This window comes from Phyllopteryx taeniolatus, chromosome 17 (assembly GCF_024500385.1).
Source record: "Phyllopteryx taeniolatus isolate TA_2022b chromosome 17, UOR_Ptae_1.2, whole genome shotgun sequence".
In the NCBI taxonomy this organism is placed as follows: Eukaryota; Metazoa; Chordata; class Actinopteri; order Syngnathiformes; family Syngnathidae; genus Phyllopteryx; species Phyllopteryx taeniolatus.
The window spans coordinates 216327-349637 of NC_084518.1; the positions used below are offsets into that span (position 1 = coordinate 216327).

The 133311-nt window shown below is 49.5% G+C and overlaps 13 protein-coding genes and 3 long non-coding RNA genes across 48 annotated transcripts; 6 read left to right on the plus strand and 10 right to left on the minus strand.

Annotated features, from left to right (window-relative positions):
- Window positions 1-512: 512 nt before the first annotated feature.
- On the plus strand, window positions 513-9724 carry abhd11 (abhydrolase domain containing 11). 2 transcript variants are annotated; one of them, XM_061752107.1, is made up of 6 exons: window positions 513-646; window positions 1656-1794; window positions 4166-4339; window positions 5619-5789; window positions 6048-6229; window positions 7825-9724. In XM_061752107.1, the coding sequence occupies exons 1-6, from the start codon at window positions 522-524 to the stop codon at window positions 7958-7960; spliced, it is 927 nt and encodes a 308-aa protein (XP_061608091.1). In that variant the 5' UTR covers window positions 513-521; the 3' UTR covers window positions 7961-9724. The 2 variants fall into 2 exon arrangements, with proteins under 2 accessions (XP_061608091.1, XP_061608092.1); XM_061752108.1 differs by lacking the exon at window positions 4166-4339.
- On the minus strand, window positions 9556-14579 carry bicdl2l (bicaudal-D-related protein 2-like). 4 transcript variants are annotated; one of them, XM_061752096.1, is made up of 6 exons: window positions 14103-14578; window positions 13098-13217; window positions 12851-13018; window positions 11590-11678; window positions 11390-11510; window positions 9556-10108 (listed from the first exon to the last, which is right to left on the minus strand). In XM_061752096.1, exons 1-6 carry the CDS (start codon window positions 14538-14540, stop codon window positions 9776-9778), a joined length of 1269 nt encoding a protein of 422 aa, XP_061608080.1. In that variant the 5' UTR covers window positions 14541-14578; the 3' UTR covers window positions 9556-9775. The 4 variants fall into 4 exon arrangements, with proteins under 4 accessions (XP_061608080.1, XP_061608081.1, XP_061608079.1 ...); XM_061752097.1 differs by lacking the exon at window positions 11590-11678 and having other exon boundaries at window positions 14103-14579; XM_061752095.1 differs by having other exon boundaries at window positions 11390-11678; window positions 14103-14579.
- Window positions 14580-16032: 1453 nt separating this feature from the next.
- Window positions 16033-19362, minus strand: sumf2 (sulfatase modifying factor 2). Of its 7 annotated transcripts, XM_061752100.1 has the most exons (9): window positions 19157-19362; window positions 18933-19083; window positions 18514-18628; window positions 18248-18292; window positions 18016-18166; window positions 17295-17350; window positions 17126-17210; window positions 16912-17065; window positions 16033-16512 (listed from the first exon to the last, which is right to left on the minus strand). In XM_061752100.1, exons 1-9 carry the CDS (start codon window positions 19212-19214, stop codon window positions 16422-16424), a joined length of 906 nt encoding a protein of 301 aa, XP_061608084.1. In that variant the 5' UTR covers window positions 19215-19362; the 3' UTR covers window positions 16033-16421. The 7 variants fall into 7 exon arrangements, with proteins under 7 accessions (XP_061608084.1, XP_061608088.1, XP_061608086.1 ...); XM_061752104.1 differs by having other exon boundaries at window positions 16912-17210; window positions 18113-18166; XM_061752102.1 differs by having other exon boundaries at window positions 18113-18292.
- Window positions 19363-19472: 110 nt separating this feature from the next.
- Window positions 19473-22118, plus strand: LOC133467347 (uncharacterized). Its single transcript, XR_009785198.1, has 2 exons — window positions 19473-19610; window positions 20352-22118. It is a non-coding gene; the product is annotated as an uncharacterized LOC133467347 (long non-coding RNA).
- A 247-nt stretch (window positions 22119-22365) lies between these two features.
- cct6a (chaperonin containing TCP1, subunit 6A (zeta 1)) lies at window positions 22366-33370 on the minus strand. The gene is made up of 13 exons (XM_061750788.1): window positions 33152-33370; window positions 30855-30918; window positions 29534-29668; window positions 29276-29449; window positions 28973-29076; window positions 28564-28837; window positions 28271-28353; window positions 27564-27660; window positions 26988-27135; window positions 26285-26418; window positions 25032-25137; window positions 22621-22693; window positions 22366-22533 (listed from the first exon to the last, which is right to left on the minus strand). Exons 1-13 carry the CDS (start codon window positions 33286-33288, stop codon window positions 22461-22463), a joined length of 1602 nt encoding a protein of 533 aa, XP_061606772.1. The 5' UTR covers window positions 33289-33370; the 3' UTR covers window positions 22366-22460.
- Window positions 33371-34621: 1251 nt separating this feature from the next.
- On the minus strand, window positions 34622-42140 carry LOC133466784 (protein NipSnap homolog 2-like). The gene is made up of 10 exons (XM_061750789.1): window positions 41461-42140; window positions 40176-40300; window positions 40053-40098; window positions 39878-39972; window positions 39500-39570; window positions 37425-37565; window positions 37310-37341; window positions 36097-36191; window positions 35939-36022; window positions 34622-35119 (listed from the first exon to the last, which is right to left on the minus strand). The coding sequence occupies exons 1-10, from the start codon at window positions 41559-41561 to the stop codon at window positions 35055-35057; spliced, it is 855 nt and encodes a 284-aa protein (XP_061606773.1). The 5' UTR covers window positions 41562-42140; the 3' UTR covers window positions 34622-35054.
- A 149-nt stretch (window positions 42141-42289) lies between these two features.
- Window positions 42290-43829, minus strand: mrps17 (mitochondrial ribosomal protein S17). Of its 2 annotated transcripts, none has more exons than XM_061750790.1 (3): window positions 43729-43829; window positions 43351-43492; window positions 42290-43033 (listed from the first exon to the last, which is right to left on the minus strand). In XM_061750790.1, exons 1-3 carry the CDS (start codon window positions 43788-43790, stop codon window positions 42752-42754), a joined length of 486 nt encoding a protein of 161 aa, XP_061606774.1. In that variant the 5' UTR covers window positions 43791-43829; the 3' UTR covers window positions 42290-42751. The 2 variants fall into 2 exon arrangements, with proteins under 2 accessions (XP_061606774.1, XP_061606775.1); XM_061750791.1 differs by having other exon boundaries at window positions 43690-43820.
- Window positions 43830-48710: 4881 nt separating this feature from the next.
- Window positions 48711-55138, minus strand: LOC133467677 (uncharacterized). Its single transcript, XR_009785275.1, has 3 exons — window positions 54624-55138; window positions 53684-53993; window positions 48711-53584 (listed from the first exon to the last, which is right to left on the minus strand). It is a non-coding gene; the product is annotated as an uncharacterized LOC133467677 (long non-coding RNA).
- Window positions 55139-58710: 3572 nt separating this feature from the next.
- LOC133466819 (fibroin heavy chain-like) lies at window positions 58711-70831 on the plus strand. 3 transcript variants are annotated; one of them, XM_061750870.1, is made up of 43 exons: window positions 58711-58865; window positions 61053-61211; window positions 61311-61376; window positions 61452-61472; window positions 61606-61809; window positions 61901-61984; window positions 62052-62858; window positions 62949-62996; window positions 63090-63152; window positions 63234-63263; window positions 63374-63436; window positions 63519-63563; window positions 63655-64083; window positions 64206-64241; window positions 64422-64667; window positions 64751-64783; window positions 64873-65205; window positions 65290-65319; window positions 65405-65581; window positions 65746-65913; window positions 65997-66029; window positions 66121-66363; window positions 66557-66592; window positions 66695-66793; window positions 66871-66912; window positions 67009-67056; window positions 67237-67290; window positions 67512-67607; window positions 67691-67714; window positions 67808-67828; window positions 67903-67929; window positions 68007-68051; window positions 68147-68338; window positions 68432-68716; window positions 68816-68854; window positions 68978-69299; window positions 69399-69437; window positions 69559-69879; window positions 69979-70017; window positions 70140-70370; window positions 70489-70527; window positions 70611-70658; window positions 70741-70831. In XM_061750870.1, exons 1-41 carry the CDS (start codon window positions 58772-58774, stop codon window positions 70523-70525), a joined length of 5409 nt encoding a protein of 1802 aa, XP_061606854.1. In that variant the 5' UTR covers window positions 58711-58771; the 3' UTR covers window positions 70526-70527; window positions 70611-70658; window positions 70741-70831. The 3 variants fall into 3 exon arrangements, with proteins under 3 accessions (XP_061606854.1, XP_061606855.1, XP_061606856.1); XM_061750871.1 differs by having other exon boundaries at window positions 61609-61809; XM_061750872.1 differs by lacking the exon at window positions 67237-67290.
- LOC133466849 (uncharacterized) lies at window positions 67171-68607 on the minus strand. Its single transcript, XR_009785057.1, has 2 exons — window positions 68468-68607; window positions 67171-68373 (listed from the first exon to the last, which is right to left on the minus strand). It is a non-coding gene; the product is annotated as an uncharacterized LOC133466849 (long non-coding RNA).
- A 7721-nt stretch (window positions 70832-78552) lies between the features above and the next one.
- Window positions 78553-86217, plus strand: LOC133466821 (LIM domain kinase 1-like). Of its 5 annotated transcripts, none has more exons than XM_061750879.1 (16): window positions 78553-78810; window positions 78950-79023; window positions 80429-80567; window positions 81870-81979; window positions 82054-82221; window positions 82291-82396; window positions 82480-82727; window positions 82803-82977; window positions 83054-83140; window positions 83199-83330; window positions 83659-83718; window positions 83793-83858; window positions 83952-84138; window positions 84633-84688; window positions 84853-85010; window positions 85077-86217. In XM_061750879.1, the coding sequence occupies exons 2-16, from the start codon at window positions 78980-78982 to the stop codon at window positions 85552-85554; spliced, it is 2214 nt and encodes a 737-aa protein (XP_061606863.1). In that variant the 5' UTR covers window positions 78553-78810; window positions 78950-78979; the 3' UTR covers window positions 85555-86217. The 5 variants fall into 5 exon arrangements, with proteins under 5 accessions (XP_061606863.1, XP_061606862.1, XP_061606865.1 ...); XM_061750878.1 differs by having other exon boundaries at window positions 78553-78769; XM_061750881.1 differs by lacking the exon at window positions 78950-79023 and having other exon boundaries at window positions 78557-78769.
- A 146-nt stretch (window positions 86218-86363) lies between these two features.
- LOC133466823 (septin-5-like) lies at window positions 86364-95161 on the plus strand. Of its 9 annotated transcripts, none has more exons than XM_061750889.1 (14): window positions 86364-87543; window positions 87673-87750; window positions 87863-87990; window positions 88170-88415; window positions 89476-89572; window positions 89645-89731; window positions 90040-90163; window positions 90238-90372; window positions 90946-91063; window positions 91180-91281; window positions 91360-91456; window positions 92316-92478; window positions 92551-92653; window positions 94494-95161. In XM_061750889.1, the coding sequence occupies exons 1-14, from the start codon at window positions 87507-87509 to the stop codon at window positions 95052-95054; spliced, it is 2076 nt and encodes a 691-aa protein (XP_061606873.1). In that variant the 5' UTR covers window positions 86364-87506; the 3' UTR covers window positions 95055-95161. The 9 variants fall into 9 exon arrangements, with proteins under 9 accessions (XP_061606873.1, XP_061606877.1, XP_061606881.1 ...); XM_061750893.1 differs by having other exon boundaries at window positions 92316-92474; window positions 94494-94889; XM_061750897.1 differs by lacking the exon at window positions 94494-95161 and adding an exon at window positions 94110-94328.
- Window positions 95090-102312, minus strand: LOC133466827 (max-binding protein MNT-like). 2 transcript variants are annotated; one of them, XM_061750909.1, is made up of 6 exons: window positions 101779-102312; window positions 99426-99918; window positions 98284-98325; window positions 97084-97195; window positions 96306-96498; window positions 95090-95779 (listed from the first exon to the last, which is right to left on the minus strand). In XM_061750909.1, the coding sequence occupies exons 1-6, from the start codon at window positions 102302-102304 to the stop codon at window positions 95229-95231; spliced, it is 1917 nt and encodes a 638-aa protein (XP_061606893.1). In that variant the 5' UTR covers window positions 102305-102312; the 3' UTR covers window positions 95090-95228. The 2 variants fall into 2 exon arrangements, with proteins under 2 accessions (XP_061606893.1, XP_061606894.1); XM_061750910.1 differs by having other exon boundaries at window positions 95133-95799.
- Window positions 102313-105510: 3198 nt separating this feature from the next.
- On the minus strand, window positions 105511-119212 carry LOC133466835 (lissencephaly-1 homolog A-like). Of its 4 annotated transcripts, none has more exons than XM_061750932.1 (11): window positions 119054-119212; window positions 115328-115511; window positions 112286-112370; window positions 110817-110891; window positions 110529-110735; window positions 110121-110289; window positions 109948-110050; window positions 108930-109158; window positions 108749-108850; window positions 107158-107314; window positions 105511-106272 (listed from the first exon to the last, which is right to left on the minus strand). In XM_061750932.1, exons 2-11 carry the CDS (start codon window positions 115357-115359, stop codon window positions 106199-106201), a joined length of 1233 nt encoding a protein of 410 aa, XP_061606916.1. In that variant the 5' UTR covers window positions 115360-115511; window positions 119054-119212; the 3' UTR covers window positions 105511-106198. The 4 variants fall into 4 exon arrangements, with proteins under 4 accessions (XP_061606916.1, XP_061606918.1, XP_061606915.1 ...); XM_061750934.1 differs by lacking the exon at window positions 119054-119212 and adding an exon at window positions 118486-118790; XM_061750931.1 differs by lacking the exons at window positions 112286-112370; window positions 119054-119212 and adding an exon at window positions 118839-118971.
- Window positions 119213-121499: 2287 nt separating this feature from the next.
- LOC133466838 (coiled-coil domain-containing 92B-like) lies at window positions 121500-124023 on the minus strand. Of its 2 annotated transcripts, none has more exons than XM_061750940.1 (4): window positions 123786-124023; window positions 123520-123694; window positions 122909-122956; window positions 121500-122277 (listed from the first exon to the last, which is right to left on the minus strand). In XM_061750940.1, exons 2-4 carry the CDS (start codon window positions 123650-123652, stop codon window positions 121643-121645), a joined length of 816 nt encoding a protein of 271 aa, XP_061606924.1. In that variant the 5' UTR covers window positions 123653-123694; window positions 123786-124023; the 3' UTR covers window positions 121500-121642. The 2 variants fall into 2 exon arrangements, with proteins under 2 accessions (XP_061606924.1, XP_061606923.1); XM_061750939.1 differs by having other exon boundaries at window positions 121500-122280; window positions 123786-124021.
- Window positions 124024-124124: 101 nt separating this feature from the next.
- LOC133466828 (F-box only protein 40-like) lies at window positions 124125-130509 on the plus strand. 3 transcript variants are annotated; one of them, XM_061750913.1, is made up of 7 exons: window positions 124125-125542; window positions 125948-126039; window positions 126138-127127; window positions 127192-127478; window positions 129074-129205; window positions 129508-129778; window positions 130242-130509. In XM_061750913.1, exons 2-7 carry the CDS (start codon window positions 126025-126027, stop codon window positions 130431-130433), a joined length of 1887 nt encoding a protein of 628 aa, XP_061606897.1. In that variant the 5' UTR covers window positions 124125-125542; window positions 125948-126024; the 3' UTR covers window positions 130434-130509. The 3 variants fall into 3 exon arrangements, with proteins under 3 accessions (XP_061606897.1, XP_061606898.1, XP_061606896.1); XM_061750914.1 differs by lacking the exon at window positions 125948-126039; XM_061750912.1 differs by lacking the exon at window positions 124125-125542 and having other exon boundaries at window positions 125948-127127.
- Window positions 130510-133311: the final 2802 nt, after the last annotated feature.

A 133311-nucleotide genomic window follows, 5' to 3' on the forward strand; every position in this document is an offset into this window, starting at 1 on the left:
ATAAAAAGTAGCCGCAGTACGAGCAATGTATGACACATTTAAACGTCCATAGAAAAAACATTGTCATGAATATAAACGGATTAACTAGGATGATTAAAAATAAAGTAGGAGTGTGAAACGTACAGTTTATGTGTTGATTTTTTAAATTCTATTTTGATGATTACATTTGTATTTGTTCGATTTGTGATTTTTCTATTGTAGTAACTGTAAAATATAAAATATTGATATTCTGCATGTTGTGCATATATATACTGCATATATGACAGTTCTCTACTGAACGTACTTGACGCACATTCCAACAATATGTGTGACGTCATCACGCACGGTCACGCTTCCGTTTGTCCACGCCCCCTCTCGTGTGTTGGCTGCTGACTGCCTTTCTCGCGTCATTCTCTCCCCTCTCGCGTGATTGCCAATTAGCCGCGTGTCTTGTAGCTTGCGGTGCCATCGACCGGCGGGAGCCCGTATGTTACCGAGTTGACGCCGTGTGGAAGTCGTCTTCTTCGGGTTGCGCCGCCGCCATGACCGCTCTGTGTCGCCTGGTTCACAGGACGCTCCTTGTTCTTCCTCCGGGCGGACGCCGGACGTCGTGTCGCGCGCCGACCGGACGAAGGGACGCGAGCGCGGCCAGCTCGTCCGGCACCAGGTACCGCCCGGCTGCGGGTGCTACCGCCGAGATAGATAGCCGCATAGCTCGCCACCTAGCCGTACTAAGCAAACATCCTTGTGAGTTGTGTGGCGACAACGAGTCATGGTTGCTCTTGGTCAAACAAGATGTCGCAAATCGCTGTGGATTTATTGGGCACATCTCCCCAAAATGTTTAACCCTTGACTCAATGACATACAGTTGTCTTGTTAGCATGCTAGTTAGCTAGCCAGGCTACTATTATGTTGCAAAGACGTCGACGTCATCCATTTATTTGCTATATGTTATGGAATCCTCTTTTAAACATCACATTGCACCTTAAATAATGTTGAAAATCGTACCCATTAAATATTTGATGTAGTGTGTGAGTTTTGGCTATTTATTTAGCCTACTTTACTCACGTTGTTGACATTGACGTAGTCTATGTAGTCAACGTTAATTTTCAGGAATACCTACTGTATGTAATTACCGTGTTGTTAATTAAAGAAGTGTTTTCCAACCTTTAGTCAGCCTGGGCACATCATTTCGAATACCAGAGAAATACATACCTATGGCCAAACTAAAGTCCTACAAGATACTGTATACATACTGAACTAATGATGATCTCACCTTACTTGCTAAATCTGTGGGCCCGTTTAATTGAACACTTTTCTATTATTGATTTGAATGAATGGTAACAGGTGGATGCAGTGGCTCATTAGATTTTCTAACATTTTGCGGAAGCGCATTTAATTGTTCTGCCTGTCACTCTTCATCGCTGGCATATTGAGATGACATTATTTGGATGAAATAACAACCAATTTTCCGACCAGTGAGCATTTTCCAGCAGCAAGCCTGATGATCTCTCTCGGTTGAGAATCACCGGATTGAAGCGTTTACCTCAGAGAAGCGTCATAGTTGACTCCATTAGCATGGTCACGTGTGCAGTGATGGCACATACGGATATGAATAATACAACAGATCCGTTCACGTCTGCACTGCTGTGCTGTGTTGTGTTGTGTTCTTCCAGCTTGGTCAACCTGACGTACGACGTGTTTGACGGGAAGGGAGAAAGCAGCACGCCGCTGGTGTTCCTGCACGGATTGTTTGGAAGCAAATCAAACTTTCACTCCATCGCCAAGTCGCTGGTGCAGCGGACCGGTCGAAAGGTAAATGTGGAGACGTGCGTGGACACGTACGCGGATGACAATCAGAATCCTCTTTTTTGCCAAGTATGTCAAAAACACACAAGGATTTTGTCTCCAGTAGTTGGAGCCGCTCTAGTATGACAATAGACAGCCATTTTGACAGTAAATACTTTGAGACATAAAAACACACTACGGAGAGTCACATAGCCTCTCGAAATTTAATGGCAAGAGGGAAGAAGCTGTTGGAATGTCTGCTAGCTTTAGTTTGCATTGTTGGATACCGCCTACCTGAGGGAAGGAGCTGGAAGAGGTGGTGACCACGATGTGGGGGATTTTGCATGCTTTTGTCTTAGTTCTGGCAGCGTGCAAGTCCTCGAGGGCGCTTAGGTGGGTACCGACGATTTTTCCGCCAGTCCTAATTGTCGGTTGCAGTCGGAGTTTGTCCTGTTTTGTGGCAGCGCCACACCACACCGCACTGTGATGGATGAACATCGATGACCGCGGTGTAGAACCGCCTCAACAGCTCCCGGGGCAGGTCGTGCTTCCTCAGAGGCCGCAGGAAGTACATCCTCTGCTGGGCCTTTTTGAGGATGGAGTTGATGTTGGTGTCCCACTTCAAGTCCCGAGAGACTGTAATTCCCAGGAACTTGAAGGTCTCGACGGTTGACGCAGGGCAGTTGGACAGCCTGAGGAGGGGGAGTTGGGGCGAAGGATGTTTCCTGAATTCCATGCTCCAGGTTGTCAGCCGCAGCGCTCCGCTTCCTGTCCAAACGCAGACTCGTCACTGCCTTTGATGAGGCCGATGACTGTGGTGTCGTCTGCGAACTTAAGGAGTTTGACAGCCGGTTGCGTTGAGATGAAATCGTTCGTGTAGAGATGTAGATGTAGGATGCTTTGAGTGCACAGTGGGCCTCGTTCACGAACTGCGCGTATGCACAGATTTGTGCTTAAATCGTGCATACAAATGTTTGGCGCACAAATCTCTGATTTATCAATATGTTCGTCCTTGTTTTTGTTTGTACTCTGCGAACAAATTGAGAAGCTCCTCAGACCGTGCATATGCATAAATGATGGAGGATCATCTTTCGAAAAAACGTCAAACACATCTAAAAGCCAAAATGCATCAAATAAAATGCATTCTGTGCATAACTTTTTTTTTTTCTTCCCCCCCCCCCCCCCTTACCTGTGCCTTTTTTCTAATGTTGTTTCTGTGGAATCAAACAGCTGACTATTTGAATTTCCTGCTGGATTATCTTCTTTTCCTTTGGGCTTGTCCCTTTAGGGGTCGCCACAGCGCGTCCTCCTTTTCCACGTCAGCCTATCTCCTGCATCCTCCTCTCCAACACCAACGGCCATCATGTCTTCTTCCCTCACGACATCCATCAACCTTCTCTTGGGTCTTCCTCTCGCTCTCTCGCCTGGCCGCTCCATCCTCATCATCCTTCGACCAATATACTCACTCTCTCTCTTCTGGACGCGACCAAACCATCGAAGACTGCTCTCTCTTAACTTTGTCTCCAAAACATCGAACCTCGGCCGTCCCTCTGATGAGCTCATTACTCATTTGATCCAACCCGGTCACTCCGAGAGCGAACCTCAACGTCTTCCTTTGCTCTGCTTCCTGTCGTCTCTTCAGTGCCACTGTCTCTACTCCGTCCATCACGGCCGATCTCACCACTGTTTTCTAAACTTTGCCCTAACCATCCAAGCAGAGACTCTTGTGTCACATAACACACCCGACACCTTCCTCCACTCGTTCCAACCTGCTTGGACCCGTTTCTTCACTTCCTGACCACACTCCCCATTGCTCTGGACGGTTGACCCCAAGTATTTCAAGTCCTCCACCCTTGCTATCTCTTCTCCCTGTAGCCTCACTCTTCCCCCACCACCCCTCTCATTCATGCACGTATATTCAGTTTTACTTCGGCTAATCTTCATTCCTCTGCTTTCCAGTGCATGCCTCCATCTTTCTAAGTGTTCCTCCACCTGCTCCATGCTTTCACTGCAGATCACAATGTCATCTGCAAACATCATGGTCCACGGGGATTCCAGTCTAACCTCATCTGTCAGCCTATCCATCACCACTGCAAACAGGAAGGGGCTCAGGGCGGATCCCTGATGCAGTCCCACCTCCACCTTCAATTCGTCCGTCACACCTTCAGCACACCTCACCGCTGTTCTGTTGCCCTCGTACATGTCCTGTACTATTCGAACATACTTCTCTGCCACTCCAGACTTCCGCATGCAGTACCACAGTTCCTCTCTGGGTACTCTGTCATAGGCTTTCTCTAGATCCAGAAAGACACCATGTATTTAAAATAACATTTTCTTTATCCAGGGTGGTGTTTTGGTACTTGCGCCAAGTGTCCTCACCATCCTTTTGTCCAGTCAGGTGCTGACCATTGATGCTCGTAACCACGGCAACAGCCCCCACAACCCCCAGCTGACGTACGAGGCCATGAGCAGTGACCTGTCGCACCTTCTCGCTCAGCTGCGCATCGACAAGTGCGTCCTGATCGGACACAGCATGGGCGGCAAGACGGCCATGACCGCCGCCCTCACGCAGGTCGCAACGCGCATACGTGTACTACTAGTGCAGCACAGGTCTTGTGTTAATGCCGCAATATCTCAACTGATTCAAACCATTCCAACTAAAACCCTTTCCAAAAATTCACACCATCCAGGGTAGTATTTTTCTCCGGCCTGAATTTCAAAAAAAATCTCCTTTCATTCCCAATTAGACATGAAGCAAAAAAGGGCCACATCTTTCCCATTCAAAATTCATAACGTGAAGCTTATTCAAATCATTTTAACATTCCAAGAATTCCCACATTCCCCAAATTCCAAATGTTTCATGTCAAAGTTCCCAATTTTCTACCCTCAAGGTCCCGTATTTCCCCTCCATATAGTGACTCTCTAACATGGACTTAGTAGAAAAGTGTCAATTTCATTTGAACAAATACCTTGGTTTTGTCATACGTGTGTCCAGAAAAGGCCACTCTGACAGCTACTTCTGTTTGACCCACTTTTGTATTCCCTTTTTCCTTATTTGGCTAAGACCGCCCCCGCCCCCGCCCCCTTTCCTCGGATGAGTTGCCTCCGTCTCGTGTTTGTGGTGTCGGGAGCGGCGAGGCAGGCGGAGCGCTTCGCCAGTGACGTCGATAACCTCGAGGAATTCCAGTGAGCTGATTTCAGGCCTCTCGGCAGAAAGACCTCTGGAGCTTAGGCGTGCATGCGTGGACCATTTGAATTGATATTTCACGTTTACTGAGGCACCATAGAGACGATATTACATCCCAGATACGAGGACAAATTTAAAATTGCCATATTGAGACATATACTATAGTATTCCCCATTTTTCCTTCAACCTTTTTTTGAATGATTCAAATCATTCCAACCACAAAATGTTTCAACATTCCAAAAATTCCCACAATGCCTTAATTTGCATGTTTTTCACTGTGAATTTCCACCTTTTTCAACATGAAATGTCCCACAGTAAGACCTATTCTACATGATTCCCAACTCCTTCAGTGTTTCAAAATGTTGCATAGTCCGAATGTTCCCTCATCCCCCAAATTCCACATGAAATTCCACGGCATTTCAGTCCGGCTTCAGAGTCATCCAGTTTACTAGTAAAGTTCAATTGCGTTCTAATTGGCCAAAAGTGGCATTGGTAGTTGGAAAATGTTCTTGGTAACATGATGTCATTCTACTGTACCCTCGTGGTTTTACTAGTGTGCTGAATTTGATAGTGAGGCCAAAGAGTGTACTACTACACGGACCTTCAGCTGGATACGAAGGGTGTGGACTAAATGCTGAAAGGTGCTTTGTCTCCGCTTGGTCAGCCGGCGCTGGTGGAGCGGCTGGTGGTGGTCGACATCAGTCCGGCTCAGAGCAACACCAGAACCAACTTCCACGCTTACATCCGTGCCATGCAGGACGTGCAGATCCCCGGCGACCTGCCGCGTTCCACCGCCAGACGTATGGCCGAAGACCAGCTGCGACGCCAAGTGAAGGTCAGAGCGCCGCCAGTGACGTCAAGTCCGAGGCGGTGTTCACTCAATCACTCAACTAGATCGTCCACGATATCAAAACGCGTATCTAGGGATTGGGAAAGAGGCAATGAGCGACTGCGTTGGCATTCGTTCACTTTTTCCCCCGACTCCCTAATCAGTACAAAGGGCTTTTTAGTGGACATTTTGTAGAACTATGACGCCCGTCTACCTCGTGAGTGGCTATTGCCAAGACTGCGTTTGAACGTTTTCCTGTTTTAGGAGCACTCGGTGCGTCAGTTCCTACTCACAAACCTGGTGGAGCACAACGGTCGTTACGCCTGGAGGGTTAACCTGGACGCCATCTCGGCTCATCTTGATGACATCATGAGCTTCCCGAGCTTTGACTCTGCATATCAGGGCCCCGCGCTCTTCCTGGGCGGAGCCAGTTCAGCGTACATCAGGTATGACGTCTGTCTGCCGCTCTAGCTATCATTTTGAATTTGATGCCTGCAACATGTTCCAAAAAAGCTTGGAAAATGACAACAAAAGAGTGGGGAAAAACACCTGTTTGGAATTCAACAGGTGACCAAATTAATTGAAAACAGCCGAGTGTCATGATTGGGTAGAACAGGAGAATCCCCGAATGGTTCCGTTGTTCAGGATGGGGCGAGATTCACCGCTTTGTCAAAAACTACGTGCGCAAATGGTCCAACAGTTTAAGAACGTTTCTCACGGTACAATTGCAAGGAATTTAGGGATTTTATCATCTACATTGCATAATATCAAAAGATTCAGAGAACCTGGAGAAATCTCTGCACGTAAGCGGCAAGGCCAAAAACCAACATTGAATGCCACGTGTTCTTTATCCCTCTGCCGGGTCTGCATTCAAAACGCGATATTGAAATAACGCCCCCGGCCGGCTTCTCTGGCCCCGAGCTCATCTCAGGTGGACTGATGCAAAGTGGAAAAGTGTGCTGCGGTCTGACCAGTCCACATTTCATATCATGGACGTGGTGTCCTCCAGGCCAAAGAGGAAAAGGACCATCTGGATTGTTATCAGCGCAAAGCTGAAAAGAAGCCAACATCTGTGATGGTATGGGGGTGTGTTCATGCCCATGGTGTGGGTAACTTGCACTTCTGTGACGGCACCATTCATGCTGGAAGGTACATACAGGTTTTGGAGCAACATATGCTGCCATCCAAGCAAAGTCTTTTTCAGGGACATCCCTGGGTGTTTTTTTCAAGGAGGATTTAAAACAAAAACAGAACTTTTTTCCTTCATGTGTAAACAAAAACGCGCAACACAGTATGACAGGAGCGATGGTGAAAGGACATTGGCCACTTTGCATTCCTCGTAACTCTGGCTAACTGTATTAACAAAATGTATCTCTCAATCCATCAGGTTAAATATCAGCAAAATGATAAAATGGTGCACACAAATGGAATAAGTTGCCAACAGAAGTGATGTGTGCCCCAGGTGGGAATGTTTTTAAGTCCAGGTTAAAATGTTCTTTTCTTCTCATGCTTTTTAGAGCATTTCCACTTTTAAATGATATTTCTTGCATTGTACGCTGTTTTAATTGTACTTTTATTGTTTTCTTTGTTTTTAAATGCTTGTAAAGCACATTGAGTTACCTTGTGTATTAAATGCGCTATGTAAATAAACTTGCTTTGCTATCCTTATATTGCGAAATCGCGCACTCACGCAGCTGCGGCGTGCGTGCCTACAGTAGTTTGATTCTGAAGAGCAAAATAGGAAATGCAGCAGGTGTCCTCTTTCATAGTGATCATACAAGTAGCTAAGTACGCAACACTGCTCTGTGCGCTGATTGAAGCGTTATAATTTACTGTAACATGCCAGATGCTAATGTTATTAGCAAGTCCAAACCGGTCCCTCTGCTGGTTACTTTGAATATTACAGTTGATTGACTGCATATGACAGCACACCAACATTGCAGCAAACCCTGCATTGTGACTATTGCACACACGGACATCGTAATGACGATGCTCAAACCAAATGTTGTTCAGCCCTAAGATGTAGCGTTTCCCCACGCAGCTCTGAAGATTACCCGGAAATCGAGAGGCTGTTCCCATGCGCCGACATCCAGTACATTCCTGACGCCAGCCACTGGATCCACGCTGACAAACCTCTGGACTTCATCAGCTCCATCATCTCCTTCCTACAGTCCTAACCTCACTTCCTCCGCCCGCCCGCCATGAGGTGAGGACTCTGCGAGAACGACCGACGACAGAAGTCAACGTCTTGCTGCTTGTATCACGGAAATCGTCTCCAATACGGTACGGTACTGGATGCTAACACGCTCGTATTACTGTTACACTCGCGCATACATCGAAGCCCCGTTTATTGTGAGGGATCTGGGCCAGATGCACCCGCAAAGGTATTCCTTTGCACCTGTTGTCCCTTTTTCGCCGACAAGAAATGGGAGACTCGTATTGTATAACATCACTTTGAGGAAAGGAAAACACGAAAACTCTCTGGCGTGCGCCGGTCTCCGAATAGGAGCGCGAGTGTGCTTCCTTTGAGCCGTTCGGTGCTCTAGGTTTACCGGAAAACAAAAAAACAGCTAAACATTGTATATTTAAACACAAATCTGTTCAAACTCGGGCTGCTGCTGTTGATTATTGTTTTGATTAATCCGATTTTTAAACAAATTATTACTTTCCATCACTTTATTCAAATTGACGGGGCAGCTAACGCACAAACATGGATTATGATGCAGTTGTTTCTGTCAGTAAAAACGTTGATCATTGTAAAAGCAGATGTTTGCCAAGATATTCGAAAATGAGCATAGCTATCATGCTAATCCTCCAACCCTAACCCACATACAGTAGAGCAGCAACACGCACTCGCAGGCCTATATTCCCCCTGCGACGTGAGAAGAACGAATATTCCAACCCGAAACGCGCTACTGCATTACGCTCTTCCTGCTGTTAATTGGGCTGCGTAGAGCTCAGTGCTGCCCGCAATGTTGCGGCACAATGTGTTAAGCACTACACTGAATTTGGGACTTGGTAGAAAATATTTCAAAAACAGTAACATCTGCAATGTAGCGAAGGGTGCGAACGATGGTATGTGATAATGGTGGAGAACACAGCCACTTTTATAGAAATATCTCAAACTATAACATCGCTGCATACACAAGCATTTTAACAGCAGGTACTCGAGGGTCGTGGTGTCCGATATGAAATACTACAATATGTTAAGGACTGTGGTGTCACTCAGATGTTTGATGGACCAAAGCCGCAGCAGCTGCTGCGTCTTCCGCTTACAGTCCTCTGGCGTTCCCATCCAAACGCGCACATCGTTGTCGTCGTCACTCGCCACCGTGACGATGCGCGTGTCACTGAGTCATTGTGTTCTTCCCCGACTCTCAAAGGTCTTGATTCCTGTGACGTGTCGTGACGTATTTATGAGCTGATGATCACAGCAAATTATTACTTGCAACCGCAACTTTATACGACGTGGAGTGCGCGTTGTAATCAGCGCTTCTGTGCCAATTTGATTGGCAGCTGGCTTGCACGTCAGTTTAAAGAGCGGCCACAAGGGGGCAGACATGCCCGCGGCTTCTCTTGGAAACAAGTTCGTCCGACTATATTTAAAGGGACAGGCTTTCAGTTCGGCCACAATATGGGAGAGTTTCGTGCATGCTTGTGTCCCTCAGTTCAAATGGATTGATGTGTCTGTACACATCTATTCTCAATGTGAACATAATATATTGTATAATCATCATCATCATATAATAATGTGGTAAAGATGAGGGGTGAGTGAATGTGGCGGCTGGCATTATTTATAAAGTCATAACCAAAGCAAACACAGATTCGAGAGAGAGAGAGAAGGTAACTTTGTCATCCTCATGTTGTTGTAAACGGGAAATTGTTCGTGTTGCTTATTATCCCCCTGTAATAAAATCAAATTGTATACATTTGTCGGTAAACGTAGTGGTCAACTCTTTGTGTGCTGGCGTGCGGGGCGCGAAGGTCGGACGTCAGTCGAGCGAGACCACCCGGAAGCCGCCGTCGTCCCCGCGCAGGGGCGCCTCCTGCGGCGAGGGCCGCCCCCCGTTGCCCCTCTTCCACTTGTCCCTCCAGGTGGGCGCCGCCTGGGCGGGCGATATCTGAGGACGGCCGAAGAAGATCTGGGTGGGACTGTGCGTGGGCGAGGTGGGTGAGGCGGGGCCGGGCGCCACCGGGAAGTTGGCGGGGCGCTGTGCAGGCGCCTTGTTCCTCCTCAAGATGCCCATGCGGGACGTTTTCTTCTGGCCCTGCTCCACCTGCTGCTGCAGCAGCAGCTGCTGCTGGAGCAGAAGCTGCATGTCCTCCTGAACGACGACAAAAACCGGCCACGCCGCAGTCAGGACGCCATGTGGACTGCACAGATCGCATCTAAATAGACCCCGCCTTGTGTAAGTGCATCCGCCGTGTTGAATGTGTCAGATCTAACCCGATAGCGAGTCGACTGACTAAACTTTAGAAAGCCGCAACTGAAATAGTGCAAAAACAAAGCCTCTCATCCCAACTCAACACCAAAAAGCATGTCGTTTCTCGTTTCTCGTTTCTCATTTTGAGCCATTGAGGGGCGAACGAGGAAAATGCTTCGGACGCACGCGTTCATGGAGCACAAACCAAAGTCCAAGTTGTGCTCATGCTTATTGAAGAAGAAGGATACTTCCATTATCCATCCATCCATTTTGTGAACAGTTTATCCTCACTCGGGTCGCGGGCGCCTCACCCCGAACTGGCCGCCAGCCAATCACAGGACACAAACATTCACACCTACGGACAATGCATGTTTCGGGGATGTGAGAGGAAACGCAAGCGCGGTGAGAGCATGCAAACTCCACACAGGCGAGGCCGGATTCGAACCTTGAACCCACGGCCTCGCTGCCGTGAGCCAGATGAGCTAACGGGTCATCCGGCGTTCCGTTAAAAAGGGAAACTGATTTTTCTATTCCCCGGTGCGCACGAACGCCGCCTCTCGTGACCTGGCCCGTTTTGGGTGCTTATGCTTCACCTTGTGTTGTACGTTGAAAAAACAGAAATATTGGAGCATGGCTTTCAATCTGATGATTTGAAATGTATGCTCCAAGATGGACGACTCACAAAAAGTTCAGCATATTGTGCTTATCATAACCAGGTTGTGTAACGTATTATTTTCTGAAAAATGAGCCCTAATGTTGACATTGAGGTGACTGTGATGACTGCTTTTGGATTTTTCCAGCGCTATACTTGCATTTAGCAACCGATACTATGAGTGACTGGAGAGGGCTTCCCCATGTGAGCGCCTGTGTCTTCCGTCCTCCGCCGCTTTCTCGACATACTAGTGTGACAAATGTTGTTGTCTTAGCCACTTTCCCACAATGCGGCGCCCACGTTTGCGGAGGATTCCGAGCTGAGGCGAGCGCTATTATGTTTGACGTCAACGGGCAGGACGGCGTCACGCCTTGTAAGCTTTAATAAGGCGCCGCCGGGCGTGCCTTTTAATAGCCAAACGATTCTGGGTTTGGGCGTCTTTCTGGTTTCAGCACACGCCGAGGTGGACGCGTAACGGTTAGCTCGAAGGTTCCCCGAACGGCACGGCGCGGCGCGGCGCCCCGTCTCACCTTCCAGGCCTCCAGCTCCAGAGAGAGCTCCAAGCGTTTCTGCGCCGCCTCCAGCAGCTGGTTGTTGAGCAGCATCATCTCCGACTTGCTGCGCAGGAGCTCCGTCTCCATCGCCTTCTTCCTGCCGCCGCACACGCAAGCTGTGAGAGGAAGAAAAGGACAGACCGCTCGCCCTTCTGCCCGCCGATCGCGCCACTAACTTCTCGATGGCGTCGTCTCGATCCCTCAGCGCCTGTTGCAGCAGGGCGCCGTCCTCGGAACCGCCGGCTCCCGGAGGCGACTTGGCGTCCTGAACGCACCGCCGCGCATTCCATTAGAGGCTCGCTTGCTTTCGATACTTCCGCGTTACTCGCGCCAAGTCGAGTTCCCTCAAGGTGCTTAAATGTCACGCACGCACGCACGCACTTTAAAAAAAGACATCGTGCGGCTGGTGGCCTCTCACTTCAGCCGGAACCGGTTGAGCCGCATCGCTCGATGCCAGGAGGAGGCTCAACGTGCTTCGTGTCTTCCTCTGGAACCCCGACTTTTGGTCTTTCACGTTACGCAAAAGGCCACGCTGGTTGGTGTTTTCACGTTCGCCGCTTGTTACGATGACGACCGATTGCCTTCATCCGCATTTTTCCAAGTAACAAAGTCTCAGACGGGGAGCCAATTATGCACAAATCCCATCCAAGGAACAGCAATGATGTAGTAGAAGCTACTAAGTCGTCACAGCAAACTAGAAGATTCATACTTAAGTCCACGCAACTAAATGCAGTGACAAGTAAAGGTAGAAGGGGAAAGAAACATGAAGTAGAAGCGGACAGAATGCGATGAGAAGCTTTTGAAAAAGTTCAAATGACGAAGTAGAAACGACTCCCTTGAGGTTTGATCTAGCCGGCCGAGTTTCTACCCAATGTAAATGGCAAACAGAAAGTGCAGTGAGCTAACTCGGAATTGACTAAGTCAAACTGACACAAGAGCAGCTAAGCTCAACGAAGCAGAAGTCACAAAGTCAAAGTGACTTACGTCGAACCTCCTGAATCAGCGACCGCAATGTCGACGGGAATTCCGGAAAAGTAACTCGAATGGCGACGGGGAAACCACTTGGGCAGAAGCAAGTGAGTTAGAATTGAAATCGACAATTAGTGAGCTAAGCGGGAACAAGTTAAGTTCGAGGGTCACGTGACCAAACGGGCTAGCTGGCCTCCTTGTGTATGCTAAGCTAAAGAGCAGGAGGTCAGGACAGAATTGTTTGAAGAGCAGCTTGCTAAAATTGGGGTTTCTTAATGGCTGGCGTCCCCGGACCAAAGTTAAATACGGCGTATGTTGTTCATTTCGACAAATACGCTGTGCGTGAACGCAAACGAAGCCGAACAACCGCGTGGTGTTTAAAAAAACAAAGACAATGTCGACGATTAAGGTTTCTACGGTTGCCTTGTCACGGTGCCCTTCGCCAGTCCTAAAAGCAACTCGCCCAACCTTTTTGCCGATGCCGCTGACGGCCATCTTGCGGGCGATGTCCTGCAGCTGGGCGAGGGCGGCGTCCAGGCAGTTTGCTCCGGGGGGCGGCGGGTCCGGGCGGCGCCCCCCCTGGTGCTCGGGCATCAGCTGCATCAGCCTCAAGATGGAGAAGATCTCCTCCGTCACCTGAACGCATCGTCGCCGGACATGCTGTCAAATCTTGCCGCGCGCGTGCAGGTGCGTGCGGCCGGGCGGTCGGGGTTACCCTCTCTCGGTCTCGACTCCACCCGGGTCCGTGTCGGCTCTCCTGCAGTTTGTCCACTTGCGCCTTGAGCTTGATGCTGCGCCTGCGCGACAACTCCACCTCCCGACGGACCTCGTTCAGCTGGAACGATAACAATCGGTCACGTCTTCGCTTGCGGGCGCTCGTACTTCGGTATTTGCGTACTTTCATATTAGTTGGAGTTTGGCCTTCTGACGTCGTAGCGGGAGATTCCATCCATTCTCTGTGCCGCTCGTCCCCACGCGGGTCGTGGCTAACGCATGCATATTATTTAGCGTATGGCAATGAAGGATTTGTTCCAATTCCAACTTCTACTTATGTACGGGGCGGGGCCAACTTTGCCACTCAACGCTCACTCACATTCGATTGGTTTCAATGGAAAGATGCGCCGGCTCATTTGCACGAGGTAAAAAAAAAACAACACATTTTTAAAAAGTGAATCTCAAATATTTAAAATAGCTTATTCGATGATTATTGTTTGTTATTTAGAATCAACACATTTGTAGATAAGGGTTAAATATATGAACAGGTAGGTATTTTACACATTTTCATATTTACAATAAATCAACCGATTATTACTTCATGAGCTAAATGGATCAGAAACTCCAGCACATTTTCACCGACCAATTTTCGGGAAGAACTGAAGACTTTGGATGACGTCCAATCAACAATGGCCTTCGTTGCCCGCCCCTGCGTCAACTTGGTCCTTGAGCAACTTTGAACCCAGTAATACATTCCTTCCGGCCGAGTCTGTAGAATGTCGGGATAGTTTTGCAAAACAACCACAACATTCTAAAAACATTTAGAATATTGAGCGTTAGTTTTTCTTGTGATCATTTCACTTTTTTCCTTTTGTTATGAGGACCGTTTGGAGAGAAATGCCAAAGCTCTTTTGTTTTAGCCCCGCCTCTTCGCGCGATTTGACATCACAGTGATTCAGCAAACGAGGACAACAATCTAATCATGAACGCGTGTACTTGACCGTACCGTGTCATTGACGTGTCCGAGGGTCCTGCGCCTGCCGAGCGGCCTGCCGCCGTTGATGAGGTCGGGCAGGCTCATGTAGCTTCTCTGGAAGGGGGACTCGCCCCCCTCCGAGGTCGGCGACTCAGAGCGCCCCTGCTGCGAAGTCGATCGCGGACCGGAATCGGAATCGGCCCCCTCGCGCGCGTCCGTCAGGCTCATGCCGGCGAGGACGCGCGAGTCGGCCTCGGCGCCGGGGCCGACCGAAGCGTCCGGGCCGTCGTCCTCCGGTTCCGATAGTGAGGCGGTGCGGCGCGACGTCGATCGCTGCCGAGCGGGTCTGGACTGGACTCTGCTGAGGGAACAGTACAACTGCTCGCTAGAGCTCAGGCGGGGACGCAAACGGGAGTTGAGGTCCGAGAAGTCCGCAGAGACGTCCGGATCCCGCGAGGTGTAGTCCATCGTGCTGGACAGGCACAGACGGAAAGGAAAGAAAGAGCGAGAACAAAACCAAGCCGAACAAGTCGAAGAATGTTCCCAAACGGGTTTTTCCAGTCATTCGTGACGTCACCGATTTCTATTTGTCCCGCTTCTCAGAAGACGTCACGTGCCCGCGCAAATACCCCACAAATTAAGCGCGTACTTTCCCCCTCATGACAACTCCTTGTAATCGGGGGCGTCCCCAGGTTTTAGAGAGATGCACAGGATATGCGCGAACGCAGCACCTGAACACACATTTGTATTTTTCAGTGGATTTCAAAAAGATCAAATAGTGTCTATGGGTGTTAGGCCACCGTTGCATCCATGAATCAATCCATTCTCAGAATCGGAATCTTCTTTATTTGCCAAGCATGTCAAAACCAGCTCGAGTACGATGGCTCGTTGAAAGGCCGCACGGGAGCCCGAGCAACAAAACCTGGACTGGATTTCCCGGGGCGAGGGCGTTCTCCATAGAAACGTGTGGAGCGGATTCGAGAACACACACCGCCATCTTCATCGTCACAGATGAGGATGATTTTATGATTTCACTTTACATTCTGGCCACTTTATATTGACTTTGCCAATACTTTTTGGGCTGACAAAAATATACTTAAAAACACCAATTTACTAAAATAGGCCTCGCGATGCCACTGACTGTGACCTTTCGATGCCCTCAAGGATGCCGTAAAAAAAAAAATATATATATATATATATATATATATAATTATGCAATAGACCAAAAAAACGAGCAAAAGTTTGATTGGAAATATTTGAATCAGACTTTTTCCACAAGACCGTTCAAAATGTTCACAATGAAAATGTAAACAATATCGTTAGCCCGATAGCATAATTGGCTAAGTCATTATTAACTGATGAAGAAAAATGATTATGATCATTATGTCTGCATAGTTTCTCTGGCATCTAGAAAAGTTGAATTGAGGCAACTGGGCTTTTTGTTGAATTGGTTTTTTTTTTTGGTCATTGTTTTGCAAAAACAAAAAAATGATGCAGGCGCTTCATTGCTATTAGGGTAAGCAGCCATCCATCCATTTTCTGTACCGCTTAACCTTCATGTGGGACCTATCCCAGCTATCTTCGGGCGAGATAGACCCTGATACGCCCTGAACTGCTCGCCAGCCCATCGCAGGGGACATTTAAACAAACAACGTGCAATTTAGCCACGCGGGCACGCGGAGAACACGCAAACTCCGCGCAGGCGGGGCCGGGATTTGAAGCCGCAACCTCGGAACTCTGAGGCAGATGTGCTAGCCAGCCTAGAGTAACAATATACACAAAAGACTCAACTTGCTTTTGACGCCTCATCCTGCAAACACATTTATTATGATTATTATTTTTATATTGGAACTGTTGAAGTCTGCCTCTTAGAAACCATTTGAATTACAGAATGTCCTCTTATGATTCCTGACGTCACGAGTACAGTGTAAATGTGGCCAAGAGGGCAACACAAATAACCTCGAGAGAAGGCCGATTTATTGTAGAAATAGAAAAAGTGTCAACGTGACGTTGTATACAAGCAAGCAAGTTCCTTGGTGGAGGGAAGAGCTGAGGAATGTAAATGAACATTTCTTGTCATGACAAACATTCAGCGAATGCAAATAAGACTGAAGGAAGTGTCGTCTTCAATTTTCAAACCGGCGGCCGGTTCGTACCATTCCCATCGTGCGGGGGTGGAAGCTTTCGACTTTGCTTTTCCGCCGCCGGTCCTCCCGGTGACACGCACGAGTCCTCGGCTTCCTCTTGGTCGAGTCGGCAACGTTCACGTCACATTTTTTGAATCCTCTGCTCGGCGCTGAAACGTTTCAACGTTGTCGTTCTTCGTCGTCTTCTGGGTCTCGTCGTCGTTTACAAGTCCGCGTGCCGTTCCCGCTCGCGGCCGTCGGAGGCGCACCTGAAGCTCAGGTTGTCCGAAGCAGAGTCGGGAGTGTTGCCCATCCTGCGAGAGATGCACGCCGCGAGTCAATAAGGACTCCGCTCGGCGGGACTAAACGACTTGGCTGCGCTAAATGTATGCGCAAGAGAAATTGTAACAGGAAAATCAAGTAAGAGATATGACTTAGGTTGACGTGACATCTATTCGGCAAAAGTGCCAAATAGATGCTTAAGTGTCTTCGCTGATGCAAGGAAACGCTGTCAATTGTGATTTAGTAGAAGGTCGGCAGGCCACAGGTTGCTTCGGTTGCCCGAGAACGCTCGCTGATGAGCCAAAGGGAGTCGGCCCAAATAACGACGCAGACAGAAACAACTTCAAACTCAAGCGACTCGACTTTGATTGCGCAGCGCCGTCCGTCACCTGTTCAAACGCAATCGCACGTCGCCCCGCCCCCCGGCCCACCTGGCGGCGACTTCCGCTCTGTGATTGGCCGAGCCGTCGGCCGTGTCGATCCAGGAGGCGCCGCGCAGCGTGAACATTTGCTGACGTGAGCCCCCCGACGCCGGAAACACGCTGGACGTCCACTCCCACGTGTTGCCCAACATGTCCCACAGTCCTGCACGCACGCGACATCGTCGTCATTTTCGTCATCACCGTCGTCCGCGTCCCTCCTTACCGAAGTCGTTCTGCGGCGGGAAGGCGTCGACGGGAGCGAGGCCGTGATATCCGTCCTCCGCCGTGTCGCCGTCCGGAAACGGGCCCTGTCGCTCACGGTCGAATGCACGTCAACTTTGGGATCGCGTCTCATCTCGTTAGCGTAGGCGTTGGCGACCGTCTCGACTCACCTGCCACAGGTTGCTCCTATTGGCCCGGAAGCGCTCCCCCCAGGGAAACGTCGCGCCTGCAATCAGAAAGCGCACAGGTGAGTTCGAGTCCCGACCAAAAGTTCCAACTCTGCGATACGTCGACGCAACAGCAACACAGTGACCGCTCTTACACGGAGACTTTCTCGTCATCCCGTTGAAGATTTCTGCTCAGCCGTTTACATGACGCGACCGATTCCAAGCTGCCGTTTGCATTTCGCCGCAACAGCCGTGTGACACGTGACACGTAGACGTCACGTCATTTATCGAGATGGAGGTCTGTCGTCTATTTAGCGCCGTAATTGGGATCCTTTTTATACTTTCAGGAAAACTACCGCTTAAGATCAAGTTACAGGCACTTCTGTACAAGATCTCCGTGGCATACGAGCTCTCTTTGGAAGCCGCCATATTTATGTGCGTAAATGACGACGTCGGCGCGCATTTACGTCGAGACGGCGCGTGCGCAGACACGGCGCCATTCTGACTGACGACTGACACGTCGAAAACTTACTTCTGATCGGTTTGGCAAAAGGAATATTCCACTCCTGTGAAATTCCATTGGGATTCGGCCCGTGTATTCCGATCGAGGTGTTTACATCGAGCATTTTCATTCCGTTTGGGCTTCATCGGAATACGAGGCGCCCTGGAAACCCCCCTAATGTGTCAGTCACTCTGTGTGCGTGTGCGTGGGTTTGCTTGTTACGCGCGAGTCCGCCTCTGGCCGCCCACTCCCACTGGTCCTCTGTGGGCAGCTTTTTCCTCTTCCAGCTGCAGAAGGCCTGAGCGTCATTCCAGCTCACCTGGACCACCGGAAAGTCCAGACGAGCAGCGATACCAGAACCGGCACCTGCAGGCTGTGTGTGGGCAACGTGAGCGGAGGGACGAAAACCTAACTCAGAAAAGAAAAGAAAAAAAAAGAGGACGGAAGAGCAGACCTGCCTCCAGAAGGCTCGTTCAACCGGAAGCCACCACGGAGCTGACTGCAACGGCAAAACAAAAGAGCGTTTTCTTTTGCAATTCTGGCATGACAGCGACATCTGCTGGACAAACACCAAACACCAAACTCCTCACTTCCATCCATCCATCCTGCCATTCACCCTCCTCCGGCTTGTGCGCTTCATTGTGTTCATTCGCAGAGAGAAACCCATTTTTTTTCCTTTACAAATGTGAAAGACATTTTCAAGTGTCGTTAAGTTGTTACCTTAATGGTGTGCGTTACTTTGCCCTTGATGTCTTCAGACACAAAATCCTGGAAGACAAAACTCCAACCAAACGTCTCAGCTTCTGTTTTGTACTTTTGGTCCCTCACGAAGTCTCTGAAGAATTACAAACATCATTCAACATCATTCATCATTCCAAAAAAAAAAAAAAGTACCGGCATTACCAGATAACTAGCAACCCTTTACTGCTCAGTGACTGTTTTTTTTTGTGTGTGTCTCAAAGCGTTCTCTGTCAATTGACCCTCTGTCGTCGTACTAGAGGGCCTCCAACTACCGGACACAAATTCCTTGTGTGGGTTTTTTTGGGGGGGGACATACTTGGCAAATAAAGATGATTCTGATTCATTCATTCATGTAAATGTGAAAATATGACTGTGAATGTGAATGTTTGGAGAGTGACCTGAAAGCGGAGTTAGTGACGGGCTGTTTGTCCAATAGAAAAGGCAGAAGTTGAATCTCGGTCTCTTCATCTTCAGCCCTCCCGTAGCTCCTCGTCGTCGTCGTCGTCATCCTCCCCCCGGGGATGGCCACCATGCCGTCATTTTCTTCTGCTGATGACGTGGGAATAAACGCAAATGTTTCCCGTCATCTCATTTGAGTTTGTTAACACGTTTTCCTTCTCACCTGCCGCCGCCGTGATCACCGACAACAAACCAACACACCAAAGACAACGAAACAACATCTTGAACAACAAATGACTATAAAAAAGTCACTTGTATCATCAGGAACCCAAAAGCCAAGTATTCGATTGTGCTATTATGGTTTCGGGTGCTCGTTTCAATGCGTCGGACTGTAGCGCTCGACAAGAAACAAAGACAAGCAAAAGTTCCGCTTTCAATAAATGACGAAGGATACAAAATTAGACGTGAATATACTTTGTTTCAGGTCATTTATCAACAAAAAGCTCCGGCTAACGGGTATAATGCGCTTGTCATGCCCACAGCTACGTATGGGTAGGAAGGACGCGCCCCTTCGGAGCTCCGTGCCGACGGCGACGCTAAACTAGGAGGGTCGAAGTCGTCAGCGCATTCGACTTGTGTGGACGGCAAGGAAACCAAAAGACCAAGATGCCTTGACGGTATATTGTGCTTCACACGGTTGCGCACAACGCCGTGCAATTCGGGAGTCGCTTTTGTTGTGGTTGTTGACAAAACAGTAATGCTCATGAAAATTGGTTGAGAAATGAGCAAGTTACGGCTGAATGCCTTCGATGGGAAACTACCTCCCCAACATGGCCGCCACGTAAACACGCCGATTAGCTGCTCGGCTACTGCGCGCTGGCCTATCTAGTCATCTAGTCTCCTTACCTATGGTCGGGTTGCTCGAACAAAAGAGGTCGACGAGAAACAACACGAAGGCGTTTTAAAGCCTGAAATATAATTTTACGGAAATCGACTTAGTTTCAAATAATAATCGTTACTTTCGTTATAACTTAAAACAAAGACTATTACTAGAAAGGAAGACATTCTATTTTTTTTAAATAGTTTTTTTTTGTGGTCACAGTAAAGCATCTATGCACAGGAAGTGAAGAAGTAGCTGAGGCTGTATCTTGTGTTTTGTAAACTGAGAGATCGTCATGCATAAAATGTTTGCATATTTTCCACAATCACAGGTGGAAATTGGCTTTACTACAATTCCCCAATTTTGTTGTGAATCGTGTAATGACAAAAATTCTGATTTACTGTACAAATCTAATCTCTTTTCCACTGTGTCCATATTTGAAGTAGTTTCCTTTCAAATACATGTACAGAATATTCTACAGGCACACACGCGTCCGAAGAGTCATCGGACAAAACAGCTAATGACGTCTTTCTCCCAGGGCCGGCCCTGGGCATAGGCGACATAGGCGGTCGCCTAGGGCGCCATCTGCTGGAGGGGCGCACTGCCAGCACCCTCCTCCTCGGGAAAAATATTTCATCCATCCATTAATCTCCAAACTAGGGTCGCGGGCGTGCTGGAAACCGGAGTGCCCGGAGAAAAGCCACGCAGGCACGGGGAGAACATGCAAACTCCACGCAGGCGGGTCCTCAGAACTGTGAAAAGTGTCCGGCGGAAATTTCAACGAGTTAGTAATTACACTAAATGTTGGTCTGAATCAAATCAAATAAGGTTTCTCTGTAGTGCCCACTGCATACGCGTTAACGCAATGATGTTACGGAGTGGATGTTTGAATGCTGCTACAAGTCAGAGTGAGCCTCAGACATCTTGGAGCAGCACCACATTAAACACAGCACCCGCTTGCTGCCCCCTGTGAAACTGGTGAGTTCTGTCATTGTATCCTACAGCTGCAGTAGGATACTGCTATGTCAACAGGACCAAGTGGAGACACAGTTTCTGTCTCAATGTTGACATCACATATGAATATGTACAAACCATCCAGCCCTTTACTTCTGGAATGTTTTAGTCAATTTACCAACATTATGTTATCAAATGTTTCCTACAGTCTTGTATCGTATGGTAACAGTTGCACAAGAAAATATATCCGATGATAATACCGTATACAAGGGAATAGAGCTGAAATACGATTCAGATTAGATTGCATATTCAAGTTGTCCACAGGACACATTAAAGGTGGAATCATTATTTTCCCCATCAAAATGACACATAATTAAATCAAACTGGATTCTTAATCTGTTCCACTTGTCACAGAACAATATTACTGTTATTATTGTTGTTTTGTTTTGTGCTTCAGAAGTGTTTACTGCCTGATGTGTTGTAGTTTGTAAATCATTGTGAGCATTTGCATAGATTTCATTTGCTTGCAGGTGAATAGACAGAGACATATATTCGATTTGGATGATCGGTATACTGCTCGCTCTCTGTTGGGGTTCAGGCCAATTGATTGTGACCCCCGAGAACTCGGAAAACATGTCAAAATGACCTCAACTGTCCAGAACACACAAGGAAAAACGGGCAATGGGAGAAAGAGGTGAAGTTGTTGGTACTTTTGGTTTGTCCTATTAGGTGAAGTTAATCGCATTATTTGTTCGGTAGCGAGGGTCAGTCATGAAATGAAGATTTTCTATTTTACATTTTAAATTGTCTTATCAATCAAAGGCAATGGTAAAAATGATGCAATGCGTGTATGTCAACCTGTCTTGAAACCCTACTTTGATATCCTAACCTCCCCCATGTGGCATGACCCCAGCTGAAAGCTATACCACGACAATTCTGTTTAATAAAGCTAATTCAAGGTGGAATTTAAATAGTTTCCAGAAAGACTCAATTTGATTTACCTATGTTTCAACACCTGCTTTAGTAAGTCATGAATTCAACGTATTTTTGTCTTACCGAGTGCTTTTCCTCCTCATTCATCACGATAATCGAGTTGAAGGATAGCAGATCGGCGCCGGTCTCGACGGAAAATCCAGAGTCCAAACTGTCCGAGACGCCAGCGAGCCCTTCAAAATGTTGTCTCCGGTGTTACTGTGTCACTACAAAGAAATATCTCAACAATGCCTTCTCGTGATCATCAAAATCGGGATTTTTTTAAGCTAAAGATGAGATGGTGTATATTGTGGTGAAATGCTCCGCTCATCATTTTTCCCCTTCCCCTTTTGAAAATAAAACTTTCATCCTCAAATAGCACCTTTTTTTGGTATTGGTTTTGGTTCTCCTTTCACTGTGACCCAAAAAGAGCAAGTACTCCTTTGTACTTCAACTTTGTTTTCAAGGAAGTTTCCCTGCATGTGTAAAGTATGTGTTGTCCTCTCTCACACACACACACACACACACACACACCAAAAAAAAAAATCCAACAAATGTTTGGTCAAGAACACGTTTAATGGGCACAGAGAAGCTGTTGTCAGTGCTCCCCCCCCCACCCCCCCAAACATTTAATCAAAATGTGATAAATAAACAAATCTAAAGGTCATTGTTGAATAAGAAAGGTTTGGTGAACTTGCTCGTGCTCGTTGACACTTGACCTTTAACCTCTGAGGGAAGACATTCCGGCGCGCATGATCTCGTCCACCAGCAGGATGTTGCTGGCGATCACCGTGCTGCGCGCGCACACACACACACACACGCAAATAGTTACGGAAATATTATTCACGATATCGATGATGTCATGGATGCGTTTTAGTCACCAAGAGTGAAGAAGTTGCTTCTTGACGCTGTAGTTGTCCCACACGCCCGCCTGGCCCGCCACCATCGGCTCCCCTGAAACACGCACACATTGTCGTCATCATCATCATCATCATCAATCAAGAGGCCATAGGGCAGAAAAAGGACATTTCAACGTGTTAGTCAAACAAACAGTTGTGTGCGGAGTGCCATCTGATGTGAAATATAATGTTGCTCATCTTTTAACGTCCCAACAATCAACTATTTAACAGTAGCGCTTTGTTGGTATGAAGAACATTGAAAAGACAACAATAAACAAAACCAAGAGGGTGACGTGAATTAAATAACACAAAACTGATTCAAGTGTTTGACAAGAAAATCTCAAAATCAATCAAATTTGTTAAACGGACAGATGCAAAAACAATGACTTTCAGTTTGTTTTAAATGCAAATGTGTGCGTGTGTAGTAGCTGCAAGCGAGTCCATCTTCAGTTGAGCACCTCTTTTGGGAAAGCCGTCTTCTCAAATTTGTCGGATTGTGATTGCACCATTTGGAAGATCCCCCCAATATTTGAAGCCACCCGGAGTTTCTCGACCGACGATTTGGGTTCCAGAACGAAAACAAAAACTGATTTTACTCGGTAGCTGAAGCGCTACCGTGTCAAAGTCAAAAGGTAAGCAGAGCTGCAGCGTTAGCATCTAAGTGAACTTCATTTGCAATTTGAAAGTATTACATGTATTTATTGAGGTTATTTTACAGGGTCTTCTATTTGTTTTCTATACAAGTAATTCAATTGCATTGAAATGCTTGTGTTTAACTTAAACAGTGGTTATGTTGCCATTTAAATATAGTTTGGTTTTATTTAGTGATGGGACGAACAACACCGGTGCGCCAGCACTGTGTCCAGAGTCCGCAAGAGTGAAACCCCGTATTGGTGCGTGTATCGCTTTAGGAAAAAAAAAATAATCATGTGACCAATACAGGAAGTGTGTCGTTTGGATGTGCCGCGCCAAATTGCGTTCATAAGGAAACGGCGTCGACATGTTGCGGAGTTTTGCTTGCCCTCACCTTGTTCCACCAAATGTTCCCCAGTCTGGAATCGTTTGGATCTTTTGACGCCAAATAAGGTCAATGTTAATACTGTTAATTTTGTAATTCAATATGTTTGTACTCTGTTTTGGTAAGAGGTTTGCATTGTTTTCAGATCATTTCAACTTTTGATTTTATTGTAGGTGAAGTGTCGCGTCTGCTCCAGAGAGCTATCAGAATCAGAATCAGAATCAGAATCTTGCATCAATAAGAGCACATCGTCAATGCTGAGGCATTATAGAGCTCGGCGTGGCAATGAAGAATTGGCAGATGCTCGTGTGTTGAAATTCTCACCCCCCCCAAAAAAAAACAGTTTATTTCACACAAAAGGCTTTGTGTGACTCTGCAATATGGTTTGTAAAAATGAGAGTCCTTTCAAAGCTTTGAACTTTTGGCTCGCAGCGGCTGAGGCTGCGGTCAACGTGATCATCCCAGCTCATTTTAGCCCAAAGTTACAACATCGATGACCTTTGGGGGGCATTCAAGGATTGGCCACTGGCAGAAGTTGAGGTCAGATCAACATTACAACATGACAGAAACCATGGGTGCCAACTTAACGTAATTCAATGACTTGAACAAATACCGTTAATGACATGCCTACTCGAACTTTCTCACTGTCCCAGCTATATGGGCGGGTGTTGTCCAGAGTGCGCGTCCGTTTGGCTTTTGTTGGTTTTGCTCCCCCTCGTGCACATTCCTCAGCATTTAGACGACGTTCAGTTGTGCACACACTGCAAAGAACTTAACGCAAAATCGTCCCCCACCTTTTTTTTAACTGACAAGATTGGGAAAAAGGCTCAAAATAAACTAGCTGTCGGATTCGTACGCAACGGTGACGGCGAGTCAAAGGTCTTGTGCGAACGATGACATGAGCCGATCAGCATGAAATGCTAATTTATCGGCCGATACCGATCAGACGGGCGTAAAGTCGAGAAATGATGCAATGAGCAAGCGATGAAATATTGTTCCACAGGCTGATGCCGGGTTTAAAGCATGGAAGCTTTTCCATCTTAGCCGCAGTTTGGGTCGTGTGTCAAAAGACTCCTTGAGGTTTCATCATCCCATCGCTCGTTTTTGGGGTGACTTTGAGGTATTTTCTACTATTCTTTGGTTGAAGGTTCAACCATTGGTTTCGAACAAAGGGCTCCGCTTTTCCTCATAGCTACTGCTGCTGCCTGTTGCTCTCGGCGTCATTTCGGACCTTTCTAACATTCCAAACTACACAACAAGTAATACAAATAAATACGAATGGGGCCGATATCCTCTCGGTATCGGCCGCAATTCCGGCGACGCTATCGGAAGTGAACGAGTAGTACGGGGACGTCCCGAGTTGCGCGGCGGTCACCTGTGCTGAGGTCCACGCCCACCAGCTGCCCTCCGGACTCCTTAAACTCGGTCTGCAGCTTCAGAAGAGTCTCCTGAGGGTCGTAACCCGAGTTCTGGGCCAGGACCTGTCGGAGGGAGGGGACGGGCCGTCAGCTCGAGATGGAACAGCACGTGCTCATTTTGCAATTGTCATTCCGACCTTATCGACCACGCTCGTCTCGAAAAGACAGACGGACGCCATCGCGGCGTCCGCTGAGCTCGTTTTTCTCGACGTTACCACCACGGAATTTGGAAATCAGTCATCTATTTAGCGCACGAGTTGGGATTGTTTTGATACTTTTATTCATGTAACAACTTGATCAAAACAAGCTACAAGTTGTGGAAAACACGCTGTTTTAATGCGGCGGAGGATTTCCCAGCATGCAAAGCGTTGCAAATAGGGTGCAAGAATGATGTGCTGTGTCAGTGAGGGTAATTAACCGCGTATATTAAAGAGGTCATGTGCAATGCATCTTGTCAGAATCTGAATCATCTTTCGTTTGCCAAGTATGTCCAAAAAGACGCAAGGGATTTGTCTCCGGCAGTTGGCGGTCGCGCTTTTGTTGTTGGGCCTTGACTTTCTTTTGGCGGTTATTATTTTCCTGCTTAATTGTCACCGTGCCGACCGAGTATGTTCAAGGCGCGCGCGTGTGCGCGAACGCTACGCCGGAGATCTGACTCGTGTGCACCTCAATACAAAACGCTATTGACATTTTTCAATGAATAACAACTAAACAAACAAAAATGGTACATTATCAAGTGACAGCGCATTATAACTGATGTACGTACACCATTTGCATAATATGGATTAACTAGTATAGATGTTTTTGTACATTTCGCGATCTGCACTCGATTGACTTTTGAAGATTTTGGGGGGGAAAGAATTGCGCAATTCATTATGGAATATATTGTATTTGGAATGTTTGAATCACAAAACAGTGTTGAATAGTGGATGTCTAAAGGTGGGCAGGTGCGGAATTTTTACGTGAAAAAGGGGGGCTGTGGGAATTAGTGGAATGTGGACCATAACCAAGTGAATCTGGAATGGGAAAGATGCGGTTGAATGGGAACAAAAACGGGGAATTTGGCAACGTCGAACTGGCGGAAAAGTGAACTTTTAAGAATCGGGCAAACCACGAGCCTGGACGGCAGGAATTCGGGGAATGTGTTGAGGGTGGGATGCTTTGCAACCGCGCAAGTAGTTACACGTCAAACAAGCGGCGCCGCGGTGACCTTGGGAATGACGAGGAGGGCGTCCGCGAAGGCCTGCACGCCCAGCTGCGCTCGCCCCTTCACGCCGGCTTTGTGCTCCATCAGCGCGGCGGCCAGCGCCACCTCCAAGGCGCCGGCGCCCGCCACCACGCAACCTGCCGACCACACGCGGAAAACAGCATTTAGGACATTTCCTTCCCGTCGTGCCACTGGTAGACTATTCAGCGCACTAGTAGGATACGCAACAAATGTCCAAACGCCACTTATTTGCTCTTCTTGACATCCGGCTTAAGGTCCGTGTACTAGTACACTCTTGGTCCTGACTCGTAGGACAACTAGTTGACATGTGCCTACTACTAGTGAACTACTACGTTCACTAGTACAATCTTAAAGACACTAGTAGCATGATGCACATTTTTGCCTCACCAGTAACATGTATGCATTAATATAGTACTAGTGAGGACAAAGCGTTCTAGTATATGTAGAGGATAGCGGATTTCCAATAGATCTCGAGGCTCCTTGACGGAAAGCCATCTCGGGCGCTTCTTGGATATCCCTGAAAAGGAGGCGGCTACTAGTGTGTGACGCGTGCAGCCTACGAGTCGCGGCGCAGCGGCTTCCCGCTAAGGTTGATATCAAAGCGGCACTAGTAGTGAAAAACATGACTAGTGCACTGAATTGTCAAAGAGCACACGAGTACACGGAGGCTACGAGCATTTCTCACCGTCCTCGATGGCGTTCTTGACGGCGCGCAGGCCGTCCCGAACGGCGTCTTTGATCTGCGTCAGCGTGTGCTTGTTGGGACCTTTGAGCAGCAGCGTCACCGAGCGAGGGTTCCCGCACTTCTCGATGAACGTGAACTTCTCCTCGCCCTGCGCACGCGCACGCACACGCACACGCACTACATTCAAGGTTATCGCGTCTCCTCTGAATTTCTCATTCGGTCGATGAAGGAAAACAAAGTTGAATCCTTAGAGGAGGAGTTTCTTTTGTCATCTGTTTTCTTCCCAAACAAACTTTGATGTCCAGATGTCACGAAAGAAAACAAACATTGGTGTCAAAGTCATTGTTCCGCTTGCCGTGCCTGCCGTTTTCTCCGTTTTCTCCTGCCAGAAGTAGACTGCCGATCACTCGAGAACGCTATACGCTCGAGAAAGAAGAGAGTCTGATCTCGTACACAATATTCTGCGGGGCTTGAAAAATGAGCGAAACCGCTCGGAAACGGCCGGCAGCGAACGAGTTCAACGTCGCTCCAGTATGAACACGAAACGGTGCGCGAGCGGCGCCGCCGCCGACTCACCAGCGTGTGCTCGTACACCAGCCCCGCGTGGCCCAAACATTCGGGCGTCAGGTCTTCCACGGAGTTCATGGCGATGCCGCCGCACGCCAACGTCAACCTGCCGTGCGACAAACAAAATCACTGTAAACGCGTCCGACGTCGCCGCCTCCGCCTCCTTCCCTTGCTTTCTTTTGCGAAGAAGACGGAGGCATCTTGCCGAGGTGCGGGGGGAGGGAAAACATTCGGCTGCTACATGAGCACTACTTCCAAATAGGGTTCGGCTTCAGTGTTGCGCTTTGACACGGTGTGCATCCGCGTATCCACGATAAACAAAGTACGCAGCGCACAAGGTAGCAGAAATTGTGTTTTGCGATTGTGAGAAAAGATGAGGCAGTTGTTGGAGAACGGCATGTGTCAGAAAGCGGCCGACGTTGGACTCGGGCAAAGAGGCGAGTCATCCTTTCATTAATAACGACAGTTTCTAGCTCAAGGTCAGAGAAACTTCTTTTTTTTTCCCTCCGCTTTTTGGTCAGAAAGTGGCATTTCGGGTGAAAGCGACCCATGTTCGACGGCCGATGACTGAAAAGCAGAAGGAGGTAGAGCAACTTTTTGGGGGGGTGAAAGAAGAGTTCAAGCTTTCTTTTGCTCCCACTGTCGCAGAGCACAACCGGAGCGAACGCTGCGAATGCGGTTTCCTCGCTGACTTGTGTTGACGAGCGTTGGCTCACCTCTCCATGTTCCTCCTCTTCGCTCTGCGCAGGGCGACGATGCCCTCCTTGGCGAGGGCGTCCAGAGAGTACGGGTCAATGCCCTGCACAGCAACACAACATCCGTAGCGCCACACCGCACAAGGACAGGAGTTGCCGTGGTTGTGGTGAAGTGCTGAATACGTGCCGGGGGGAAGGGCCCCCGCACGCAGAGGTAGACGTCACGCTTACTGTAGCACGGTCACGCGAGCGGGAAGCGCCACGCAGCCGGCGCATCCCGGGTGTTCGCCGTGCACGTGTGACCGAACTCTTACCTTTTGGTTGACGACGACAAATCCCTTGTCGTCCCCGTCGGGGCACGCTCGCTTCTTGAGGGCGACGATCTTGCGCACCCGCTCGATGATGAACTTCCTCTCGGCCGCTACGAACTTCTCGCGCTCTTCGGCGCTCTTGTAGAAGAAACCGGAGTTGACCTCGGTCTTCTCGTACTCCAGCGACACGTTGCACGTCAGCACGAAGGCGTCCTCCACGCGCTTCTTCATGTCGGGGTGCCGTGCCCCGTGGTCCAGCACCAGGCCTCGGATCAGCCTGCAAACGTACGAAATCAAGGAAACCTCCGTCGTCGTGACTTGCCGATCATCCTAGCGTCGCCATATATATATATATCGTCGCGTTGTGATTGGGGGCGAGCGACTGGCTGCGTTCCAGACGGCGGCCGCTCACTGCGTGTCGCAGTCGGTCTTGTGTTTCATCTCCATGATCTCCACCATGTGTAAGTCGATGGGCTCGTCAGGCTTGGCGATGGTCAGCACGGCGTCCACCACCGCCTGAACACACAGAACCCCCTTCACAGCTAGCACACTAAAGGCGCTCTCGTCACGTGTGAAATCCAAACTTCATCCGAGATACTATTTGGACTTTATTACTACCGATTGTGCATGCCTTTGCTTTACCATGTGTCGTTTTCTATGCGGATGATTAAAGCATTTGCGCATCTAGCTACAGGAGGCGGCAACAACGTCTGACCTCGGTGAGGAGGTCGGCCAGCTCGGCGTGGACTTTGGTCCTGAGGGAGGTCCGAGCGACGTCGATGAGGGTCTCCCGGTCCATCGGACGCGTCGCCTTCACCTCCTCCAGCACGGCCAGCGCTTTCTCCTTGGCCGAGTCGAAGCCCTCGGCCACGATCCGCGGGTGGAGGCCCTGGAGCGCCCACCCGAAACGCCTCATTATCCCAAATAGATTCTCCAAGAAACGAGCTGCGGTGCGCGCGCGCGCGCCTTCTACCTCGGACACGTAGAGGTCGGCCTGCTTGAGCAGCTCGCCGATGATAAGGACGTTGGAGGTGGTCCCGTCTCCCGTGATGTCATCCTGGGCGGTGGCCACCTTGGCGATGAGCGACGCCGTCGGGTGCTGAATTTGCTGAGAAAAACAAACTTCAACGCTAAAAAAAAACTTTCAAGTCATTTCTTTAGGCCGTTTTAACACGCAACGAAAAGCTTCCTTCTTTCATGTCGGGCTGCACAATATTGAAAGACAATGAATTTAAGCCTGCAAAATATAAAACAGCACACATTTCTCTTTTTCTCCCCTCTGTTGTTTGGGCAGTTTCTAGTAGTTTCAGTAGAAAAGAAATGAATTCATTTGCGTGAAGTCTACCAGTATTTACATGCGGAGCTGGAGCAGCGGCTGAACAGGCTGCAGACTTTTCAAAAGTAGTACACCGCTTGAATCAAAACGGGCTGCTTTAATCTCTGTCTTGTTATTAATCTACTTGCCACTTTTTCTTAACCATCTGGTGCCCGTTAAGGCATTAATGCGTGTAATCTGTTGACGTGTGCCAAATGTTAAATGTTTGTTCAGGTGAAAAGAGCCTGAGTGTGTTTTATTTATCGAAGATATTTTATTTATTTATTGTTCTACATTACAATGCCAATGTTCAATATATTGTTCTTAAAAAGAATGTACTTCCATTATTTCCCTCTAATATCACCATAAAAAAGACAGTTTTGAGGAAAATAAATTGTCCAACAAATTGTAATTAAAAAAGTAAACATATAATGAGAGCAATGGATAAGACAAAAATATTGTACAAAAAGTATTTAAAAAAAAAAATAAAATAAAATAATACAAATCTGCAAAATAGCAGGACAGCGATGCAACAAACGTGATATAGCGTAGGAACACTGCATCTGTATTCCGTGATGATAAGTGGCAGGGACTCATTGTTTCCATGACATGTGCATCCCGGGACTCACATAGTCTGAAGTGTAAAATGATCTATGTAATGTGAAGGATCGCTTTCAATTCTGGCAAACCTCTTCATTAATACGTGCAGTTATGTCTTGTTGTGTGGACTGTATAATGTATTGTCTGCTCTGCTGTCATTTTTGTGGTTGCAAACGCTCTGGTGCAAAGCACATTTTCAGTTACACATTGTCCCGAGCTGTTTAAAAAACAAAAAAAAAAAAAAAAAAACTGTGAATGTAATGAGGCTAAAAAAGGTTACATTTATGCAAGTAAAATGACAAGCTACACTTTTTAACATGTTAGTCACAATGGGGGAAAAAAAAGGTCAAACATAAAGCAGTCCCAAGTGGTCACTTACCATCTCGTGTAAGAGGACGTTTCCATCTTTGGTCAGCTTGATGTCTCCTGCTCCAGAAACCAGCCTGCACCCATTTCAACATTTCACTTATCATTATGTTTGTCGAAATCACCCGCCTGAGGCCCGGTATACACTTAAAAAGAAAATCCGGCTGCTTTTGTCCCGATTTGGACTCTTCCCGACCAAGGACGACAAATACAGGACCATCTTATGTCTAATAAGATGATCGTATACAATAATCCTTAGGTCAGACGTGTGTTTAATTGACCCTAATTGTAGGGTCTGAAACGAGGCAGGCCGACAATCTAAAACATTGAACAGTTCCAACTGTGCGTGTGTATGGGGGAAGCAGAGTCACGACGCCGTGAATTGTGACCTGCAACAGAATGCAGCCAATTGAGAAGCGGAACAAGGAAACGACCAATAAAAAGTAAGAGCTGCGAAAGAAAAAAAACCAAATCAGCCGAGTCCAACACAAAAATTGCTCCATACAAAAGTGACATTTAACAGCGGTCCCGCGTCAAGCAACCGTCGGGAGCACCCGGCTAACACCCGCAGGAGTTTCTTCTTCATTGATTTTTTGAGACCACGTGCGATCACGTGAGACTTCGAGATCGGCGCGGCACAACAGAATCTTCATGTGTGTGTTGAGATATTCGGCACCCGCCACACACAACACGACCAAACCTGTTCAATGTCTGATTGATTTCTTTTTATTGATTTTTTTAACTTCATGTGGGGTCTGTAGAAGATCAAAATTATTTTGCGATGTGAAAAATGCAGGCTTTAGCGTTCATCACGTTGCATTTAAACATTCAAATCATCGAAGGTTTGAAGTTGTATGTTCATCCGTCACGGTCTACAAAGGAGGCCAAAATCGGACTGCTGACAAGATCCCGGGAAGCCCCCCCACCTCCTATTGGGTTCTCTTGGACTCCACCAACCTTTTCCAGCGCCGAGTGCAAAATGCTCACCAAAACCTGCGAACACTTCAATAGTTTCTTTCCATTCTGCAACAGTTGAAGCATCATTTCATTGTCACACTCCACCATTTGGTACAACTCTCAGCGCCATTATGCTCACTATTCCTAATTGTGTCTGTCTCTGTCACTTTGCATCTTTTGCATTCAGTATTTGTGCACTTCAAATTGCATCAGGCAGTGGTTCTTAACTTGGGTTCCATCGAGTCAGTCTCAGGATTGGAGAAGGAACAGACTGACCAAGGTGGCGCTGCACATTCCTCAACTGGCACATTCATTTGCGCTAAATATTCATTGAGTCATGTTTGTGTTTTGTGTGTGAAACGTATGATTTGTTGCTTTGACTCTTTGAGCGCTTTGATTTGATGCGCATGGTTTATTTTGTGTACTAATGAAATACATAGCTCATTCATCTTCCGTTCCGCTTCTCCTCAGACGGGTCGCGGGCGTGCTGGTGCCAATGCCAGCAGTCTTGGGGCGGGAGGCGGGGTACACCCTCAACTGGTGGGCAGCCAATCGCAGGGCACGTAGAAACAAAGAAGCATTTGCGCACACATTCACACCTCCGGGCAATTTAGCATCTCCAATCAACCCACCACGCATGTTTTTGGGATGTGGGAGGAAACCGGAGTGCCCGGAGAAAACCCACGCAGGCACGGGAGAGCATGCAAATTTCACACAGGCGGGGCCGGGATTTGAACCCCGGTCCTCAGTACTGTGAGGCGGATGTGCTAACCAGTCGTCCGCCGTGGCGCAAATACATAACTGCGACTATGTTTTAAAAGCGAATTTTAAAAGCTTATGCATTTTTTCCGAAGGGTTCGGTGAATATACATGAAATTTGGGGGGTTCAGCGCCTCCAATCACGTTAAGGAGCACCGCCTTAATGGCCGTCTGTGCGTTGTACAATATTATGCATACGTCCTGAAAATACATTTTGTTTTGGGGGCTTTTATTCGATAGACCCCAAGTGGTGAAAACCGTTTCCTTGTGTTTGAACATATTTGGCAACTCAAGAGGACTCCGATTCACAGATACGATGCTGCGAAGTTTCGCATCATGCTAGGGCGGGTGATGACGGGGCAACGTGCATCGGCCGGGCTACGATTAGCATGTTAGCATTAGCTACGCGAGGTTTCAAAAGAAACGAGCAGACTTTCAATGACTGTACGGGGGGGGGGGGGGATCAAGTCCGAAAACGACACGGAGATGTACTTCGCAATTTGAGGATGAGGAGCACAACCCGAGCTATTTAGCTGAGCTCGCTAGCCAGTTAGCTTAGCATTTAGCCCGCTTGGCGCATGGTGGGCCACTCACATCTTCATGGTGCCTTTGGGTCCCAGGTTGCTCTTGAGGACGTCCTGGAGCCCCCGGGCGGCGCTAATGTTGACCGCCAGGGCGGCCTGGGCCCGGGCCACCTCCGCCTTCGGGTTCAGAGCTTTGATGGCGGCCATGGCGAAGCACACAAGCCGCGAGGTGACGAAAGAAAGTGCGAACTCGAGCGCCCGACACAAAAGAAAGAAAGAAGAGACTTCCAGAAGCACACGCACACGCGCACGCGCACGCGCTCCGCTGACGCGTCCACGGAACACGTCCAAGCTCGGACATTCTCCTGTCGACAGTCAAGCCAACTTTACAACGGTTATTACAGGAGCAGTTTTCTGCTGGCTATATCAATGCAGTATTATTATTATTATTTTTATTATTATTATTACTTCTCCTGGACCCTACATCAGTCATTCGGAACAATTGTATTGTGCCTTCACTCAGTCCAGATTAATCGGTATTGCTAACATTTACTCAGGTTTATATAATCAAAAATTAATACGGGACCATTTTGAACTTTTGATTTTCGTTAGCAGAAGCAGTAGTGCTCGTGACGGATGTAGGGTATGGGTTAGTTCTAAGAATTCCGACACCATTGGAACGCAACACGTGTCACCCCCAAATGAACTAGCTTTATTTTATTTGACAGTATTTCATTACATGAAGGCAAAAAAGCAGACACATGCTTCCATGAAAACAGAAAAAAAGACAAATCTATTTTCTGTCCCTTTTTACAGGAAAAAAACCATAAAATACCCTTTTTAGCCTTTTAAATGAAAACGAATCAGCATCCACCCATTTTCCATACTGCATGTCGCGGGTGTGCTGGAGCCGAGCTCAGCTAACTCCAGGTGAGAGGCAGGGTACCCCCTGAACTGGTCGCCAGTTAATGGCAGGCCACAAATAGACAAACAACCATTCACACATTCATTTAACCGAGCATGCGTGTTTTGGGCATGTGGGAGGAAACGGGAGTGCCCGGAGAAAAGCCACGCAGGCACGGGGAGAACATGCAAACTCCAGCCAGGTGAGGCCGGATTTGAACCCGTGACCTCAGAACTGTGAGGCAGACGTACTAACCAGTCAGTCACCGTGCCGCCCAATAAATGATTTTGAACCTATTCTGCAGCAATTTGATGATGACTTATTAACCTTGTGTTTTTGACATGCTTGGCAAATAAAGATGATTTGGATTGTGAGCGCCGTGCCAGAGCTTAATGAAGCCTTAACCATGCGTTCGCCCCCTGGTGGCTGGCTGACTAGGTTGCGGGCACTGCTGCAAATGAAGCACTTTCCATAGGCAGCAGTGCCCGCATTTTAAATGGAACCCTCCAAAACAAATACATAAATCGCAGACGATCAGGCTTATTTAATCTTGGCAGTCAAAATCACGATCACAATTTGATTGTGCAGCCCTATGTCTTTATTTCAGTTATTTGCTGTGAAATAATACAAGCAGTCTGTTCATTAGAAGTTTAATGTCATTATGTACAACAATGTCATTCAAGCACAGATTCTGTCAACATTTACCACAGTGCCACGTTCCTCCAGTCAGGAAGTGCTAAGAGCCCCGCCTCCCGATTAGCAGTTCATTTAAGTCATTCCAAACACAAACAGACCTGCTCAAACCATCGTCAGAAAATAAACAACATGCAACTTTTTGAAGCTTCAACCTTTTGAACAGAAAAACTAAGAAGAGCATCACCATGAAAACCAAACTGGGACTTCTAACGTATTATTCTCCCGTTTTTGATTACTCGTTGCAAAAATCAATCAAGGTGAATCGGTAAACATTTCTGTCAGCTGAGGTCTTCCTCCGTGATGAAGACGATGATGCTCACACTCAAAGCAAATTCAAGCAGAACATCCTCCCGGTGCCGCAGGGTCACACGGCTTACTTTAAGGGCGAGCTCTTCAAGGGAATCATGACTCGAGATTCCATGTGCTGAATGAGCGGCACTGCAGGAACCCAAACGCCACCACAGAATACATACTATTAGCGCTACTTCAAACTACAAACGTGCATCATGCACACGGAACAAACATTCAATACAATGTCAATATGCTACATAAATATGTACAGAAGTTGAAAATATGGTGTAAATATGCAACATGAGATGCATAGGACATTAAATGTGATTTTTTAATTTGCTACATTCGAGATTAGATGCAGCAATCGCTCATTTATCGTGTCAGCGAATGAGAAGAGAGTTGTCTGGCTGTAAACGCTCACTTTTGCATGTTTACCGAGGGTGTCAGTTAAGAATGTGCCTGTGTTTAATGGATTTTGTTACCCTTTGTTCAATAAAGCGGTTGAAAACGAACCAGCGGCTGCGTCTATATTCCTTCTATCCTAACCACCTGCCGAGGGATTACAAGTGGTTGTAACTAGTGGCGGTAGTAAATTAGCTAACGATGTTTACTTCAGCGTAGACGTGCAGTTGTATAACTTGAGACAGATGTGCTTTGCAATTGGCTCATTACATTTGGGCTTCTCTTATTAAGCGTGAAGTAATCCCAAACGTTGAACATTCTGTCCTTTACACACGCTTTCTTTCCTCTTGGCTCACGCATCTTGATTTGCAGTAAGAGTCCATGTGGAAAAACAATCACCGTCATATAGCTAATAATCCATGATATAAGTACGATTAAAAACAAAAAGTGTGGCGATGTAGCGGGTGACGGCCGTACGTGGTCAACTGTCAACATGCGAGCCGTACAGACGTGAAATATGTTGCGGAGACGGTCCGATGGCAACGGGGTCATATGCCGACCTACCCGTGTAGTAAACGACCTCGTCCCAGCCTTCTCGCTGCCAGGCTGCGTTTCGAATGTTTTCTCTGGACTGAAGATCTTTGTAGGCTGAAAGGTGAGAGAGGATCAGAACACCAAAAATGTGATCCAATCAAGTCAAGACAAAGTTGCACTGCGCTTACCCCATAAGTGGTGAACTTGGTACAAACTTCCGATCTGCGAGAAGAATCCTCCGACGGCTTCCTGGTTCTGCTGCCGAATCTCGATGGCGCGCGCCCTGCGGACACGAGCGGAACACGCGGTCATGCCGTGCTAACCAGCGCGGCGCTCCGCTCAACTCCACTAGTTCGAGTTGATTCGCAGACGCCCAATCACGTGGGAACATCCAACCCCGCTGATGCTCATCCTCATCCACATCATCATCATCATCATCATGACGACTTTGATTCCAACAACTGCACACATCAATTTAGCCGAGGTGGGCAAAATATGGCCCGCAGCAGGCAATTATCATGAGTCCTGGAATATATATATATTCAATGACTTTATTCATTTTTAACTAGAATTGGTTCTCTTTAAGTCATTGGTTAATTGACTTTTTTTTGTAAATAAAATACAATCTCATTTTATTAAATAATTGGTTCATTGATTATAATTTGTGAATTATTCATTACAGATAACCCACAAAATAATAACTTGTTGCCATGAAAAACAGCTATGGGGCAAAAAATCCATCCCTTTATTCAAAAACAGGACATTGAGAACAATTGACAGTGCATAAAATTCACCAACATAAACTGATTATGATACAGTTGCTGTTTTGGTCCGTAACATCTGTCAGAAAATTGCCAAAAATGAGGATTGTTTTCCAAAGTAAAAGCAGATGTTTGCAAATGTCGTATTTTTGAGAAGAAAAAAAACCACAAAGATGAGTCTGCTTTCATTGAGGACAAGACAAATCGGAAGAGATTTACTGTCGAGAGGCTGAAATTCCGAGCATTTGGACAATTTTAAGTTAAACAAGGTCTTAACGAGTCGATTAGTTGATTAATTGCTGCACCTCTACCACATACACATGTTCACGTCTGCCTGTCCTCCTGTTTGTTTTCAAAATCCAAAGTTTGCCCACCTCGCACAATCCCAATGAATGCGTGTGCGTTGGTTTTTAAATGAATGTCAGTCACATATCACATGACAATTAAGTGATGTCAGCCATGCTCATTTCATTTATGATGCTTATTTTATTTCATTCAGTCATGCAGAGATTGCGATGTAAAAATACCATGGACTCAAAACATCTGCTACAATCTGCAAAAGTAATAAAAAAAACATCAAATATTCATCACCCCATCAGAAGTTGCCGAACTGCGGACGGAGGTGGGGGGAAGGACTCACCAGTAGTTGCCCCACTCGATCATGGTGCCGGGCTGCAATACAAGCAAACAAAAGCGGCGACGCGTCAAGTCCAGCGAGGCGTGCTGGGAAAGAAGGGAGGAGGGGGCGAAGTTACCCTGAGCTGGTACGATCGCAGCTCGTAGATGTTGGGCCCCGCGCGGGGGGCCGGCTCGTTCCAGAAGCTGAACTCCAGCAGCAGCTGATTCCTGCGAGACAACAACATCTTCCCGCGCTCCCGCCTGTACTCGCAAAACATCTGGCCACGCACGCGCACAGGAATCAACAACAGCAACATGAACAACACAAGGTGGCTGACGCAAGGGCTGTGTCGGAAATCGTTCACTTACTCCCTACGACTTGGTGCGCTGCATTCGTAACAGCTTTCGGACACCGCATGCCGCTCTGTTTATGACGTCACAGCTGTCGCACATTAGCGACGTCGTTTGTTGCAGCGGTAAAAAAAAAAAAAATGCATATCATTAAAACTAGATGATTTTAATGTACATTGCCATCAATGCCATGTTCCATTTATAAGAAAACTTCTCCCATCAAGTCCCGCTATTCTTTCTCTGAAAATGCAATGCATTTTTGGTATATCACGACTCAGTGAGTGACCATCGGTTGTTCACTACTTTTTGCGATGCTTCGTGGGAAATTTGAAGTGCACTATAAAGGGCACTGAATTTTATCCCTCAGCATTCCGACACCACTACAAAATGGCGGAAGCGCTATATAATGCACTATATAGTGGTTCGGGAGTGATTTCGGACACAGCCGAGGTCCGTGTCGGGCATCCCTCTCTACCCACCATATAGTGAGTCGGCCATTTTGTAGTGTTGTAGGAACGTGCCGTGTCGTATCGTGACCTCAATGCATCCCAGCGTACGTCGCTATACTGGAGTGCTACGAACCAATCGGCAATCATTCGGACTGACTCGCAAATCCAAACGAAAAAACTAATCCCAAACCACAATTTTTGCATTCGAATCAAAACGAGCCGAAGAATAAAACACTTGCTTACTTTAGTCTAACAAGTGCTGCAATGCTGCCCACAGGTGTCGCCATTTTGACTTGATGCCCATCACTTCTGCGCATGTAAACATTGCAGCTTCAGAGATCTCCATAAAGTTTGCTTCAAAAAACCCACAACAACAAAACAGCTTTCCACTGAAGGACGTTTGACGCTCTTAGCCTAGCTCTCCGTTGAGCTGCACGTATAACACGGAAGCGCCACATCGGAAGCCGAAAAGGAGCCATGGCTGGAGAAGGCAACCGCGGCACAGCGGCCGATTTAATGGGAGAAACTTGATCCAACACAGCGTGAAGCTAGAGTGACTTGCTCGTCAGCAGGCTAAGTAGCAGCAAGCTAGCTGGAAAGGCGACAGCTCGGTCCGCTCTGCCAGGATTTATGGCAAACCAGACCCGGCCGGGATGGGGCCCGTGCCAACATACGTACGGCAAGGGATCCTGGTTAAAGGAAGCCATTTTAAAGCATTTTGGAATCGTACACGGAGTAACGATTCAAGTGTGATTTGCTCGTCATTCGTACTGTCAAGATGAAGAGTGATTGGGATTTTAGGGGGCGAGTTTGACCACTACTATACTGTGTAGGGATTTTGAGATTTTGAGTGAAATATCCATCCATTTACAGTACCGCTTATCCTCACTGGGGTCGTGTGCTGACTCTGGGGGAGAGCCGGGGTACACCCTGAACTGGTCGCCAGCCAATCGCAGGGCATATTGAAACAGACAACCATTTGCGCTCACATTCACACCTACGGGCAATCTAGAGTCTTCAATTAACCTCGCATGCATGTTTTTGGAATGTGGGAGGAAAGCGGAGTACCCGGAGAAAACCCAGGCAGGCACGGGGAGAAATGCAAACTCCACACAGGCGAAGCCGAATTTTAACCCGCAACCTCAGAACTGTCAGGCAGATGTGGTAACCAGACATCCACCATGCCGCTTTCATAAAAAAAATATATCTTGGTCCACGATATAAAAATCCCTATATCGTGATCAGGGAGTATTCCATTAATTGTTTGAGCCCTACAGTCAACTGTATAGTCCACAATGTGAAAATCCTTGTTTAGTGATGAGTAGGGAATGAGTGAATGGCCCCCAACACAGCCAATGTGCCGTTCTTGTACAAGTGTGGTATTCCCAGTGATCAACAGGTGGCGCCCTTACCTTATTCTGCCTGAGTTTGCTCATGACTTCTGTGAGCGCCGGGTAACCTCCTCGATATCTCCACAAGTGGACTACAACAGGCAATGGGAACGTTCCACATTACGAGAATTCAGCAAACGCTGCCAAATACCGATTCCGATTTGTAGTAAATACCATGTATTTTCCGACCTATTTATTTATTTATTTTTTACACCGTTATTATGGGATGTTAAATGTACAATTTGAGTATTGACAAAAACTAAATCCCCCCTGCCTAAGTACAATTCAGTTGTATTTTTTTGTGTGATACCTAGTGTACAAAGTTTGAGAAGCACTGCACTATATTGTTCATTATTGCATAACGTGAGTGCGTGTGTCACAAGAGCGTTGAAGTCTGACCTGCCTGGTCCTGTTCTCCGTACCACGTGTTCCAGGTTCCTACAAGCTCACAAGGGTATTCCGGGTCCGCATGAATGGAAGTCAACACACCCTCACTACACACACACACACACACACACACAGTTAAGGAGAGGTGATCAGATGTGTGTGTGACAAGATGAATAAAGCGCGTCACCAAAGTTGGTTGTAGTCATCCAGACACTCGGGCTTCACGTTGTGAACTGCAAGAGTGACGCAAAAAAAGTTTTCATGGAAAGCTTCAGCGGAACGTGGACATTGCGCACAGCGTGACGCTCACACTGGATCTTGTACAGGTTGCTGTCTTCCTTCTTAGCCAGCAGGTGAGAGTGGGCGTCCTTGCGCGGGTCCACCTTCCTGACAAACAGAGATTTGAACCAGCTATCCTGGAACCCCGACAAGCTCCTAGGAGAGAAACGGGCAACACATGATATTTAGACCACGTGCCAAAACAACCCTCCAGAAATAACACCATACTCCACATACACAAGCAATGAGTCTATTACGGAATAAAATAGAGTTCTTTATTGTCCACCAAGGTGGAACATGGTCTTTGGCTCACCAACACAGAAGACAATGCAGTTATTGAATACATAAAACTTGTAATAAACACACTAAAAACAGAGGTAAAATATATTGCAAATAGGAATAAAGGTGGAATAAGATCGAGTAAAAACAACATATTGGAGCAGTTCAGGACAGTAACTGTGGATTGGTCACTTTGCTGAGCTCTGGATTACGACGCCATTTCATTTTAATTCCTTTGTTTGGCCAGTGGAGCTCTGTAGCGCCTCCTAGACTTCAGAAGCGCCAACTCGAGGAGGAAAACGTCGTCGTCCCGGCCATCACTGCAAGTTTTCTGGGGGTTTGCCAAAACAAGCACGGCGACGAAATGTTAAAAACACGCTCGTCAGTCACTTATTTACCACCGTAGTTCTCATACATAAGCAGCTTGTATATTATTCAACACCGGACTCCTCATACACAAGCTGCTTGTTTATTCCTGCATAGTGACAGGCAGCTTTAGAAGCTATAAATAGACTACTGTATTTAAGGGGACGTCTAAACAAAACAGTTAGTACAAGAGGTTAGCACGAGTTTATTATCTTAGAGAAGCTAAGCTACGTGCCAATGTAGTCCCCTTTACTGCTTTAACAAGCGACCCGTGAAAAACAACTTTGTGTTCGAGCAGCAGCTCGTTGGGAGCCGTTCACTACACCGCTTACGCATCGCTCCACACAAGTTGACGTTTCACTTCTATATTTTGACCTTGAATGCGCTTTGTCAGTCACACTAACTTTGGTGCTACTTCTCCACATGACAAGTACAAAAAAGGAAATGTTCTTCAAGGACCAAAACTACAACTTGATTTTGACGTTTAAATAGCAAGAGGCGAGTTAGCAAGCACGACGCCGCCAGCCTACGTACGTTAGCTTTAGCCACCGAGACTAGCGTTAGCTTAGCCACTTAGCACGCCGGAGTTTGACATTGATGCGGGGGCGCAGCGGAAATAACTCCCGTTTGTGTGACGGCCGCGACCGAGTTGGGGGTCGACGGAAACTCGCCTGACAGAAACACCAAGCTGTCCGCTGGTGGCGACAGATTGTTGCGATAGCTTGACACCCGCCAGCCACTTGGGCGCCGTGCGAAGGACTCGCGCCGCCATCTTGCTTCAGGAAGACGCCGGCGTACGGACGGAAGCCCGCCAGGACCGAAAAGTACTCTACCTTGCTCCAGAGGCGCAATTATTCCTGAATAGTCACACGTTCTACTTCGGAATGGGTTCGGAAATGCAATATGACGCCCTAAATCTGTTCGGATAGTCAGGCGCGCCGCTCTCTCGGGTGCCGGAGCGCACTCTTGCCCCTCTTGACTGAGGAAACAAGAGCGGCCGGAGGTGTTTACAGGCAGAATGACACATTCAATATGGCGGACGCACTGACGTATCCCTGCCAATGGCGAACACGCCCGTTCGTAAATTCATAGAAAATGGAGCGCGCGCTGTCTCTCTGAACACTGCGCACTCAGAGCGCAACGAGAGAGTCAAATTTAATTTCAAGACGAGTGTACCCCGAGTGTGCGTGTTCGGCACATTCCAATAACGCTCTGCGTTTCCGAACATCCGCGCTTGGAGTGTATTTCCCAACGTGCCCTCTGTCAATCCGCTACGTACTTGTGAGGACGATTTACTCCATGTGCGATTTTTCAGTATCGGTGGCTGGTGTCGGCAGCCGTCACTAGTACTCCATACACTGAAATAAATAAGGCCGGTATCGACTTGATACGGATACCTGGTATCGGTACTCGCCCATCCCTAAATTTAAAGCGCGCAATCATCGCACATAATTAACATACAAACATTTATCATAAATCTGAAGTGTCAAACAGGCAAACTTGACAGTAAAGGAAATTTTTTTATTATCAACTTGGGATTGAATTATAATAATTAGGACCTGAAAATACAGGATGTACAGAATATTGTTAAAGATTACATATTGAAACCTGTAACCATGCCATAGAAATACGTTCCAAACACCCTGTGGAAGGGCAATACGGCGGTCTTCGTGATTGGCACATCTGCCTCACAGTTTTGAGGTTCCGAGTTCCAAAAGTGTGGAGTTGGCGCGTTCTCCCCACGCTCAAGCGGTTTTTTTCTCCGGGTACTCCCGCATTCTCCCACATTCCAAAATAGTGTGAGGCTGGCAATGGGTGTGAATTGTGAACGCTTGTATGTGCACTGTGATTGGCTGGCAACCAGTCCTGGCTGCATCCCACCTCTCAGCCGGGATGGACTCCAGCTCAACCCAGACCCAAGCGAGGATGTACGAATGTACGAATGTAGAAGTAATGATAACGTTAACGTGACGCGTCCGCCGAGATGTTCAAGCTTTGCACTTTCTGAGCCAAAGTCACGTGATCGCCGCGAAGGTCGTCCAGCGGCTCCAGGAAGTCGGCGCCGGCGACCCGCTTCCCCGTCAGCGGGTCCACCACCCGACCCACCTTGTAGACCACCCGGGCCAGCTCGTGTTTGACGTGTTTGGAGCGCGGCTCGGCCAGAGCCTGGAGCAGCACCACGTCGCCCACCGTGCACTGCTGCAGCGCGTCATGAGCGAAGTACGTCTTCCTGCGGTTGTAGTACTGCCAGGGAGGAAGCAAAGTACAGCCAGCAGCGCTCACGCTTGTTTCACGAGAAAAGAGCAATCGTCACCTCATTGTGCTGTCTGGTCATGCTGGTGTCGTGTCAATGATATCAACCTGTGACGTTTTACACGCGTAGCTAATTCGTGTGTTCGTTCGTACAAGACTCAAGAAGCTCGATTGATGTACAAATGAGAATGACTCTACAGCGTCACAGTGAGAGCTGCTTCGAAAATGTGCAGCCTTTCAAGTCGTTTAATACGTTTTCCCCAATATTACAACCAGCTAGCTGTCAGTCCGGTGGCGTGTGTGCTCACCTTGAGCAGGTAGGGGTCGAGCACGAGCCTGGTGACGCGCACTTTTGCCGTCTTGCTCATCTTGGTTCCGATGACTCTGCCAATGATCCACTTGGCGTGGACGGACGCCTGCTTCGCGGACATTATTCCAATTCTTCCTCGACTAAAGTGAACCAAGAGAAGAGGCACCTTCGATCAACAGGCGCTTCGCATTCACAGAGCGCTAATGCTAAGCTAAGATTTCTCCGCCTTCATCTGCAGCGAGGCTAACGTTAGCTTCAGCTCAGGGACGCATTCGTGTGGTCACGTGTTGAAGACTATCGCGTGTACGCCAACATGTGACGCTAAGAACAAACGTACGCTTGAAGTGAACAAGTTCAAAATGAAAAGGTCACAGACATCTGGAACGTGTTCCTGCTCTTCCTCACGCTGCCGGACGCGGCCACGGTTGATGACGTCATGACGGCAAAGGAAGAGGGACCAACTAAACGGCGTTTAGCTTCGTTTAATTTCAACGATGTTACAAATAACACGACAAATACAGCAAAAATATAGACTAAAGAAAAAATAGCAACTCAGTACAAAGCGTGTATCAATAACGACGAGAAAACAACAAAAGCAAGATGAGAAAATATATACAAGAGATAAGTGGTAGGAAAGCTTTAGTTTTCAAATTTCTAATCCTTCTTGACAACTTGTGATATTACATTTTCACTACACGGTCATTTTGTTTTATTTGCCCTAAAGAAGTGCTAATAAGCTATCAACTAAATTTTATTTATAGAGACTTTAAAAACAACTGCAGCTGAAATAAAGTGCCTGCGTGGCTTTTCTCCGGGTACTGCGGTTTCTCTCCACATTCCAAAAGCATGCGTAGTAGGTTCAGTGAAGACTGTAAAATTGCTGCGACTGTGAATGCGAACGGTTGTTTGTTTCTATGTGCCCTGCGATTTGTGGGCGACCAGTTGAGGGTGCACCACGCCTCAAGTCAGCTGAGGTCGGCGCCAGCACGCCCGCGACCCGAGCGAGGAGAGGCAGTATGGAAAATGGACGAGAACTGAACCAGTGGCCGAGGTAGACTTTTAACCTTGGGGTGGCCAAGGCTATTTCAGGGGGTCCACAGACTGTGACAATGAATTTGGTTTCTGGACCAATGAATTGCAATCAGTCTCTAAATGTTGCAATGTACATACGAAGCACACGGAAGATGAGGTTTGTGGGCATGAATGTAAGTTTATTAACAATATTTACAACACCATGTACACACAAATTCAACAACCGCAACAATTTTTCAATCACAGTGTAATAACCCACTCACAGATACTCACGCACACACGAGCAATTCACTCACACGCTCTGTTCACCTTACCGTCGCCTGACTTGCTTCTTTTTAAAAAGAAGTTCTATATCTTGTCCCCCTGTCTTTTCATTTCTCAACAGACCCTATGGAAGAAAAAAGGCCAGTTTTGTAACAGCATCGCTTACAATTGCACAATGTTAAATCCCCACTTCTTGCCTAAAAACCGTCAGGGGAAATAGACCACTATAGATGTAAGTTTCATATTCAAACTTTCAGCTCCTCAGTGGTTCCCAACTGGTTTTGCCTCAGGAGCCAACATTTTACTTTGTCATTAAGTTGCAACCGACATGTTGGACATTCTATTGGACAACTCAAATTGATTTCACAAAAAAAATACCCAGTAATAAAAAATCCTTTATGCACAGTTGAAAACACAAAAACAGTTGAGATATATATATATATATATATATATATATGAAACATGAACAAACAAATGTGAAATAAAAAGGCAGACTTCTTTTTTGTAGTTGAAGAAGGCAGACTTCTTGAATCAAATAAAATAAGAATTTTTATTTTTTTTTTTTTTAAATAAAAAGGCAGACTTGATTTGAATAACAGGTAGGCCATACCTATTTGAAACAAGCTAAATTGGTGAGACTGGTGAAATTTCTGAAAATCAAACTCTGAAATATAAAGGCAGAATTCAGTTGAATTATTACAGTATTTCTGCTTTTTAAACTCATTTTGTGATGCGCTCAACTCCTTCAGTTTTCAGTGAAAGCGCTCCACGAGTTTGTCTTAAGAGAGTTTTTAGCTAGCCTGTTGTGCAGTACATTCTGCATGAAATGAGATACTACATAGAAGGGGAACAAAGGCAACAGCAACACGTTTGACACTGGAGCGGTGTCAGTTTTAAAGCTTTTCAACAAACATTTAGAGACCTAACAAAGGGCCTCCTTCGCGTCATATTTCATTGACGCCAACAGAGCACGAAACAGCTCGACGGTCGATTGTCTGCTAGTTTCATTCCTCTAAAAAGCATTGGAGAAAAACGTCACCATAAGCAGCGAGCCCAAATAAACGTGGAGTGGCTGTTGGAAGCTGACGCTGAAGCAGTGACTCGTTAGGACACCGCCGCAAAACGTACTTTAGGATGAGATCGTGACGCACACTGGCTGCGGGGCAAATCATCTTCTTCTGTGGCGATTCGTCTTCTTCTTTTCCTAATAGATGTGCATTACAACTCTTTGTGGTACATAGCGCCAACTACTGTACAGGAGGGACCTAGCAGTCAAAAGGCGTCACTGATTTCAACATGCAAATGGCTCCTTTCGAGAGACGTGCGGTGCCGTGATATGGCAATCATCTGGAGGGGGGGGGGCACGTGGAGGATCCAATCAGATTTCAGGGGGGGGGGGTCCAGCGCTACCCCGGCCTCCCCACTGGCTCCGCCCCTGATTACCGAACGTGCGGTACGTTACTGAATCAAAGACGTTACGTCAATCCAGGCAACCCTTCGGAGTCACCTGATGACGTCATTATGTACACTGCAAACTGCAATTAGTGGAGGAGGAAAAAAGATGAATTGTACAGAATATTGGTGTCCAATTTGTATTCGCTACATCTGCTGCTCGATGCTTTTGGAAAACCAAAGGTTGCTGAAAAGTAGCCAAGCGTGGCAACAAACGTGCTGAATTGGCATCGATGCAGAGCAATAAGGTCAGCAGACAGGAAATCGAGAGACCAACTTCCTGCTTGGCTGACAGAAGGGAGCGAGCGACGCGCTAATCGGCAAATGTTTGCCATTTAAGGCAGGCAGCGCTAACACAACTTCTTTCTTTCATTCCCGATGACTTCACTGGTGGAATCACGTCATCAAGCACACGCCGACTCTTATTATCATCATTATTATCATCACACTGCTGCCTTGTATCAAATACTCCGATATTTATGCGCCAATAATCTCCCGTCTGAGAAACGGTGCAAATATTTGCGCAGCGTGTGACGTTCCACATGTATGTTATGTTTCTAATGACAACACGCTAAGCTCCTTATCATGTCTGCTACAATAACAACTTTCCCTTCTTTTTATTTGTCGTCACGTCACAAGATGAAGGCGGCGTCTCCTGGGAACTTCGAGGCGACCGGCTGGGAATGTTTTCTCAACACATCAAAAAGTGAGGATAACCGTCGAAAAAAACCCTCGTGGAATGCAGATTATTCTGCGAAAGTTTCACGTTTCAGTCTTGGTTCATTTACAATCGCGACGCCCCACTGTTGTGCTTTGCACTGATTGGCTGGCTGACGTCACGTGATTCTTCTGCCTTATAGAGCGTCTGGGTTATTTGGACTTCACTTGACGTTACCAAATATGGTTCCTATTAATGTCTGCATTCTGCTTGGTGTGTGAGGAGGGGGCGGGGCTTAGCGCAAAACCGGAGGAAACACATGAAGTCAATCAAACATCAGTGGAGAGCTGAAGAACAAAGCAAGAAGGCATTTGAGAGCTTCCCGACACCCAAATTGAGGGCAGCGCATGTGTGCCTCCAGGTTCCAAGTTAGCATGTTGCCTCTGGGCGCAAATTGATTTTGTATTTTTTTTTGCTTCACTCAACCCCAACAAATTGTCCATAGGTCAGTTTGTTTTTATGGTGACCGGTGTCCATTAGCTGGCGACCATTCCAGGGTGTACGTCGCCTTTCGCCCGACTTCAGCCGGCGCGGCCGCAAGGTGCGACACCTCCGGCATTGTGCTGCATGATGAAGGGGCCCTTTTTACAGCGGCCCTTTATTGCGGGCAGCCAAAGGCGCACCTGTGCCGTAATCGTCGCTGTCCGATCGGCATCTTGATGTGGCGCACCTGTGAGGTGGCGGGATCGCCTCGGCAAAGGAGAAGCGCTCATGAGCACGGATACTATTTGGGAGAAAGTCCGTTTGAGGATTGTCTGGCAACCAGTTCAGGGGTTTTTGGAAGAGTCAGGACTCTCGAGAGCGACTAATTTGGTTTGGTTGGCCTCATTTCTGAACGGTGCTGCAAAAAACAAAACAAAACAAAACAAAGTGTGTACAGGTTTCCAGCCATTTGAGGAAGAAAAACAATTTTCTGCGACTTGAAAGCGGACACACGATGGGTTTCCTCATTGTGGTCTCAGAGGTAGTGAAGAGCGGGAACCCTCCGTCTGGTCGGCCGTGTGCGTGTCCGCGCGCACCTACGTTTGAAACGTACACGAGCCAATTTTTTCCGACAGCGAGCCGGTTACAGAAAGTTGAGCGACACAAATGGAATCGGTTCGCCACCGCAACGATGTTGCTATTGTAAGCGGCGTTTGAAGAAAGGCTGCGGACTTTTGAAAAGTCGTACAAATCTTGACTGAAAATACGTTGCTTGGATCTACTGATCGTCCATCCGCTTCTCCTTACGAGGGCGGCGGCGCCGGGAGTGCTGGGGCCTACGCCAGCTAGCTACTTATGTCGTTATCAATGCTGCTACTTGGCACTTTTTCTTAACCAATTGGAAAGTTGACTGGCAGTATATTGCCTGTTAAGGCATTAATGACAGTTTATAGCTCCGTGCCCAATTTTTACATTTGCTGAATTGCAATTTTTGTGGAGAGAGCCTGAGTCCGTTTTAGTTCTATTTTTTATTGAACGTATTTTATTTATTGTTCTCCGTTAGAATTTTGCATCGACGGGCGGGGGGGTCCGGCTCGCGTAGGCGTCCCGCATGTGACGAAGGCGCCGCGGCTTTCACAGTGCATACGAAGCAGACGGCATGAGAAGGAAAACCGTGATGAGAACATGAACGGAAGAATAGAAGGATGGATGATGAAGGATAAAAAGATGGAAGTTGAGAAGGAGGACAGAAGCCGATGCCCACTTCAGCCTCTTGAAATAGCAGAACGACGGCAGCGATATTTTGGGATTTTATGGACGTTCGAGCGTTTTCCTCCTGGCGTGCGTGCTCCGCCCACACAAACACACACAAAAATATGCATAATATACATGATCTATTTTTTTTTTTTAAGAATGTACATATATGTAGAGAGAGAGAGAGAGACAGAGAGAGTATATAGGCCCATCAATCATTTCAGAATCAGAATCATTTTATTTTGCCAAGTATGTCCCAGAAAAAAAACCACACAAGGAATTTGCGTCCGCTCGTCGGAGCCGCTCGAGTACGACGACAGACGGTCAATTGACAGAGAACGCTTTGGAGACACAAAGACATTGAGGGGGGAAAAAAACAAACAAACAAAAAAAAACACTCACTGAGCAGTCAAGTTTTGCTCCAATCAAAAAGCTGCAGATGAAATGTTTCGCTGGTCCAACGTCTTTGGCTCCTCCTCTTCTCGGTCAACAAGCGCGTTCAAAGTCCTAAGAAGAAAAACGTCCCGAAAAGTAAGGCGCTTGTGTTCGTCACGTTTGCGTTGAGATGCGCGGGCCTCAGGGCCCCGGGATGATGTCATCGGCCCGGCTTCGTCCGATCCCACCGAGGCGCACAGCAAGTGAAACGCAAGCACACGAAGGGAAAAGTCAAGTGTGGCGAGGCGGAGTTCACACCAAGTTCAAAGTGCGGGCGATGGATGGAACGGTCGAGAGGCCCCCCCCCCCCCCATCCTGGTGTTTGATGTGTTGTGCTGCGGATCGGCGCCAGCCCGTGTTGAAGCGGGTCAAAGGCCACAATGTGTTCGCACTTTGCTTGACTCAAACATCGAGTCAGGAGGGATTGGGGGATATTCTCCAGCTGTGACATCACCGCTTGCCCCCGAACGTCCCCACGGAAGGTGACCCGCCGCCAAAGTGCTTCACATTTCTTTATCTTTGGCAAACACAAAGACGATGTCACGGCGGCGCCGGGGGGCAAACGACCAGTCAGCAAAAACAAGAGGCCAACAGAATGAAAAACATATTTCCATGCACTACGCCGGACACGCCGACATGCGGTACACGCGTCTCTCTGACACACACACACGATCAACACACGCTCGAGTGCATTTGAATGGGAAACTTTTGACTGCATTCAATGCTTGTGACGATTACGGATTAACGCGCTTATTATTCGATACAAAGACGGAACGACACGTCCAAACAATGCTCAACAACGTCAGAATGAAATTCAACATGTTGTTATGAGCGCATAGAAACTAAACATAAAGTTGATTGGCTTTCCGAAGGTCACGTGACACTTTGGAGATTTCCACGCGGCCGCCATCGAAACGCATCGGCTGCGCCTGCAAAACTTCAAGTCCAAATGAGCGCTCGTTCGCTCTCACTCGACACGGGCAAAAGTCTTCAACGCGCACGACACGGTCATCTCTTTCAAAATCCGTACAGCATAAAGTATGCTCATAAGTGTGTAAGAATCTGTACGCTCATACATTTCTCAACAAGAATAAAAGTGATCGTCTTCATTGAAAGTATGTCGAGTGTTCCAATTGTCCCTGTTCAAGCGTCCACACACACACACACACACACTTTACTGTAGCTTAGCTTAGCTTAGCTTTTAGCAGTCATTATTGAGTATTTGCTGGCAACACGCACACACGACACGCTATACAGTGTGTGTGTTGTTGCGTATGACTTCATCCAACATTACTGGACGAGTGACTCATGTCTACTCCGCGACTTTTAAAATATCACACACAGTTGTCAACTTCGACAAGCTGACATTTGATCGAATGGTCGATTGGTCTTTTGTAACGGGCCAAAATCCAAAGAAAGTTCAGCGCAATGCATCTTTGTCCGCAGCGCAAATTAGAATCCAACAATCCGACGGCCGCGGTACGGAACCTGTCGACTTCTCATTCAATTCCACGTGACTGACAAAAGTCTCGACGTCCGTGTGGCTCATAAACGGTATCTAAAAAAAGGGTTTCCGTCACACGGAGACTTTACAAACTGGAGTCGATTGTCCAGCGGGCCCGCTTCACATTTTCGCTGGCAGCCGCCGCACAAAAGCAAATATTGTGCAGACGAGCTCGACCCCCACCGCACACCGCCCCTGCCAAACAACCCCCCGGCCCCCGCACGCACTTCGGAACACGAACGTGTTTACCGAGCGTGTCGTCATTCTGCGCGACGGCCGGCGTTGTTCGCACATAGACGAGCACACACGCCTGCGCTTGCGTCTCCTCGCTCAGCAGGCTCTTGGACATAAGGCGCCGCTTGTTGCATTCAAAGATGCCGCACAAGAAAACTAATTCTTTCCGAAAAGGATTTCGAGGGCGGCGGCGCGGTGGACGACCGGTCAGCGCGTCTGCCTCACAGTTCCGAGGACCGGGGTTCGAGCCGCGGCCCCGCCTGTGTGGACTTTGCGCGTTCTCCCCCGTGCCTGCGTGGCTTTTCTCCGGGCACTCCGCTTTCCTCCCGCATCCCCAAAACATGCATGAATTGGAGACTCTCAATTGCCCGTAGGTGCGAACGGTTGTTTGTTTCTATGTGCCCTGCGATTGGCTGGCGAGCGGTTCAGGGCGTACCCCGCTTGTCTGAACAAATAGATTTCGTTGATTTCAAGGGCCTGCCTGAAATGATTGCTGCTGCCATCTTGACACACACACACACACGCATCGGCGTCACGGTGTGGCCAAGCAGCAGAGAGCGACCGTGGAGGCTCCTCAGAAGATCGCGGGTGCGGCCTCCCCGCCGCCGACGGCAACGAGGGAAAGCGCATCATCGAAGACTCGAGCCACTCTCGGGCGGGGGGCTACGGAGCATCCGGTGCAGAACCGCCAGGCTGAGGAACAACTTCTTTCTGGAAGTTTTTAGATAGAAAACCTTTCTTACTTTCAAAAAAAAAAAAAAAGGCCAAGTGTCCAACTCTAAACGAGATGATTTGTCAAGTCAAGTAGTTCAACTCAGTCAAGTCATTGGACTGAAGTCTCTGAAATTTGGATTATTCAATTACATACCAATGGAAATTGAAAGAAAATCTGGATACATGGGAATTTCAATATTTACATGAAAATGGTGCTCTATGAACAATAGGGATCAGGACAGATATTTTTATTTTAGATTTGAAGCGCGGACGTAATTTAATATTCTTAAGTTCCGGCGTTAGCTCATTCCATGATTGAGTTCCTTTTATTGAAATCGACTAAGGTGCAATTTGTAGATTTCGATTTTACATTTTGAGCTTTTACATTGCGCAAGCAACAGCAGAGGAATACAAATAAAAATAGCCAGTCAAACGTAGCTCCAAAGTATTGTTTCTTGTTAACAAAGTACTCAAGTCAAATGGGCCATTAAAACAACTCAATAAAAAGGAGACGCACAATTTCTCGCACAAGTAAGCGGATGGCTTGACTCCCCGCGTGCGTCGATGCGCTCGCAAAAGCCGAGCGTCGTCTCGCCGGCGCGAGAATGTTTTGCTACGAGATACGCCGACGCCAGCGACGATAACGCTCCCAACGTCGCCGTCAGATAAACAAGCACGCAAAAAAACATTGCTTTCGATTTAAGGCCTCGGCATTGAATTCGTCATCTCGGCAGTGGGACGCGCACGCGCACACACACACACACACACACTGTTGTCATGCGTGTTGTCGTGTTATGTGTTGTTACCGTTGTCATCAAGCGTCCGAGCGGTTCTCACAGCCGGCCGGCCGTCGATAGCAGCTGCGAAGAGTAACAAACGCACGACAGAGCGGTCGCCAGCCGCCAATGGTAAACGGTAAATGCACTGCACTTCTCTAGCGCTTTCGCTACACCATCACAGTGCCCAAAGCGCTTCACATTCGCCCATTCATTCATACAGGGGTCCGCATGGAGAGGAGCCAGATGAGGCGGCGTGGGCATCTGATTCGGACGCCTCCCCGGTGAGGTGGTCCGGGCGCGTCCCGCCGGGAGGAGACCCCGGGGACGACGACGTCCTTCGGCCGGCCCGGGAACGCCTCGGGATCCCCCCGGAAGAGCTGGATGAAGTGGCTGGGGGGTCCCCGCTAAAGCTACCGCCCCCGCGACCCGACCTCGGATGGAGGGATGGATGGATTCTTCCATCCACCAATGGGCTGCCGCTGGCGCTGCCGGGCCCACTGGGGGCAAATTAGGGTTCAGTGTCTCGGCCAAAGACACTTGGACACGCAGACAGCGGGAGCCGGGATTCGAACGCCGGACGACCCGCTCAACAAAAAAAGCCCTCTCAAATCCTTCGGAACAAAAACATTTGAGGTGTAACAATGGATCAGTTGAATCAACAACTGATCGATCAACAACTATTTTGTTGATCGATCAGTCGTTCGGAGACCCGATTTCTGTCGTCCTCCATGGAAACAGATTGATTTGTTTTTGTGTTTTTTCAAAATAAGCCATTTGCTAAATCATCGGCTTTTACTTTGGAAAGCAATCATCGACATTTTGGCCAATTTTCCAAACGGCGAACCGGACCGTCATCAAGTTATGTTTGCGCATTTTCCTGTCTGCTGTTACGCCGCTTTGCTCGTATTTGAAGGCGTTTTTGGCCCGGACTTTCTTTTCGGCGAGATCACACCAGAGCCCTCTCCAAAAAGGCAAGACACAAAACAACTTTATTCATCCAGTGAGCTCACCAAATGATGCGTGAATACACGAAGGGATTTCGGAATGATGTCGTTGCTCGCGCCATCGTTTGGTCTCTGCGACGGTCAACTTTTGCTCCTAAGCAACAACACAATCCGCCTCCTCTTATAACTCCCGTGAAACAACATTTTCACAAGGTTCCACAATGCAGGGCGGCACGGCGCCGTAGTGGGGAGCAAAAGTGCCCCACACTTCTGGAGTTCAGGGTTCAAACCTCAGTGCTTTTTTTTCCCCCCTCGGTTGCTTGAATTTTCCTTCCTACATTCCAAAGACCGGTTGAGCTTCGTTGTCCCTAGATTGGACTGGCGACCGGTCCGTCGTTTGTCTATATGTGCTCTGCCGCGGACTGGCGACCGGTCCGGGGCGTCACCTGGGATAGGCCCCAGCTCCCTCTCGCGCAACCCTAAAGAAGAAGTGGAAAGAATCCATTCCATGGAAAACTGCTCGTTCGAATTTTGGAAGTAACATTTGAACATTCGCAAGTGTAAAAATAAGTTCTCACCGTTATCATCACAACGCGTAAGCCGAGCGAGCGTATTTTTGCCGCAAATGTTGCCGGCCTGGGGAGCGAGCGCTCGTTTGTTTGACTTGCCTTGTTATTGTTGTTGCTAGCATGTTGCTAAGCTCCCGCCCGCAGCGTGATGGATGTTGTTGCTCAAATCGAGCTCATTACGGCCGCCATGAATCATGAGACTTTCCAGTGTGCGTAATGGCGTCCTATCCAATGTCGGTCTGCTTGTAAAAACGCGCCACTCGAGCTGCGTTTCCTGTTGCCGCCGGCCGCAGGTGGGCTTGATTGACACTTTCAGCACCTGCACAAATGAATGGACAGACTCATAAACACGTCAAAGTTGACTCACAAGACAGAAACACACACACACACACACACACAGAAACGCTGACTCACGCGCTGTCAAGGCGCACATGAGCAGCAAACCCTGCTGGGGAGCAGCCCCGATACCCCCGAAAAACACCAAGACCACCGCCGCAAAGCAATAAGACAAATGACACCTGGCAACACGGGACCACACGTGACCACACACGACACCGGATGACAACGTCTCGATACGTGACGACGGCACATTGCAACGCATGACGACACGTGACATATGTATGTGATGACGCGTGACAAAACACAAGTCGGAACATGTGAGGACGCGTGACGACAAGTGACAAAACATGACAACACGTACGCACACGTACGACAGTCGATATGTTACGGCGCAGAAAGAAAAGTGAGAAAATGATAGCAACTAAGCATATGCGATGACGCAACACCTGACATAACGTGATGACACCCGACAAAACGAAACAGGACAACACAACAATATTTCACCACATGTGAAGCTACATGACAATATGTGACAACACGCTGGAATCGAATTGTTGAAAGGCATGGTCAAATCCAAAGAAAAAGCAAAAGCCAGGGGAGGAGTTCCTACTTTGATGTGGTCATCGTGCTGTGGGTGCGAAGTGGGAACAAGTTGGCATTTTGTTGCAGCCCCCCCGGCCAAGCGTGATGCTACGAGCGCACAAAGCACGGAGACGTCCGGGAAAACATGCGCGCACGCTGCGACGGGAAACGCGCCGTGTGGGCAAAAGGGCGCCAACGCGTCCCGCCCGCTCGGCATGCGGCCGTCCGTGTGGCACGCACGTCATCGTTGGCCTTCGATTGTTATCGGGGGAATTTCTCGCAAACGTTATTGCCAAGAAATGATCCTTCCCATGACTCATTAGGACCCCCGCTGAACAACCCTAACCCCGCCCCCCCCCAGAGGGTTGAAACAACAGGCAATCTAGCAGTCGGCCTTGCGCAAACACTGAACGCAGACATCGTCCGTCATCATGTCAACACTAACGCTTGCCGACACCACTGCGATCAATTCATCACCCGGAGGCCGGACTCCACGTGGACACGTCGGACGGACAATCCTCAAACATCGGAGGGATTCGGGAATCGCGGATAAATCGACTGCGTTCACAACTTTTTATTCTTATTTATTATTTGTATTCTGTCATTTTGAATGTGATGGCATATTTACCACCGTGTTACATCACCTTTCCCTTTAACAACACTCAAGTATTCGGGTATTTAGTGAGGACACTAATTGTTCAAGCTTTGGATGTCGGTTTTTGATGCGGCGCCGCCTCGTGAGGGATCGAAGGTCACGGGCATTCAATGTCGGTTTGCGGCCTCGCCGCTTCCATGCGGTGAGTTCACCAGATTCTCTGAACCTTTTGTTGACATGATGGACCGCAGATGAGGAAATCCCTCAATTCCTTGCCATTGTACGTTGAGGAACACGGTCCTGAAACTGTTGGGACTATTTTCTCACACACTTGTTGACAAAGAGGTGAACCTCGCCCCGCCTTTGCTTGTGAATGACTGAGCAATTGAGGGAAGCAATCACGGCACCCGCCTGTTCCCAATGAGCATGCTCACCTGTGCCATGTTCCAAACACGTGTTTGATGAGCATTCCTCCACTTTTTTGCCGCCTCTGCCAGCTTTTTTGGAGCCTGTTGCAGCCATCAAATTCTAAGTTCATGATTCTTTGCTAAAAAAAACCCAAAGTTGATCAGTTTGAACATGACATATCTTGTCTTTGTCGTGTATTCAATGAAACATAGGTTGAACATGATTTGCAAATGATTGTATTGTGTTTTTCTTCATGTTGAACACAATGTCCCGACTTCATTGGAACTGGGCTTGTACCTTCCAGCATGAATGGTGCCTTCACAGATGTGCAGGTTACCCACGCCATGGGCACTAACCCTAACCCCCGTACCATCACAGATGTGCAGGTTTCTTAACAATCCGGATGGTCGGTTTCCTCTTTGGCCCGGAGGACACCACGTCCATGATTTCCAAAAACAACCTGAAATGTGGACTGGTCAGACCGCACGCTTTTCCACTTTGCGTCTGCAGTCCATCTCAGATGAGCTCCGGGCGTTTCTACCTGTTGTTGATTTGTGGCTTTCGCTTTGCCTGGTAGAGTTTTAACGAGCATTTGAAGATGTAGTGAGCACCCGTGTGAACTGACGATGGTTTTCCGAAGTGTTCCTGAGCCCGCGTGCTGGCAACATCCTTTCCACAATCATGCCGGTTTTGAACGCCGAAGGCTCGAAGGTCGCGAGCATTCAATGTCGGTTTTCGGCCTTGTCCCCACGTGCAGAGATTACTCCAGATTTTCTCGGACTCTTTTGACGATATTCTGGAGCATAGTTGATGAAATCCCCAAATTTCTTGCAATTGTACATTGACAAATGCTGTTCTCAAACCGTTGGACGATTTGCTCACGCGGTTGTTGACAAAGTGGTGAACCTCATCCCAACGGAGCCTTTCGGGATGCTCCTTTTCTACCCAAACATGACACTCAGCTGTTTCCAATTCACGTATGAATGTTTTTTTTTGTTGTTTTTTTTAGCATTCCTCAACTTTCCCAGTCTTTTGTTGCGCCTGTCCCAGCTTTTTTGGGAAAATGTTGCAGGCATGACATTCAAAATGCAATTGACAAGATTCTCCTTTGCAATGCCGTACACAGCAAAATAACACAAAGCAAATACAAACCCCAATTCCAATGAAGTTAGGACATTGCGTAAAATGTAATTCAAATGATTTGCGAATTCTTTTCCACCTTTATTCAATGGAATACACTACAAAGACAAATCTATTTCCCGTTCAAACTTGTTCAACAGCTAAGCTACAATTCCATTGCAGCATGCTGCCAATGTTTTTGTCTTGAGTTCGTCGTCACATTTGTGTCGGGCCAATCGTACACGACTCGTGCGCTCGCCGTGGCGGTCTCGCCGCGCTGCACCATTTGCATATCTGTCGTTGACCGATACCGGCCACTCATGTGCCCGAGTAGCGTCTGCGCCATTTTGCCGACGGGGAATTTGCTCGCGTGGAACCCCGTCGGGCATAACCTATACTCGCTACACGTGCAAACAACCCGACGCTACACTAGGGGACCCTGTAGTCAGTATAGGCAGTCGTGAAGAAGATCTGAAGGTGAGAAATCACAAATAGCGGCGTCCCTGTGCGCAGTGCAGCTGGAGGCCACGACAGTGTCGCTCGTGTGAGAAATTGTGCGTGTTGTTTTCAGACAGCAAAGCGAACAAGTGGAAGCAGGTCACTTCCTCCGTGGCACCGCAAGTTTGTTATTTGCAAGCTTTTACGACACAATACCCGCCCATGAATGCCCGCTCTGTGGCCCTCGCTCACCCACGCGCGAGCGGTCCTTTCAAATGTCGCCGCATCCCGCCACGCTTCTGCGAGGCCGCACGCACACGCGCGAAGGCCGCAACACGCGGCGCGCACGCGCGGCTGACGCCGTCGACCGGCGCAGGTGCGACTGCGATGATGTCACACTCGCTCGAGGAGGTGAGCACAGCGGAAAGCTGCGCGCACACACACAGAATGTTCTCAGTACACAAAGTGTGTGAATGCTTCCACTGTTTGTTAAGTGTTGCTGAATGGGGTCATTCTTTGGACTCTTTACACACAACAAGAACATAAAAGAGCTGCCAAAAATGACAGTCGGTGCGTCAAAAGGCTGCGCCTGCTCGGATCGGCCGAGATAGCTCACTGACACGCGAGCGGAACGTGCACACGGCTGCGAGCGAGCGAGCGATACTTCTTTGTCTCCTTGCTTGTGGTGAGCGCGGCCGTGCTTCAGCACATAACTATGCGCTGACATCGACACCAAAGAGGAGACACAAACTAATCGCACGCCGAGTATGGCGGCTCAGGTGGCGAGCGCGCACACGCACACGCAACGGTGTGTACGGCAGACAAATCAAGTCACATGACCTCACTTGCCGGCCGCAATCATTAGCTCAATCAATTGCGATGGATAATATCATCCTCATCCTCACCCTTCATCCCGCAAGAACACGACACGATCAAAAGTCCGACGTGTGTCTGTCTGTCTGTCTGTCCGTCCAATATGGCATTTATTCATCGAACCTTTTCTACAGCTGAATTCGGGCGACAGAAGCGGGGTACGCCCCGGACCGGTCGCCCGTCGACGTGACGTACAGAGTGGACACACAGCGGACCGGTTGCCAGTTTAGGCCTCGAGGACGCTGACGCGCTAACATGTTTTGGCGGGGAAGGTTTGGATTGGGAGGCAGACCCGTTGAGCGCAACGCCGCTGTGCAGCGCAGACAGGACGCTTGCGAGGTGTCATTTACTCGAACGGCCCCGTCCGTCCGTGAGGGTTGTGGTCCTCGAGCCCTCAATTTGCGTCTCTCTCCCTGAGACCTAGCCGCCCCCGACTTGGCTCTCCATGTTCTCGACGTGGTTGGCAGCAAAGAGGCAAATAAATTATTTTAATGAGGTGATCCAATGTGTTTTCTCTGCTTGTCTATCTTGGTCTGAGAGACTGCGGTCCAATTAAAGAGTCCCGTCCGTCTCGCCGCTTCGGGCCCCCCCCCCCCGACGGTCGGCCCCAATTACGAGCCCCCCCCCCCCCCCCCCCGGCCCCCGACACGCACGCCCACCCGCCACTCTCCGCAAAGGCCCACTGGAAGCTCGGAGGGATAAAACGGGCTCGCGCGGAGCGGCCCAGGACATTTGGGAGCAGGATGGCAGGAGGCACGTGGAGTTCGTACCTCGGCGGCATCGCCCTCGGCCCGGTCCTCGTCCTCCTGGCGTTGTGCGGGCCCACGCTGCAAGGAGGTGAGTCGCCGGCACGTCACACGCTCTGCAACAAACGCGCAACTCGACATTTTCACCGCTGACGAGTCTCGCTGCTTCTCCTTCACATCTGCAAGTATCGCATGCGCGCTTTTCGAGTTGCAACAATGAATTGATTATCAAATTCATCCACTATTTTGATAATCGATTCATCCTTTAAAGACCTCGTTCAACTTAAAATTGTCCAAATCTTTGAAATTTCAGCCTGTCAATATTAAATCTTCTGAAAACAAATGAAAGCGAGCGGATTATCTTTAGAATCTTTGTTGTTGTTTTGGTGTCAAAACGCTTTTACTTCGGAAAACAATCCTCATCGTTTTTGCAGATTTGCCGACAGATTTGACGGACCAAACCAGGAACTTTATGTCCATTTGTTTTTGAACAAAGAGATGGAAATGAAAACAGGTTTCATCCAATGTTCTAAATCTCAACTGGAATTGACAGGTGAATGGATGATTCAAATAATGACGAGTTGCAGCATGTACAATATGGCCGACGCCGATCACATTCGGGTGAAACGTCGCATCTCCAAAAGTTTCCCTTTTCCAAAAGCGTCGAGCCGTTCGAATTGGGCGACATTCCCAACACTTTCCGTTGGTCCACGCTTTGTCCCAATAACACACAGAGCCGGAGACTGACCAATGGAATCGATTTGTGGAAAAAGAGGAAACGGAGAGAATTTGCACATCCGCAGTGACGAGATTTCATATTTAGATTTCCTATTCACGCACGCCGCTGCTCAGTCTCATTGGCGGATGTTGCAATTACGTCAAAGGACATTTGTTATGCTTTTAATATTCTTCTTCTCGGGCGCCGCCGCTGTCCGCTTACTGTCTTTTCTTCGATTCTATTCTGAGATGAGCGATGAAGATGACGAGCTTGTCAAATATTCTTTGCGTTACAAATGTCACGCTGTGTCCTTTTTTGCTTTGGTCTGCTTTCATGTTTTCCTGCGTCAGGTGCTCATTTAGTTCTGCTGTCTCGTCAACCTTCCGCTTCGTGTCGCCCGCCCGCTCGCCCGCTCTATCGCCCTCCTCTCCGATCTGGACTTCATACGGAACACTGAATCATCTCGCAGATATTTGTTATGGGTTTGAATTGCCTCAGTGTGCGTGCTTGTGTGTGTGTTTGACTTCTTGTCACTTTTCTTGGCCTTCGGGGCATTCGAAGAATTCTGCCTAGCAACAAGCACATGGCGAGCAGGGCCAGAGGAAATCCCCGCCGGCTGCAAGATTGACTTTTGCCTTCGATAATGAATAATGAATAATGCATGATTTGCCTCATCATCGTTCAATTCATAATTGCTTGTAGTGAACTGATCACATGATTTTTGCTGCCAGCCAACCTTTTAAACGTTTTGGTGGGAGGAGTCGAGGGGTCCAGCAGAGTCTCGGTGGGCACGCATCAATGCAACAATACATGACGTTACAATGAGATGAGTAATTCACATTCTTTCGGAATCCCAACACACTGCCAATTTGCTTTTCTTTCTACAATTGTACATTTCCTTTTATAGCCAACTTTCTATTTCTGGACCTCCGTTTTCATCCAACACAACACAGCAGAGGGAAAACATGTGTTCTGGATCAGGGGGCTTTCTGCACTCGGACCACTCGAGGCTCGTTTCACACACGCACGCCCCTAAAATCAAACCTCGTTGATTCTCGGTCTTTACAAACTGGTACTTACCAACGAAAGGGTTGGCGCTTGCAACGTCGTTAAGGACCGACGAGTCCATCCATCCGTTTTCTGGGCCGCTTCTCCTCCCTCGCTCGGGTCGCGGACGTGCCGGAGCCCATCCCAGCTATGATCGGGCAGGAGGCGGGGCTGAACACCCTGAACCGGTCGCCAGCCAATCGCAGGGCACATACAAACGAACGACCATTTAAAGTCTTCAATTAACCCACCGCGCGTGTTTTTGGGATGCGGGAGGAAAGCCGAGTGCCCGCAGAAAACCCACGCAGGCACGGGGAGAATATGCAAACTCCACACAGGCGGGGACGGGGATTGAACCCCGGTCCTCAGAACTGTGAGGCAGACGCTCTAACCGGTCGTGCCGCCGACCTTTCTAGAGGGAAGGAACTAACTTCCAGAAAAGAACTTCTTGAGCCAGACTTGAACCCAGTAGCAGAAAACTCCTAAGTCATCTAAAATGGACTCGGTGTGCAGGTTTGATCTTACCTGCCGGTGCTGGAGGAGCAGCTGGAACTGGCACAGGTGCTGGAACTGGACTGGGTCAGGATGGAGCAGGAATTGGATTCAGACCAGGTGGAGGAGCCACTGGATTCGGTCCTGGTGGCGGAGGCTTCGGACAAGGTGGTGCAGGAGGTTGGTGCTGTTGGTTATATTAGAAAACAAAAAGAAAAACCTTGTCTTCGGTGTCGACATTCACTCTGCCTCTTCGCCCGGCTGGCTTTGTCGGTCAAGGACCAGGAGGGCTCTACAGTCCAGGCAGTGGTGGAGTGGGAGGTGTGCCTGGAGGTTTTGGGGCTGGTATGACAAATGTATAGTTTATATGGTGCCATTTTCTAAGATTCATATTTTAATAGTTGAAACCACTTCTCACAGGTGTGAAGCCTCCTAAAACAGGTAAGACTTTCTGGTCCTGCTTGTGAGCAGTATTCGATCGCTACAAGTCAATAATATGTATGAATGAATGAATGTAGTAAATTCCATGTATTCATACATGGCACTATTTTCACACTTGCCTATGGTGGCCAAGGAGGAGTGGCTGGAGGCTTTGGACCAGGACAAGCAACTGCGGGTGGAGGGCTGGTTCCAGGTGGACTTGGGTCAGAAGGTCTTGGAGGCTATGGAACTGGACTCGGGGGAGCCTTTGCCGCCGGTTTGGGTCAAGGAGGTGTGGTCGGAGCACTGGGATCGCAAGGCACCGGTCAAGGAATTGGAACGGGCCTCGTACCTGGAGGTTAGTTCAGCGCTATTTTCACGTCATCACAAGGAGGCAATGCCATCACGTTGAATGGAAAGTCAATCCGTTTTTTTTTTGTTTTGTTCAGGTGGCTTTGGAGGAGGTTACGGCCAAGCCGGCAGTAGGCAGTACCCAGGACTTGGTGGAACTGGACCCAAACCTCCAAAATCAGGTTACCTGATCAGTCACGTATGTTCACCGTATCAAAAGATGGAAAATGACTCTGATTCTGGTAACAGGTTACAGCCCAGGGGGGACAGGATTCGGACCTGGTGGTGCAGGGGTCGGACCAGGGGGTGCTGGATTTGGTCCTGGGGCTGCAGGAGTTGGGGCTGGGGGTGCAGGGGTTGGGCCTGGGGGTACAAGATTTGGACCTGGGGGTGCTGGATTTGGGCCTGGGGGTGCAGGGGTTGGGCCTGGAGGTGCAGGATTTGGTCCCGGGGCTGCAGGAGTTGGGGCTGGGGGTGCAGGGGTTGGGCCAGGAGGTGCAGGGGTTGGGCCTGGGGGTACAAAATTTGGACCTGGGGGTGCTGGATTTGGCCCTGTGGGTGCTGGGGTTGGGCTTGGAGGTGCTGGATTTGGTCCCGGGGGTGCAGGAGTTGGGGCTGGGGGTGCAGGGGTTGGGCCAGGAGGTGCAGGGGTTGGGCCTGGGGGTACAAAATATGGACCTGGGGGTGCTGGATTTGGGCCTGGGGGTGCAGGGGTTGGGCCTGGAGGTGCAGGATTTGGCCCTGTGGGTGCTGGGGTTGGGCTTGGAGGTGCAGGATTTGGCCCTGTGGGTGCTGGGGTTGGGCTTGGAGGTGCAGGATTTGGTCCCGGGGGTGCAGGAGTTGGGGCTGGGGCTGCAGGGGTTGGGCCAGGAGGTGCAGGGGTTGGGCCTGGGGGTACAAGATTTGGACCTGGTGGTGCTGGATTTGGGCCTGGGGGTGCAGGGGTTGGGCCTGGAGGTGCAGGATTTGGACCAGGGAGTGGAGGATTTGGGCCTGGGGGTGTAGGTGTCGGGTCTGGTGGGAAGAGTGGTGGCAAAGCATCAAAACAACTTCCAGGTAAGGTCCTTCCGAAGACAACCCATTATTTTGTCAAATTTGTGAGTTGTCGGGCCTTGGTTGCTCATACTGGGCTATGCACTCATACAGGTGTCGGGGTTCCTGGACTGTATCAGGGTGGATTTGTTCCAAGTCAAGGTATGTAAAATGACACGCACACCAGATTTTTTTCTATCGAATTATTGAGACAAAAACTAACAAAGACATTTTGTTTTCATTTCCCTTGGTTAGATTTTGGAAGCCGCGGTGTGGTCCCTGGAGTGCCCACTGGAACTGGACTTGGGCCTCAGACAGGTGTGGACTCAAGACTTGAGATATGAAATCGCTCTGCAGAGCATAGCTTTACAAATTCGAGTGTTGCCTTCTACCTTGCAGGTGGCGGGGTACTCGGCCAAGGTGCAGACAGTAAGTGAGACCATCCTTTAAAACGGCAACCAAAAATCTATCCAGATATAAAGTTCTCAAATACAAAGTTCCCCAGCACGCCTCAGTCAAAAATGGATTTCTCTCTTAAGACGGTCGAGGACAGCAGCTGCCAGGGGTTTTTCGTGGTTATCCTCTCATATCACCTAAGTCAGGTAACTCAAGTCTGAGTTAGAATCATATTAGCGAATGGTTATTTATGACAGACAGAACTAGAATGTGCTTTTACTTCATCAGGAACAGGGAAGTCGAAAGGTCCAGCCAAAGCAGCAGCCAAGTATGGTAAAGGCACTTTATTTTGATTTCATGCCAAATGTCTCACAGCATTATCCGAAACAATAAATGCTTGAGATAACCTCATTGTGTCCACTAGGTGGAGCTGGAGCAGGTGCTCTTGGTCAAGGTGGTGTTGGACTGCCTGGAGGAGGGCCAGGTCTCCCTGGATTTGGAGGTGGAGCCGGAACAATAGGTGGACCTGGAGCTGTTCCTGGATATGGGGGTGGAGCTGGAACAGCCGGTGGACTAGGAGCTGTTCCTGGATATGGCGGTGGAGCTGGAACAGCCGGTGGACCAGGAGCTGTTCCTGGATATGGCGGTGGAGCTGGAACAGCCGGTGGACCAGGAGCTGTTCCGGGATATGGCGGTGGAGCTGGAACAGCCGGTGGACCAGGAGCTGTTCCGGGATATGGCGGTGGAGCTGGAACAGCCGGTGGACCAGGAGCTGTTCCCGGATATGGCGGTGGAGCTGGAACAGCCGGTGGACCAGGAGCTGTTCCCGGATATGGCGGTGGAGCTGGAACAGGTAGCCTAACAGGTTTAAGTGTGTTTTCCCCGTGTTGTTTTATAAAGCAAAGCATTCATCATAAATGAATGTTTTTTTTGAGGGAGTGAAGTCCATCAATCTATCAATGTTTTGTGCCCTAGGTTACGGTCCTGGCTCAGCCAAAGCACTCAAATACGGTGAGACACATCAGAATCACAATCAGAATCATCTTTATTTGCCAAGTATGTCCAAAAAAAAACACACAAGGAATTTGTCATTTGACATTCACCGTAAGTTTGCATGCTGTGACTTTAACAACCTTAAACAACCCAAGTCTGAGATTGCGGAGGACACACTCCCAAAAATATTATGTCCAGGTCAGCCTGGCGGTGTCGGCACTGGTGCAACTGGAGGCCTTGGTGGACCGGAAGGAAGAGCTGGCGTTGGCACAGGTGGCCGTGGATATGGTCCAGGTGGTGCCGGATATGGCCCAGGCTCTACTGGAACTGGGTTAGGTGGTCCTGGCAGTGGACCTGTTGGAGGAGGATATGGGCCAGGTAGTACTGGTATTGGACCAGGAAGAGCTGGGACAGGACTAGGAGGAACTGGAACAGGATCTGGGGGTAATTATGACTCAAAATGTCTGTTTCAATAACTCAAGATGCAGGTCGATATGCGTTCAACTTGGATTATCTTCATATTTCAGGATACGATGCCAATGCCAAAGCCCGTAAATATGGTAAGACGAGTCATGTCATTCAAAACATATCGAAAGTTGCATTTACTGTTTGGTTGCATTTACTACAAGAACAAAATATCTCCTGATAGGTATGTTCAGTGGAGCACTGGGCAGTCAAGGAATAAGTACTGGAGGACTTGTACCGGGTAGTGCTGCCACAGGATATGGACCAGGAGGAGTTGGACCTGGTGGTGCTGCAGCAGGGTTTGGTCCAGGAGGAGTCAGACCTAGTGGTTACGGACCAGGAGGAGCAATTGGACCTGAAGGCGGTGGTACAGGTTTTGGACCAGGAAGAGGAATTGTGCCTAATGGAGTGGGTACTGGCTATGGACCAGGGGCAGGAGTTGGGCCAGGAGCTGCTGGCACTGGATTTGGACCAGGGGCAGGAGTTGGGCCTGGAAGTACTGGATATGGACCAGGAGGTATGAAAAATTATTAAGATTTACTAAGTGAGGTCCAATGACTAATGTGGCACTCTGAGATGTTGATTTGTCTTACTTTTTCAGGTTATGCTGGTGCCAAAGCCCGCAAATATGGTAAGAGACACACAATTTTCAATACTTACAATTATATAAAACAAAATATGGTTAATTTTAGGTCTTAATGTAACTTTGGGTGCAGGAGGACTTGGTGTTGGAACGGGACTAAGTTCTGGCCTTGGAGCAGGAGGATTCCAAGGACGAGGTGCTGGAGAAGCAGTTGGACGAGCCGGCGCAGGACTAGGGGCAAGTGGACAGCCTGGTTCTGGTGTTGGAACTGGGGGACAACTTGGTGGTTTTGGACCAAGCGGTGCCAGAGGTACAAGAAGCTGGAAAACCTGGTTCAATTATTCATGTTTAATAATTAGTGCTGCTGCCTGTCCTTATTGATTATTTTAAACTATTAATAATATCATGAACATTCATCTTACAAGTTCTCCTGGTGGTGCCAAGTCTCTCATATATAGTACCTCCCATTTTCAGGTGGTGGAGGAGGTCCTGGGTCAGGTGGAGATGGAAGACAAGGGGGAGCACTGGGAACTGGTGGAACTGGATATGGACCTGGTGGTTACAGCCCTGGGGTTGCCCCTGGAACCGGTTTTGGGCCAGGGGGAGGCTACGGTGCAGGGACAGGGACTGGATATGGACCAGGTTCCTATGACTTTATGGAGCTATACTATAGCTCAAAATCTAAATTCTAACTGTGACTGAACTAAACAACATCTCATTCACAGGTTATGGAGCTGGCTCAAAAGCTGCCAAATTTGGTACAAATATTTTCTTCCTTGACTTAATTAAACATCCTGATATTCTTGTCCTAGCTCCAGTCCTCTTAAATGATCTGTGTGATTGGTGCAGGTCAAGGTGGAGGACTTGGCGCAGGAACCGGACAAGGCGGAGTCGGTGGTGGGGTACTTGGAGGAGGAGCCGGACAAGATGGAGTCGGTGGTGGGGTCCTTGGAGTAGGAACCGGACAAGGCAGAGTCGGTGGTGGGGTACTTGGAGGCGGAGCCGGACACGGTGGCGTTGGTGTCCTTGGAGTAGGTACCGGACAAGGTGGAGTCGGTGGTGAGGTACTTGGAGGCGGTGTCGGACAAGGTGGTGGGTTGTTTTTGATTATAGATCATTTTTCTCATTGATCATTATTTCTTGTAACTGGTGGAGACAGACCAAGCTAGACCTTTAACAACCTCTAGTGTCAATAGAAAGAATGACAGCAACCTAGACTTGCATTTACCTAACATACAGATAACAAACACACTAACACCGACCACTTGGTGTTTTGTCTTTTCAGGTTATGGTACAGCTGGATCCAAGGCAGACAAATATGGTAAGACATTGGGTAGGTTTTAAGTAAAGTATTCAGTCATTGAAAGGAACACGTTTGGTGGTAAATTAAGTGCAATCATTTTGTTAACCTGTGTGTCACCAGGACCAGGAAGTGGCACTGGTGCTCCAGTCAATGGCAGCGGTGTCTACATGAACGGAACCAGCACAGGTGGTACCGCTCGCACAACAACTGGACCCGGCGGTAAGGTTCTGTCTGTGTGAAAATATGATGAAATGTTATGTGAGGTTAGTCAGTAATCCAAATATGTGCTGGGTTAGGTCGAGGCGTTGCACGCGGAACACTGGCCCCACTAGCAGAAGGTATCTACACGTGACACACAACACAACTATAAGTTTGAGTCATTCTTCTAGGAGCATCTTTGTACGACTGTGACATATTGGTTATTATTGATCCAGGGGGAACTCGCACTGATGTCGGACAGGACGGAAAAGACTTTGATGGAGGTGCGTGTCCAAAAGAGAAGGAGCGAGAAGGAAAAAAGAGATTCAATCAATATGAGAAACATGAATTAAAATTCACACACATACTGCAATGCATTCTATTCTGGTTTTCAGCTATCCATGTAATCATCGCATTTTTATTAAGACCAACAGTTTGAATTGTAACAATCCGTCCTATTCCAGGTGAGGATGGTCCGGGCGGTGTGATAGAGGGCTCTGGCATTGCTGCAGGAGAAGGTGTGTTGAAATGCAACCTCGTTTTGTAGAGATACAACATTGCATTGTAAAGTCTGAAGATCCACAGCCTTCAAACACTAATCAAGGGGGTCACACTAATATTGAAACAAGGAAAATCCTTTCAAATCATTTGTTTTGACTGAGTGAAAGTGGTTTTACATGTGAAACAATGTGTGCTGTTGGATAAAAGTGTGCACATGAATACACCGCTATTGCAACAGGAGTCAGCGGGAGGGTCGGTGGGAGACCATTTGGTGCAGGAGCTGATGGAGATGGTCTGAGAGGGACAGAAATTCCTATCCTTGGAGGAAGACCAGGTAATTGTCACACATGTACAATTTTTATTTGACGAATCATCAAAGTCTGTTGTTTACACTGTTGTTGTTGTTTTCTGAAACAGGTCTTGGTGGGACTCCTCTTCCAGGTCAGTGTTCACATTAAAGATTGTGCTTGTTTGTCTTGGTGGTCTATGTCTTACGTGTGCCTGCGTGGTTGTTGTTATTGTGATGTCTTACAGGATCCACAGGAGCTGCACCCGGTAAGTTGACAACATTTGAAAAGATCACACAAAGCCTGCATGACATTTCTATTTCTTATCTTCTCACACTCCAGCTGGAAGAGGACCTGTCCAACCAACTGGTATGACGTTAGAGAGTCCAGTGTACTTACTATTAGACATCGCAACCGGAAGAAACTGCCAGGTCTATTATTTGCAGGGGCAAGTGGGGTCCTACCAGGTGCCAAACCTCTCAAACCACCAGGTGAACCACTGCCACTTTTGAAATTGACTGTTCCTACACCTTTTAATTTCCAATCATTAATAAACCTCCGCTGGTCTTCTGTGCTTTACCTGAAGGAGTCCCGAGAGGCGATACACCTGGTGAAGGAGAGGAAGAAGCACGTCCTGATGGAGGGACAGATGGCCGACGTAGGACAGGAGGAAGACGGACGGGAGTAGAAGGTGGTCCAACCAGTGCAGGACCAGTAGGCAGGGTTGGAGCAGGAGGAACGGCTCCAGCAGTAGGGGCAACACCAAAACCATCCAAAGGTGCCTCCTATGCCATTTCAATTTCTACATGAGATCTTTCGAACACAGGAACAGCATTTACAAGCAAACCAAATCCGATGATTTTCAATACAGCATACAATCCAGATGGGACCAAAGGTGGAGCTTTACCTGGTGGCGCAGGAGGTGGCACCGGGGTTGGTGGAGGAGGTCCAGGAGGATTTGGAACGGGACCTACGATAATTGGAGGAGGTCCAGGAGGAGTCGGGAGCGGACCTGGTGTTGTTGGAGGAGGTCCAGGAGGAGTCGGGACTGGACTTGGCGGAATTGGGAGCGGGACTGGCGTATTTGGAGGAGGTCCAGGAGGAGTCGGCACCGGGTCTGGCGGAGTGGGAACAGGTCTCACAAAACCTGGAAAAAGTGAGCTGCTTAAAAACTGGTCTATAAAATGTGTGAAAAGTACACAGTGAAGCCAATGTTGTAAAAAGATTGATTCATTTCATACATCATCAATCGTAGGTTACGGTGCTGGTGGAACTGGCGTTTTACCAGGTGGAGGTATGCCAATTACATTTCACTAGCAGAATGAAACGACAGACGTTTTTCAGAAAAAGTGCAGTCTAACCCGTTCCTCTCTCTCATAATGAATGTCTTTTTTTTTTTTTTTTTTTTTACGATCAGCATATGGGAATTTCGGTCAAGTAAGCCGAGGTGGGAGTGGACCTGGCGGTCCAGGAGGTGTTGGTCCTGGTCCAGGAGGAGTTGGGACAGGAACAGGTGTAATTGGAGGAGGTCAAGGACGATTTGGGACTGGGCCTGGTGCAGTTGGAGGAGGTCCAGGAGGAGTCGGGAGCGGACCTGGTGTTGTTGGAGGAGGTCCAGGAGGAGTCGGGACTGGACTTGGCGGAATTGCGAGCGGGACTGGCGTATTTGGAGGAGGTCCAGGAGGAGTCGGCACCGGGTCTGGCGGAGTAGGGAACAGGTCTCACAAAACCTGGAAAAAGTGAGCTGCTTAAAAACTGGTCTATAAAATGTGTGAAAAGTACACAGTGAAGCCAATGTTGTAAAAAGATTGATTCATTTCATACATCATCAATCGTAGGTTACGGTGCTGGTGGAACTGGCGTTTTACCAGGTGGAGGTATGCCAATTACATTTCACTAGCAGAATGAAACGACAGACGTTTTTCAGAAAAAGTGCAGTCTAACCCGTTCCTCTCTCTCATAATGAATGTCTTTTTTTTTTTTTTTTTTTACGATCAGCATATGGGAATTTCGGTCAAGTAAGCCGAGGTGGGAGTGGACCTGGCGGTCCAGGAGGTGTTGGTCCTGGTCCAGGAGGAGTTGGGACAGGAACAGGTGTAATTGGAGGAGGTCAAGGACGATTTGGGACTGGGCCTGGTGCAGTTGGAGGAGGTCCAGGAGGAGTCGGAACCGGTCCTGGTGTTGTTGGAGGAGGTCCAGGAGGAGTCGGGACTGGACTTGGCGGAATTGCGAGCGGGACTGGCGTATTTGGAGGAGGTCCAGGAGGAGTCGGCACCGGGTCTGGCGGAGTAGGAACAGGTCTCACAAAACCTGGAAAAAGTGAGCTGCTTAAAAACTGGTCTATAAAATGTGTGAAAAGTACACAGTGAAGCCAATGTTGTAAAAAGATTGATTCATTTCATACATCATCAATCGTAGGTTACGGTGCTGGTGGAACTGGCGTTTTACCAGGTGGAGGTATGCCAATTACATTTCACTAGCAGAATGAAACGACAGACGTTTTTCAGAAAAAGTGCAGTCTAACCCGTTCCTCTCTCTCATAATGAATGTCTTTTTTTTTTTTTTTTTTTTACGATCAGCATATGGGAATTTCGGTCAAGTAAGCCGAGGTGGGAGTGGACCTGGCGGTCCAGGAGGTGTTGGTCCTGGTCCAGGAGGAGTTGGGACAGGAACAGGTGTAATTGGAGGAGGTCAAGGACGATTTGGGACTGGGCCTGGTGCAGTTGGAGGAGGTCCAGGAGGAGTCGGAACCGGTCCTGGTGGCATGGTGCCTGGCGGAGTGGGAACAGGTCTCACAAAACCTGGAAAAAGTGAGATGCTTCAAAACAAATGAACCGTATGAAAAGTACACAATGAAAACCCTGGTCTATGAAATGTAAAACCAATGTTGCAAAAAGATTTCTTCATTTCAAGCGTTATACATCCTAGGTTACGGTGCTGGTGGAGGTGGAGTTTTACCATTTAGAGGTACAGCAATTACATTTTACTTGCAGAACAAAGAAACACTACATTTAAAAAAAAGTGCAGTCTAACTCTGTTCTCTGTCTCAGGTCTGCGCTTCCCGATTGGAGCTGGTGTAGGACAAGGAGAAAAACCAGGTAAAAGTACAGTACTTTCTTTGAGGACTTTCTTGCTTCCTGCGTGGTACAATGTCTTCAAATTTTTGTTTCTTCCTATTAGCATATAGGACTTTCGGTGCAGGAGGCCAAGGTGGGGTTAGGCCTGGTGGCTATGGTGGTTCTGGAGGTGTTGGTGCCGATCCCGGAGGTGTTGGTGCTGGTCCTGGAAGCTATGGTACTGGGCTTGGAGGTTATGGTGGTGGACCTGGAAGCTATGGTGCTAAGACAGGTAGTCCCGGTGGAACTGGGACCTTTGGAGTTGGAGCTGCTGGAGCTGGTCTTGGGGGTTTGGGAGGAGGACCAGGTTATGGTGGTGGTGCCGGTGGACTGGGGGGATATGGTGGTAAGATAATATTTCTGAAAACAAGTTTCTATGTCTTAAGTAAAAGCTATATTGACATACTATGTTCTCTTATTCAGGTTCAAGGTATGGAGCTACAAAGCCATCAAAAAGTACGCTGAGAATGACAAACATCCAGTCAGGCCTTTACCTCGAGAACTTTAACAGAAACATTGTTTATATGTAGGCTATGGGGCAGGAGCTGGCGGTAACAACCTTGGGCCTGGTGGCTATGGAACTGGAGCAGGTGGAGCCAGTTCCCATTCAGGAGATTTCGGACCGGGTGGCACCAGGCCTGGAGTATATGGGCCTGGCACGGCAGGAGCAAGTTTGGGTGGTGTTGGAACTTGGACAGGTGGTTATAGACCAGGTGGTGGTGCCAGAGGACCTGGAAGCTATGGGACTGGTGGAACAGGTCAAGGACTGGACATGAGGAAGGCCCCTAAATCTGGTATGATGACAACACCTTACTCTGACATTAAAAATGCAAAGTTTATACATTCATTGCCTTTTCTCTCTCTATGATAGGCTATGGTTCACCCTCGCTGGGAGTAGCTGGCTATGGCACTGGTGGCTTTGGACCAGGCGTTTCTGGCACAGGAACAGGTGGATTTGGACCAAGTGGTGGCTTCAGACCGGGTGCTGCTGGCACAAGAACAGGTGGCAATGGTCTCGGGGGTGCTGGCACGGGAACCGGTGGGTTTGCACCTGGAGGTGGTTTCAGACCAGGTGGTGCTGGCACGGGAGCTGGCAGATTTGGACCAGGAGGTGCTGGAACAGGTGGCTTTGGTCCAGGAGGTGTTGGCAGAGGAACAGGTGGTTTTGGACCCGGTGGCGGCGGCGCAGGAGCAGGTGGTTTCGGACCAGGTGGCCAAACATTCGGCAAAAGAAAAGCCCTGACACCAGGTGTGCAAAGATTACATTGTGGACACACAATCACGACAACAATAGACACTTGTACCAAATGCTAATATTTAATCTCGAATTGCATGCATGTTTCCCAACAGGGGGTGCTGTTTCCAATGGAGTTGAACCTGGTCTCTATGGCCCAGGGGGATACGGCCCAGGGGCAACAGGGACGGGCTCTTTCGGCTACGGCCCAGGGGGTGCCGGACTCGGAGGCTATGGTCCAGGAGGGGTCGGAACCGGACCGGCAGCGAGTGGCTCTGCTGGATATGGACCTGGTGGACAAGTGATTGGAGCAACGAAACCTGCTAAATCGGGTTACGGATCATCCTTAGGAGGAGCGGGCTACGGACCAGGTAAACAAAATACAAACTGAACTAAGCTGTTCTGAATTGTTTCCTAATCCAACAATCCGCCAGTGTCCAGCTAAACGCTATCTGTGCTCAGCAGGCGGTGCTGTCCGGGGTCTCGCAGGTGCAGGAATCGGGGGACTCAACGGAGGGGGTCAAGGTGAGTCTCATTCTCATAAAGGTCAACTTTCAATGCAATGCACAAATATGCAAAAAAAGATAAGGACAAAGAAAATGGATGACTATGAATCAGGTGCTCTGGGAGTAGGTGAAGGACTGAGCAGCTCACCAGCTTTGTTTAAATGGACCACTTTACACAATTCAAAGCAGCAATGATGAAAAAAAATAATAAGAAGATGAATGAATGAATGAAATACAATCACATTTTTGAGATTTGACAAATAAAAAGTCAAACGTGAGTCTGTTTCTCCAGCAGGGGGTGCTATGAACAGATTTGGCGGACCAACCGCCGGAAGTTATCCTGGTAAACTTGCTTCATCTTGTCTCATGTATTCGCTTTTTGAAATGACACGCGAAGCAGAGGCACACCTTCAAATTATCCTATGGCCATTCTCAAAAAGACTGCACTTCCTGGCTGTTAAGTACTGTCAATTTCCCGTCCAATCCAAAAGAGACTTCTCTATCATATTTCCCCAATCAGTACTATATTGATTGATTATTGTGTGATTATATGATATAAAGCAATGCAGTCTTGATATGCCACTTCAACGTTTGCAATAGTTCATAGATGAAGACGCTGCACTGCTAAGAAAAAGAATGTATAGCATGTTTGCTAGCATCGGCGTGACTTAATACTTCCTGTTTTTGTCCTGTAGGATACACGGGTGCCGGACAAAAATGTAAGACATTCCACTGCGCCCTCTGGAATGTGCATGTTTCAGAGGACATGTTGGACATTTAGATGCTTCCAACCTTTCTGTTTCCGTTGCACAAAGTAACATCGCTACAAAATCTTCTCCAATGTCTTCCTTGAAAGTTTGTCTTGAAATGCTAACTTCAAAGTCTAACCCTGGCTTGAAACCCCAGGATGTGTTTGAAAAACCTCATTGGAATCCCTAATCCTGTCTTGAAACCCAAGTTTGAAACCCTAAGCGCATCTTGAAACCTTAAGACTTGTTTGAAACTGTAATTTGAAACCTTGAGGCTTTTCTGAAACCCTGACCCTAAGCCTGTCATGAAACCTAAAGCTAATATGAAACTCTAACCCTGTCTTGATTTGTATGTTTTTTTAATGGAATTATTTCAAGGATAGCCCCTTGAGATGCATCATCAATTTTCGAGGGGGACCTTAAGACTTGTTTTGAAAGCCTACTTAGAAACCCGAACCCGAACCCTGAGACTTATTTGAAAGCCCGATTTCAAACCCCAACTCTAAACTGACCTCTAAACCTGGAATTTGATCCTTGTTTAAAACCCCCAGTATAGTTAAACATAGGGGGGTTTACATGGCGCTTTCTTTTCCAATTAGAATCGGTTTAGAAGCCCAAATGGAATGAAAATGCTCCATATAAACACCTCAATCGGAGTAAACCGGAATGGAATCTCATTCGGTTTCACAAGGGTGGAACATTCCTTTTGCCAGATCTATCAGAAGTAAGTTTTCGTCGTGTAACCGTGACGTCATCGTTTAGGCACGCCGTCGATATGGCGACCGGCGCCGGCATGCCACGGAGATCTCGCTTTTAACCGCTTGTAACTTGTTTCTAGCGGTTGTTTTACCAATGGTGTAAAAACAATCCCAAGTCCTGTGTTGAATAGACGACGGACCTCGAATAAATGACGTGACGTCTACGTCGACGTGCGCGTGTCACACGGCTGCTGCGATTCAATGTAGCGCACGTATACGCCCGATCGGAAGAGATGGCGTCACGTGGAAACCTTCGATCGGAATGACAAAAATTCTCCACGTGAACCGGCTATTGTTGGAGCTGCTGGGGGGGGGGGGGGGGGGGACTATTGACTTGGTGTAGGTGTCGCGATACCTTTGCCCATATGGCGGCGTGGACTGTTATTAGCGCACAAGCTGCTATTGCGAGAACGAAAGTGTTGAGCTGTGCCCTTTTTCCACGTGTGCTGCAGCGAGCGCGCAGAAGGCGGCCAAGTACGCAGCCATGCAGAACTTCTTGGGAGGCGGAGCCTACAGAGGTAACAATCACACACTCGCTACACCAGCGCTTCTCAAACTGGGGTTCTGCCAGGCCTAGCTTGGGGGCCTGCAAACTTACTTGGAATAAATTGTTAAGTTAGTTAGTTAGTTAGTTAGTCAGTTAGAGCTCTCAGTGCCATGAGGCACACATAGGCCGCAATTGCGGTTTCTGTAATCTGTAGGTTTTTACGGGAGCAGGTGATTGGCCCACTGCCCAACCCCAGCACCTGGTATTCCTAGTTGGTAACCCATCCAAGTACTAACCAGGACCGACCCTGCTTAGCTTCCGAGAACGGGCACTTCCAGGGTACCGCGCGGGGGGGCGATAAATTGTGTCGTATCGCTTTTCAGTCAAACACATAAACCAGTAAACCAGCGACTACCTCACTTTTGGGCCAATTAAAAGCTCTGATTTGATTGTGACGTGACATCCCTTGTATGCGCGCAGCATTTCCAGCTCTCGTGCACCTCGCTCACGTCAAGTTGGACAGTTCGGCAAGGTCACCTCGGCCAAATATTTTGTAAACGTTTATGACATGGATAAATGACTGCTTGTGCGGTCGTATAAATGGTAGGGATGCAACGATATGCAAATCCGACGCTTCGGTTCTATAACGCTATTAATCTCAGCGTACGATAATGATTGCGATATCTTGGCGAAGCTCACGGTATTGCAGGAAGGCTCCCGGTACAGGTGGCTTCGCTAAACTAGCTCTTCTCTGTTGTTAGTGGAAGCAGTGCAACAACGGCTAATTATTGAATTGAATTCAATTGCGTTTTGATAGAATTCCTTTCTGTTGAACAGGTCACGATTATTGAGGTTGAAAGCTTCCCAAACAGAAATCCTTCCCACCGGATTTCGGGGAGCTGGTAGTCGTTATGTTTCATTGGCATGAAGATTATGAGGCGCTCCTCACGAAAACGGTTTTGAGAAACCCTGCAATCCACAGCCGTCATCCATTCTCTGAACTGCTTCTCCTCACGAGGGCCGCGGGCGTGCTGGCGCCGATGCCCGTCTGACTTTGGGCAAGAGGCGCAATACACCCCGAACTGGTCGCCAGCCAATCGCAGGGCACAAATAGACAAACAAGCATTCGCACTCACGTTGCTTTTAGAGTCTTCACTTACCCTAGCATGCATGTTTTTGAAATGTTTATTATTGGCGTAACCGTTATGCTAATGAATTTTAATTAGCGTCACGTTAGCATTAAGCTAACGTACGCAGTGTACATACATGTGGTAGTTGTGTATCCGCGGGTCAGTGTGCGCTGTTGTCGCAGGCGGCTGTCAGGGTAAATACTGCGGCCGAAGGAGGAAGTGAGAGCGCGGCAGACAGGACGTGACCTCATTGCGACGACAGCGGTGCTCCATCGATCCCAGACTCAACGCGTCCTACCGTCCGTCGGAGGTGCGGCACATCCGGCAGACGTCAGCAGTTCGCCGCCGCCGCCATCAGGATTTCCTCAAGCCAGACAAAATAGTCATTTAGAGAAACGTTGAGAAGCACTGAAGCCAAGAAGAAATATTTCTGTCTGTAACACGTATGCGTACGTGCACACTGCTGATGTTGCTGTGAACCTCTGCCAAGGAAATGCCTTGGAGGAGGTCATCGTGCTGAAGACAAGACTCATCTTGCCTTTGACACTGCTGGTGAGCTAAACCTTTTACACATGAACAGCACACAGTAAATGTGAGGTACCATAAGTGTGAGGGAATACTATTCCGTACATACAACACCTGGTAAATCTAAGATAATAATATATATTGCATCCAACACACTGTGAGGTAATCGTGTACAGTAACATACGAGAACACCACAGGAGCCTCTGTCATACATCGTGAGAGTGTGCGCGCGCGCGTGTGTGTCTTTTCAGTCGACTGTGCATTGAAGTTAGTGTGTATTAGTCTTAAGTTATAGAGACAAAGAGCAGAAAAACATTCTGGAACTTTTGCTTCCTACAATGCTGATGTTGTTTTTTTTTTGGGGGGGGGGGGGGGGGGGAATAAAAATGTTGCATCTTGCGTCACGTCTTCATCATGTAGCTTTTTGTTTTGTTCTGTTGAAACATTGTCCTGTTCGGTGCCAGCAACATGGTGCGCTTTTGTATGCGGCGCTTTCCAATTAAACTATCGACTCATGAACAGACTGCAGCGTGTACGTTATTTTACCACACGGTGGCAAAAACCCCAAAAACCAAACATCTGCGTGTGGACTGAATGCAAGGCGCTGTGTCATTTCTAATCCACTCCTCGAGAGAACCTCAACATCTTCATTTGCTCTGCTTCCTGTCGTCTCTAATCCGTCCATCATGGCAGGCCTCACCACCGCCTTCTAAACTTCTTCCTAGCAGAGACTCTTCTGTCACGCACACCCGACACCTTCCTCCACCCGTTCCAACCTGCTTGGACCCGTTTCTCCACACTCCCCATTGCTCTGGACGGTGGACCCCAAGTATTTCAAGTCCTCCACCCTTGCTATCTCTTCTCCCTGTAGCCTCACTCTTCCCCCTCCAACCCTCTCATTCATGCACGTATATTCTGTTTTACTTCGGCTTATCTTCATTCCTCTCCTTTCCAGTGCATGCCTCCACCTGCAGATCACAATGTCATCTGCAAATATCATGGTCCACGGGGATTTCAGTCTAACCTCATCCGTCAGCCTATCCATCTCCACTACAAACAGGAAGGGGCTCAGGGTGGATCCCTGATGCACTCCAACCTCCACCTTAAACTCCTCTGTCGCACCTACAGCACACCTCACCACTGTTCTGCTGCCCTCATACATGTCCCGTAATGGTCTAACATACAGTACTTCTCGTCCACTCTAGACTTCCTCAGGCGGTAGCTCAGTTCCTCTCTGGGTACTCTTGTCAAAAGCTTTCTCAAGATCTACAAAGACAACGCAGCTACTTCTGAGCTTCTCTGTACTTCTCCATTAGAAGCCTCAAGGCAAATAATGCACCTGTGTTCCTCTTTCTAGGCATGAAACCAGACTGTCGCTTGCAATAGTCACTTCTGTCCTGAGTCTAGCCCCCACTACTCTTTCCCATAACTTCATCGTGCGGCTCATCAACATTGTTCCTCTCTAGCTGCCGCTATGTGGGTACCAGGTCTAATGTGCACGAGAGCCATTCTCAAACATGGCCATTCATCAGCGCCAGCATAAGTGCTGTGAACAAGCTAACGTTAGCCATGGCTGTTACGTTGGTAGCGCGATTTATTTGTGTTACAGTTAAACTATAACACGGAATGTGAACCGTTTAAAGATTTGGGGAATTGCACTCACTTGAAAACCAAAAAGTGGTGATAAACCTTCCTGTTGAACAGAAATGTTGCTAATTCCGTCCACTGGGCTGCCTGTGGCCCCTCCACCTGTGAAAGGCAGCTTCTGCGTTCGTCAGTGGTTTCTCTCGGGATCTGCCTAATTCCTTCTTTTTCACTTTTGTTGCAAACCGGAAGTGGGTATTCCATAATAGTTCGAGCAAAGCTCCTGAAGATCAAGGAAACAAGTCAGTGGGAGACTGCTGGGGCGGGCCCGCGAACGCACCGCAAAGGATTGACACCTCCCAGGTCACGGCTTCTATCTCTGATTGGTTGTTCTTCCTCGGGCGTGCGGTTTCTTAAAAATCAAATTAAAGGTATAAGGTGAGGCCAGAGAGGGATGATTTTGTTTTCACAGATCATTTTACTCATGGAGCTGCTACTGTCGGGTTACTGACAGTTTAACAAATTTGCCAAAATGTTTTGTTTTTTGTTTTTTTTTTCCCAATTGCAAACTCCCCCTCTAACATCCATGCATCCATTTTCCTTTCCGCCTCTCCTCGCAAGGGGTCCCGGCGCCCATCTCAACTGACTCTGGGCGAGAGGCGGGCTACATCCTGAACTGGTCGCCAGCCAGTCGCAGGCCACATATAAACGACCGTTGGCACTCGCATTCACACCGATTGCTAATTTAGAGTCTTCAATGTGTTTGGAACCCACGACCTCGCAACTGTGAGGCAGATGTGCTGACCTGTCTGCCACCCGCTAACGTGTCAAAGTTGTCTTAGTTTGGACTTGTTTGCGTTCATGACGGATTTGTGTGGGTGATGAATAGAATTCTTGGCTTGAGACTACAAACACACACACGCGCACACGCACACGCAAGCATGCAGGGACGCGCTCGCAAGCACAAGGCGGTTGCATGTGACTTCCTGAAAGAAAGCTCCAGATGAGACTTGACTTTTTGTAAGTGGATCCTGAACAGGACGTAACAGTACCAGGAAGGTGGAGTCTCAGTTCTATACCGGGACACGTCCGACAGAGGAAGAGCCGCCATCTGGTGTCAGTGGGTCACTTCTTTTTTTCTACCACTCACATTAGTAGGAGGTCGGCACACTCAGGCACACGCACGTGCACACGCACACGCACGCACCCACACCCACAAGCAACCTGCGTGAGCTAGCACAAGATGTTCCACATGAGCCGCTTCTTCTTCTTCTTCTTCTTCTTCTTCTGACAACTTCAGCGGGACAATCGTTAACAGGATTCTACGAGAATGTCTCGGCGGGACCAAAGGTTTCAACGGGGGATGAAAGGACGGTAAGAGATGTTGTCATTCGTCAGCTGAGGCGCCATGTGCAACTTAGCCTGGCGCAACAATGCAAACAAGCTGCAAAACAACACGCACGCGCACGCGCACGCGCACGCACGCACACACCCTAACTTCCTGAATTTGGCAAGTCGACAGCAACGACATCTCTACTTTTGACTTGAAAGAGCGTTTAGAAGTACAGGCTGTCCGAAAACTGTCGAACAAAAGCAATCGATGTGATCTTTTAATGGGCGTTTCTCTGCCTGCGCGGCTGAGGCGGGAGAGGAAACGAGGTGGACTCGTACAGGAAGTGGCCGCCCGCCAAAACTCTTTCATGGTGGACATCGCGTATCGTTCTCCAATGTTCGCTCACACCCGCAATGGGCCCAGTGAGGCGCAGGCGCACACACGGAACATACATACTGTGCTTGTGGGACAAGAAGAAGAGGTCTTCGTTCCGTGAATCGCAGGCTGAGCAATCGTTTCCCAATATTCAAAACGTTGTTCATATTTGCCATGATGTATGTGCGCGCGCGCGCCTACCTTTGGACATACGACCATTCATTTTGGAACTGACAACATCAACGGGCAGCTTGTTGAACAAGGCCCATCCATCCATTTTCGAGGACACTGAGCCGGAACCTACCCGGGCTGGTTTTGGGGCGAGACTTGTGGCCAGTCAGGGTCAGGGCACTGACCCTGAAGCACTCACTATGGACATTTTGTTGCTCTCCACTGAAGCGAAGAAATGTGGGAGGTTGCTGGCATACCCTGACAAAACCCACACAACCACAGAGAGAACGTGCACAGTCCACACTGGAAGGGCCAGAGACAAGTTTCTAACCGCAAACCTTCTAACTGTGAGACTGCCCTGCTATCCACTAGGACACTGTGCTGCGTTTTCGTAAACGTGAAAAATCATTTAGAGCAGGGAGTCGAATTTACTCATCGTAATTCTGGTTTCGCTCGGAGGGACGTCACGAGCGCGAACACCTACGCGGTAAATGTACCATTGCCTCGTGTTATTACATATACACACACACAAAAAGATGAATAACTATATTTGAAAGCAGAAGCCAGTAAAAAGTTGTTAATTCCGTTTCTTTTGAAATGCGGATTGGTAACAAAAATGTTTGCAATCAACGTTACATGAAAGGGAAGACGATTTGCAATGTTGTTATTTGAGCAAGAAACACGAAGTCGACGCACTTGATTGGCTTTCGCGGGCCACATAAATTGATGTGGCGGGCCGAATGTGGCCCCCGGGCCCCGAGTTTGACACCGGTGATTTAGAGCCTGTACCGGGCCACGGATCACAATGTACCTGAAAGCGCAAAGACTCTTTGGGTTTTTACGTCGTCTCTCGCTGACGAAGCTTTGGAATCGCTGACACTTCTGCCCCCTGGTGTGCAGGTGCCGGGAATGCAGCTGCACCCTGTCTCACTGGTACTACGAGCGAGAGGGACAACTGTTCTGCAAGAAGCACTACTGGCAGCGTTATGGCGAGAACTGTCAGGGCTGCGACGAGACGCTCCAACCGGGACTCGTCATGGTGACCTCATCATTTCCGTTTCTATTTCCTGACATTGTGGGACTGTAAGATCAAGCCGACTCACCGTCAACACAACGGAGAAGTTATTAGTGTGCATTGAGCGTAACAAAATGCCATTTTTTAGCGAGAGTACTTGCTGTGACTTCCTGCGGTTGACTAAAAGCGTGTTTGTCTTGTTAAGTCGGGCAAGAACGTCCCATGAAAAGCTCCTGACAGTGCAGCGCTGTTGAGCCTTGATGCAGGAATTGTCACGAGGGGGCACGCTGTGGTGGGAAAGAAGGGGAATCGCAGAAGCTTTTAGATTCGATAACCTTACATTAGTCCCATGTACATCATTTCAGTCGAAAAGGAATCGCAAGCTTCCCGTTGTATGCGGTCCAGCACATCAACACAGCCTACGTGAACCTGCACACAGCGCAGAGGCAACAGCGGTTCACGCAGTGCCTCACAAATCAAGCGAGTCTGAGACCGAGTTCGCGACTCCGTAAACGGCAGCAGGCTCGCGTCCCCAAAGTCCGTCCCGTCTCGGCGCCGCTAGGCCGTCCGTCCCGCCGGGGGACAGATCCGACATAACCCGTATCAACAGACGCGAGGACGGGCCCGCGGGGTCTCCTCCCTGCTCAAAGCTCCGTCCCGGCACGATATCCCAGTACTTCTCCTCCTCAGTCCACGGGGAACGCCGAGTCACCTTCCAGGGGCCGCGGTAGTGCTAGCACGGAGTGCCGAAAGCCCAACCTGACTGCAAACAGCAGGTCGTGGCTCCGAGCCAGCACCAATTGCGCGTCCGTGCCCAGACAGCAGAGAAAAACACACCGAGGCGCATTCACCAACTCACACACACACACGTTCATACGCCAATGGGCCACTGCTGCCATGCAAGGCGCTGCCAGGCCCACTGTCTTGCCCGAGGACACTTCGACATGCGGACAGTCGCAGCCGGGATTCCAACCGGTGACCGACCCGCTCGACCTACTGAGCCACAGCCGCCCGTTGCATAGGCTAGCAGAATCCGAATCGGAGTCAGATTCATCCTCGTTGGCCAAGTATGTTAAAAGCGTACGACGAATTTGAATTCAGAAATTATAGTCCAAAAAACTGAGAGACACGAACAGGAGACAGGAAAACTAAAGTAAACCGAGGTTAAAACCCGATAGCAGAAGAGAAGAATGGATTTTAGGGTCAACTCATTATAAATCCTGCATACCAAGAAAAACATGTCAAGAACCCGTCGGACCGTGACCTCCATCAACGTCACACTGCAAGAGTCCACCTGTAGAAAAAAACCACTGCATGTGCTGACAGGTCGCTGGAGAGCAGAAGTACCACCCTGAATGCTTCACATGTAGAAAGTGCCAGCTGTTCATTGGAGATGGAGACAGTTACACACTGGTGGAGCATTCCAAACTCTTCTGGTAAGTCAACATCTTTCCATCTCCGAGGTCTTTTTCACTTCCTTTGGTGTGTTGAGTTGACGTTTGTCTCGCAGCGGTCAATGTTTCAGTCAGCGTGCAGCGTCATCACCTTCATCGCCACCCGTCAAGAGCCCCCACACGGTGGCGCTGGTGTCACTTCCTCCGCAGACAAAAGGCCATCGAGGTCTGATGGTGGCCACTGAACTCAGCCAAGGAAGCGGCCCTCTGGTTACTGTGACTGCGTGAGTCAAACGTGCGTAGACCTCCTGAACGTCAGTCTTTTACTTGCATCCTTCATCATCCTCCTTCAGGATAAACTCGGACATCCTTGGTCCTGACCTGCTGTCTTCGGTCCACATTGGAGACAATATCCTGGAGGTCAACGGCATTCCCGTCCACAACGTTTGCCCAGACGAGGTCGTTGATGGATAAATGAACGATCCGTGAGCGATAAATCAGACTAACTGAAGCCAACCGAAGGCTAAACTTGCTTCCTTTAGGTAGACCATGTGATCCAGGACACAAGCAGACCGCTGCAGCTGACCGTTGAACACAATCCGCGGTCCAAGACTTCCACCAAGGTCCATCAAGACCTCACCTGTGTCTGTGAAAAAGTGCCTTCGACACACATGCTCCCAAACCTGGTGGAGGAGCCTGGCTTAGAGGTGGAGATGCTGGAACCAATCACAACGAGTCTCTCCTCGCCTCAGCACCGAGGAATCATGGGAATGCGATCCCGAAACATCCTGTAACGTTAGCTCCCAAGTGTCTTTGATTCTCCAGAGCCACCTTTTTTCGGGCTAAGTTACTCTTCCTCTGTCAGGCGCAGCTGCAGCATCGAAAAGTCTTCCTTGTCACTCTTATCTCAAAAGAAAGACATGGTGCGTTCCGAATCTCTGCGTGCCGACCCCGGAGATCGAACCCATCGCATATTCAGGCCTTCGGACCTCGTCCACGGAGAAGTGCTCGGCAGAGGCTTCTTCGGACAGGCCGTCAAGGTAGCGCCGTATTCTCACGATCGTGCCAGACCGTTCTGGATGAACTGCACACTTTGATCTTCATGTCGCTGTCCAGGTGACACATCGGGAGACAGGAGAGGTGATGGTGATGAAAGAGTTGATACGTTTTGATGAGGAGACGCACGAGACTTTCCTGAAGGAGGTAAGAGAAGCTACATGTTCTTCAGTGATTGTTCACTGATCTTCCGTCTGGTCTTCAGGTAAAGGTGATGCGCTGTTTGGATCATCCCAACGTCCTCAAGTTCATTGGACTCTTTTACAAGGACAAGCGCATACACTTTGTGTCCGAGTACATCCAGGGAGGAACGCTCAGAGAAAGCATCTCCAAAATGGTACAGCAGCGTTTTCTGCGCGACGCACACTCTTAGACAAGGTCCACTTCAACTCGTCACGGTAGGATTAGGAATTGGATATCGTGTAGGCAGGATGGCCCACTCTTTGCTAACCCAACAGAAGGTACCGACAACGGGAGGGAATCACTTTGACAATAGAGGCACGCAAAACAATGACGTAGCATTCCAGAGCCAACTATGGGATGCTGAATACCCTGTTGACATATGTTGTGTCACTTCCAGCGTGTAGGTTCAGTTTATCTGGTGACGGGCGATGGTGGTGGAACGCATGCTAATGCTAACATTGAGCTCCAACTGGTTGTTTTAGGACAATAACTTCTCATGGAACATCAGAGTGAGTTATGCCAAAGACATTGCAGCTGGAATGGTGAGTCATCATGCACTAGAAGACCCCTGTGACGACAAGATAATATCACCTGATGTAATATCTCTCCTTGCTAGGCATATTTACACTCCATGAACGTCATCCACAGAGATTTAAACTCACACAACTGCCTGGTCAAAGAGGTCAACTCACCGTTCGAGTTGTTTGCGCTAAGCTAATGACAAAGTGTGTTTTGGATCATGGAAAATGACAAGGCTTTCTTTGACCTCCTTTAGAATCAGTCCGTTGTAGTGGCAGATTTTGGACTCGCTCGTTTGGTGACCGCAGAGAGGAATCGCAGCAGAACTTCTTCTCTCGACCGACCCCCAAAGGGAACGCTGTCGGACCTCCGCAAACCGGACCGCAGGAAGCGCTACACAGTGGTCGGAAACCCCTACTGGATGGCCCCGGAGATGATCAACGGTGACGCTTGACGATGGAATGATACATGAACAACTGTGAAATGGCGTGGTGCCTTGAGATGCGAGTGACCCCACTTCAGAGTTTTTCGAGATACGACCCGTTGATTGGCCCAAACTCGCACTCGGCTGCTATACGGAAATGGTCCCTCCAAAACAGCCTTCAAGCTGCACAGTGCCACCACCAGTTCGAGGCGACTCAAAAACTCAGCGTAAGACAAAGAGAATGAATGACACGTGTGTTTCAAACAACCACACAGCCGCCACGGAGCCTCCGATGCCAGTCAGCCACGTGACTAAAACGTCTTTTTGAAAAACGCTGGTGTTTTTGGGGGGGACTGGAACAAGTCAATCGCCTTTCCATTCTTTTCCGTGGGAAAATATGTTTTGCGATAGGAGCGTTTTGAGATAAGAGCACGGCACTCGTATCTCAAGGCGGGGCTGTATAAGATCGGAACTTCGCTGTGGTTGACATTGCGTCATCTGTGCGCCTCTCAGGGAAAAGCTACGATGAACGCGTGGACGTCTTTTCCTTCGGAATCGTGATTTGTGAGGTAGGCCCGTTTCCGAACTCTGGCTTTTCCCTTCTCTCTTCCCATTTGAGGTATATCGAGTCATGAGTTATACGTCACATCTAAGGGGGGGAATGAAGAGTCCGTCCAGAGCGTCCAAACTCACGGATGTGGAGTGTGTGAAGCGCTCTTCTGAATGTTTTTAGATCATAGGAAGAGTGAGCGCCGACCCGGACTTCCTTCCCCGGAGTAACGACTTTGGCTTGAACGTGGCCGCGTTCATTGAGCAGCAGCAGCCCTCGGAGTGCCCTTTGACCTTCCTACCACTGGCTGCCCTCTGCTGTGACCTGGATGCCGATGAAAGGTAACCTCCGTGCACTTTCAGCACAGCACAAATACTTAGCCTTTAATCTTGGTGAAACCGCCGCAGGCCTTCCTTCTCCAAGCTGGAGGAGTGGCTGGAGAATCTGCTGATGCACTTGGACATCGGCCTGCCGCTCCTCTCCGAGACGGAGCAGCTCCGCAGAACCTTTTGGCACGAGCGCCGACGCGACTCCAAACGGGAAACCGTGCCCACTTCTTCTCCACGTTCTCACAGTCCCGAGCCATCTCCAGACAATGGAAATGATCCGAATCATCCACCTGGACTTCCTCAAAGTGCTAACTGCACACCTCAGAACACAAGTGAGCAACTGCATCAAGAACGTGCGGAGCAAACCGTGAACGCCAGCTCGTCTTCAAACGGTTTCTCGCCGTCAGACTCTTCCGGAAGCCACGGGCGCGGACGAGAGGACTCGGGAGAAATCCAAAGGCGACCGGAACCCTCCCAAGTCGACAGGCCACCCGCGGGCCCGTCCGGCGGGTCCAGAAGGACCTGCAGAGTTTTGTGGACCAAGCCTCTTTTATAGGATGAGCGCCTCCTCTTGTCAACACATCGAACACACCACGGAGGGCATGTGACACTAGACTTCAGGAAATGACATCTCGATGCAATACTTCCAAGTCAAATATCCTTACATCATTTCTTACAATAGCAAAGTGTTTTTACGAGGCTGCGAACGTTAAACTGCTGCCATTGGAGGAAGAATACGAATGTCACCGTTCAGCAGATATCATATTGACACGGTTGCTCGTGTCAGCCTGTGAATAAGTAGGCTACTAAATCCCGAAAACCCCGCGCCGTTTTCTTTCCATTTCACTGTGGGCCGCTTGGATTTAGCGGAGGTCCACCGAAGTCGCGGTTTCTCATTCTTTCGCGCAAGCTAATCTTTGTTCTTTGCAGGCAAATCCCTTAGCCGCCTCGTTTTTGAAATGTTCAACTCAGATGCGATTTTCGGTGGTTCTGACAAAGATGAAAGTGCTCCTGACCGTTTCGGGGTCCGAAATCACACGTTCCTCGGATTTCGACGCGCGATTGAAAGCTATGTTGACATGATAAATGATCCTTATTCTAGTTTTCTGTGAAATTTGACGGAACTCCGACCATCCGTTTGCTGTCGGCGGGACCCGGAATGAGACGACTCCGGCGGATGCCGCCGTTGAAAAATAAAGTCATGATATAATAAGCGAAAGAGGAAGATACGGGCATTTTTCCACCAAAGAGTCAAGGTTTCGGTTCCCTATCGATTTCCACGGATTTCTGGACGAGTAAGTTTGGGCCGATGAAAATCCTTCATCCTTCATCGCGATCTGATTCTTAGAAACTTGGGCTCCTCTGAGTCGTGATTCAAATCTCAAGCAAGGATAGCCTCTCTTTTGACGTGCGGGTGGTTTTCGTAACACACGTACTGTGAACGGGGCAAACGTCTGATGAACTTGTGGACCCGTTCCCGCTAAGTTCGAACACTAAGCGAAGTTAGCTTTTGTCACTTCTTTTGGGTGTCGGTCCTGGAGAGACATGCGGCATTTGTCCTGTAAATGCCGAACTCGACGAAATCATCCAATGAAAAGCAACAATGCTAAATGACGATCAAAGGTGCTTTGCGTTTCGTCTGCCGGTGCGCTCACTAAAGTCATCTCAATTCAAAAGGACAAAAATCAACCCAATGTAATAAATTGCCGTGGTCAAGATCGAACAGAAGCGTAGGTCTCGACCGGCGATATTAGGGTCGCTCGCCAAAACTAGCGAGCGAATAGCGCTGACGAGCCACTGCTGCTTCAGGCGCAGGTCCTCCAGACCCAATAGGCAGCATTGAGGAAACTGCGGTTGCGACGTTACACCTCGTCGTGTCCCTTAGCGCTTATTGGACTTGGCCACATTCCTGTTGGCGAACGGAGGCTCCAGCGCGCTGCTAGCCGGCGAGCTGAGCAGCGTGCTCGTCTCCTCGAGCAAATGAGCTCGGGCGACGTCACACGCGCGCGCGCTAATAGTGCGGTGCGCGCACCAGCGCGTCGTTTGCGTGGCCTCGGCATGGAGCGCATGTCCTCGCCCGTTCGCTTTGGCAGCAACGCTAAAGGTATGTCACGTTAGATGACCTTTTACTTATTTCCTTGCGAAATGTCCCCTCTAGGATTAAAGGATTACTTCTCCCATTTTCAGATGTTTCCACCCTCCGCTGGCTGCACTAGCACACTATTTTACTAGCTTCCAGGATCCTAGTTTACACCTGCGTTTTTGCGCCTTCCTTGACGCGGGCAGGATTAACGATTGTTGCGCTCACTCCTCGATACGAAGAAGTTGACGCCTGCTCATTTGCTGGCGTTCTTAACGCTGCCGCTTACGCACATCATGCGATATATGTGGAGCACGTTATACACGCGTGATGTGCGGAAAAGATACTTCTATTCCACGTCTGTGTGTTGATTCAAGGTTGCGTGTATTTGTAATCGGCAACAGAATAATCTTTGTGCGTTTGTGTGCATGCACACTAACAGCTGCAACTTTGTCAGAAAAGGAGGTAAGACACGTTCGCTGTTGTCTGCACAGGTAGTGTTTGTAGTGAACGTGTAGTGTTGTGTTGTGTTGTGTTGTGTTGTGTTGTGCGTGCGTGTGTTAAATCTCAGCCCCACCCCCGCCTGAGCTTTAGAAGCGGGATTAAGCGGCGACAAAGCTTCGCGGGTAACGAGAACCGACGGCTCAAAGGAGGCCAGACGACGGCCGCTCGGTGAGCCGACTTGACCTCACGCGTACCGAACGAGCGTTCCGACATTCTAGGGGCCGTGATGTCAGAGGAGGAGAAACGGCCGTGTGAATCTGTCCCGTCGTGTCGTGCGCAGCGTGCGGAGGCGAAATGAGAGAAGAATTAGGGCGAGGTGGCATTCCGACGTCACGGCTCCACGCGCCGCCCGGGAAAGAGCGGACGGATGGACAAAGCACGATTCGCTCAGGGCGCGACTGCGCAAAGGTGCTTTCCCATCACAGTCACACCGACAGACAGGAAGACTGGAGATGAGCTTTGAACCGTGAACCTCACAAGTGTGAGGCAGCCACGCTAACCCAATTCCACCGCGCCGAATTGTAAAAATCCAATTTCCTTTCCGTGCGTCACGTGCCAACTTGTAACACCGCCTCTTCCCGTGCCAGCTGTCCAGTCTCCGCGTCGCGGACGAGGACGGAGTTCACTTCCCTTTCGCCGGCGTGGCCCCGCCTCCCGCCTCGCCCTTGTCGCCCTCCCCCGCGGCCACGCCGAGGGTGCCCCTTAGGCCCGGCCGGGGGGGCTCCGACCCGTCCGTCCCGCCCGTGTCGCAGCGCTCGCTGGACTCGCCGCTTGGCCTCGCCTGCCGCCCGCGCAGCCCCTGGGGGCGCTTCGACCCGTACGACTCGCCGGAGGTGAGAACTCAGCAAATGCGTACATGCTAGCACGGTTCACTTTTCACGCTTCATTTGTTGCGGTCTCACCGTGACACTCTTTTTTTTTTTTTTTTTTTTTTCAATCGGAAATTGAATATTATACAGCTGATTTCGCAGTGATCGTTTTTCCCACACAGACTCATGTTACTGCTGACTCACGTGCGAGCCGGGAGGAAAAGAGTGCGGAAGAGACAACGTCCAAAGTTGGAGATCATTTCACACTTCAAAAAAAGAAGTGCTACATGTCAACTGCGAAGCAAAACTGGCTTGCACAGCTGCACGTCGACGCTAAAGTACACATCGTCAGCTCATTGAATGTAGCCTACCGGCGTTAGTTAGAACAAATGGTCATCCATAACAGGTGGTTTGGATAGATGCAGCCGCCGGTGCACATTGGTAACTGACACCGAGAGTCGCTCGACACGCCGACTGGATAACGGTGAAACGGTGAACAGCCAGCCACCTCTGAACTCTCACTCGCCCCGCCTTTTAAAGCCACACACGTGCAAAGTCACAGATACTACAGCGCCTATTTTCTATCGGTATTAATCAATCAATATTTATGCAACTGCTCGAATCATCGATGGGATGAGCGGTAGAGTCGTCCGTTCTAAACATATTCGGAATAGGACGTGTGGGAAAGGCGAAGAGCAACGTGGGGAGGGTCATCAAGCTTTCAAATCGACAGTGGCTACGGAAAGTATTCAGACCCCCTTCAATCTTTCCCTCTTTGTTATAGTGCAGCCGCTGGTTCAAATCGTTGAATCCTTCATGTGCACACAGCACGCAGCATCCCAAATTGACACAAGAACATGTTTGCAGATTTAGTCAAAACGGAAAACTCCACTATCGCAGAGTAAGTGGATCATAAGTATTCATAAGTAGTTATATATATGTTTACGATGCTGCTATGTGCGGTTTAGAGACTGTAACTAAAACGCGCTCCGGTCCGTTTCTCCTTGCAAGTCTGAGACCTGAACTGCCTCGGTGTCTTGAACCTGACAACATACTGATATCGTATTTTGGTGTATTTGTGCAGGACCGGGACAAAGAGTACGTCGGCTTCGCCACGTTGCCCAACCAAGTTCACAGAAAAGCCGCCAAGAAAGGTTTCACCTTCACGCTGATGGTAGCAGGTCAGCCTTCGCGCACGACTCCGATGCAGAATCCTGATCGCAATATCGATAATAACGCCCGGAAGTCTGCAGGAGAGAGCGGCCTGGGAAAGTCGACGCTTATCGACAGCCTGTTCCTGGCCGACCTTTACAAAGACCGAAAGATTCCCGCCGCCGAAGGTCAGCGGCTCGTTTTCATCCATTGCATGAAAATTCATTCGCCCGAATGGGAACGCATCGATTTTAGCGCTTGACTTGAGTTTCGTCGTCGGGAGGATGTTCTTAATGGATTTCTGTTTTGCCGCTTCCGCAGTTGAAGGCGCGTCCGGGCTGACGTGCGCGGCCGACCGGCCAACCGCACGGCATCCAAATGCAAATGTTGACACTTTTCCACTTTCGACTTTCATTCCAAGAAAAGGGGCGACTCGGTCGGATCCGCTTGCCGGAACTTTTGACGCTAAGAAACGCGCGTGTGTGTGTGTGCGCAGAGCGCATCCGTCAGACGGTCAGCACGGTGAAGCGCACGGTCAGCATCGAGGAGAAGGGCGTCAAGTTGAGGCTGAGCGTCGTCGACACGCCGGGCTTCGGCGACGCCGTCGACAACACGCGAAGGTCTGGCCCGCCCGCGCACGTTCCTACGAAGGCGCGGCGGCGTTCATTTTGCCGCGTTGTTTCCTGCGTGGCAGCTGGAAGCATCTGGAGGACTACGTGGAGCGGCAGTTCGATCAGTTCTTCAGGGACGAGAGCGGCCTCGACCGCAGGAACATCCGAGACAACCGCGTGCACTGCTGCCTCTACTTCATCTCGCCTCACGGACACGGGTACGCGCACGTCTACACGACTACCTCGACTTCCGACTTGCATTGGTTCCGTCGTTTCTAAAAAAGAAACACAGGATGGTATAAAATGAACTGGTTTCGTAACGTGTACGTAGTTACGTAGGATCGGTGCCTTGAACGTGTGCCTTTCCTGGGCGGGGCCTCGACAGGGGCTAATTGGAGAGCAGCTCCTCGTCGCCGAACTTGCCCAAATCTTGTTTTCTTTGTGGCCGGTGTCGTCGGACCGCAGTTAAATACAAAAATATGACGTTTGCTTAAACCCTGCGGCGACACATTGAGTTTACAACAAGACACTGTGGACGTTTCAAGTTCCTCCGGGTGCGTTGAAACGATTCCCTTTGCCGGCCGCCCGAACCGGGAGGAAGCGCTCGGACGCGGAAGGATCTTGCTCCATTTTTTTTTTTTTTTTTACTCGATCGGCAGTATTTGTGACGCTCGCTCAGAATTCAAATTTGACTTTCCATCATGGAGCCAAAAAACAAAAACCCCCAAAGTCGAGGCGCTGGCAAGTCAAGGTAGCGCTGTATTCATACGCGTGTGCGTGGCTTTTCCCAGACTGCGACCTCTGGACGTGGAGTGCTTGCGAGCCTTGCACGACAAAGTCAACGTGGTTCCCGTGTTGGCCAAAGCCGACAGCCTGACGCAGGTCGAGGTGCGCCGCAAGAAGAGCAAGGTGGGGCGCTAACGCTAATGCTAACACACAGGCGCTCATTCGAGCGAGTGCGGGAAGACCGAGCACGACTATTAGCGCGCAAAGGTGAAAAGCGACTTTTCCGTTTTGCGGCGTAGGTCCGCGAGGAGCTGCGTCGCTTCGGGATCAACATCTACCCGTTCGCCGGCTGCGACTCGGACGACGACGACGACTTCAAGAGGCGCGACCGGCTGCTCAAGGTTCCCCACCCAGCGAGTCGACCGAATAACGCCCGGCGGGTCCGCCGCGTGACTTGTCGCCGTGTCGCGTGTGTGCAGGACAGCGTCCCGTTCGCAGTCATCGGGAGCGGCGTCCTGGCGGAGAGTCGAGGGCGCAGGGTCAAGGGTCGCACGTACCCCTGGGGAGTGGCGGAAGGTAGCGCCTTTTCCGTTGGCTCCGTGCTGTCGCTTGAGCTCGCTGACCCTCGCGGCAGATGAAAAAGTCGAGTCGATTGCGGGAGGCGCTTCCGTGTGAGCGTTTGTTTCCGTTCGGGTTTCCCGGGTGAAAGGGCAGATGTTGATGTTTGTGATTTGCCGGTTCAAAGCGACGCCATTTGCTTTTTTCAAGGCCACATTGATCAAATGCAAGACTGTTCAAGCGCACTTCCATAAAGACAAACTCATGACATTTGAAGGCTAATTCGATGCCATTGAAGACCTTCTTCCTTTAGAGGAGGAGGAGGTTTGACTTTGCAACATTTCAATGTAGCCTCACTCGATTCAAAGTGGCGCGCGCCCCTCGATGGCGTGCGGTTGTCAAAGTGCGCACTTGTACCAAATAGTCGCCAAGACAAGAACAAAACGGGGCGGCGCTGTGTTGATGGGATCTAATTGCCGCGCGAGCGATACTAAGCTAACATTAGCACTGTAAACAAGCTACTACTTTGGTAGCGTGATTTAGTCGCAATACACTGTTACTATAACACTCAATTTCAAGTTGTACTTTTTGGACTGCACAATCAATGTAACATCAAAAAGATCTGCGAAACTTATCTGTGGAGCAGAAATGGCCTCCGAATCTTCGCTCTTGCTTGTTTGCTAATCTTGCCCGCTTCTTGGAAAATGAGGGACGGCCAAAAGATTTCCAGAGAAGCTCCCGAAGCCGAAGCTAACAGGTTAGCCTAAGACCGCAGGAGCGTGCGGGGGACCATCTCGATCGAATACGAAACTTTTTTTTCTTCCATCACATGTAAGACGTTTTAACAAGTACCTGACGCTTCCTTCCTTCCTTGCAGTGGAGAGTCCGGCCCACTCGGACTTCCTGCTTCTGCGGGACATGCTGGTGAGGACGCACATGCAGGACCTGAAGGACGTGACCCGCGAGAGCCACTACGAGAACTACCGAGCGTGCTGCATCCGCAACATGACGCGCATGGTCGCGCGGGACCCCGAGCGCAGGCACGCCGCCGCCGTCGTCCCGGTCGGCTCCTCGGCCGCGTCCTCATTGTCCTTTCCTTGCTTTTTTTGCAGTTTGCGTGCCAAGTGTGGAGAAGAAAGCGACGCGGACGTCCCGCTGCCGCTGGCCGCCTTCGACGCGGACAAGGATCGACTCACCTCGGAGAAAGACCAGGAGGTACGCCGCTCGGCTCACGCGATCGATGACTCCGACGTCTTAATCGTCGGTCGCTTCGTCGGCCCGCTGTGAATTCTGTCAGACGGGGGACTTGTTCATTAAGTACCCGACGAGCAGGTCGGTCCGCGACTCTGCGAACGTTTGGCGGGAACCGCTTCAAATCGTCAGCCGGTGATTTCGCCGACGGTGCCGTCTGTCAGGTGGTGACTTTGCCACGCGGTCAGGCCAGAATTGACCCTGGTGACTCTCGGGCCTGCTACGCACACAAAGGTTTTTCCACTTGAAAAAGAGTTTTGATGTGCTACAGACCGCACACATCAAGTTTCACACACAAACAAAAATTGGTTCTGGTCGCTGAACACACAAATAAAGGTACGGTCGCACCGCCGATCTAGAAGTCTCGCATGATCGCAGGTGAGCTCCAAAAAAAACCACTTCCGGATACGCGCCGATGATTCCCGAGTGTTCCCGAAGCCTCGTGAAATGGCCACATGCTTTGGAAAAGACTTGTTGCCGTCCGGGAAAAAAAAAAAAAAAAAAGAAAACCACATCGGCCGAGACGGGTTTGTTTTCATTGTCCGGCTGTTTCAGTGTTCGTCAAGTTTCCTTTGATCGTATGCATTCTTTTTCTTTGATCGTAACTATTCAACACGTTCAACTATTATTTCAGATTGTCGGCCCCGCCCTAAAATCGGGACGAATCCACATCTGACCTAAGGACAATCTAGAGGATCATTCGATAAGATTTAAGTTCGTCTGGCGCTTGACGCGCTTGGTGAGGAAGGGGCAAAATCGGCACAAAGACAGGCCGATTGTCTTTGTGCGCGTGCCGGGCCCGAGTCGATCGCTGCCTTAGCGAGTCACCGATCGCTCTTTCGACGGTTAGCAAGGCGGCGAGCGACCTCGTCGAGGCGTCGACCGTGTCGTCCGTCGTTTCCTCTGAACGGGAACGCGAGTCAGCATTTGAAAGCTATCCGGAATTAACATTGCAGACGGCGCCGGCATCTTTCCGACGAGTCGGAATGACATTTGGAATAGTTGGAATATCGGGAACCGCTTGAAATTTCAGATGCAGAAATCCGTCCTTCCGCCGCCCAGTCAAAACTGAATTTCGAACGACGTCAACTTGTTTTGCGTTTCTCATCCCCGAGAGCTACGATTCAGTTGCATCTGAACCGTAGACGTCCGTAACGCCCGTCTGAGGTCTCGACAGTCGGCGGCATCCGACTCGATTTGGCCAAGTCCTAATGAGACGGAAGACGTGCCGATATCCGGGACGGAGGTCAACTCGAACGCGCTCCAATGGGATTCCGACCCTAAATTGTCGAGAACCGAGCCCGTACGCGCGAAAGGCCGCCGAAATGTCAATTGCGGCGGCGAGGGAGACCTGCGACGCGTATATGCGTGCATCGTAGCCGCCGGGTCGCCGCTCACCTCGTGCCGGTCGTGTGCGCAGCTCGGGGGGACGACGCGGGAGGAGATGCGGAGCGGCCGCGTGTGAAGCCGCATCGACGACGACGTCCGTGTCGGTTGGATTCCTTTTCGCCGACGCGTCCGCGTGTCTCATGCGTTGTTTTGTAATCCACTGCCATTGTTTCTACTGCCATCTAGTGGCTAACGACAATCAAGCATTGTTTTGAAAGGGACAACTCCAATAAAAACTGTTGACAACGAGGACTGTTGTAAATGTAATAATATTTATTAAGAATCTTTTGGATTAATATCATCATCATCATCATGTTGACGGCCCACAAGCGCTCAGGCCTGATTTGATAACTTAACACTTTCTCCATAGGGAAAACAGCCTTGCTCGTATTAATAATATATAATATCAATATAGCGATCGTCGACTTGGTGGTCCCGCAGACGTGCAGCGGCACAACACAAAGCGCCGTTTGCCATCAGAAGAGCCCGCAAAAGCGCAATTGGAATTGCATCGCAATCGAGTTCCTACACCGGATTGCGCAACGCAGAAGCAGAAGAAGAATATTCGGCGACGGGACGTGAGCCACAAAAGACGAAGGGGCTTTTTGCTTTTTGCTTTTTGCTTCTCGCTTCTTTTTCAGTCCAAAGGAGCAAAAATGGAAAGTCGCTTTGTTGCTTTGCGTTCGCTCAGTGTGCGGTCACAGTGATCAAGAGGTTAGGTGTGTTCGCACGCACAAAAGCACAAAAGCACAAAAGCATGCCGCTGCAACCGCGTTCGTGTCAACAGCAAACGTGCGACGTTTCACACGTTTGCTCACAATCAAAATATGTTTTTTTCTTTCCGAGCTCCAATTGCCCAGATGCCACAAAATGGCAGAAAGCACTGATCGAGCTCCTCGACTCACGTCAACGTAGTTCCTCGGCACCAGGATGGCGCCAAAGCAATACTTTTATATTCGACAGAGCTTTGGCCTGAGCACGAAAGGTTTTTGAATTACAATTATGCTTTGAATAAAAGGTCTCTTCGCTCATCCATCGTCCTGCTTCTTCTTTTCTTTTCTCTTTCGTTTTTTGGGTTTTTTTTTTAGAGCCTCTACGGTCCTTCTTGCCCGGCCGCGGCCCCCTCGTGTCCCGCCAACGCGTCGGGCGTTCAGGCCAGTTTGATGGTGCTGACGGGGAAGGTGGGCACCGTTACCATGGTGACGGCCGCCTGGCCCACCAGCTGGGGGCGGGGCGCCAGCACCGCGGCGGGTTTCCCCGGCGCCGCCGTCGCCCCCTGCTGGCCCGCCGCGGCGCCGGCCGGAGGTGGGGCGAAGGCGTGCGCGATGTGGCCCACCACGGCGGGCTGGGACACAGACACCCCCTGCGGGTACAAGGCGGGCAGGCGGGACGGGAGGGGCGCCCCCAGGCGCGCCGCGACGTGTCCGACGGGCCGGGCGGGGCCGGGGGAGGGGGCGATGTGCGGCAGGTGCTTGTGATTGGCCGGCAGGGCGCGGCTGACGGCCCGGATGACAGAGGGGTGCGACACGGCCGAGGGGCGGGGGGCGACCGCCGCGCGGGCGATGACGGTGGGCGGCGGGACCGGCGCCCGAGGGGCAAAGGAGGACGGCGACGGGCGGGCGGCTGGCGGCGGCGGCGGCGGCGCTCGTAGGACGGCGGGGGCCGCCGCGTCCTCGTCCCGCTCCAAGTTGTCCTCTCCTTCTGCGGACCCCGAAAAATATCTCAGGAGACGGCGAGAACGGCGTGATGAGTCAGCATATGTCAACATGTCGACGTGAGTGAGTAGCAGCGTCGTCACGAGTCGGCGCGAGTCACGATAACTCGGCACGGGTCGACACTTCAGCATTAGTCAGCGGCAGCGTTGCGACGGGTCCGCACTTGTTGACATTTCTGGACAGATTTATGTCGACTTAAGTCGGCAAATGTCACGATGACTCGGCGCATGTCGACACGGGTCAGTTGCGATGTCATAACGAGTCAGCAAATCCCATAAAGAGTCAGCAGCAATGTCAACACGAGTCAGCACGTGCCAGCGTGAGTCGGCAGCAACGTTGTCATGATGAACACACGGACATGAGTCAGCAACGTCACGCCGGTTAGCGCAAGTCAGCAGCGCTTGCCGAGTCATGCAGACATGACGCGGCTATGAGTTAGCGTCGACGATGCCGTCCGCCGACTCGTGTCAACGCGATGACGACTCAGGATACGTGAGCGCGACGCAACTTACCCGAGGCGGTGGAGGTGGACGCCTGGTCGTCTTCGGGCTGGACGGTTTGTCGGATGACGCGTTCGATCTCGACCGCGTCCATTCGCTGACTCAGCTCTTTCTTGAGCTCGGACAAACGCTGCTGGGTGGCGATCTTCTCGCGGGCCAGGCGCTCCATCTCGTGCTCGTACTCCTTCTCCTTGCGCTTCAGCGTCTGCGCCGCGCAAAAGGCAGGCGTGGTCACGGCGGGAAGGGAACGACGCGACGCCCACGCTCGCCGCTTTCAGCCAATCGCCGCACGGTCGTCGTGACAACGTGGCGTCAGCAAGCGTTCGCTGCTCCGTTTGTGTCGTCGAGCCAGACGCTAACAACGCTAACTGAGATTACAGCGAGGGGGAGGGGCCACGAGGGATTGACCAATCACGTGACTATGGCAACAGCCTAAGCGCCGCGACGAGGCACTTGTGATGCTTCGCCACTCTGTTCACTTTTTGGGAAATACAGCCTCTTCAAAAAAGGTTGCGGCCTTTATACTTTTTGGGAGTATGCAACTTTTGGAAAATGTACACGATTTTTGTAAATATTTTTGTTTTAAAATAAGCCTTTCTCGAGAATACTTTTTTCAAAAATATTCATCTTTTTTCAGAAATCCAACTGTAAACGGTTTTTCAAAGACGTATTTTGGAAATATGACTTTGTTGGAAAATAACTTTTTACAACGGTTTACAACTTTAAACAACCGCAGCGACGACGTCGGAGCGCGAGGCGGCGACGTACGCCGTGACGGCGCGCGCGGTACCTGAATGTAACGCAAGGCGCTGCGCAGGACGCTGAGGTTCGACGTCTTCTTGTCGTCCACGTTGGGGACGTTCTTCTTCAGCGTCTCGAAACATTCCTTCAGGTGAGCGCGCCTGAACACAACAAAAATGGGCAATTTTGGGGCAATTTTTCACAAATCTCTTCTACTCGTCGGTCGCCGCCATGTTGACAAATAATCGAGCAATCCAAAGTGCCGAAAATGGTTTCATCGCTTTGATGCTCAACAAACGTCGGGACGTTTTTTTGCCTTGGCTCCTGAAAAATGAAACTTTTGGGGCGGCGCCGTTTTTCGCGGTTTGAGCTTGATCTGAAAAGCACGAGACAGCATTGCAAGTTGGCTTTCGTTTCCGGGACGCAGCGATCTTCACGACGTCGGCGTGAGTTACCCAGTGCCACGATGCGCCGCGTTCCCTTACAGACTTCTCGTCTCTTACTTAGCACGTCGCGTGTGCCACGATTATCATCAGGTTTTTTCCAAGGGCCGATTATTGCGGTGCCTCGAGAGACGAGCGACCCGAGACGGGAGCCGTCGGCGATGCCGATTTCTTGCGCAGACTCGCGCTTTTGGCGGATAGCAAACGCTTCTTTTCAAAGCCGTTTAGTCCCGGCTGAAGTTTCCTCGAAAGCAAAACATACAACAAAGAGAATTGCGCGTTGCCTATTTCAAACACGCAAACTACTTTGCCTTAAGAAGAGCCCGCCGGATTGATGCTAACATCAAGTGCTAACGTTAGCGTCGATAGTTGCGATTTTACAACTGCTATTTACGCATAAGGTGCAACAAAGGCATAAATTCTTCCTCTTCTACGAAAATGACAAAATATTCCAGCAACTTCTTACCGAGTAGCGGAACAGAAGAAGTCTTCTTTGACGTCTGCATTATACAGTGCCGACTCCTGGTGGCCAAGGCGGGTACACCAGAAGGAGCGGCACACTGAATTGGGTTGCGGCTTGAACGACGTTTTCTTCCAATTCAAGACTATCGAGTGATGTTTTTCGTCATTAAAAAAACAAACGCAAAAATTGGCTGGAACGCATCCCGATTGGAGATAGGAGTGTTTCGCACTACGAGCGTGGTCAAGTCGTATCTCAAAGCAACTTTTTTGAGGGCGCGGAAATTGAAGAGTGGCGAGGCCGCTCGTGTTGGCAACCTGACACGCAGCGACAGTAACGCACACACCTGTTCTGCTCCAGCTTGTTGTGGACCTCCCTGGTTCCGGTCCTGAAAACACAAAGCAGCGACACGTGGCGGTCAACACACGTACGCAAACTTTTCACGTCGGCAATCGCGCGGCGACGACAACAACAACAACAACAAAACCCCACGACGCCGCCTCGCTACTTTTCTCCACAAATATGGAACTTGTTTTGATCAAATATTGCAAAAATCGAACTTTTATTGCGGAAAAGATCAATTGACTTTGAGAACCGAGCGCCAGACGGACTTGAGGAAAATTTGGCGGTGCCATTTTGGGGGATCGCCACCGGGTCCCGCGGGACGGGATCGTGCGGGAGCGACGGTCATCGGGAGTGGGCGGGAACGGGAACTATGAAAACAAAGTCGCAGGAATGGAAACCATTTGATTTGTAATCAAACTCCTATTTGAACATTTCCCCTCAGCATGAAGCTAACTAAACATTTCTCAACTAAAGGACTAATACGGCTTTTGAAGAAAAACGGAGCCGGATGGACATGGAGTCAAAAAAACTAAACAAAAAAAAAGGGGGGGGGCGGGGGAATGGAAGTGGGATTCTGTCAAATGTTGGCTCGGGATTGGGAGCGATCTGTGTGGGAGTGGGAGGGGGCGGGGCGGGAGTCACCATCCACTCCCGTGTCAGCCTCGACGCCAGATACGACGAGTGCTTTGACTTGCGCGTTTTGTCTTGAGATACAAGCAAAAGTTTGAGATACGAGTGCGCTTCAGATGGCGGCAGCCTATCCCAGCTATCTTCGAACCGGTCGCCGGCCAACCGCAGGGCGCATATAAACAAACAACCATTCGCACTCTCATTCCCACCTACGGGCAATTTAGAGTTTTCAATGAACCTCGCACGCATGTTTTTGGGATGCGGGAGGAAACCGGAGTACCCCGAGAAAAGCCACGGGGGCACGGGGGGAACATGCGAACTCCAGGCGAGGCCAGATTTGAACCCCGGTCCTCAGAACTGTGAGGCAGATGTGCTAACCGGTCGGGCACCAATGCCGGCATCAAAATTCCAATTTTTTCTCTTATAGAATATACAACTTTATAAAATATTCACCTTTTTGGAAAAAAAAGTACTTTTATTGGGGGGGGGGGGGGGGGGGGGGGGGTTACTAACCCTCCAGACCTCCTCTTGCCGTTGGCTCCTCCTCTCATGTCGTCCAGCGTCAGTCCGTTGGACCTCAAGTGGGACGTGGGCGGAACCTGGTGGGACGCCAGGGCGGTCTGCGGGGCCGGCCCGTCGACCCCCCCGACGGGGGGCGGGTACTGAGCGTGAACCTGAGGCCGCTGTTGCGATTGGCCGCATCCGATCGGCTGCTTAGCGGCGTCCGCTTTGACTTGGGAGGAGCACAGCGGCTGATGGGGGACCGGGGGGGGCGGCGCCCGCGGGGGGGAGCCGGGAAGCATCGCTATGAGAGAGAGGGGCGTCGCCGTGACGACCGGCACCATCGGGACAACGGCGACGGGCACTCGGGGGTGGGTCGGAGGGCGGGGCGGCCGCTCGCCCCGGCTGACGTGGTTGGCTGCGAGTGGCTGCAGAGAGACCGCCTCCGAGCGTCTCGACTCCGCCTCCGTGTTGATGAGCACCTTCACCTTGCTTTGATCTTCCTCTAAAGGGGGGAATAGGTTAGGGTGTCATCTTTCTATTTATAGCACACATTTGACGACAGTGGACAAGTGGTTAGCGCGTCAGTTTGAACCTTCCAGGGTGGCGTTAGCATCTTCCACATGCCAAAAACACGTTAGCATGTTAGCTTCATTGAAGAGCAACCAATCCGCTATATGCGGAACGTCACGCGGCCACCAACGCGGAACACGGCATAGCGGACTTCCTGTGTATGCTATGCTAACGAGCATGACTACGGTCTGATGATATGATTGTTTGAAGACCAATTTTCTCAAAAAAAAAATAATAATAATAATACATTTTTTAAAAAAAACATTTTTTGTGACTGCTGTCTTCGGACAAGTATATCATTTATTTATACAATTATGATCCATGTAAACAGGAACGAAGCCCAACCATCAAATATTGTATAGATCTTTGGTGGCTCTGCAGTGACACCTTGTGTTCAAAAAAAGAAGACATTGTCGACGTTTAAAGTTCCCACGTGTGCTTCGAGACGGTCGCCTCCGCCAAATCGGTTTTGGATTGGCCGCAGGTGGGAATGCGACCAGTCCAGGCCGGATGGACCCCGACTGCCAGAAAATGGACGACGGCCGTTTACGATCAGGAAGCAAACACACACACACACACTTTCTATGACGCTTTGAGCATTCGTGCGAGACAGTGGAAGAAAACAAAATAAAAAAGACTGTGTTGCCATGGAAACAGCAGCCAAGTCGGGAACGCCCCCTCCCGGGGATTCCGCCGACACGTTTGATCAGCGACATCGAACGCAACGTAACGTGGGAGTTACCTTCACGTGGATGAAAATTGTCGTCGAGTTAAACGTTTGATCTTTTTGCCTTTGTTGCGGTCATGTGACAATACAGCTGGGGGTCAAAGTTCACGGGCACATTGGACTTTTAAAACGGGCACGAGGGCCGGATCATTCGCACGTGACAATGTTTTGAATGTGTGTTTTCAGAATAAAGCCAAGGAATTTGAGAGCGGATCAATTCGAGGTGATTGAAAACTTCTTCGGGCGCCAATCGATCCATCGCCGATCCATATGAAGACAAACGCGCTTGTTGGCCTTCAACGATGCTAATAACGCGTTTTTAGACAATAGGTGTGCAAAGACAAGCGAGCACAAGCGTCAATTACAAAATGGTCATCATGTTTTGTACAACGGTACAAAATGTTCATCTTGTCATTTTGGAAAAAAAGAAACGCAAAATGGGACAACAAAGTTTGCCAAATGTTCACAAAAAGTCAACAATCAAACCAACACGTGGGAGAGGGTGCGCGTGCACGTCACTCTCCACGGACGTACATTACGTAAGCGTGCGTGCGCGCGCGCTATCGAAGCGAGGGCACGTGGTGGCGGTGGAACAAATATGCGGCGGGGGGGTCACACCAGACTGGGACGTCATCAGAGGAGGAGTCACGCACGCCACCGCCCCGCGCATTCCTTCCTTCCCGGTCTTCCACGCTAGTGCGCGTGCTCGTCAACGCCAAACGAGCACGGACGTGGTGCGTGGGTGCATGAACGTGCACGCGCGTCTCAGAAGCTCGTGTCAGGCTATTATGTAAGGCGTGCTTGTACGCGCACGCGGTTCAAAGTGGGACAAGTCGAACGCGCGCGTGACACCGCGATGACGTCACGAACACAACAAAAAACAGGGCTCGTGACGAACTCCTTGCGTGACGTGCACGCGCGTGTGCGTGAGGCGCGCTGCTCTTCTGACAAAAAGCAGAGGGGCGACACTTTGGACCGGAAGTGGAGGCTCCGCGGGTCCGAACCGAACCTCGAAAACCAAAGCGAACGAAAACGGAGAGGAAAACACGACGAGGCGGTTCTTACCGTGCGAGAGGCGCCTCGGTTGCGGTTCGGCGGCGGCGGCGGCGGCGGCGGCGTGCCGGTCGATCCGCTCGGCCCGGTCCCGCTCGGCCTGCCACTCCAGGTACCGGGCGGCCTCGAGCAGCGTGTCGATGCTCATGTCGGACGAACCCGGCCGGCCGGGACCGACCCACGACGACAGGGGAGGGGGGCGGAGTTCACGCTCGTCCTGCGCGCCCCCGCGGGCCGCTCGGGAATCCGGCTGGCTCGGCGGACCGGACCGGACCCGACCAGACCGGACCGGGCAGGTGCTGTTCGGCGTCTGGGTGGAAAAGTGTTCGAGCGTCAAGATGGCGACGCTGGCTCGAGCCGACTTACAACAAGCACGCACGCACGCCCCGCCCTCCCGCAGGCAGGCCCCGCCCCTTACTACGACCTCCGCAAAACGCGGACCGCGGCACGTGCTTCTCAGCTCCGCGTCGGCCACTTTCACGCCCCAAAAAGCCGCCGGAAGCCCTTTGATGTCCTCGCGCCTACGTGACGTCGGCATGACGTCGCCGCGTGCTGGCCCGGGGTCGTGGCGACGCGAATCCACTTTCGGTTTTGGCGAAGACCGAGCGGTCGCGGCGCGTGAAGGCCGCCGATTGGCTGCCTGGACGGCTGCCGGCCAATCGGCGACGAGAACAACAAGCGTGGTGCTGGTCCACATGGTCACACCTCGCCCGCCCCCCGGAACCGAAGCGCGCGCGTCTACGTGAGATTTGCACAATTGCATGACGAGCGCGTGACTCTCAAGCCCCGCCCCTGAGGAGGGAAGCTGTCAGTCAAGGCGCGCAGGGGCGGGGCCAGTCGCAATGACGTCAACGGTACGTTTGTGAGGCGGGAAAAAAACCCATGCATCCCTCCATCCGTTGTCCGAGCCGCCCGGCCGGTCCCCCGTCCCTCCTGGGTCCAAACGGACCAGAACGAAGAATTACCGTAACGAATTCGATCCGTTTCGATTTGACATGGTAGCGTATATTGTTTGGAGCATCCTTGTCTTCGTACTAAGTGGTATTGGTAATTCCATTGGCAAGGTTTGAGTCCTTCAAGTCCCCTTCCTTGAGTTCGAGGGTTAGGGGTGAGGGTCCCCAGGTTCAGGTTTGATAACCAGGAGGGGTTAGGGTCTCCAAGTTCGAGTCCGCCGGTCAGGGATTCGGGGCCCCGACAATTTCTTAGACGTTTGAATATTGTACAAAAGAGAAACGCTTCTAACGGCTACTGGAAATGGGAAGAGCCAAAAGGAATTCCCTCGAGGAAGAACAAAAAAATGAAAGTTTTAGAAGAAATTGAGAAAAATGCCAAATGTCTGGAAACGTGCTTGACTGTTAAATTGAGATGCCAATCGGGACAGAAGCTTTCCGGCTAAAACTACCTGTAGGGCAAGTTACTGAAAACAGCGTATCGTCTAATGTGCCCGAGTTGGCCTCGGGGAGGAGGTCAGGTGGCGGTCGCGGGGCGCAAATCGGCCACCCCGTGACGACGATGGGGGAGAGTGCAATCTGGAAGAAGACCAACAACACGACCCACAGCGATTCTGCGCTCCCCTCCTCTCCTGCGTCGCCGAATCACATCTGAGGAGGTCGAAGGTTAGGGTTAGTCCTGGGCAAGGAGGAGGGTCGAAGATGCTTCCCCTGTGCAATGAAGGGGCATCGGACAGACACTGGATCAGACTGTCCGAAGAAAGCGAAAGGGCTTTTGCACTCGTAGTGGCAGTCGACGGCGGGGGACCCGGTTCGTCCGACCTCTGGCCGACTCCCGCCGTCCCCGGAGACAGAGCGACGCTTCACTGGTGATAGATATACAAACACGCACACACTGCAATCAACATTGCCCTTTCTTTGGATTTTTCTGCAATGAAGACACGCTTGGCTTTATCGAGTCGTTGAATGAAGTCGCCGCCAGACATTCAGTTCCACGCTCATGGAGTCAACGCACGCAACTATGAAGTATAATTGACGGATCCGTTTGAACTAAAAAGACGTCCTCCCAAACCAGTCCAAGCTGACAGAATTACCATTAGATCTGGATCTCTTGGCGCTGTTTTTGTTGTTTTGTTGTCATGACAACAAAAGACAAGGGACAACAAAGATGACAACCATGAACAACGACCGAGACTAATACAGATGGGAATATAGAACTACATCAAATGTAGCGTTACTTTGTCTGAAGATCTATTCACCGCATTAGATGTTTGGTCTGGGACCTAAAGCGTGTCAGTTTCGAACCGCTTGAACAAATCTACAGTGGGCCGGGGATGGTGACCTGGGGCCCAAGTGAAGGTGCTAGAGGAATCACCTGGAATGTAGGACAGTTATTTGTCCTTTTCAAGGTTTTGAGAAACTATCCCGCTCGTAGGCATTGGGTCTGGAGAAAAGGAATTCCAATGCATTGATGATTGGAACATTTGCAATACACCGAGGTTTATTATTTTGCCATTCGATCGTCCATTGATACAAATTAATACACAAATACACTAGGCTAGTGCTCGTTTATGGCAAAGGTTCACCCCTAAATCTTCAAACATGTCATTGATCCTGATTGTGATCGCTAGCAAAGCATGCGCAGGAAGTCAGCTGTTCCGTGTTGGTCACGAGATGTTCCAGCATTCTCAATCCATTTTCTTGCGCGTATCCGGGGTCGGTCCGCTTAAGCAGGGAACCAGCCACTTCGTCCAGCTCTTCCAGGGGAATCCCGAGCCGCCGGGAGACGTCGTCCACGGGGCCTCCTCCCGGTGGCACGTGCCGGGAACACCTCACCGCGGAGTCGTCCGCGGGCATCCTGACCCGGTGACCGAGCCGCCTCACGATATAAACGCCACTACATCCAAGGCACTTCTTTTACGGTCTGGAAGCAGAAGGGCATGTTCTACAGCAGCCAATTACATTGGAGCGGGGTGTGTCCCGCCTACAACACTAGTGGGATTCCTAAAAAAAAACGTGGCCTGCCCGCACCCCCCCTGCCACCAACAAAGACAAATGAAAACATAGCCTGTGTGAGGAGGAAGACATAGGTGCTCTTCCTCTCCGTCGTCCTGGCATCAACCCGGCCTCACCCCTGCTCCTCCTCTTTGTCGTCGATTTTCCCTGCCGGCCGTGGAGGCCCTCAAGCGCGGTCGCCCCGGCAACGGTTGCCGGGTACCGGTGAGCGGGAAGTAGGCCGGGGGAGCGTCCATTATTGATGAGAAAACTCATGTCGTCGGCTGAAACACGGAGGCAAAACCCCGTCGTGGGGATTGGAGTCGGGAACGATGAGAAACCCATCAAAGGTCATCATTCCCGACTCCCCAATTACTATATAGCTGTTGCATATACACACACAAATGTATCTTTTGGATCATTGTCAAAAAATAAATACATATCCAGACTTTCAATCCCGAGGTGACATAACACCGCACGGCTCCCGCAGCGGGGGCGGGCCGACTCGTGCAGTTGCCTGGTGATGTCAGCGCGACCCCGTTTTAGCCCCGCCCAATAAATTCTAAAACCCCCAAATAAATTGTTCCCAGTCTTTACACTTTTTCAGCACTGTCTTTAAACGTATTTCATGTATTCAGAAACAAAGCACGTACATGACTGAGTTTCATTTTTTGTGTCAAGCATTGACTTGTTGTCTTGTCGTGGTGTAGCCGTCAGCTGGGAGAGGCACTAAGCGGGTCGAAATCACCGGGTTGTTTTTAAAATTGGAATTATTGTTCACTATTTGCCAAAGCGCTCCTTGATTTCAATGAGCAAATAGCAAAAGTGCTATTTACATGATTTTATTTGATTATGTTGCAAACATGACATCCACAAATACAGGTACACAACTGTTAATGTGCGTGGATGTGCACTTGTGTGTGTGCGTGTGTGCATATGAGAAGGTAATGAGTGTGTGTGTGTGTGTGTGTGTGCGCGCGCACGCACACGTGAGGCAGCAGCCCTCGTCGGGTCAGCAAGGCAGATAGCGAGCACTGGACGACGACGCACGCACACGCCGCAAACTGACGAGTAGGCGTTTTCCTCCACTTGGCAGGCGCATGTGGGGCATTAAGGGTGGGGGCCGGGAGGGTCGAAAGATGACGTCACACTAACGCGCACGCTCAGTTACACTGATTCAATCTCACACACACTTTCAGACACTTTTTCATGGTGTTTAGTCTGGACAAGCTGTCAATCATGCCCCCCCCCCCTCCACAAGAACGCGGCCTGGGCGCTAAAGGGGGGCGTGGCCTATGAAAACCAGGAAGCAATTAGCCATGCAGGGACAGGCACGAGCGGTCGCTCGGCCGCCGACGGTCGGTGCGCGGACACGGGACGTCCGCAATAATTTACATAAAAGGACGATCGTCATCTGGGGGCGGGCATAGGGAAGGGGGCGGGGTCACAAGGGGATGCGAAGCAGGACTTGGGGACAGGAAGCGGACTCAGCGACACTGCCACACTTTGACCGTCTGGTCCACGCTGCCCGTCACCATGTAGGGGGCGCTCTTGTGGAAATCTAAGAAGAAGAAGAATGAAAGTGTTGTTCACCCCTTGCACGAATAAACTGCTCGAAAAGCCGCAGCAAACATTTTTTACATCAAACTTTCTCAAAACTACCAATTATTTTGGGGGGGGGAATTAAAGCCTTTAAAGTTTTATTGTTGAATTATTGTCTTTATTTAGTTGAACTTTGGTGAATGATCTGAAAGATGAGAAACAAAATGGATTTGACTGCTTTAGTACTTTTTCAAACACTCCCTCCAGACTCCATCTTTGTGGCCAAACATGTACATTCTGTAAAATTATAGAATTGACATTTTGATTTTTATAACTCCAATTCAAATTAGACAGCTGTTAAATTATCGATTTTTTTTTTTTTAAATCAAAAATAAGCAACAGACTTTAGACTTATATTTTTTAAGTTAACCCTTTAAAGTTTTATTACGGAATTGTTTTTTGAGTGAATGAGAATAAGGTTAAAAAAAAAAAAGTCAATTTCCGTACTCATTGTCTGTGGGCAAATTGCTGCCCAATTGTCTTTCGATCGCTTGTTACATAATATTCTCGTTTCTAGACATGGTGAATTATACACCTTTTAAAAAGTCTTTCAATATTTCACAGTGCGTGTAGTGCATCTCTGAAATGAGTTCCACGTTTTGACCTGAACTACGCAACGAAACGAAAAAGGTTAACTTCCTAAAAATGCTTTATTCTTTGGTAGGTTCGAGCAGATCTGAAGTTCTATTACGTAGATGTTCTTTATGCTAAAAAGCAGAAAAGGGGGCTTGTTTTGTGCATCGTCGAAAGCTGCAAAATACATCCAAGTAAAAAGTGTCAAAGAGAGGAGATTTGGCCAAAGCTGACGAGAGGAGGACGAGGAAGCGCTGAGGACCCGACTGACCCAGAGAGGTGACGAAGTGCTCGTGAGCGCTCAGCGTCTTGGTGCAGCGTTTGTTCTTGTAGTCCCAAACCCGCAAAGTTTTGTCGTCGGCGCAGCTCAGGATGAAGCCGCCGCCGGGGTGCACCAGCACGCCGCGCACCCAGTTGTCGTGGCCCACCTGGCAGCGCAACACACAACACCATATTGTTCAGGTCATTTCACGCCTTTTCTCTGCTATCACACGCACTCACTCACTCACGGCAGACGACGAGGTGCTCTAAAGTGGCTACGCCGGCCCCGCACGCTGGCTGCCGAGTCGCGGTTAGAAATAAAAATTCCGCCTTCCTCTTTGTGACGTGCGCTCTGAAGGCGGCGCACCACCGGAGTATCTGACGGCAAGATGCATTTTCGGGGTGTGGGAAGGCGCTCGGGCGGTCACGTCGTGGGACGGGGAAATTCCAGCCGGGCGCCAAGTGAGTCATCGGGGGCAGTTTTCGTCATGCGCCTCCCCCACCCAAAAAAAGAATCAGCAACACAGAACTACATAGTTCTGCAGAGCTGCCAACCTATACAAATTTGTCCAAATGCGTCTGAATTTTCATATTTTCAAAATTTTGTCAAGAATATTTCCGTGCCACAATCCTAATCGTCATGACATTACAAACAGTTGCAGGCTGAATCAAAGTGGCAATATAGGAGATTTCGCCGTTGCGTCATCAAAAATATGTCTTTTGCCAATTGTTTTCAACCATGGTAACACACAAAAAAAGCACATTCATCAGATCTCACAATTCCCAATTAAAACTCATTTCCGGTTCAGACGCAGCGTCCTGTGTGGACGTGTATTATTTTGTAATTGTATCTCTAAATGCGCATTCATTGGCCTGTTATTTTGTTGTTCGAAGTTGGTTACTCTCCAGAAAAACGCGGTTCCAGCCAGACCCAGTGAACCGTTTTATTTGGATGTTTTGCGACTGCTTGCAACGATCGGCAGCAATTAGCGTGACTTTGACGTGGTCTTGGCCTATCCACTCCTCGTCCTCCCTTCGGGACCCTTTTGGGAGAAGCACGCTAAGAAGCGTAGTTTCTTTGCTAGCACGGAGGAGATGATCAGTGACCTTTAACGCCTTGACACCGGATGCAAAGAGAACTTTGAATAAAACTTTGAGAATAAAATTGCGTGCACGGAGCAGCCGTTCAATGTGGACGCGGCGGGAATGTCAGACGCTCAGTGTTACAGCCGTAACAAAATAGACGTTCCGTAACATTTGGCAGCTCCGGTTCGGTCCTACCTAGCCCTTCGGTCTTTGCAAACATATATAAAGCATTTAGTAGGGCCTCGCCGATTAAGGAGGCGATATTAGCACTTTTCAAATCGGCAAAAAAATGATACATGAATACATTACAACATAGGACGATGACAAAAATGTCTCTGTTGTAAAGTTAAACACTAAAGAACAAAGAATTGCAAAACAGTCAAATGTTCAAAAAAACACGAAACCTGTTTTGAATGAAGTTGTTTGCTTTTATAAGCGAAGGTGAAAGAAACAGCCCGAAGATCGTTGTGTCGTAAGTGGATGTTTGTGCATGTCGTGTTTGTGGGCGTCGTCACCAAAGTCATGACGCAGATTCCGATGCCGACGTCCCACATCTTGATGGTTTTGTCTCGGGATCCAGAGAGAAGGAACGGACCGGGCTTCCCACTCTTCTTGTTCTACGGCCAAACAAAGGAGGAAGGAACATTTCAAGCATCGGCCGGCCCGATCCCGCCCCCGCCCCCGCCGACGGGGTACCTCTGACCCGGTGGCCTCAAGGATGGTGGGGTGCGCGCTGTCGGGGGCCCAGGACACGCACTCCACCACGTGCTCGTGCTCGCGCAGTTCCGCCTTGCACTCCTTGGACGACACGGCCCACACGCGCACCGTCTGGTCGTTGGAGCAGCTGGCGATCAGCGAGCCGTCCTGGTTGGGCCGCACCATGCGGACCCACTCCCGGTGGCCCGTGAACGTCTTCACGCAGTACCTGCACACGGACGCGACCCTCAAAGGGTTATCGGTATGCGCTTTCCGAACGGATAGATTCTCGATTACCGTCGACGCCGCATACTAGTGAACATTGCGCTAATGTCGCGCCGATGACGACGCTTTCAACCCCAATTGCTCGCCTGCGGTTTTCTTTACGGACAGAAGCGAAACACGCGTATCCTTTGTAGCGTGTACGGCAGAATCACAGATGCACGAAGCCGCCTCCCCCGAGACGATAACGTCCGACGGCCGCGCCCGAAGAGCTGCACGGGCGTTCGTGACCGCTAGCGGCTAAAGTTCTCAGCCGGCGTGGATTTACGCATTTTACTGCACCGAGACCATAAAAGCTCTCTGAGACCGTTAGGCAACCGGCCAAATGCGTCCACGTCCCCTCTTTCAGGCGTTGTGACAAAAAAAAGCTGCCAGGACGTCACTTGGGGGCTACAGATCACTATCAAATGATCCAATTGGATTTGTCCTTTGTCGGACAGTGACGTGTCTTTATTTCAGAATAGTACGAGGAGTAACGGTTCGATTGTGATTCGCTAGTCATGCGTTACTGTCAACGCGAACAGCAAATCGAGATTTAGACGGCGACTCCGAGCTCTACATATCACTGCGGTCATTTGAAGTATTTTGTGGGGTCCCTCACGTGTGTGACAAATTCATTTTGGTTGGTTTCTAATGTCACAAAGTACAGAGATGCTGATTTTATGGCGTCGAAATAAAACGCCTTTGCAATGCTTTCAGAGCATGTATCTGGGAGTAGTTCCTAGGGAGTGCGTACCCGGTGGCCACCTCCCACATCTTGATGGTCTTGTCTCTGGACGCGGACACGATGTGGTCGGCGTTGGGCATGATGGCGACAGACGACACGTTGTGGTCGTGGCCTGCACATCAAATTGCTTATTTAGCGTGACCTCATCGCAATTCATGAGAAGCGTTGGCGTGCGTGCCCACCGTGCATGGTCCTGATGCACTCGAAACCCTGGAAGTCCCAAAGTTTGATACTCATGTCGGCGGAACACGAAGCCAGCAGCTTGCCCGTCTGGTCGAACGAGATGTCCTGAACAGAGTCCGTGTGGCCCTTCAGGGTCCGCTCAAAGTCCCCGGCCTCGTAGTCCCACACCTGACAGACACATACACACACACACACACACGCGCGCAAAGCTGAAAACGACACAAGCGTAAACATTTCCGCATTGTTTTGCCGACGACAAGAAAGGAGCCTGCTGGAAGGCAATCGGAGATGCTTTTTTAAACAAATAATAAATAAAAAAAGGATACAAGTTCATTTATTGCTAATTAGACTTGTGGGGACCCCAGTTGGAGGACCAGCGCACTAAAGCCAAGTTGACGTGCGATCACCTTGATGGTGGCGTCCTCGGAGGACGTGACCATGACGGAGAAGACGGGATGGAAGATGACCCTGGTGACGGGGGCGCGGTGCCCGCTGAGGGCGTATCGCTCCGGGGGGCGAGGGATCCACTCTTTGGGGTCTCTCTTCTGAGCCACCGGAACGCCGTGTGTCATCTCCTCCTTGGCTTCGTTCAGCTTGGACTCCAACTCCATCACCTCCACACAGCAAGTTGGCACTCAGCACAACAACAACAACAACAACAACAACAACAAAGTCCGCATCAAACATCTTTTCACCTTCTTCTGTAATCTGATGACAGACGTCCATTTCTTTTCCAGAAGACCCGCATACTTTTTGTCCACGTCTTCATTCTGGACATCAAATACACAAATGACCTCAGGCCGACTTAATATATGACACAGTATACAGGGGTAGCCAGACTTGCGAGTCACCTCAGTGACGAGCCGTTAAGTGGTCGATTTTTTTCTTTGGGCGGCGAGCGAGCGAGTTTCGGCGCTAGGGCTGCCACTCGTGATGATTTGAATAAGCGAGTAATCTGTCGACTAATTTTGATTAATCAATGACGCCGATTAAAAAAAACAGATCCTTTTATTCAAAATCAGGCCATCAATTCACATTGACATTTTATATTCCGATATCTAAGTGGCCGGGATGAAAACCAGCACCTCCGAATCTGTGGCCACGGTCCCCAGTCGAAAAAGGATGGCGCGCCCTCTCCTGGAGTTCGTGTGAGGGGAGAACGGAGCGGGACAGCGACAGGCAGATGGCGAGGCAGACTCCGTATCGGTCTGTCACGGTCAAGAAGGATTCTCCGTTTAGCGCTGGATCTGCGTCACGAGCTGTGGGTCGTGACCCAAAGAACTAGATGGCGGATACCGGCGGCCCAAATGAGTTTCCTCCGAGGGGTGTCCGGGCGCTCATCCGGTAGAGGCTAACCCGAGTGGAGCCAGATGAGGCGGCTCGGGCACCCGGTTAGGACGCCTCCCCGGTGAGGCGTCCCTGGCACGTGCCACCGGGTTGAGGCCCCCCGGACGTCTGGGGAGACACGCTGGCGAGACTTCCGTCTCCTGGCCGAGGAAAGTCCGGGCTTGCCTGCTTCAGCTGCTGCCGGCCCCGCGACCCGATGGATGCGGGAATATATTTAAGCGCGGTGTTAATGTTTTAAACTGTGCATGTTACAGTGGCTTCCAATCAAATATTTGCTTGGGTGGAACTTGAGGAATTTTTGTAGGTGGTACTTGGTGTCAAAAGTTTGAGAAGCGCAAGATTAATCGATTAATTGAGGCACCTCTCCAGTACAAAGCGATTGTTGTGTGTCTTGGGGGGGGCTCGGATGGATTAATGGCATTTCGATTCCGTTCAACGGGCAACACCGATTGGCCATGACAGCAAATCGAGCTTGGTCACAGAACAAATTGAACTCGCAGGTCAAGGCACCATCGTATCATTGTACTTAACAGCGCCTGACCGAGTCGTAGACTGGCTGATAGAATCGGCCGATGTTAGAGCTTTTCAAATCATTTGTATTTTATTTGACACAACATAAGACAACGATAACGACAAACAAAAACAAAAGACAAAAATCAGCAAACTAATTGGCCGAATTTTCTCAATTCGTCCCTCTGTTGTGAAGTTAAATGAAAGTTGTTCTGCCTGTAATTCATACTTTTAAAAAAGAAGTTCTTTTTGGGTTAGGGTTTGTCAATGAATCTACTGAGGCCCTCATAATTGGGAAGTTACTGACCACGTCCAAGTCGGCCTCTTTCTTGAAGGTAGAGTACGCGCCGTCGTAGCCGTTGGAGCGCAGGTAGTCGGCGATGGCCCGGTTTCTGATCAAGCGGTGACACGTTGCCATGGAAACCACATACACAGACATCAGGAAGTACGCCACAGTTACACGCAACGGTCCCAGTCCAAATTGGAGAGAATTCAAAACTCTTCATTTAGGCGACCTGTCGAAGCGCCATAAGACGCAATTTGATCCGACAAGCTGCAGGAGCCGCACGCGCTGTCACGGATCAAAAGGCGGCAAGTAGGGATGTCCCCAGACTACTTTTCGGTCACCGATACGATATCGATATCAGCGCCAATTGGACATTCTTTCACTTATTTTGGAGTACGGAATGATAGAAACGGCTTCAATCAAGTGATAGTACTCAGACGCAGAACAATCGTCGGCAACAGTAAAACAAACATAAAGTCTAACTTTAAAGATAAGCATTTGCACTACATTTGAATCTAAATAAATCTAATAAAATTAATAAATACAAAATATTTGCAACATAACCAGTTTATCTTAAGCACATCGTACAAACGAATCTAATCCATTTGAAGACCCTAAAAAATAACGAATAATAAATACAAATGGCATTTCAATTCTGTCAGTAGACGGTGGGAAGAGCATTTGCCTTCTGCAGATGTGCGGCAGGACAACGGCTGGAATGCTTCACAAAATGCACCATGGCGTCCTAGCGCGCGCGTTTGCGCTCACGGTTTTTGCTTTGGTTCGCTACACGTTGACGCTTAGGAAAATCAGATTTACTTTGATACATTTTTTCTTTCATTATTAGCATTATTATTCATTTTAAGGTCAAGGTCAGCGGCGCCCCTTCCCCACTCTACGCAGTGTTGATGGTGCACTGCTTCCCCCTCCTGAGACGCCGGATGGTAGACCAGAAATTCCTCGAAGCCATCAGGAAGCCTTTCTCCACACTGTAAAACCGCTAACTAGCGATTGTTGAGCTCATTAAAGTTTTCAAACTAAATCGACTCAGAAATCAAGGTTTCGATTTCCAACCTAGAAAAACTAGGTTGTAAACCAACACATTTCTCTCATTGTTGTCCTAACTAATATTTTCGAGATAGCACAACAAAGATTATTGACTTTTTCGTAGATTTTTCGAGTTAAATCAGGAACCTGTGAGAAACTCCACATCATTACTGAAGTCGACCGAGCGGCGAACTCGCCTCCGACTGAACCTGAGCCGTGTGACGATAGTCCGTAGACAATTTCTTTACTGAAACCCCCGAAGAAAAAATGGTTTCTCCCATTACAGATTTGTGTCTGGTCTGCAGTTTGTTTCTAGCGTTTGAGCATTTTCTTGAAAGAAGCGGGAACGGACAACCATTTTGCCATAGCAGGTAAGCGAACTCAAACATTTCCAGCCCTTCACCTACTACTATGCTAAGGTTTTATTTTAAAAAGTAATGTTTGATACTGTTGAATATAACAAGAATATCTGCATTTGGTGAAGGCAGAAATGCATGGCATTGAAACCAGAATTTCTTCGTTAGCCTTACAGGATTATCTTCATTAGGGCAACCAAAAGACCCAAATTGGCAGAACTTGTCATAACTTGTAAACCTTAGTTACGTCAACAACAGTAGGCAAAACTTGAGAAAACTCAAAAATCTCTTGCATCAAGTTACCATGATACGTTACATTTTGTCAAGGTTGATTTATTTTTTTTACAGTGTATGGCCTCACCGAACTCCTCCCACGCTCGAGTTTTTGCCTAACGCTATTGAGAAGTGTTTTTTTTTTTTTTTTATGAAAGAATACAATCAATTGACAGCTGCACAAACGTGCATCGTGACTACGTTACCCAGAGTTCAACACTGGCTCAGGGACGCTATGCGCGGGTTTGTAAATGCCCTCCGAGCACGCTCTGCTACGCTCCGCACCGTTCGGGAACTCAGGGCGATGTCGGAATGTACGCGCTCAGAGTATCGTTGGGACGACAGGTAGTATTTCCGAACGTACCGTAAACGCACCGCCAGAACTGACCCGCCGCCATCTTAGCTTGTATTAGCGCTGCCTTAGGATTCTCTCAGCGCTTCACATTAGTAAAATGTGGGGGAAAAAGTGCACGGACCGAAGCGAACCAGTCGAACGGAACCGTTTTGACGGTTCCATCCAAGACACTTTGGAACTTGTTGATGCATCTGGGGTAAAGTTGGATCGACAATGTCGTGGAGCAAAGGAATCATCGTGAGGCTCGAGGTGCTTGGATTGGCCCAGTTTGGGCGTGCCTTGCTGGGAGCGCTATTCCTGCTGTTTCTGTCTTGACCGCTGAGGGGCAGTACGGTGCACGCATTATTTTGAGAATTCAAGTGCCGCGAGTTTGACGCAAATGTTCATAAGCTTGTCAATGGTGGTTTTCATTGTGTGTTTAAAAAAAAAAAAAAAAAAAAAAAAAAAAAAAAAAAAACTAGATGCATTTTAACCTACAACAAGCAGGCAACAATTTCCGTTGGGTTTAGTTTTATAGTGAACCTCAACTGGAGTGTCAGTAATTGAAATTAAGCACGTGACAGTCCCGATTACTCCTTTGGTAGTTAGTGTTGCTGTGATCATGTGGGTTCTTCACGGCATGTAGGATACAAGTTCTGGGGCGGCGCCTGGAATGGACCCCTTGTATAAGAGCGCTTATATCTTTTGGATCCAGCCCGACATAATCCGACACGTTTTTTTGCCGATATCAAATATCGGATCGGTACACCCCTAACAACAAGCATGCGGCGAGCGCATCAACTTATCGGTTGCCGTCTGTGTGTCCCGCCCTTCCCTCCTCTGCGGTGCGCATCCACGCACCATTCAATGAGACATTGTTACACGTCACACACTTCACATGCACACTGCCATATACATTACGGAGTGTCGCACACGTCTCCCACGCACGCGCACACACACACACTGTTTCAGATCCACACAGACATTTAGATTGTCACACACACACACACACATCTTCCGGGCACGCACGTTGTCAAACGCACACGCACTCACAGTTCGTCTTTTTGTCTCTGCGACAGCACCATGATGGCGGCGGCGGCGTCTCTCTCCCACTCGGGGAGCCCAGATGGGTCGGGCGACCGTACGGCGCGTGAACCTTCGCGGACAGGAAGTGGAGAAGCAGCCCGGGACGAGAAAGATGGGAAGTGCACTTGCTTTCTCAGCAGTCAGCGGCGGCCTGAAGGAAGGTTGCGAAAGTTGCGAATCATTCACTCATCACTAAATTGTATTGGCGCAATGTATCATGGGATATATTGATTTCATGGTAACCGTGGCTTGTTTGCTAGTTTTGTGGGCTACATTGAGCGCGCCGTCCAGGAAAGACGCTAAAAAAAACAAGCAGCACAGTCAAAACTCGCTTTGATGTGGTTTAAATTGGATATTACAATAGTTTCCCCCTGATGTCAATATGAGTCGAGATTTACTGTATCAAAGTTTGTAAATGTATATAACCGGACCAGACCAAATTGATTTACATTATAAAGCAGAAGGTTTATTTAACAATTCTAAACATCACAAAGAAATAAATGACTTTCCCCTGATGGTATTTCAAAATATAATCGTCTGAAATGAAAATAGCAAAAACACTGAAAATGAGAAACCCAAGGCTGAAAACTGAAAGCCAAAAGAAATTATTATATCAATTATTAGTCATTTATGGCTCTGACTGCAGAGCTGCCAACGTATAGAAGTTCACTTTCAGAAAGTCCAGATTTTGTAAATACATTCAATAGTATTGATCGATATATTGCCGAACACTAGCAGTTCGTATTTAGTCGAGGTTGAAGGACTTCCCACTTTTTGAAGTTGATGTAAGGCGACGACTGTCGTCGATTCATTGCCAACGTCATTGATGGGGTTTTTTTGTGCGCTTTCGCCTCCAAACACGCTAACCCGCTTACGATCGCGTTGTCCTCTGTTGCACTGGCCCCACCCCTGACTCTTTCGTCCAATCGTATCCAGATACCTTCAAGGCCTCGCAGCACGTGGGAACTTGCTAAGCTACCACCAATTCACGTAACACAACTGCAGGTGCGGTGCAGCGGTGCACGGATTATATTATGTCAAAAATGACAGGACAAGAATGTTCTGTAACAAACCCGCAGTAGTGTTTGGCGGACTGTTGCAAGAGTTTTCTAAGATCCGACTGTGCGCGAGACCACAAAGGTGTCAGAGTATGACTAGTGATTGGATGAGGAATCGGCGCATGGGGGGACTGGAAGGCGGAACAATGTTTGAGAGATAAAATCATGAGATTAGTTGTTGGCGACATTCACTGTTGATGTTCACAATAAACAGGATATTGAGCGACCCCCGTTTGACTCCGTTTAGTCGCTTAAGCGGCCGCTACGGCGTTCTTCCCTTTTACTGTTACAAGAGCGCGTTTGGTACATTCACTGACAGTTGACGTGGGGATTTAGGCTGTTTGTCAGCTAGCATTAGCATTAGCCTTTTCAGATGGCTGTTCCTAGCACTTGTGCTTTTGTAATATTTAAGGAATAGACTAGCATGTTTTGCAAGTGACCATGTTACTAGTTTGCCGCGCCACGCGACAACCTGCTGATTTCAGTGAGGCGCCCATGTGGTCAATGCCAAAAAAGTGGCGATGAATCGACTTCAAGCTCTCGTCATCGTTGTCGTCAACTAGTCTATTCAAGCACAACCGTGTCGTGGATGGGGAAGGATTCCCAACACAGCCAAAGTGTTTCAGAAGCATCACTGACATCACCAACGAGTTAACGCTTTAAAAAGAACAAGTCGTCCCATACCAACGATGCCAAAAGCAGCATAAGGGCACCTGAAGAGAAAGAAGCACTAAGCTGCTTAACCAGCAGACTCGTCAACCTCGAGTCACCGGTGTGTGTGTGAGTTTGATGTCAAGGAGCGCAGCCAACAAGATTCATCTCCCAAAGCCAACAATGTCATCACCAGCAGTTTTGTACTTGGACAGCTGAATATAAGGTCTCATGAATCAAACATGAATTCCACTTTAACCTAGCTTGACATACCAGTGGCCACTCCCTTTTTCTTTTTTTTTCTACGCCTGCGACTTGGCTGCTCGTCGTCGTCACCGTGCGATCGGCTCAAACGTACGCTTTGACGATGCCAAGTTCAGTTGGGTGCTTCCTGTACGTCGAAATCCTGCTCCTCCACATATTCCAAGACTTTGCTCGCCATTGGGTATAGTGTGTAGCGCGCTGTGTTTGGCAATTGCAACGTCACTTCTGGGAGCCCTTGCGGCGGTTAAGAGTCACCTCACCTCACCACACCCCGCCCCGCCCCGCTTGTCTTGAGCTTCGGGGAGGACTCACTACGCGTCATCAAAAACTCATTTGTGGCTAAACTATGGTTGAAAACTTTCTGGAAGTTACGTGCATGTAATATAGGAAATAGAAACGATGAAAATATGAATTTGAATTGACCCCATAACATCTTTGTCATCTGACCTTTAAAGCGCAGCTTTAAATTAAATGCACATATGATTAATAATAATTAGAAGACGCCACAACGACCATCTAATCTCTTTTGGTTTTCAGGCAAGCGCAGCAGTCGAGCGATTTTTACTCACTTGCTAACCCAAACACACTGCTGGCAAAGCGGGTCGGTCTTTTACACACACACATCATTCTTGTTTGTTTCTAATCTCGATTAGCAATCAACAAAGGAAAAAGTGACTCATTATTTTGTTTTTAACGACAGCCCTACAGGCAATTTGCGTTTCTTGTATTGGAGTACAAAAGTAAAACAACAGCACTTTTTCATTTGACTTGGGGCGAAAAGCAAATGAAACAATTTTCTTGTAGAAACAAACAAATGTGTGGTTCACAGATTTTTGAAGTATACAAATGGCATTCCTTCTATTTTGTATCCAAATTGCAATGTAGACAAATCTGTTGATATTTGGGTACGTTGTGCTACATTTCACAAGCAGTCCCAAACTAATGAGTCACCTTTTCGGTTTGCCATTGAACAGGGAGCGAAGGACGTGTTGTTGCCTGCGCCCGCCCGCCAGCTAGCAGAGCTTCAGCTAGCTCGCCGGTTTTCCTTGCAAAACCAGAAACGCCCTTTTCGTGTGACGTCAATCTTAGCCGCCACGAGCCAGTCAGCCGGCTGCACCTGTCAGCCTTCCGCGGCGCGGGTCGTGAGCCTACCTGCTGAACTCCTCCCGAACGCCTCAAACGCCAACCAACCAAGTTGAGGAGCTGCAAATCATTAACATGCCAACTTTCACTTGCTTGTTGTTAGCCGTGCACCAAACAGGGCGTCACTCACGTGATAGCTAACCACGCATGACGTCAGCCTTTCGAGCTTAGCATTTGACGAGGAGAACGCGTCCAAATGTCAACGCGACGACCACGTCAACAAATTGAACACTTGACACTTTTAGCTAGTCGTTCCCCGACACAACTTTGAAGGCTAACGTTAGCCGGATGCTAACACACGACAACACGGAAGCGCAAAACGGTTGACGACGAAGCGCTCGAGTTTGCTGTCGTTGGCTCACATCGCCGCGAGAACGTTCCAAGAAACATCTTGAGCGAGCGACTAGCTTTGCTCAGCTTGCGGCCTCTCCGCCATTTTGAGCCAGACATGAACGAGAGCGAGCGCGCGTGCGCGCACCGCAGCCTCGACGAGACGTAGACAAAACCCCTCAGTCTCCCGCTGTCCCCGCGGGGAACAGCCACCCGGGCGGCCGCGTGCCGTGGGAGACTCACTCACCCGGACGCGGACAAATGTCGGCGCTCATGTCGTCGCTCAAATGTTCGCCGAGGAAAACGCCAAAACGTTCTCTAGGGCGGCGCGCACGTCAGCCGGCAGCCGGGAGCGAGCAGCGGGCGTTCTGCTTTGCAGCACGCGCGCGCACGCACACACGGCGGCGCGCACGCTAATGTCACAGCGCAACGAAAACTTGTTCGATTTGTTTACCTTGATTGTTGTTGTTGTTTTTTTTTTTACAAGCTTTGAACTATTTTTTAACTGAATTGTTTCTACTCAGCAGACCTTCTGGCTGACGTCACGGGAGCGTGAATCCAGCAGATCAGTGCTTCTCAAACTTTGACACATCTAAAGAAAAAAGATTCAACTCTCCGAGTGCCAACATGATGATAACCAACATTAACATACAGCAGCATAGTCGGCCCAAGTCTTCATCAAAAAACAAGGCACAGGTTTCATACTTTTTGTGGGATGCTGTAACATTACACACAATTTGAACATTAACACTGCACCAAAATATAGGAAAATAACAACATATGAAATAATGATTCAATTAAAATGTATTACGCATAAAAGTTAAATCAAATGATACCTAAATAAAATGGATACGGAACAAGTAGCTCTTACAACTAAACTGTACGCGGCCAGTCCGCCGAGTTTCAGTACCGCGAATGAGAGCGTTTCAGCGGATGCGTTAAGAGTATTTCAGTAGTACAGGTGAGTGTTTCAGTAGTGTGTGAGCATTCCGCGAAACGTGCCTCCATCCATCCTTTCAGTAGTAAATGAGTGCATTAAAGTAGCAACTGTGCGAGCATTTTAGTGTTGTGCGTGACAGCGTTTCTGTATTGTGTTTCAGTAGTCTGTGAGCGTAAATGTGAGCGTTTCTGTATTGTGTTTCAAAGTGTGCGCGTCAGAGTGAGGTGGATTTTTTCGCCTGCGGTTCTGAGTCGCGAGACCACCGGCTTCCGTTGGGCAGGAATGAATGAAGACTTGGAGACACCTGGCTTTTGGGCGAATTCCATTTATTTGGTGTCATGGCAGCCGCTTCCAAAGCCAGGACAAGGAAAAAGCCCCCGAAACTCCCGGAGGCCAGTTTCGAAACGTTGAATTATCTGGGCGTGGAATCAGCCCCGCCCCCGGGTTTACCCGGAAGCCGGCCGCTCCACGTGACCATATTTGGAGGGTTCCGCCGGCCACAAGGTGGCACTCTGTGTCCGTGAAATAGCCACACCCGCCTGCTGGCGTCTAACAGACGGGGCCGGTCCCCAAATGGTACCCTTATCGCGTAAGATGCAAATCAGTCCTCTTCGAAGACTCGAACCTCGGCTGTAAACCAAAGGCAGGCAGGTTAGGGTCTGACAGGAGAAGGAAAACCCCAATAAACGCACCAATGGCTGAAGGAATTCCTTGGATGTTGAAATGCAAAGACAAGATGGTTGCCTTGAATACTGATCTCCAAACATTTGGTCCTCTCAGAGGAATTCGGACTTCGGTAAACATACCGCATGAGTAACTGTTTCTGTATTGTGAGTGTTTCAGTAGCGTGTGAAAGTAAACGCGAGAGCGTTTCTGTATCGCGCGAGAGTAAACGAGAGCGCTTGAGTCGCGTCCCGAACACGCTTGGATGAGGAAAGCTCTTGCAGCGGAAACTCGTCAGTCGGCAAATGTCACAAGGTGAGCTGCGCAACACGCGACACACACATTTTCATGTTGACTTGTGAATAAAGCCGAGTTGCGCTGCGTCCCACAGCTCGATGATGACGTCATCGCTCCAAACGCGGCGCAGCACACCGGGGGGGCCGCCTGCATGTGCCGCGCATGACGTCACTTCCTGCCTCCCTCAGTCGCAACCTTGAGCGGGAGCTCACATCATAGTTGCGACAGGTCGCGCGCGCGCGCTGGCCGGTTACCACGGCAACGCTGCATCCCCGTTCCGCTTCTGGACCAGGATGGACGCCGCCATGGCAACAAGGCCGTGGCAACTCATTAACTTCCCTTTTCGGGTTTTCAAAATAAGATTTGGAGAGGATGATGATGATGATGATGATGATGATGATGATGTGACCCTTATCTTGACCTTCATCTTCAGGTGTGGTAAGGATTCTTTTGAAACAGAAGTTTGGAAAAGGCACCGTTCAGGATGACCTCTCGGGCACACGAGCGAAAAGCATATGAGTACACGCGAGAGCATTTGCGTGTGTCGATTTCAGGACGTTTGGCGAGTGTAGCAGCTTTCAGCAGTACGGGAGTGTCAGCCGGCCATTTTCCAGTTGGATGCGAAAGCCTTTCAGAAGCTGTGACGGCATTTCACTTGTGTTGCAGGAGTGTGCGCGGTGGATTGTTTGTGTATGCGTGTGAGAGCGAGCGCATGTCCGTATGATCTTGGACTTCATATTGAAGTTTGTCAATCTAATGATTCTTTCGGCTCAAAATTTCAAACGGAGACAGCAAAAGTTTGTCAAGTTGTGATTTCATTTGTCATCCTCGAGTCGTCATCCGTCCGATGAAAAGGAAGAAAGCGCAAACGACACGTGCACCGACTTCCTGCGCTTCCAACATGCCAATCAACCGATCGGCACAACACGAACGCCGTCACAGGGCCGTCTCCCCCTCGGCGCCGCCCATGTCCACGCGCCCCCGCAGGCCGCCGCCCTCGTCCGCATCCTCCCAGTCGTCGGCCCCGCCTTCTCGCAGTCCGATTGGTCGGCTCCAGCGGAGGAGGCGGTACCGCGGGGGCACCAGGAAGAGGGCGGGGTCGGGCATGGGGCCCGGCCTCTGCGGCGACGTCACTCTTTCCCGGGGGACGCACGCTCGGACCCGCTCCGCCCTCACGCCGGGTCTCGCCGACGGGCGCCTGCCGGGGGGCGGCGACGGCAGTCGCTCGGCGCCCCCTTCCTCGTCGCGGGGACCGTCTTCATCCTCCGGGGTTCGCGGCCCCGCCTCTTCCCGGTTGCGCAGTTGGGCGCGGGCGGCGTCGAGCTGGCGGCACAGGGCGGCCGTGGCGCCCTTCTGCCGCTGAAGCTCGCGATTGAGCATGGTGATTTTGTGGCTGCGCCGCTTCAGCTCTTCCAGGAAGTGGCGCTCGTCCCGGCGCAGGCTGCGCCCCAACTGGGACGCCCGCGCGCCGCCCAGGCGCAACTCCCCGCGAGCGGCCGCCGTCGCGCCTCGCCGCTCCTCCAGAAGGCGCTGCGCGGCCTCGCAGCGTGACGCCAGCTCCGCTTCGTCCTCTGCTGCACACAAAATCAGAAGAACTGCGTTCCGCTGTGTCGCAGGTTAAAGTTCGCGGATATTTGCCGCTGTTGTATTCGATGGCTTTCGACTGCAGCGTTTCCCGTCATGTTAGCGAAGGCTAACATCAAATGCTTCACGGTTTGGTGTTGAAATCCAAAATGTTTGCAGTGACAACAAGCTCCAAAGAAAACGGGAAATAAGAATATCTTTCAACGCTAGGAAAGAAAACTTTGTGTGGTCTCTACACCGCAGATTTCACCAATTGCGGGTCGCTCGAACGTATGAACGGCGTTCCCCGTGACAACAACAAGCGACTGCGTGCGGACGCTACGATGAAATGCTCTCGAATGACACGAATCCCGTGCTTTTGAAATTAGCCGTATAGAAAGACCCCGTGCTTCAACAAGTGCTTGCAGCGCTTACATTTTTTAGGGTCTTTAAGCACAATGCAAACCCATCGAAACATACGAGATGGACGGAGCGCAGTATGGAAAAACAAGAGTACCACACACACCATCGTCCATTTTCGGAGCCTATCTAATAGCACCCCAACAAATCCGTGGCAGTGCCAAGCGTCAACCGCCACGCCGCCGCCATTGCGCTCATCAGAAGTTGAAAGAATCTCACCTGCCGTCGTCCTGTGTGGGAAGCGGGAGTCCAGCTCACAGCTCAGCTCTGCGCACGCACGCACACGCGCACACACACGCACACACACACAGGAAGTCATCAATATCGGATTGAATGAAATGAATCCGCCTCCCAACACCCCCACTATCAGATCACAACTCTACAAGGCATCAATACTACCGCCAAAGTGTGCCACGGACATCATTCAGCGGCAATATGAATCTCACCACATGACAAAAACAGAAAAGGAAATCAAACACGTGACGCCCAAAGACGATGTCTTTTGTGTCTGAATGTGTGCAGACCCCAAACATGTTTGTCCCCTTGCCGTCGTCAAGGCCCAGCGAATTTCAAAGGTGATTGGTCGAGGGCAGGGGAAGTTATCGGGCAGATTAGACTGACAGGGCAACGCAGAGAGAGGCTGAAATCGCTCGGATTGGACGGAAAAATCTAGCGCGCTGGAAGCGGCCGAGAGAAACGAACTGAATCCGATTCCATGGAGAAGATTCGAATTCAGCTCGTCAATGTAGGTCAGGTTTCGGCAGGCGGAGGCCCTGCCGGCCCTGCCGGCCCTGACTCTCCGCCACTGGGACGCGCGCGCGTGCACGTACCCTGGCATCTCCTCTTGAGCTTTGTGATCTCCACGTGCAGGCCGGCCAGCAGCGTGAGGTGCTCGTGCTCGAGGAACACCATCCCTCTGTGCACGCTGGCCACGTGACGCTCCAGCCTACAGGTGGCCTCCATGGACGAGCGGAAACCACGTACGCGCACGCGCCTGGAGGACGTCTGCCCCTCGTCGAACACACAAAACACGATTTCATTCGATGCATATTCGCATATTCAGAAGCTGCAATAGCGCGCGCGTGCGCCGGCCCACCTTGCGACGTGACGCGGAATCGTCTTGACGGCCCCTCGCCCGCCAGACAAAAGATCCACGCCAGGCGGACTCCACGTGTGCGCGCTCCGAGCGGCCGCGGACGAGCACGCGCCGGCGGGCTGCGGACGTCGCGGATAAAATGAAAAAAAAACAAAAAAATCACCTCGTCCTCACCTTCTTCGTGGACGCGCTTAGGCGACACCGTCGCGTGCACGACAAAGCAGCCAGCTATGTGTGTGTGTGTGTGGGGGGGGGCTAGCGCCACCTAACGGCAGGAAGAGGAACTTGACAAAGATAGAACGTGAGAATGGAAGCGAGCGACCCGACCTCGGATAAGCGCTCGGAAATGGATGGATGGCAAAAAACGGAAGTGTTCTCAGGCAGTGACTGTTTCCTGCACTCAGTCGCGTACGGTGGCCAGGAAGTGCAAAACAATAGAACAAATTGCCAAAGAGCGACACAAGCTCCCAAGCCTCGGTATCATTTGCCCATCGCGACTTTTGTGGGAAAGGTCATGGGGTGAAAAGGGGCTGCCTTTTCCAGCACAGCAAAATCAGATGAATTCTACTCCACTCGTCCCGGCCGACGTTATCGCGCGACGCCCGGCGTTGTGACGGAAGTCTCTCGCGTGAAATTGCGCCAAGCCCTTCCAACAACGACAACGGATATTCGTCGCGGCTACCCGAAATTCAGTTTTGTCTCGTCAAAACGATTCTTGATGTCCGTAACTCCGTTCGACCTGTCGGCAATTTTCGGATATGCTCACTTGGGCCGTTCGCGGTCTTTCCAGATATCCGCTATGTGAATTACAGATACCAGATGGTGTATTAAAGGGTTTCAAAATAGGATTAGGGTGAGGCTTTGAAGACGGGGTGAGGGTTTCAAATGAGGGCTTCAGGTCTCAAGCAAGAAAGAAGGTTTGAAAATTGGGGTTTGAAAAGAAGATGTAATGACAACGACCAGGGGTCTGCTTTCAAAGAAGAGTTTGAAGTCTTGGTTCAGCTTTCACACGGTTTCAAGCCTGGGTTCGGGTTTGCATGTTTGGATTTCCATTGAGGCTTTGAATCCACGTTTACGGTTTGAAATGAGGATTTCAAGACAGGGTCAGGGTCAGGGTTCAAAGTAGCGTCGGGAGGCGGGTCAGGGCGTGTCGTGAGCGTTCGCGGGTGACCTTGAAGGAGCGCAGGGTCTGCACGGGGATGGGCTCCTGACCTCCAGGCTCCTGTAGACGAAGTCCAAACACACAAAAGACAACAAGTGCGAAACATTGTTTTAGTCCAACGAGTGTGTGCGTGTGTGTTCAAAATAGAGATGGTATGTGGCGGCCATGGAATGTTCCACTGGAGGTCAAAAAGCAGGTTCGTGTTACCAGGAAGACAATGTCGTTCATTTTGGTGTGTTTCACTTGGAGACGATCGTTGCTTTTTACCACCAGCATGAAACGGTTATGAAAAGATGAAGGTGCAGGTTCTCAACGTGAAAGTCTGTGAAGGGGTGAAGAAGACACACTGAGAACTCTCACCCTCAAATTGTTTATGTGCGTTTGGCAGCTGTTTGAAAGCAGAGGGAGGAGTTTGCGCCGCTCGGCTAATTTTAACTTTTAACGACTTGACTCCTGCTGGAGATCCGCGGAGGAAAACGAGCACACGCTTTCTGCTCCTCACAGAAGCGCTACTGCGTGCATGCGTGCCGTCCTTTGTTGACGGCGGCTGGCACGATTTGGAGCTTGTGAGGACGTCCGTCAGAACAAAATGGTGGTGAGTAGACACCGTCATAGAGAGATGTGCGCAGACGCCGCCTCGAGCACTGAATCGTACGCAGATGTTGACGCCATATTGGACAGGGCAAGGGGCAAGCAACGTGTGAAGATGAAACCAGGCCCGTGTGGAGACGAAGGGTTGCGACTGTCTAACACTCAAAGCCGCACGACCGTTTACGACTGAACATTGACTTGCGATTGTCTTGGGCCATATTATTTCCTCATTTTGACTGTTGGCAGAGGGGTATGTTGATTTGGTGAAGCTGAAAGTCACAACTACTACTTTATATCCCAGAACATACTGTGTGTGTGTGTATAAATAGTAAAGTGCTTTTTTAACCGTAAGATTAAGTGACAAACGTTGTTTTGGTTCCTGTCTGTATCCCAAATCTGAACTTTGTAGGTTGGACTTGAACAATTTCAGTCCCATCGAATATGGCGGCTGCACTAATGTAGCGCTACAGTGGGCCTACCTGCGAGATGAGGTGTCGAGATGTATGCATCGATGGAGAAGATTGTAAAATGTTAAAACTTCCTGCCTGGTTGACACATGAATGACAGGACGCGCGTGTCTGTGTGTGCGTGTGCGTCAGCATGACCACTGCAGGTCCTGCTACAACAGGCGCTGCCGGGCGCGGGCGGAGGAGGGCGTGTGCTGCGCCCTGGTGGCGTGCGGCCTGCACTGCGGGGCGCTTTTCCACTTGTGCAAGGAGGAGGGGCACCTGCTGCTGTGCCCCTGCGCCCGCGTGCCCTGCCTCAATGCCGCCTACGGCTGCTCCGCCTGGCTGCCGCGCGCCCAGCTTGCCGCCCACTTGCGGGCGTGCCCTGCCAGCGTGGTGGTCTGCTGCGTGGAGTGGAACCGTTGGCCCGCCAACGACGCCCACTCGTACCCGAGCCCCGACCTGCACCGCAACCTGATGAGGGAACGCCGGGAGGGGGGGTCTCGGGACCTAGACCTTGCCCTGGCGCTGAAGGACCAGGAACGCCTGTTCCGCTCACTGAAGATGCGTAAGCTTTTCCCAGAACTGACCCGGTGCGCTGGAGAAGAGGAAGAGGAGGAGAGGAAGAGGAAGAGGAAGGAAGAGGAAAAGAAGAAGGACGCCTTGGGGAAGGAGGCGGCCCGAAAGACCTGGGTGTCTTTTAGCCCTTTTCAACTTAATGTCGCTCCTGAGAAGGACGAAGAAGAAGAAGAAGAAGAGGAGCTGAGTGAGCAGGAGCGTGAGGCTCTGGCCAGGAAGCCTCTGGAGGTGAGTGAAGCTCAGCTGGAGAGCTTCAGCGCCTGGGAGAGCATGTTCAGCACGGCCATGGGCGGCTGCAGGGAGGCGGGCGGGATCACGGAGGGGGCGGACACCCCCGGGGTCGCCCCCCCGTCGCGCCCCCTCGCCGAGAAGAAGGCCTTCCACTACGTCCACGTGGAACCCATGAAGATCGTGGACGTGAGGACCTTCAAGGTTCCTAGCAGCTTTATGGCCAAGCAGAGTCGCATCCGCAACCCGGGATTCTATAAGAGGGATAGCAAGGCCGTGGACACCGCAGACCTACAGGTGGCACCGCAGGATGTGCCTGTCTGGGAGGAGGTTCAGGTCAGACAGCACTTGACACGATGATGCCGATGAAGATGATGACGACGTGAGTGTGGGTCCTCAGGCGTCGCTGCTGTGCTCACTGGAGAAGGAGCAGCGGGGTCACCTGATCACAGAGCAGCTTTGCACCGACGGCCTCCTGCAGGACGAGGGCACGCAGACTTTCCAATTCCTAACGGCGCCCTTCGCCAGCACCGCATCCCTGGCGGACCTGACGGCCGGCCGGGAGCTGCGGCTGCACCTGCAGCTGCAGCTGGAGAGCGTCAGCAGTCGCCACCACAAAGCCAGCTCTGCCTTCACCGCGGTGTGCGGGCACGCCGTGCACAGGCGCGAATACGCCGCACATTACAAGTTAGTCACGTGCACTTCACACTCCTTGATACATACATTGATTGACCTGTTGATGACCATCACATGACTGATCAATGCAATCAAATGCAACTTTCCCACCCGTCCATTTTCGTTCGCACTTGTGCTCATTAGGGTCACATGGCTGACTTTGGGTGTGAGATTGGTGGCACACCCTGGACTGGTCACCAGCCAATGTCAGAGCACAAACACAAACAATGGCCTGATTGCCAGCCAACCACACTGCTTTTCTCATATAAAATGAGCTGTTCCAGGGTCACTCCTCCTTGAGACACCACCTTGTGGTGGTTTTGGGGATTGCGTCTCAATGATCTTAGGAGCTTAGTTGTCAGGGGCCTTACGCCCATAGTCAGATCACCCAAACCCACCCATCCGGGTCCTAGGTGAGGGACTAGACAAAGCACGGCTAAAGCGACATCTTATGATGCTGAACAACGTTGGACCTAAATTTCCTTCGCCCAGACGTGGGTCACCATTGAAGCCACCCCTAAGGAAGGCCTGGAAGCGGGGCTCGATTGTGAGCGCCTGTGGCCAGCCTTGTACCAAGGGGGATGGGGCACAGCCCAAAGAGGCAATGTGGGTCCCCTTTCTCGCGGGAGGGCCAAAGAGGGTCGGTTCCAAGGCGAGACGGCCGGCGGCCGAAGGCGGCGACCTTGGCGGTCTGATCCCCTGCTACAGAAGCTGGTTCTTGGGATGTGGAATGTCTCTGGCAGGGAAGGAGCCTGAGCTGGCATTTGATGTCGAGAAGCTCCGACTCGATATAGCAGGACTTGCCGTGATGTATGGCTAGGGCTACGGAACCGGGAACCAGTCCTCTTGAGAGGGATTGGCTCTTCTACTCCGGAGTCTCCTCCGGTGAGAGGCGCCGAGCAGGTGGGGGCATACCTATTGCCCCCCGGCTCGGTGCCTGACCGTTAGGGTTCACCCCAGTAGACGACCAAAACCCGAGCGCTGACAACATACTGCGAAGGGTGTCCATACGTGCACTCGGCACCAGGACACCCGTGGCCGCAGTTCCATGATGGACTTTGCGGTCTTGTCATTGGACTTGCAGCTGCATGTCTTGGACACTTGGGTGGAGAGAGGGCCACCACCTGGTGAGGTGATTGCTCTTATGGGTGGGGAGATCTGGCAGTCCAAAATGTAAAGTGAGAGTCTGCTGAGAAGGTCGGGCCGAGTCCCCCTTTTAAAGTCCCACCTCGGGCAAAACTTTGACCACCTACGGGGGAGGCGGAGGACATTGAGTCCGAGCGGGCCACGTTCAGGTGGCGGGGAGCTCTTGTAAGTGCGTGGGTAATGGGAAGTTTTGGCTTCTCTGCTTAGGTGAGACTCCAGTTAACTGGAAGAAGATGGATGGATGTTCCAGGGTCAAACTGTGACCATCGTAGACTTAACAGTCATACAAGTTCAAAGTGGAACCACAAGTAAGACCAATAAAACACCCTTCAGTCTTATCTTTAAATGACAAGGCAAATCCTGCAATATCTTTGAAATGTCACAAGCTTCCTCTGTCCTCAGTGAGCAGTTTGACTTTGTTTTAGTTGTATGATGCGGTGATTGACTCGTTGTTGATGCAGGAACGTGCACAGTGACATCCAGATGAGCGTCAACGGATGGTTCCAGCACAGATGTCCGCTGGCGTACTTGGGTTGCACCTTCAGCCAGCCCAGGTTCACGCCGTCCACACACCAGGCCGACGTGGTCCTCACGTAAGATCAACACAGCACGGCTGCGAGTGGTTACAACATCTGCCTCACATTTCTGGGTCGGAATCTCAGTTCTGGCCTCTCTGTGCGAGGTGTGCTTCTGCGGGTTGTTCCTCCCATATTCCAAAATACATTTTAGCCTGTTAAGAGGATGCTGAAGACGAAGAAAATGTCCACAGGTAGATGTGAGTGGAAAAGCTTGTTTGTCGGTATGTGCCCAATTTTCTGGGCAAACGAGGCAATGGCATGGCACATATTGGCCGGCGACCAGCCCGGGATGTACCGAAACTGAATTGTTCCTTCAGGGAGGATCCGGGCTGCTTCCAACTGCGTCCTGTCGTCCCGGCCGCCGAAAGTCGCACCTCCTCCCGCCGCGCTCTGAGCTCGCTGCCGTACGAGCTCCTGCGTCACGTGGCGGCGTTCCTGGACAGTGTGTCCTTGTCCCAGCTGGCTCTGGCATCTCGCCTCATGAGGCAGGTTTGCGCCACGTTGCTGCCCACACGAGGGATGGTGTCGCTGCGCTGGGAGAGGACAGCCCAACCTGGAGGGGGGGTCCGATGGAGTGCTGAGCACAAGGTGAGGGGAAGAACGGCTCAGTCCAGTTCACTTGCTTCAAATTGGGAACTAATCATACAAAATGTGTCTTTGAAAGACCCCAGGAGATGGCCAACATGACGCTAAAATGCTAGCTTCAATACTTACATCATATTTCCTGTGTCTTTTCAGCCATAGACTTTGTTGTGGGTTCTACTCAGGTTAGACAGGCCTCCCACAAACTGCCTTCAGGGGCTACGTTTTCTAAGGACCCCTGGCAATGACCAACATGAACCTAAAGGGGTTACTTCAAACCAAAATGGCGGACTTCAGCCATGGCTTCTTGAGACTTTTTTGCAGGCCTACTCAAGATAGACATGCCTACCAAATTTCATGTAGCCGAGTTAAACTAGTTTCTTTCCAAAGCTTCCCCAAATTGTGTCGGTGATGAACACACGCGTGAAACGTAGTGAGGAGGGTGGCGTTGGGTTGTGTTTGCGTGCAGGTGTGGCACTTCGGCAGCAGCTTCTCGGCCGTGGACACGTGGAAATTCCGTGACGTTCCATCCATGTCGGAGCACCTGAAGTTGTGTCCGTTCTACGAGCGAGAGAGCAGAAGCGAACGCTTTCTGCTGCCAGACGCAAAGTGTCAACGTCATCGTGTAATGGACTGTAATACGATCGCCAATAACTCATAGTACATACTATAATCAATAATAAAGTCCTCTATTGTGTCATCATAACAATCATCAAATATACGCAGACGCACGTGACTATTTGCAGCATTTTCCTGTCTTGTCTCCACAAAATAGTGTTCATCGTGATTGCACACAAATTAATTGTTTCGTTAATTCAAACAGAATCAAACTTTTTTTGTACCAGTAGTTTTTAATAATTGTATACAGTATGTCGTAGAAATAAACAACAACAATCACTATCGAATATTTGAACGAATTGGAAACATTGGCAGAAATGTTTTACTTTTAAATGGATAATTGCACTTCATGTCTATCTGTCACAACATTTAAGTGTGTGTTTGTGTATATATTTTATATATATATATATGTGTGTGTGTGATCGTTGGTGAGTGATGTACTTTTATCTTACTTAAAAAGTGGTAAGAACAACAAAGTGAGTGAGCGCATAAAACTACATCTCTCTCTCACACACACACTCTTCACTAACTGTAAAAAAAACCCAAAATAATAGGCCTCGTGGGCCTGGAGGGAAAGGCTAGCGTATGGCTCTGAAGCTGTCGCCATGGACACCAACCACCGCCCCGTCATTGAGCTGTCGATTTCAACTTGGTGAGTCTTTCTGGAACAAAGATGGACGCCAAACATCAACGCAAGTCAACCGGGTCGCAATGTCGTCTAGCTACAAACGTTTATGATGCAATATCATTTGATGCTCGGTGTGTGCGTGTTTGTGAGACCCTGCCAGGACTTACTGGATGGACTCTGATCCAGAGGAGATCTATTGGTCCACGTACGCGCATATCCGGGATGAGTCATCGTGGCAGTGAGCCTGAACTTTGACCCGGCGTGGAAGAGGCTGCTCTCAGACTCAAACATTTACAAAAATTGAGAAGTTTGATTTTGATTTTGTTTTTTTTTTTTACAAAAGTAGAAAAGGTGACATCATTTTACAAAAACAGACCAAAACTGTAAAGACACTAAATGTTGCAAATATAAAAAAGGCACAAATGCCAATATATCGAAATCATTTAGAAAAATACACAAAATGTTACAAATCTAGAAAATCGGAAAGAAATATAATTTGGACAGAAACAGGAAACATATATATTTTTTTAAATAAGAGAAAATATAGAGCACTAAATACATTTGCAAATATACACCAAAAATTACAGTCAAGAAACATTTTTAAAACGGAAAAAATACCTTTTTGACCTATAATTGTAAAGATGTACATACAGTACAAACACTCCAAAAATGCACATTTGACAGCATAGAGAAGTGAAACACAGAAAAATGCAAAAAAAAGAGCAACAACATTTACAAAAGTAGAAGAGAATTGCAAAGAAATACAGAAAACTGTATACAAGCTACAGAAATAATTGATATAAATGTCTAAAAATAATGGCTGGTGTTCGGTCATCCTGATGTTGCGTTTGTTCCAGAAAGGTGGTGACAACTTGCAGCTTGTGGATTCACACGACAAAAAAAACTAAACAGAAGTGAACGCATACTTCCCTTTGAAAACGTGATGTTTTCTATGACGTCATAATCATTATGGTGAGTCTTTCATGTCGGCGTGCGTGCGGAAGACACCAGTTAGAGAGTAAATGAATAGTTGAGCTTGTCTTTCAAAGTGTTGCAGCTTTCGTGACAAAGTCCAAAAGTCATTGAGTGCAGTCACAAGCAAGAGAACTAAGCGGTGAGTTCATTCTTCTGCCGCTTCACGTCCACCATTGCTACTGTTTGTTGTACGCGCACTTGAGTACCTTCAACTTTCTGGAAACGCTCATTTAACTCCGGAACCCTGACTTACTGTTGTGACGTTTAACACACAAATCCTAAATGTCCTGCCAGGCATTTTCCAGCCCCGCAGAATATTGTGTACTATGACAACGTAAACACCAAAAGATCAGACTCTCTTCTTTCATCAGAAAAAAAAAAACCCCTGTGTGTCTTATCTTGTAGCGTTCTTTAGTCATCAGCAGTCCAATATCGGCTGGGCGACTTGCAGCCAAATCTGTTTCGGAAGGGGGAAAAAAAGCACAACAATGACTTTGACACCAATCTTTTTTTTCTTTCGGGAAAATCTCAAACATTTGAACATAAAACCACACCGAGAAAGTAGTTTTGACAGAAATGTTGTTTTTTTTCCGTTTCCATTACAGAATTTACATGAGACAAAAATGCATGGCCAAATGTGGACACTTGCACTTTCTTCCTCCTCCTCGACTGTTTGCGCGATAGTCCAGGTTTTGATCAGTACCGAAAGCGTTTTTTAGATCCTTGCTCCATTTTCTCTTCTCTCTTTTCCACCCATTATGCTTGCCTCTTCTCATTGCGTCCTCCTCCTTCTTCAAGCTGAGGGAGGGACGTTCACCTTAAGGCATTGTTGCCCCCGACAGGGCCCTTTCCTCAATGCGGTTATCCAGAGGCTTGACGATAACCCACTAAAGTGCACAAGAGCCCCCTTCCACTCCCATTAAAAAACGCCATTGACGACTTTAGACGGTATTAGCAGGGAGTAGCTCGATTCTGAATGACGTCTTTGGACGGTATTGAGTTTTAAGTAAAAGTGCAAAAATATACTTATAAAAGTACTTAAGTAAAAACTTTTTGACAACTGCAAACACTTTGCCCTCACTAGCTTAGTTACATGGAATGTGCCAACATTTTGCCCACACTAGCTTAGCTACGTAGAATGCGCCAACACTTTGCCCCCACTAGCTTAGCATTGCCACAGACACGCGGCTCAAAGGGGTGTGACGCATCTACGATGTCTGTGATTAATGCGCTTAACTGGCTTCTGTTTTTTTTTTTGCTGTTCTGCTTTTTATGTTGCGTCGTCGCTAATTTTAGCTTTTTAATTTAAAACCTTAAA

Excerpts from the sequence above, each read along its gene's own strand:
- abhd11 (XM_061752107.1), top strand. The coding sequence starts at position 522 with ATGACCGCTCTGTGTCGCCTGGTTCACAGGACGCTCCTTGTTCTTCCT. Across the intron at positions 4,340-5,618 it reads TGACCGCCGCCCTCACGCAG|CCGGCGCTGGTGGAGCGGCT; the intron begins GTCGCAACGCGC and ends CCGCTTGGTCAG. Across the intron at positions 6,230-7,824 it reads GCCAGTTCAGCGTACATCAG|CTCTGAAGATTACCCGGAAA; the intron begins GTATGACGTCTG and ends TTCCCCACGCAG.
- bicdl2l (XM_061752095.1), bottom strand. The coding sequence starts at position 14,540 with ATGGACTACACCTCGCGGGATCCGGACGTCTCTGCGGACTTCTCGGAC. Across the intron at positions 13,218-14,102 it reads TCGGACACGTCAATGACACG|CTGAACGAGGTCCGTCGGGA; the intron begins GTACGGTCAAGT and ends TTATCGTTCCAG. Across the intron at positions 10,109-11,389 it reads TGGAGCTGGAGGCCTGGAAG|GAGGACATGCAGCTTCTGCT; the intron begins GTGAGACGGGGC and ends GTCGTCGTTCAG.
- sumf2 (XM_061752099.1), bottom strand. The coding sequence starts at position 19,214 with ATGTTGTTTCGTTGTCTTTGGTGTGTTGGTTTGTTGTCGGTGATCACG. Across the intron at positions 17,351-18,015 it reads GGCCAGAGGCGGACTCGCGC|GCGCGACGTTTCCCTGGGGG; the intron begins GTAACAAGCAAA and ends TTCTGATTGCAG. Across the intron at positions 17,066-17,125 it reads CCCGCCGCAGAACGACTTCG|GACTGTGGGACATGTTGGGC; the intron begins GTAAGGAGGGAC and ends GCGTGCGTGCAG.
- cct6a (XM_061750788.1), bottom strand. The coding sequence starts at position 33,288 with ATGGCCGCCATCAAAGCTCTGAACCCGAAGGCGGAGGTGGCCCGGGCC. Across the intron at positions 27,661-28,270 it reads AAGAGGAGGAACATGGAGAG|GTTGACGTTGGCGTGCGGCG; the intron begins GTGAGCCAACGC and ends GTCGCACGGCAG. Across the intron at positions 25,138-26,284 it reads CCCTCCTCGTCATTCCCAAG|GTCCTGGCCCAGAACTCGGG; the intron begins GTCACCGCGGCG and ends TCCCTCCGACAG.
- LOC133466784 (XM_061750789.1), bottom strand. The coding sequence starts at position 41,561 with ATGGCGGCGCGAGTCCTTCGCACGGCGCCCAAGTGGCTGGCGGGTGTC. Across the intron at positions 40,099-40,175 it reads CAACCTGTACAAGATCCAGT|TTCACAACGTGAAGCCCGAG; the intron begins GTGAGCGTCACG and ends TCACTCTTGCAG. Across the intron at positions 35,120-35,938 it reads CGAGGTCGTTTACTACACGG|TGCCGCTCATTCAGCACATG; the intron begins GTAGGTCGGCAT and ends GGGTTCCTGCAG.
- mrps17 (XM_061750790.1), bottom strand. The coding sequence starts at position 43,790 with ATGACGTCATCAACCGTGGCCGCGTCCGGCAGCGTGAGGAAGAGCAGG. Across the intron at positions 43,493-43,728 it reads AGCAGGAACACGTTCCAGAT|TCGAGGAAGAATTGGAATAA; the intron begins GTCTGTGACCTT and ends GGTTCACTTTAG. Across the intron at positions 43,034-43,350 it reads TCGACCCCTACCTGCTCAAG|TACTACAACCGCAGGAAGAC; the intron begins GTGAGCACACAC and ends CCTCCCTGGCAG.
- LOC133466819 (XM_061750870.1), top strand. The coding sequence starts at position 58,772 with ATGGCAGGAGGCACGTGGAGTTCGTACCTCGGCGGCATCGCCCTCGGC. Across the intron at positions 63,264-63,373 it reads ACTCGGCCAAGGTGCAGACA|ACGGTCGAGGACAGCAGCTG; the intron begins GTAAGTGAGACC and ends TTCTCTCTTAAG. Across the intron at positions 67,715-67,807 it reads TGGTGGGACTCCTCTTCCAG|GATCCACAGGAGCTGCACCC; the intron begins GTCAGTGTTCAC and ends GATGTCTTACAG.
- LOC133466821 (XM_061750879.1), top strand. The coding sequence starts at position 78,980 with ATGTCTCGGCGGGACCAAAGGTTTCAACGGGGGATGAAAGGACG. Across the intron at positions 82,397-82,479 it reads ACAACGTTTGCCCAGACGAG|GTAGACCATGTGATCCAGGA; the intron begins GTCGTTGATGGA and ends TGCTTCCTTTAG. Across the intron at positions 82,728-82,802 it reads ATGCGATCCCGAAACATCCT|GCGCAGCTGCAGCATCGAAA; the intron begins GTAACGTTAGCT and ends TTCCTCTGTCAG.
- LOC133466823 (XM_061750889.1), top strand. The coding sequence starts at position 87,507 with ATGCACACTAACAGCTGCAACTTTGTCAGAAAAGGAG. Across the intron at positions 88,416-89,475 it reads ACCCGTACGACTCGCCGGAG|GACCGGGACAAAGAGTACGT; the intron begins GTGAGAACTCAG and ends GTATTTGTGCAG. Across the intron at positions 89,732-90,039 it reads AAAGATTCCCGCCGCCGAAG|AGCGCATCCGTCAGACGGTC; the intron begins GTCAGCGGCTCG and ends GTGTGTGCGCAG.
- LOC133466827 (XM_061750909.1), bottom strand. The coding sequence starts at position 102,304 with ATGCCGACGTCACGTAGGCGCGAGGACATCAAAGGGCTTCCGGCGGCT. Across the intron at positions 98,326-99,425 it reads GGCAAGAGGAGGTCTGGAGG|GACCGGAACCAGGGAGGTCC; the intron begins GTTAGTAACCCC and ends TTGTGTTTTCAG. Across the intron at positions 95,780-96,305 it reads GTCCACCTCCACCGCCTCGG|AAGGAGAGGACAACTTGGAG; the intron begins GTAAGTTGCGTC and ends CGGGGTCCGCAG.
- LOC133466835 (XM_061750931.1), bottom strand. Across the intron at positions 110,290-110,528 it reads CCGAGGACGCCACCATCAAG|GTGTGGGACTACGAGGCCGG; the intron begins GTGATCGCACGT and ends TGTGTCTGTCAG. Across the intron at positions 107,315-108,748 it reads GAATCTGCGTCATGACTTTG|GTGGGCCACGACAACTGGGT; the intron begins GTGACGACGCCC and ends TTGCGCTGCCAG.
- LOC133466838 (XM_061750939.1), bottom strand. The coding sequence starts at position 123,652 with ATGGAGGCCACCTGTAGGCTGGAGCGTCACGTGGCCAGCGTGCACAGA. Across the intron at positions 122,957-123,519 it reads GCTCAAGAGGAGATGCCAGG|AGCTGAGCTGTGAGCTGGAC; the intron begins GTACGTGCACGC and ends GTGCGTGCGCAG. Across the intron at positions 122,281-122,908 it reads CCCACACAGGACGACGGCAG|CAGAGGACGAAGCGGAGCTG; the intron begins GTGAGATTCTTT and ends TTTTGTGTGCAG.
- LOC133466828 (XM_061750912.1), top strand. The coding sequence starts at position 126,099 with ATGACAGGACGCGCGTGTCTGTGTGTGCGTGTGCGTCAGCATGACCAC. Across the intron at positions 127,479-129,073 it reads GAATACGCCGCACATTACAA|GAACGTGCACAGTGACATCC; the intron begins GTTAGTCACGTG and ends TTGTTGATGCAG. Across the intron at positions 129,779-130,241 it reads GATGGAGTGCTGAGCACAAG|GTGTGGCACTTCGGCAGCAG; the intron begins GTGAGGGGAAGA and ends GTTTGCGTGCAG.